Source organism: Barbatula barbatula (genome assembly GCF_947034865.1).
Source record: "Barbatula barbatula genome assembly, chromosome: 6".
Classification (NCBI taxonomy): domain Eukaryota; kingdom Metazoa; phylum Chordata; class Actinopteri; order Cypriniformes; family Nemacheilidae; genus Barbatula; species Barbatula barbatula.
Window position 1 is genome coordinate 22,725,516 of NC_136765.1, and position 121,896 is coordinate 22,847,411.

General features: G+C 38.9%; 8 protein-coding genes and 1 long non-coding RNA gene across 17 annotated transcripts; 4 read left to right on the forward strand and 5 right to left on the reverse strand.

The window, feature by feature from the left end:
• Positions 1–44,330: 44,330 nt before the first annotated feature.
• On the reverse strand, positions 44,331–48,110 carry LOC306895025. Its single transcript, XR_013786749.1, has 3 exons — positions 47,541–48,110; positions 47,389–47,409; positions 44,331–45,522 (listed from the first exon to the last, which is right to left on the reverse strand). It is a non-coding gene; the product is annotated as an uncharacterized lncRNA (long non-coding RNA).
• Positions 48,111–65,519: 17,409 nt separating this feature from the next.
• On the reverse strand, positions 65,520–72,386 carry pnn (pinin, desmosome associated protein). The gene is made up of 9 exons (XM_079458935.1): positions 72,170–72,386; positions 68,628–68,699; positions 68,480–68,548; positions 68,318–68,393; positions 68,140–68,234; positions 67,968–68,043; positions 67,572–67,727; positions 67,314–67,452; positions 65,520–67,114 (listed from the first exon to the last, which is right to left on the reverse strand). The coding sequence occupies exons 1-9, from the start codon at positions 72,280–72,282 to the stop codon at positions 65,943–65,945; spliced, it is 1,968 nt and encodes a 655-aa protein (XP_079315061.1). The 5' UTR covers positions 72,283–72,386; the 3' UTR covers positions 65,520–65,942.
• A 249-nt stretch (positions 72,387–72,635) lies between these two features.
• Positions 72,636–75,589, reverse strand: gemin2 (gem (nuclear organelle) associated protein 2). The gene is made up of 10 exons (XM_079458658.1): positions 75,260–75,589; positions 74,581–74,665; positions 74,399–74,488; positions 74,242–74,301; positions 74,056–74,169; positions 73,870–73,914; positions 73,718–73,786; positions 73,395–73,505; positions 73,189–73,247; positions 72,636–73,094 (listed from the first exon to the last, which is right to left on the reverse strand). Exons 1-10 carry the CDS (start codon positions 75,376–75,378, stop codon positions 73,058–73,060), a joined length of 789 nt encoding a protein of 262 aa, XP_079314784.1. The 5' UTR covers positions 75,379–75,589; the 3' UTR covers positions 72,636–73,057.
• An 865-nt stretch (positions 75,590–76,454) lies between these two features.
• On the forward strand, positions 76,455–91,279 carry mia2 (MIA SH3 domain ER export factor 2). 5 transcript variants are annotated; one of them, XM_079458659.1, is made up of 29 exons: positions 76,455–76,933; positions 77,089–77,222; positions 77,732–77,824; positions 78,193–81,406; positions 81,600–81,893; positions 82,099–82,175; positions 83,450–83,581; positions 83,677–83,698; positions 83,793–83,881; positions 83,979–84,050; positions 84,510–84,620; positions 85,193–85,264; positions 85,351–85,455; positions 85,560–85,682; positions 85,754–85,856; positions 85,947–85,993; positions 86,196–86,286; positions 86,559–86,697; positions 86,811–86,912; positions 87,057–87,117; positions 87,440–87,475; positions 87,554–87,621; positions 87,726–87,802; positions 87,920–88,054; positions 88,238–88,354; positions 88,933–89,052; positions 90,026–90,048; positions 90,141–90,324; positions 90,540–91,279. In XM_079458659.1, the coding sequence occupies exons 1-29, from the start codon at positions 76,825–76,827 to the stop codon at positions 90,719–90,721; spliced, it is 6,132 nt and encodes a 2,043-aa protein (XP_079314785.1). In that variant the 5' UTR covers positions 76,455–76,824; the 3' UTR covers positions 90,722–91,279. The 5 variants fall into 5 exon arrangements, with proteins under 5 accessions (XP_079314785.1, XP_079314786.1, XP_079314787.1 ...); XM_079458660.1 differs by having other exon boundaries at positions 88,948–89,052; XM_079458661.1 differs by having other exon boundaries at positions 78,193–79,195.
• Positions 91,280–91,555: 276 nt separating this feature from the next.
• On the reverse strand, positions 91,556–98,849 carry fbxo33 (F-box protein 33). The gene is made up of 4 exons (XM_079458666.1): positions 98,295–98,849; positions 97,605–97,715; positions 96,555–97,222; positions 91,556–95,977 (listed from the first exon to the last, which is right to left on the reverse strand). The coding sequence occupies exons 1-4, from the start codon at positions 98,711–98,713 to the stop codon at positions 95,712–95,714; spliced, it is 1,464 nt and encodes a 487-aa protein (XP_079314792.1). The 5' UTR covers positions 98,714–98,849; the 3' UTR covers positions 91,556–95,711.
• A 929-nt stretch (positions 98,850–99,778) lies between these two features.
• Positions 99,779–101,998, forward strand: fam177a1 (family with sequence similarity 177 member A1). The gene is made up of 5 exons (XM_079458672.1): positions 99,779–99,938; positions 100,413–100,586; positions 100,682–100,748; positions 100,862–100,959; positions 101,060–101,998. Exons 1-5 carry the CDS (start codon positions 99,870–99,872, stop codon positions 101,258–101,260), a joined length of 609 nt encoding a protein of 202 aa, XP_079314798.1. The 5' UTR covers positions 99,779–99,869; the 3' UTR covers positions 101,261–101,998.
• ppp2r3c (protein phosphatase 2, regulatory subunit B'', gamma) lies at positions 101,854–105,628 on the reverse strand. The gene is made up of 13 exons (XM_079458671.1): positions 105,407–105,628; positions 104,749–104,873; positions 104,447–104,551; positions 104,219–104,331; positions 103,973–104,070; positions 103,777–103,847; positions 103,523–103,655; positions 103,368–103,423; positions 103,197–103,272; positions 102,928–103,064; positions 102,589–102,726; positions 102,382–102,441; positions 101,854–102,264 (listed from the first exon to the last, which is right to left on the reverse strand). The coding sequence occupies exons 1-13, from the start codon at positions 105,471–105,473 to the stop codon at positions 102,073–102,075; spliced, it is 1,371 nt and encodes a 456-aa protein (XP_079314797.1). The 5' UTR covers positions 105,474–105,628; the 3' UTR covers positions 101,854–102,072.
• prorp (protein only RNase P catalytic subunit) lies at positions 105,559–117,837 on the forward strand. 5 transcript variants are annotated; one of them, XM_079458670.1, is made up of 8 exons: positions 105,559–105,696; positions 106,268–107,015; positions 107,092–107,139; positions 107,699–107,831; positions 112,869–112,976; positions 116,422–116,570; positions 117,004–117,199; positions 117,283–117,837. In XM_079458670.1, the coding sequence occupies exons 2-8, from the start codon at positions 106,468–106,470 to the stop codon at positions 117,412–117,414; spliced, it is 1,314 nt and encodes a 437-aa protein (XP_079314796.1). In that variant the 5' UTR covers positions 105,559–105,696; positions 106,268–106,467; the 3' UTR covers positions 117,415–117,837. The 5 variants fall into 5 exon arrangements, 4 of the variants coding, with proteins under 4 accessions (XP_079314796.1, XP_079314794.1, XP_079314795.1 ...); XM_079458669.1 differs by having other exon boundaries at positions 105,581–105,696; positions 106,149–107,015; XM_079458668.1 differs by having other exon boundaries at positions 105,562–107,015.
• Positions 117,838–118,660: 823 nt separating this feature from the next.
• psma6a (proteasome 20S subunit alpha 6a) lies at positions 118,661–121,506 on the forward strand. The gene is made up of 7 exons (XM_079458181.1): positions 118,661–118,891; positions 119,566–119,660; positions 119,829–119,910; positions 120,034–120,189; positions 120,557–120,735; positions 120,827–120,921; positions 121,161–121,506. The coding sequence occupies exons 1-7, from the start codon at positions 118,816–118,818 to the stop codon at positions 121,216–121,218; spliced, it is 741 nt and encodes a 246-aa protein (XP_079314307.1). The 5' UTR covers positions 118,661–118,815; the 3' UTR covers positions 121,219–121,506.
• The last annotated feature ends 390 nt before the right edge of the window (positions 121,507–121,896 follow it).

The window sequence follows — 121,896 nt, forward strand, 5'->3', positions numbered from 1 at the left end:
TGTACTCAGTTATCCTTTTCCCCCCACTTGCGACGCCCCTGCCTAGCCACCATGTACAGTTTATCATAGACATATATATACCTTTAACTTTATATTATTAAAATATTCCTTATGTGTTGTATTTTTATAATAATTGAACTGTCTTTGGAGCTGACCTGACATTTCACAGCTGGTTGTATATTCTCTATATAACTGTGTATGTGACAAATAAAAAATCAACTAAAACAATTGAAAGACCCTGACATGATGCAGGCAAATCCATTGTGCTAAATGCCAACATCTGCACAGCTGACTCATTTATCCAATAAGGTTAACAAAGGCAGGAGAGCCAGAGAAGAAAATGAAAGGGGGATTTTATTGTCACGTAAAAGGTCGCAATCTTGCTGACAAAGCCATGTAGCTTACGGAGAGTGAAAGTGCCGTATGAGCGGTGACCCCTCACACCACAGCGCCACGAGCAAATTGACACTGTCAGCTGGCCAACTTCTCCTCATCCCCTACCTACTTTCGATCCTGCCCAGATTCACTTCAACTCTCACCTCTTATCTTACAAACCATTTTGTAAAAGGAAATCAAAGTGGAAACCTTAATTTCTAGTTCGGGGTTAAAGCTATACCTGTTGAAAAAAAAGACAGCATGAATTTCAGTACACTTTTACAATATATGCTAAACTACAAAGGGAGACTGTAAATAAGCTTGTCCTCTTTACAGCTTGACGGGAAAGGCCAAAAAAAACTTAAAAAAATACCTTATCAAGTCTTATTTAAAGCATTTGCCCTAGGTCGCTGGTGCCAACCTTTCTGTAACAGTAACGTGTATGAGTAAGACTCTGATATTGTGGCGAGGTGATGTGCTGTTCAAGGTCGCTGAGGAATGGCATCCCACTGTGGCACTATGGATAAAATGTTAAGTGACAAGAGGAATTATGTAATCAGACTACAGGTCATAAAAATGCATCTCTTGCCTTGTTGGGACGAAATGCAAACTAGTGCCAAAACTGTTAAGCTTATGCTGCCTTTCTTTTAAACATATGCAGTCAGATGGAGCATTTAAAACAGCTAACTGGGTCTCACACATGCAAATATATCAATACCATAGAGTGCATATGTCTGAAGTTTTCAAAGTTCGTCAGAGGTGACATTGTATCATAACTAGAGAACATTCTTGAAGCGTGATAATTAATGGAGCTGGCCAGCCATTTCACCCTCTCCTCCTTTTGACCCAATTAAAATGAGGACGCTATTTTTCAGTTGTCCAAAGATCAATACCATCCCTGCTTTGATCAAGGCCTATCAATTACATTTAATTGTTTTTTCCCCTTTTCGTTATCTATTATAGAAATGTCACTGTTCTCCCATATGTGCAATAGTATTGGGTCTGACAAAATTAAAATCACTGTATCCGTGTTCAGGAATACCTCTGGAAATCAAATCTATTGATTTTGTTTCAGATCAAACTGAACATTTAAGGTTCAAAAAGACAACAAATTCGGACATTTAGGACATTTTTGTGCTATCAATGGAACAGTGCCATGATTTAAGTATAAGACGAACCTCCGGTATTTATATGAGATATTATTTAACATCAATGAACCTATGGCATGAAAAAATAGCTAGTTGTAAATCAAATATATCAAGAAAGCATAAAATCATCATCGTAGAGTACATGCAAATAATGATCTAAACCTTCAAGCAAGTTAAGCAATCGCATTCGTGTTAAATTGCATGCTTTTTCAAATGACTAAGCTATCGAGGCTGATTGGTGTATTTATAAATAATTCACATATTCTGCATGTAAACAATTTAATGAAGCTTAATTTAAACTAATTGCTTTAATTCATATTCATAATTCATATTTAAGTTTCCATTCCTCCGAAGATCAACCTGTCCATGCACATAATTGGCATGAGAAGAGGAATTTTGACTTCACTGTCAGCTGTAAAAAAAGGCTTTTGTTGTTTTGGAAATTTTCATTGGCCTCATTTCGTATGCCCAGTGGGTGAAGGCCCGGAAATTACTCATCTGTAAACTGTAATAAAAACGAATTAAATTAAAAATGTGTTCTCAGAGCCACAGCTTATATTTAATATTTTCATTTTCAAATGCAATTACATCAAGGTAATGGTACTGCGTTCCTTTCTCAGCATTTAAAAAAGGACACTCGAAAATCTGTAAAATGTCTGATTGTATCCTCTTCTCATGCTTCGCCCATTGGCTGGTGTTCACTTTAACAATAACATACAATCTAAGGTCAAAACTTTTCCGAAGGCATATTACGTCAGTTGATAATTGTTCCAGGGGGTCCCAGTGGGTTGTGCGCTGAGAACAGATTAAATAAAGATTAACAAATTCGAAGACACGATTATGACAAAATAATGATGCTGTCGGGAATAACCACAAATATGCACCGACGTCTTCAGAATTTTACTTGCAAAACTGTCATGCTCACAGCCTAGCTTGTTTATACACATTACAGACAATATATGTGTGATCAATGTTTAATAACCATTGTGGCTTTATGTTGCATAAAACTCTCATTTCAATACACATGCCAGGAGACAATTACAAAATAAGAGCAAGAAGCAGTCCGAGCTAGAGGACTGGAGCTGTGTCTAAATAATTGAGACATCTTTTCTGAGCTTGAGTCTCCCAGTTCTCAGGACCTTTAACTGCACCTTTCCATCAGAGCTGACAGCGTTGATTCCGTCTAGCAGATGGGCTTTTCACAGATCACATTTCTCAACTTCTGTCACTTGTTTCCTCTGATTAGACCACTGGGGAGACAGTGTATGAAAGTCTGTAAAGGGTTCATCCATCAAACAGGATGTGACATCACATTCTGCTTGAACACTCTAATGAATTCTACCAGTTCTACCAGAAAGACTCAGGAACCATGGAACGATACATGATATTTATTATATATTTACATTGCATTATGGAGTTTGGGCGTAGGCCCCGTCCGATGAAGGAATCATGGCAAAATGATTCTGGTGTTCCCCGGACTGAGGACGGCGCCAGACCTGGTGTTGGTGGTGGGGAGGATGGGGGTTTCACTCATGCGTTAGTTTCTGTGAACGAAAGAGAAGGTAAGTACAATCCTTTTATACTACGTGCTGAGGGATGATAGGCTAACCGGTAATTGTTTGTGACGTGAGGAGTCTTCCTGATAGAATAACATTTTATAAAACAATAGTAGTTGGGCAAAATAAAAATAAAACTGAGGAAATTAAGGATATCAGCTGGGAAAAGGGATAGGTTTTTTTTAAATACTGTGGAATCACAAATATCTATAAATACCGCTTGTTAATGACAATAACCATTAGCACCTGTAAACAAATGCGTCATGGAAAAACAAAGTGTGAGCAAAGGTAACAACTGGGATTTTTGCCTACCATTAGCACGTATGTCTCACCTTCAAACACAATAAACAGCATCACCCAGGTTGCTTATCAGCCATGTGCTATGATTTGTGACTTTGAAAATCAAATAACTATGCAATTGGTCTTAGTAAAGTAGTAAAGTGTTTATGTCTGTGTTTACTTTTTACAGGGCGAGCCGTGTAAATGGACATCAAATGATTTTAAGGCTAGTTATATTTTGTCATATGATAAAAGACCACATTATGAGATGAAATAAATGCTAAACATCGGTTGTCAAACATAATTTATTAAATAATTATATAATCTACAAAAATTGAAAAATCTTAATACATAAATCAGGTAGTTAATAAAGCAAAAAATGATGATGATGATGATAATAATAATAATAGTAACAATCATGGTAACCATAACCGTAATATTAACAATCATAATCATAATTTAAAACAATTCTTTAAATTATAATAGCTATAAAACATAACATATTAATATACAAAAATACTTTCATTTGATACATTAATGAACAAACTCCATCGCACACCTGCAGGTGATAGGTGCGTAGGATAACAAGACCAAATAAGTATAAATAAGTATAAGTCGTATCAGCAGATGAGAAACTCCCGCACACTATCATATCTTGCAAATAAAATACATATTTATTGACTCAACGTTTCGGACCGAAAAGTTGAGTCAATAAACATGTATTTTATTTGCAAGATACGATTTGATGCATTCAAAAATACAATAAACTATTTGATATATATTTTATAGGCTACATTTTCTAAGCGTAATTTCTGCTCACAAAAACTGTTTAGATTCGATTGGTCTGATTAGAACATTTGTAAAGAATCAATCATGACTAATGGCACAAGGGAATAGGTCATCAAAGCCTGTTTCAAGTCTATTTAATGCACACTGACAGGGGCAAATCAGCACAAGAAACAACATCATAATGTTGTAGTTATAAAATTTGTCAGAAAAAGATCCGAAATGGCTGATAATGTGTGAATTTCTTAGGACGTTCCCTGCAGGGGCAGCTATTACCAGCTGTGCACAACTGAAAACTGACTCTACTTATGGCTTTTTAATACTTTAATGCACTTCCTTGAATTTGTCCAGCCATGCATAGCAAATAAGCAGTGAAACACAATTACCTTCAAGCTCTGGATCCCGTTCTCTCATCTCCACAGCACTCACACGTATATCTGATTGTATTACTCAAAGGTCAAGCAAGCTCGGTGTTGGAATATAAACCATTCTGCACTTTTGTAATATTCAATAGTTTTTCCATTAACTGGTTGACCTGAGGAAAAAAGAGTTCAAAGTCACTTTCTCTCTGATTTTACCATTCAAAAATGTCATATTATCTAAGGCATTCCTTCGTTCATCGTGGACCAAGTCACCCTTTGAGCGCAGGACATGAATATTTTGTCAGTCGACTGGCGTTCAAAAGTTACAGTGCAAATTGATGAAGAAAATCTGTGCAAGCAACATATCATATATATTATTATCATTTGTATTTTAATTGACAAACAGTCAACAATGATTTCAAGAGTTTTACTGACCATATGTTACTGCAATGAGTTTCTAGTTCCTCCTCCAGCCTTACAGGTAGTTTACCATCTTCTATCTAAAAGTTTCTTTGCTTGGATCAGTTCAGTAGAAAATACAAAAGCAAACAGGAAAACATGCGCACACTGGACGGCTTTTACTGAGAATTAAAAAGCTTCACGCTGTTTCACACTGTCCCACTTATGTCCTACCAAATTTGTATTTTGTAGATGCACAAACGCATTAGTTTGATGTGTGCTGTTTTGCGAAAATGTGCCTAAACAACAAAATATTCACAGCGTGAGAAATACAGTCATGCTGTGCTTTGTGGGTAAATAAAATAACATAATTTTTCAGACAAATTTTTAAAATGCCCCTGGTTCCTGTAAAGCCACTTTCGCTGAATGCATTGTAAATTGTCCATTCAATTAAATCTGTTAAAATGTTTTAAGATAAACTTCGTATGAACATGTAGCTCTTACAAGCAGCTATTGTGTACCTGACAGAACCGTTGGGCGTATATCTAAATCTTGTTTTCTGTTGCTAAAAAATAAATTTGCATATAAACCTAAATTATGCTTTGCAGTAATATTCTTTATGTGTTATTTTGCCTGTTAGACAAAAAGAAAAAACAGCAGTACAGAGGTACTAGATAATGTTTAACAACCTCGCACGGCACGTACATTTCCAGTGTTTTCTCTCGGAACCCCTGGTCTAGGCAACAATGGCCACATCCGTATTGCTTTAGTATGTCCCAGTACATGCATAATGTTTTTCTAAGCACTAAAATATGTATACTTTCCATAACAAAACCCGTACATACTTTAAGGGCATAGTATAAGTAGGCAAATTGGGATGCAGCACGAGTCTCAGCTCTGCTCTTGGTGGGTTGCTCTTATGAGGCTAAACCTCCCATGGGATATTATTGAGACACCATTACTTCACAGCTATGGGAACCATGTCATTCAAATCTCTGTGTCTCACTATCAACGTGTTACAAAATTTTTACGCACGAGTCTCGTTCCCCTGCGCGCCAGTACCAGGGCCTTCTTTGATCCATTTTTCGTGATTCGCTCAGTCCCCTTTGAAGACAGAGCTGAACGTCTGCAGCAAGTGCGATATTACCATTGTTTGATTACCGAATTATTAGTGTAAGAGACACACTCACTGGTGCATTTGTGTATTGAAGCGATGTTTACACGATTTCACCTCAGCAAAACAATTAAAGCAGATCAAAGCTTGTCCGTTATCACTGATGGATAAAGCTTCTGAAAGGCTTTCAAAGTATTTCGTTTTATTTAATCTTCCACGGGAATTACGTTTTAATCACACTATCCACATGTCAACATCACATGCAACATTACACCAGACATGGGTTAAGGGGGGTTGTGATCATTAAAATATGTTGGGTCCTGATGCTGTGCAGATTATAATGGAGAATTTTGTTACTTTTACACCTCAACATTCTCGATTTGTGCAGTTTATGTACTGAGGGAACAATAAAACGGTATAAAAGGTAACGCTCATAACTTTAATATACTGTATGTTGTTTGTATTCATCCACGGGAGCATGGAATAGTCAATATAGAGTTTAAATCATACTGTAAAACACAAAGCAATGTGCAAAAACGCTTAAAAAATCCTCATCACCAAAAAAGTAAAATAATAATACTATGTGGAAGAAAAAACTTTCAAATTCAATTTATATACTTTACATTATTTAAAGTCCCTGTGAACGGGAAGTTGCGATTGTTTTTACTTCCGTATTTTGACTCGCATTGACTATTAGACTATTTACAAAAAACTGCTATATTTCATGAAGACATTTTTCATATCACTGGGACTTTAACTAATTATATTATATTTGTATATTAAATATAAAATGATATACATTATTATATCAGTAGTTGACAAATATACCGTAAATGCGTCCTGCGTATATTCCTTCAGTACAGAAAATGTGTAACTTTTGTCACATGGTGATAGACCACACAAGCAGTATCCATCCAACAGGTGGAGTTGAACCACAAACAAAAACTATAAAAATGTTTATACTTTATACCATTATAATAACTTTCATGAATTCAAACTCAGTCTTCAGAGTTCACATGCCAGTTTTTGGTTGCACTGCTATTTTCAGCTTTTGTTCTCAGACATCCGCTGTCATATTTCTGTCTCCGTTGACCTTCTTTATTCGACCTGCTGTCGTCTTCGTGAATAATTAATATTTGCTTAAACAAACTGTCACATCACTTGGGAGTCACAGCGAATCTGAACTGCAAGTGAAATGAAAAATATAGATGCAGTGAAAAAGGACGTTGCTAAACACGACATGTTATTTTTACAAAACAGCACAGTCTTGGGAGCAGCCTGAACAGGTGTTTTGCAACATTGTCATTAATATAGTGTACATTTTAGTATAATTGGCATGACTGGCATAAATTGACCGAACAGCATCCAGGATTGGAAGAGTCTGTTATAAATACTTGACATAACTTTAAATAATACATAACCTTAAAACAGACAATAACAAAGAATTTGTACACAAGTAAATATATCATGTTTACTTAAAAGAGTAGTTCACCAAAAAACAAAAATCATAATGTTGTGTCATCATTTACTCACTCTCTTGATATTTTAAACCTGTATGACTTTATTTATTCTGCAAAACACACAAAAATATATGTTGCTAACCAAAAACCGTTGGTCCCCATTTACTTCTATTGTATGGACACAAAACCAATGCAAGTCAATGGGCACCTACAGTTTTCGTTTACTTACATTTTTCAACATATCTTCTCTTGTGTTCTGCAGAAGAAAGAAAGTTATACAGGTTTGAATTGACAAGAGGGTGAGTAAATGATGACAGAATTTTCATTTTTGGGTGAAATATCCCTCTAAGAACATTGAAAACTTTCTGAAAATGTCTCTGTTTTCCCAAACAGCCCAAGCTCAGAAAACATGGGAGATGATTCGTTCACACTCCTGGTAAGTTTAAATGGAGCATTGAGGATGTTGTCTTCCTAATTTTTGAAGAAACCTCGTAACGCAGGAAGAAAGCAGACAAACCTAATACCCCATAGCAATTCTGTCACATTAATGCATCAGCACGTTGACTCGCAAATTGTCGCGTTTAACACCAAAGGGCTGCGTAACACAACCTGAATCCGTCCAGTCATATTTAAACTCAAAGTGGATGACTGAGTCGGAGGTCTTTGAGAGGAGGCCGAGTGGGCGGAGCTGAATAGACCCTGTACCACCGACAGCTTGCTCGTTTCAAAGAACATCTCATTAAAAATGTGTCAGCTTGTCATCTGCGGCGGAACGAAAGACATGAAGGAGACAACGATGGTACCTGCTGGGGCTCAGATTAAAAGCATGATAGATTTAACAGAGCTTTCACTGAGAAATACGGCGGGTCCCGGTTCACCAGGTCAGTGAGAGTACAGTGGCAATCCCTATAACAGGAGCTATACTCTTCAGTGCTCCTGATGAATTATTGAACAACGTACCTCCTTGGCTGGGACCGCAGTCCGGTCACCACCTGCCTGAATCTAGAAACCCTGAAATTTGGGGGAAAATTGTGTGGCTGCCAATCGCTCCGGTTACAAACTCGAAGGGGTGCGAGCTTATAAGATGCGAGAAATGTAAACGATACGATTCAAATAAATTGGCCATTGCAACTTCTTTGGGCCAGGAATCTCACCATTTGACCTTAGTTCTCCACCGACTGCCCTATAGATGGTTCATTGGCCGCACGCACCTGGCCCGGAGTTAACTTCCGGGCTGTGTTTTGTTATAATATGACAATTAAATGCATATTTAATGACATTGAAATATACATTTATATTAATATTTTATTGTGCATTAATTGTATTAAATTTCATTAAAACTACTCAACGTTTGAATCTTTGCGGAGGTCTACCGAAAGTTAGATTTGGGCTACATAACGTTTGTTTACGTTGTTGCCGCTGAAACAGTCTAAACTTGAAATTCACATCTCATAAAAACTCTGTTAGGGCAATACATTTACTATTTAAACTCTAAGATTCTACTTTATTTATGAAGTAACCTACATGAGAGTGCCGCAGAACTGAACTGCGTGACAGCGCATCCAAAGACGAGTCATTTCTCATTTCCTGTTCAAAGCATTTACAAAGGCCCTCACCCGCTAAAGTGTAGGCACCAGTCTTTTAGTTTGGCGCTTCGGTTACGCTGAATGACAGAATGACACTTTCTTCTTGTGAAAGACGCCCTTCAAGTGCACTCATGGAAGAAAAGGGAAGAAACAGAGAGCGTGTATGCTTGATGTCAAAACAGTTCTTGAGTTTGTCAGATCTGATGAGAATCACAGGAGCTGTTTGTGTTTGTTGGGAGGCTGTTGAGCATCTGCACAGGACCAAAAAATAAGAAATGTCATCAGACAACATTATATTTCAAAATTTTACATCATTTACATTGTTTTTCCACCCGGCACTCTGTGTATGTTTTCAATTCGAAATACAGTAAGCATACATATTGTAAAATTGTTAATATGCATGATCACCTGCTGGGCTCATTTAAATTGACCGTACAGATTGCAAGTTGTAAACAAGAGTCAAAAGACATTCATTATAAAGAGGAGAGGACACAACATGTATACTTTGCTACCTGCCTCGCTTGTCTTGTGTCGACCAGAAGACGATTGTGCAGCATATTATCTTAAAGGAACTTTTACTAACCTTCACGTCATTCCTAACCTGTTCATCCTTTTTTACTTTAAGCAACACAAAAGATATTTTGAAGATTGTTGTAACCAAACAAAACTGGCCCACATTGACTTCCACCGTATGGACATACTATGACATTTCTCAAAATATCTCCTTTTGTGTTCCACAGAAGTAAGAGTCACATGCAGGTTTTGAACGACATGAAAAGATGACAGGAACTTTCCATTTAAGAACTTAACTAGATCCAATCAACAACAACACATGGGACAATATTTCTCCTTTCTTTTTGAAGCATATACAAGCCTGTTTGGTTTGTTATTCCTAACAATACACAATTATATGGTTAGTTGCATTTTATTATTCGCATTTAGCATTTTTTTTTGCTTGCGAATCACTGATCTATAGCACCACACTGTTTTATATTTGAAGGTCGTATGCAGATGTTTTTCTCCACTTCCGTAAAGTGCAAAATTCATTACATTTAATGAACTTAATATTCTGCTTCCCGGCACAAGTCACGCCTTATGCGCCGCTTAGCAGGAGGTAATCTATCATTTTAAAGCCGCAAAAAACAGTTGCACTATCAGCTACATCGGACCGTCAGCCATGTTGGACAGATGCAGATACAACCCTTCTTTATTCCACAGAGCAGAATGCCACTTCCTCTATTTTCTCTTAGTAGCTGTTTTAGTGTTGTATTAGTGCATAACGTCTCTGTGTGATAAATTACCCACAAGCCCTTCTCCATTAGAACATGCAGTCTTTTGAAGTATCGTGCAACGCGCTCCTAACTGCTCTTGCTAAATGCAAATGCTCCTCATCGGCCGACTGGGAGATAATCAATTAGAATCTCTGGGGGAAGAACTAAAATTACCTGCCACCTTTGCTTCTTTGAGACAGGAGTGTGAGAGGGGGACAGAGAAATTAGGAAGTAAGGAATAAAAGTGCAAATGTGTATTCGCTCAAAACTGCTTGAATCTATTACATTTACATTTTACATTTACGCATTTGGCAGACGCTTTTATCCAAAGCGACTTTCATTGCATTATACTATAGGTTGTATCTTAGTATGTGCAATCCCCTGGGATCAAACCGATGACATTGGCGTTGCTAGCACCATCCTCTCCCCACTGAGCAACAGAAATCTCCAGAAAAGGCATCTATTCTATTCCATTCAGTTTTTCAACGTCTAATAGACATCTATGTTGTAACTTTAGTCTTTCAAGTGCTTTTTTACTGATGTACTTGCTCATCAAGTCATTTACAGTGTTAGAACAAACATTGTAATAACTATAGGGAAAAACCCCAGTATCACAGCAGAATGTGACAAAGTATCGAAGTTTGTAATCTATTGATTTGTGTTCATGGACCCAAACCTTCCTTTTTATTGCGTCACTTAGCATGACTTTCAATATCAAAGATATTGCATATCAAAGGCCCGTATGAAAGGCATGTACATATAATATACAGTATATACATTAAAAAACATCCTATTACAATTCATTTAATTGAAAGCCGTGCTAAGTGAGTCAAGAAAAGCTGCTGAAATTCCCATGAGTTAATGTTGAGAAAAATCTGACCCCTGCTATGCCATTTGAAGGGTTTAGTTTTATTTTAACATCACAGGAAAGAAAAGAGAAAGACAGGAGACATTAAAATCTCCCAGGTACGGTCACTTGGAGTTCACCCGTGTGAATGTATACCGCACCTGAACGATTTACTAAAGAGGTAATGGCAAAAATGAATCATTGTGGCATTGTTGAATCATCTTGTGGAGTATTGCGAGCCCTAGTCTGTGTATTTCTTTAATGGTGTTCATGAAAGCGCTGACCCTGTGGACCAATGTAACTGCATGCTGATGAGTTTCACAGTTCCTTTAACTCTCTGATCTCAGGGAACAAAGATGCCACAGTTACTGAAACAAGGAGTCTTTGAAATATACAGACAGATGAGCACACACATTACAGCTCACGTTTGTGAGAGTTCTTATATAATATTTGCTTCTTACCCCAAAAAATGCAAACTGACAAAGGTTAAAGCAATGCACAATTTCCCAAAATAAGGCAAACATTTACCAACAAAATATGAAAGTTAAAGGTTAGTTTCAGACCAGAGGCTGCAAGCAAGTTTTTACTGTGTTCATATAGAGCATTATAATAAGTTTTTCCTCTCTATAGCAGAAATTTCATGAAGAAAGCATCCATGCTTTTTTGGTTTGTATACATATTTACTCTAGGAGTCTTACGTGGCTTCTTCTTCCACATCAAGTGTCTAACTATCTATTAGACTAATATATTCTCTTTAACATTTACATTAATGAATTACATTGCATTATACTATATATTTGTTTCTAAGTATGTGCAGTCTCTGGGATCAAAGCCACAAGAAATCCTCTTTAATGTAAAAGTGGCACCTCAAGTCGACCTAAAGCATTGGGGTTTCTTCTAAATCTTCAGTTCCGGAACTACGAGCTTCAAAAAGAGAAGATTGCGAATAAAAATGCATTGCATAGATTATGTGATCAGGATGGTAAAAAGAGACAAAGTTTATCATAGCTTAACCATAAATATGATTCAGTGGCTATTTTCACATTTTTATGATTGCATTGTTCCTCAAAGTGTTTAAACTGTGGACTGTTGTTCTCCATCTTTCTTTTCTGAACTCCAGAGAGACGAGGGGGGTAAAGATAGTGGGCAGGGTTTTGTATGATGGTAAACTGTGAATGTAGATAATCATCCTCAACTACCTCTAGACCACAACACAGACCGGACCACAAAAAATGAGCGAGGACCTGCTCAAAAAATGTGTCAACAAGGCCAACAAAAAGATTTAGAAATATTGCATTGTAATTTCAGTTCTTACAGCAGTAGTGAGGGCAGATTCTAGCTTCAATAAATCTAAGATTATACATATGTGATGCCTTTTGACAGGGCTGAGACGGAAAAGAGAATCCTCTTCAAGAGCACATACTATATTTGTAATGATCAAAAGGTGGATAAAATTACATCATATTATTAACTTTAGGTTTAGCAATATCACCAAAGTCACATAAAGTCAAAGTGCAATTTCTGATTTTCATTCTTTTTATTGTAGTGTAACAATCACATTCTGGGCTGCCAATGGAAAATGTTCCATGAGTGCATTGTGTTATTGATTTATGAGTATTGTGTGATACTACAGTGTGAGATAAAAGCATTGGTGTGGCTTATTAATGCAATATCGAGTCGAAGTAGGAGCTTGAGTAGGAGTGTATATAGTTCTCATCATGTGTGTGTGCGTGGTACAGTAAGTTATAGCAACAACAACAACAGTTATTTAAGCTTTTGTATTTTGTCAGTCATTTTTTGCAGTGTGTTTTAATTATTTTTGCAGGTTTTTGACCTGTAAAATAACAAATTAGCACCACCTGCCCTTTTGAGTTTAGTGTGAAGGTCATTGCTGGTGTCCCAATAACACAAAAATAATCAAAACAGTTTAATGGCGCGCTCAAAATAAACGAAAATACAACGGGTCCGAGACTACAGAAAAACACCTCAAGTCCGAGACTGGACTCAAGTACTACAGCACTGATTCATAAACGCATAACGGGCATTCGTGAGCCTTGTTGTGACTTGAGACGGAGACTGACATAAACCGTCCTTTAAAACAATGAAATGCATATTCTGAATGGCACAGACTTCGCTCAACTCAAGCTGGGTGATGAGAAAAAGGAAGTTCTCCTGCTGTTCACTGATTAATGATGATATCAGCAGAGGTCACGAAAAGCATGTGGCAGAATAATTGCTACAATCAAGTCCAGGTCTTGCTTACCTGGAACTAGCGGTTGAAGGATCGCATAATGTCCTTATACTTGGCAAGTGATGTGAATGAATTACTCATGAGGATAAGGATGTCCAGAGTCAACAGAGAAAGATCTGCTTCTATCGAGAGTATCTCACATTTCTCACTTCATCAACCCTCTCTAAAGACACACGAGACAAACCGACCATTCCCTCTTAAACACTGTAATACTCCATGAATTAAAATGGCTTTTAGTCTATGTGTGCAAGCTTTGAGGTCATCCATATCTAAGTGTTCTGTACTCCTGAGCATTCACAATGTTTTGCTTTTACGCTTATTTAAATTAACAGTCTGTGTCTTTCAATCCCAAAATACTGTTGACTAAACGCATTTCGATTATATAGTCTTTAGAATTAGCATACGCCACCCATGCCCACCCGAGGAAATAAACTTGTCAACCGAAAGATAGAAAAGTTCACCCAAATATTTCATTCTAAACGTGCATGCTTAAATTAGCTTTATGAAAACAGCAATGCAATGAAGGCTAAATGCATTTAATGCATCTACTTCTCTTTAATGATCAACTTTGAACAGCTTTCTGGAATCCATTCTCCTTATGAAGATCATCCATCTCTCCACATCTATGTAAGCATAAATCTGAAAATGAAAACAATATAAAACGTTAGGCGCCTGAATTGCTCGATAGGATTATATCAGATTACGTACTGCAAGGTCCTGCTTCTCATTTTATCTCACGCAGCTCTGCAGAACTGGAGATGCTCTCAGCTTTGAATTATACTGGCGAGTGTTTTCCATGTCTCTCATGAAAAGGTACGCACACTTCAACTCACAGTTATCATATTTACATGCTGAAGTGATTCTCAGGACAGAAAAGCTCTGTAATTATAGCGACGGGCTGAGAGGCGATTGCTTTCTCGTTTACAGTGAATACTGACTGTAATTGCATCCAACACTTCAGAACAACTTATGGGAGCAACAGACACCCGTCATTTGTGACAAAATGCAATATAACAAAAACAAAAGCTATACAGACGTTTGTTGTGACAGGACACATGGCTTTTGCTAATTCAATCAGTGTTTCGGTCTACCTGTACTACTAAAATATAGCATCTTTAAGAGTTGTTTTAAAGGATTAGCTCAACGATGTCCTCACCCAACATTTAAGATGTATATAGCTTCCTTTATTCAGGTGAATTCACTTTTTTTTCTTATCAAAATATACGTCACTTCATGTCAATGTTAAGGTGCCAACTTGTAAAAGCTATTAAAAGATTCAACTCCAACACCACTAATAACTGTAATGAATGTTTTCTGAAGCAAAATGTGTTTGTGACACTATCAACATTTTGAGCTTTTTAACCAAATTTAAACCCGTACAAGCATTAAACTCAAATAAATATAGGTCATGTTGGTGAAATACAAACAAAAATGGTATATTGAAAAACATATGCTGTATAAATATACTTATTATTTATACAAATTCGCAACTTGTTTTCTATTTTACAGTAATGTTCACTCATCAGTGGATCTATGATGTTGCCCTCTTCTGGCCATTATGGGAAGTGTAGTTATATACGCTGGAATTCAGTTATGGAATAAACAAGACAAATGAAAATCATTTATTTAAAATGAAGCTACAAATCACAATAACTTTCTCCACAAGCAATACATCATACCCTAACAATCGCTGGTGCTGTCTTAAAATGTTTTGATGTTAAAAAACTTCTCCGGGGAGAAATGAATGAGATGTTTACATGCGGGAAGCCAACCATTGGGCTCTATTTGGCTGTAACGGTTGACTACGCACATTTTTCACTCATTTCATCTAAGCATCAGCTATACAAAAAACAATGCTTCTAATTCACAGACTCTCTGGCTACGGTGAGATATTTGTCTCACAAATCTGCTTGTGCCAGAAGAGCTGTCAGTAATACTGATTTATGGCGTGGATGGGGACCAGTGGAGGTCACGCAGCCGGTGGCCTCCAAAGAGAATCACAGACAGACTCTTGAGAAGTTACCTACACGCAAGGCTAAAATCGTCATACCTCACGCAACAGGTCGGGCGGCGAGACAAAAGGCCACTGCAGAACATCCCAGTGCACATGATGTTCTTGATCTGTCAATCATTCTTGTGTGGAACAGCAAATGAATGAATAGTGTTGGCAGTCTGTCTGTTACAGAATTATTTGTTTTGCCTCTGTAACTGCTGTCAAAGGTTGAGACTATAATGTTTCTCTTCATTTGGAAATGATATGAAGTTCTTTATGTCACTGTCATTGGGGTGGTATCAAGATTTAAGTACAAAGCATTAGTATGCATACTAAGCTATGCTTGTTTTAAAATTGAATCTCCTTCTGCCATTGCCATGGTGAAACAACTCTCTTAAAACGTATTCTTAACATGAAAAACTAGGCTCCTCCTTGCATTACACAGATTCAAACTAGACATTCATAATAAAAATGACATTTATGTCTGCTTTCTCATTTATGTCTTTCCAATGTTCTGCACTTTATTGCTTCACTCTTTTTTGTCTGTTTTTACACAAAGTTCCATCTGCTGACCATTAACAGAAACGTAGCTGCACATTATCACATGAATCTCTATATGTATACATTAGTACCTACGCAGTATTGAGAGCAATTCATTCAAAGGCAAACAGGTTGGTCAATCACATCCAAGAGCATTGTATCCATACATTCAAATGTGCATTATGAGAGAATAGTTACATCCATACCTTCTATTAACATGCAGTATTTCACAACATCTATTCCATCTACACGACATCCTTGGTCGACATCCCATGATACGGGCACCATACCAGTGTAGCATCTCGCATTACAGCCTGCCTAGAAGACATCTCAGATGGGATGAAAGACCATCACCTCCAGCCGTACCCTGCCAAGACAGTTATATTGACTTCTCAAAAGGGCATTCAATCACACTCCTTCACAATTCCTTCCTGGTGGAATGTTCTTCCTAACTCAGTTCGGTTAACCACATCTCTCGCAACATTAAAGACGACTTAAAACCCATCTCTTTTTTGAATACTTGAGAGACAAATCATTTTTATTTTTAATAAAATAAAATAACCCTCTCTCTCTCTCTCTCTCTCTCTCTCTCTCTCTCTCTTTCGTCGACAGGTATCGTTCTGGCGTTTGTGAAAACTAGTAACTTGGTATTAGCACCTATTGTATTTTTGCTCCTGTATGACATATCGCTTTATTGCTCCCTGAACTCTCTGTAAGTCGCTTTGGATAAAAGCATCTGCTAAATGACTAAATGTTAATGTAAAAAAACTAAAAGACAACAAACTGGCTAGACTGCGCTTGGTTACATTCCCAGTGCTTTCAGACGTGGTGAACGCAGACAAAACGAATAATTGTTTTAACCTGAAAACCATTTCAAGCCTTGCAGATTTTTATGGGAGGGAAGATCCACAGGACATATCAAATGTGCCGGATGAAAAATCTCCTAAATGAGTGTTTAATTGAATTGAAGACAAGTCATCATCCTGTGACCTTTGAGAGATACAGTGCCTCATTTCAAGGTGAAACGCAGCGGCCCTTTCAATACCTCCGGTCACTTCCTCGCCGATTAATGCAGTAAAGGTGGGTGGACCTGCTCTCAGCAGGGGCGGGAAAACCATTATTCATCCCTACATGAGGAATGATGGGACGTTCCGGCGTGTGAGGTGTGATAATGTAAGAACTCTTCTCTGAAATCGACAGAACAGTGTCTCGGTGTCCCACAACGCTCATCTGCCCATCTCTTTAACCTTTTTTTAAGTGGAATCATTTAGGTCATTTAATATTCATTTAAAAACGTAAACCCAATAATCCTGACTCATCTTTTAACTTTCGGGGTAAGGAGGAAGTTTCAAGGGCTAATCGGGCAGCCAGCACAAAACATGTCCCTATAATGTACCGTAAACTTAATTTAAAGGGACAGTTCATTCAAAAATGTGAAATTAAATGTATTAATTATTTATTTACCCTCACGGCATTTAAAAACATATTTCGTCAGCAGAACACAATAGAATGAATAACTACTTGTAAGTCGCTTTGGATAAAAGCGTCTGCCAAATGAATAAATGTAAATGTAGAAGATATTTTGAAGAATATTGCTAAAACAAACAAATTTGGTCCCCATTGACTTCCATTGTATGAACACAAAACCACTGAGACATTTCTCAAAATAACTGCTTTTGTGCTAACAGAATACATGTTTTGATCAACATGAGTGTGAATAAACAATGACAGATTTTTTATTTGTGGGTTGTCTCTGTGGACTGAACCCATGACCTTAGTTTTGCTAGCACAGATGCTCTACCTACTGAGCTACTGAAACACTGCTTCTTTATTGCTTTATTTAAATTTTTTACTGTAATATGATTTATCTCACTTTGAAAGTTTATAAGAAATGGTCGTCAAACTGTCTGGTGGTTCAAATCCATCGTTCCACATAGTCGATTTTGATCCTCGTTTTTCTTCAACGCACCCACACACAGCTTCAACATTCACTAGCGAGATGATCTAACACTATTTAGTCTACAGGCCCGCGCGACGATCGATAAGCATATTTCCGTGCATGTACTGTAATACTGGACATGTGAAACCCAAAGGAAAAGGAACACAGGACATATCAATACACCTGCAATATTTCCTGCTTATGGTTTCATCGTAGTAATGCATCTAAAAAGTAAGTGAACCCTTAATGTCTGCCCGGAAACCATGTTTTGGTCATGTCTTCATCAACTGGCACATATGTAACAATAAGAGTCTGAAAACTTCTAAAACATCTAGAATGAGAATTGCAATTTAAAGAGCTATGTATTCAAAATGTAAAGGTCTAGTTTTCATTAACATTAAGAACACAAAATACATAAAAACAATATTGTAAAATCATCATTCACACTTAGAACCTACAGGAAAATGATCAATGCCAATGCTCCACCACTGATCTCTTACTTGCATGCTATCAGGAAACAAAGGAAAGCAGACTTAAATTGATACTTCACCCAAAATAAAAACATTGTCACCAGTTACTCACCTTCGAGTTGTTCCAATTGTGTATACATTTATTTGTTCTGATGAATACAGAGAAAGATATTTGGAATAATGCTTATGACCAAACAGACCTCAACACCTATTGACTCCCATAGTAGGAAAAAATATTATATATTCTCTCAAAAGAAGACATTTTAAACAATGTTGGACAGCAAACAGTTCTGGTGCACCTTTGTCTACCACTGTATTTTTCCTACTATGGAAGTCAATGGCATAACGGCATAACGTTCGGCTGTTATTTGTCAATACAGAAGAATAAAAAGAAACGGCTGGCTGTGCAGAATTGGAGCCTGTCTGAATTATCTTTAAAAAACAGAAAAACATTATTTCTGCAGATATTAGACTATATTATCTAACTTAATCTAACTCAAACAATTTTTTACAAGCCATTTTTGGACCCCTTAGTATATTGTAGTTCTATCCATTTACATGTTATGCTCAAGATATCTGAATTAGACATCACCGTCTAATGACCCTGTTGGATCTAATACTCAAAAAATATCTCCAAATTCCTTGTAACACATTGTGAAGGTTAACAGGCTGGTGGGATGGCGGACAGGCTAATAAAGAATTTGCACCTTTACAAATTGAGCTTTACGGATGTTGGGCTCATTGTAGCCATGTGGAAGACAGACGTTCGGGGCATTAAGTGCCTTTAGGTAGAAGTCCTCATTACCATCCGTGTGAATCTGTTCCTATCATATATTCCACAAGAAGCGAGTGTGTCACCCATCTGTGTATGTGTAAAATAGTATTGACATTGATCTGTTAACAGTAAATCTGCCTTAAACTCAACAGTAACAAACTCAGTGCAAGTCATCCTGCACCTACGTACATATTTTAAAATCATAATATGCATTTGGCTAGTAATGAGTGCCAAAACTTATATTAAAAAAGGCTGGCATTTGCCAAATACCAATCTCTTGCCCAATGCCTAAATGAACTTATCCCTAAGATAAGCGCCGAACCTTGGTTACAAGTCAAAACTTCACACCACACCACTTATCCCCAAATGTAAGTTTTAGAATGTTTAGGATTTTGAGTTCATAACATCTGTCACTTGGAAAAATAATAAAAGCCATGAAGACTGTCGCCATTTGTGCCACCTGGCAACCACAAGCTACAATCACTCAAAACACCATAGCAACTGCACAGCAACACCCTGGAAACCTTTTGCATGCGTGCAGGGCACTCCAGTTTTCAAAGCCGACGCGGGTGCCCTTCCTTTTTAATGATGGATGTTTAGAGCACGTATGAAACACAGGTTCTTTGTGATTTGGAGCAAAGGCACAGATTGTTTTTTAATTGATGGATGTCGCTGCGGGTATCACAAGACTATAAAGTTGCAAAAGTGAAACTATTCGAGTGCTCTGCTGCCAAACAATAACTGCGAGTAATTAAATATTCTGGCTCTTAAAATGCAATCTAAAGTATGCACAAACTGACATTAATGTTTCAAGATGAAGAGCGGAGAAAACAACGCTGCTGAAAAAAACTATAGAACCCTACTCAAAACACAATAGGACATTTAATGGATTCAATGGTTATGATGGGAATTATATTGGTTTTAATGTAAACTATAATGGTGTCTACTGGTATGTGAAGGATTCTATTGGTGGGATGATAATAAAAGACCACAGGTAGTTGTATTTTTAGCTCTATTTTCAACAGTATTGCAATATATTGTGAATATGTATCGTATCAAAATATATTGCATCGTGACTTATCTATCGTGATATGTGTCATACCCTAATAATATTTGTGCATTCTACTCAGCTCAGCTTTTCATTTGCTTGATGTTTACCCCAATCTCTGGTTCCGAACTTTAGGTAATCTGTCTGCATTCAATCATCTGAAGGCTGTTTTAAAGTCTTGTGCTGTTCCTCTCTGGTTTCTAAAAGTACCTTTCTTTTTTATCTATCTTTTTAAAGGCTTAGAGGTCACCTGGGTGATTGCTTTGTTCAGCTTCATGCAAGTTGGTTGGAAGGAGTTCTCGTGAGAGAATTGATGATGCCAGGAGGACATGGCCAGAGATGGTCTCACTGGACAGGTAATCACCCTGGAAGTGAATAGAGGCATCTCACGAACAGGGTAACAGCAGGTAACAGGAATCATCAGCTGGTCCGCAAGCCTCCTACAAAGTTGCCGAAAGTACATTGTTGAAGACACTCTTGAATTACTATTAACTGATGGGTATGAGTTATCAATGCTGTAAATAAGGCCAATAAACTGCAAGGCAGAACTTTTCATATTGGTGAAAATGAGGAAATAAATTCTCAGAAAATCTTCAATGCTGGAGTTATATACTTTTGTGGCACTTTGTCCCCCGAAGTCCACTCGTAATGTAAGTCAAGGTTTCTTGCAGCGAAAAACAGTAATACTTCACCTTTACATAGCTAGTTTCCACCTGTCTCTGAAGCTTAAAAATGCTGTTTTTGCAACTGTTCTTCTAAGATGTCAATATGGCCGCCATTTATATAATATACCGGAGAGTTCCAGTCCAGGACAGTGATGTGATCAATCAATACACACATATGAGCTTTTTCCATAACGTTTGGCTTAATTACTACAGTACATTATTGATTAGCATATATTTTTATAGTAAAATAAACACAAGAAAATCATAGAGCACGAGGAAGAAAAATGACGCAAATGCAAACAATAGCATATATCTAATTCATCAATTTATTATCTGTAGAAATGTTGTATTATACTTCAATGCTCTATATCTTGGATTTGGATGATCCCCTGCTGGGCGTCTGTCTCTTACTTTTAAGAGACCTAAAATTGCAGACAACGACGCATTACTCAATTTGACAGATGAGATGGTCTTTGTGTTTCATCATTCAGTCTGTGCTTTTCTTTTGAAACAGAACTGAAACAATGTTATCCTTCCGTTGTTATTTTCTTGTTGTCCAAAGGATTTTTATGGTGAATATTTTTAAGGGGCGGGGAGGGTGGGGTTTAATGCCGTTTGCTATTACTTCCTGTCATAATTCCACGTTCTCCAATAATTGCCCTCCTGAAAAGCAATCTATACGTTCGATTTGAACTGAAACCCTCGGAGGCTTTTAACCAAAAGCACCACCCTCCTGTCACCCCAGGGTCTCCCTCCAACATGTTCCTAATGATGCCTCCTGTACCCATTAATTAATTTTTTTCTGTGTAGACTTTGTCTCCTCTCCGCCGGTAATTGTGCTCGGGGTCGGAGTTAATCTCCAGAAAATTACCTGCCAGGGACGAACAAGGTGGGAAAAGTCATTATTTAATCTCATATTATCATTATCCTAAAACTGGCATGGCCCTGCTCTTGGATGGCCTTCCTCTGTGTGGTGGCACGTCGCCATAATGACCAGCATTTCCTTTAATCATCACTCCATGTTTCCAGCACTGGGATTAGATGATTTATGGTTGCCACCAGCGCAAAGGTTAGAAAAGTTACTGTTCATTATGAAGCAGAGTTTATTTGCAAAACATAAATTGTGAGCTAAGGGTCCATATGTTTGCACTGACCTCCACAAAACTGATCATTAGGGACCAACAGATTTTTTTACGATGATGGGCAAACTAATGGGAAACTTCTAAATATACATTTGTTTGCATGGCACAACTTAAATCAGCCTTTCCACTCATAATTGAATGGTTTGCATATGCATAGTCTTTCCTGGTCAAAAAACTCCTGTGGAACCTATTGAGCAGACTTTAATATTTTAATATCAATTTGGTGTCTCATTGTCGACCCTGTCTAAGGTCTATTCACTGCTATTAGGATACGGTAAAACAGCTGCATTTTTATCAATATTCCTTTGTGTAATTTAGCAAAATGTAGGAATGGATCAGTGAAAACAGTGAAGGTAAAAACATCAGAAACATATCCAAAACTTGTGTCTGATCATATATATAGATATATATAGATATATAGACATATCTTCAAGAAATCATTGCAATATGAAAAGTGAGAACATTTCGGCAATAGTCCCTCCCTATACAATGCTCACATCTTTATAAAGCGAAGTATTATGGGAAGCACTGTAAAAAACAGCCTCGCATTCACAGAGCGAGAACTTGCTGTTCGGGCTAAATGACTCAGTGAACTCAACACTCTTTTCTGGTTGCCCCGGCAAAAAATAGTGCACTAAAATGCACACGTACATATTTAAATCGTCATAATTATACTTAAAGTGGTCTATTATTACACAATAAGGTCTGTCCTTAATATGAGTTTAATAACTTTTCTCAAAAAAGCACAGTTGAGTTGAGCACAGTTCTTTAGAACTTTATGTTAAAAAGAACTAAAGATTTATGGTACATTAAGTACTAAATGAGTGCATGAAAATAGAGCACTTAAAATACAAGTGTATTTAAGTGTATTTGAGTGCTCTTTTCTGACCAGGGCAAAACATTTTGCCATTTAGTTTTGTCCAGGTTTAGCACAGCTGTAAGAAGGCACAGGAAGGTTTAACAGCTTCATTTACTCGTTGCTTACGTCAAAAAGAGATTACGACCTGAACGCCAAACCTGCAACCCATAAATTAGCAGTTTCTTTTTTGACATCAGTACATGTTGGTCAACTATAAACAGCCCATTTAAATCTGAAGGCCAAGATTGTGGATAAAATCTTTGATAAATCAAAAAATTTACAAAATGCAACATCGTATATCGATCTTCTTCATTTTCAGATGCCACCAGTCAATCATTTTGCACTGGCACACAACCACGTCTTTGAGGTGGTTTAAACACCTTCGTCCATATCAAATTGAGCTGCTGTGAACACAGAGAATAAGGAGCTCTGTGATGAAATGCATTTACACGGACACGCTAGTCTACGCCGTTACAGCCCGTACTGTATCTCTACAGTAACAGTGAGCACTGCCAACTCTCCAGTTTCTGGAAGCTCAAACATGCTCAGTCCAAGATGAATTTAATGCTTTAATCTGCTTGTCCTGCTCAGTTTAGCCAAACTACAGCAGCACGAAATTCAAGGTGCAACCTATGCAAATAAAGAAACAGCACAAAATCCATGTTTATAAGCGTGATAGAGGCAGCTGTAACCCAGTCCGCTCACACAAGCAGGAAGTTATCAATTTTCTTGTAGGTGCCCATACGAATCAATCAATAAAGATGTGGTATTTAAATAATTATCATGTCCTTGAGCATTGACATTGAAGTTGCTACATACTATTGATTGACGTTATATTAAGAGACAGGCTTGCGAAATGTGTTCAGGCCAATGTTCAAGTTGGGTCTCTAGGGGGTACATGATCCGGACGTGAGTGAATTGAACCCAGTAAAATCCTCCAGCTCTGTCCCGATCAGCATTTTCTGATAAATGTAACATGAGGATGCTCAGGAGCTCCTTGGGCGAATTATCTATATCACTGCTGACATGGAAGGAAACTGCACAAGCTTTTAATGGTAACTTAAGCATTATCTTCAATTATAAACTGTCAATCATATTCAGGACCTTTACTGTTGCTACGTACGAGCTTACATAAACACGCGGTTTAATTCATTTACTGCATGATTGAATCTGGCATAACAAGGCGAAGTTAAAGAGCTTTATCAGAGTACTGGCCTTGCGGTTAGCACACATGCTCCAACCTCTGCTTTCCCCAGGATTTTGAGAAAATAATATATTTTAATAGGAACTTGCCTTAACGCAAAGCATGCTGGGAAATGGAAATCCTCTGGCCATTATTAACAATTTGAACACAACACAAACCACTCATGTAATCTCGATTTGAATGGATTAAATTTGATGATTGAACATGAAAAAGTCATGTTAAAAATACGGTTGAATTAAGTTGAATAAAATACACTGGACAAGGAGCGAAATTCCCTTTTCAGAGTCTGTATACGAACAAATCTTGACTTCAAAACTTACGTGTGAAAAATGTAATAGCAAGGGAAACCACATATGCACAACAATACTGTACACTACAATACGTTCATTGAAATGGTAAACATGGGAAAAAAGAAAAATATACTGTATATTCTAGGTCACTAATCAAATAAAATCTAACATTTATAAAAAAAACTAAATAAGCCATTTTTATTTATACAAAGCCCGCAAAATGCCAGCTCAACATGGCTTGTTGTAATCGAAGTAGTAGGTGACATCGAAAATTCTGAAATGTTTGTACCGTACATGTTTTTATTTCATTGTTACCTCAAAAAGTGATGCTTATAATGAGATAACAATATAACATTTTAACGCTAAAATAGCTTCTGTTCATCTTTCATCCCATACTGCAAATTGTAGCTATTGTATCATATTCAAATGTCAGAAATGTTATTCAGAACCATTCTTTTTTGGATCTGGCACCCCAAGGCGTTTCGTCAAATGGCTCACTATCCATCTGAAACAGTTTACTGAACAACTTATCAAACTCCTATCAACTGACATATTTATCCGCATGCCTCTGCGCCTGTCATTTCAATTTCTTTTCATGGAAAATAAGAACTTGTTTTGGTAAGAAATGAATGGCCTTGCAGGCAGACCCTGAAAACACAGTCTCTCAGGCTTCATCTGTCATTTCCGATTAAATTTTGCAGAGTCCTGGCATGGATGTAAATGAAATTGGATGTTGATGGTACAAAGAACGGGATCTGCCTTAAACTGCTTATTGCCTTCCTTTCACTGCAGGTCTACTGTGACCGTCTCCACTCAACATAAACCAATGTAAACCTCTTTTACTAAACCCTTTTTCAAAGTCACCCGATCAATTGCCACGCCATGCAGAAAACCATTGGAGAAGCTTCCATTGGTTCCGCTTTTTCTGGCAAAAACATTACAGGAGTAACACTTCAGCAAAGGGAATAGAACAGGTGATGATATTGCAAATATCAGATCGTGATTAAGACAGATCCAGCACATAGCAGCTATAACACACTCATGAAACAGGCTGGTGTTTTTTTTAAACCTCAGCAGTTTGTCTACGAAGTGTATGCACACATGTCATTGACACAATCCAATGCTCTATAATTGCCACAAGGACATACATCCATTGGATCTTAAGTCCAACGACTTAACCGCTCGGCCATCCTTGTGTGCCACACAATTTGTAAAGACAGATTTGGCTTTTTTCCTACGCAAAGAATCTATAAAGTAAATACAATATGCCAGTGTCAACTATGAAAGTTCAAGTATGTTACCAGGAGTGGGTTTGGACCCACGAGAACTTACGTCCATTGGATCTTAAGTCCAACACGCTCCCACTCGGGTCATCCTGGTTGCACGGCACAACTTGTGAGAACAGGAAAGTGAGAATGTGCTCTCGAAAGTATTTGAAAGGCACATAAAAGTTGTCGGTGTCGAACGATAGAATTTCAACTGAGTTACCAGGAGTGCGAGTGGACCCAGTAAGAACATACGTGCATTGGATGTTAAGCCCAACACCGTAACCACTCGACCATCCTGGTCAGAACATGCACAATGTGAAAACATGCATTGATTTCTCCTATTTGCACAGCTTTTAAGCTTTTCCCACCTCTGATAGTCGTTTCCAATGCTGTTTCTCCCTGTATAAATTCGCTATACAAATTTGTATTGGATCTCATATCCTCATGTATTCTAATATACTTCATGTTCAATTTATAACTGCGCGACGAAACAACACTTCTGCATTGAGATACGGTTGATTCGACTGATATCATCTTTATAAAGACCTGCTACAAATGTATCAATACACAATTTACATATGAGGCAGAACAGAAGGGTTTTTATACCGCATAATAATATGTGTGCTAAGGTTGCGAGTATGGTTCCCTGGGAGCACATGATGTCTTAAATGCATTGTAAGTAGCTTTTGATAAATGTGTCTGCCAAATACATGAATGCAAATGTAGAAATCACAACTCTATAAGCAAGAGTGAATTCCATTTCCATTACCGGTTGTTCAATCTGATTAGAAGGACAAACTTGTCCGTTCCGACAATGATGCTCGTCACAGTCATCATTCATGATAAAGACAACAAAACATTCTTACTGTTCATCACAACAGTCCTTTTGTTTTATACTTTATCAACTCTATAAGAGAGCAGCACTCTTCATTTGAATAAATATTAGTGTTCCCCGGGATCCATTAAGTTATTTTTCATTTGCAAGAGACTGAATTCATCAGACTAATTAAGCTAATGAATAAAGTTGGATCAAAGTTAGCGGGGATCATTTTACCCCAACCTACATTGAGATACAGCAGTCCAAAACACAGTATAAATTACAAATTACTATGGTATGCTAAGTTCATTCAGGTAAATTAAAAAAACACGTCTTTTTTTTTCCAGAACACACTACATGACAAATATTTTCATAAAACAAGGCAACTGCATTACCATCAACTGACTATGCGCTGTGCCGCATTGTTCTATCTCTACTGTTTCCCATTTATTTATTTCATAATCCCATAGAAACTCTATCCTCGATCTCATCAAGCTTACATCTGTCTACAACAAGATGGAAAAGAAATTGATTTACTCTGATTGACTGTAACAGACTGTAATAAAAATGAGTAACAATAATCCCTTCAAACTAATATATGCAAGACAATAACAAACCCTGAAGAACAACCCCCATGTCGACCCCATGTGTGCAACAAACCATTTGAAAGCACAGATGGGTCGTTTTAATCATGATCCATAATGATTACAGTATATTTTCGTCTTTCATGAACCAGAGGAATGTGGGGTCATTTTGTAAAGCAGACTAGCAGTTGTAAGGTTTTGAGTGAGAAGGATTAGATTGGATTCTTGTGGAAATTAAACAGGCTGTCAGTCAATTACATGAAACTGGATGTTTTCTGACCTTATCTTGCCACATTAGTGTTTGTGAAGGTCATTTGTTAGAATGTGCTGGACAAAGAGTAGCTCCTGAAGCTATATATGTGTTTTGCAATTGTTCCGAACGAAGTTATTACTTTAAAATAGTGTCTGAAACATTCCCTACATGAACAATTGCTCGTCTACTGTTTCTGTGGCTCAATAGGTCGAGCCTATTGGTTCAGTTTCCACCACATATTGATCAAATCTTTACGATAACTATCTTTTAACACTCGAAAACGATTGTGTTAAAACAACACATTTTGTGTTACTTTTAACACAAATTGTAACCCAAAATCTCAAAAAAAAAAACGTGTTAAATAGCGTAACACAAACAATGCGTTCACATTTTACTCATCCTTTTTAGGAGTGTATCGCATCAAATGAAAAAAGGTTGAAGCCATAAAGTGCAAGACAGAAGCTTACAGACGCAGAAATAAATTGAGACACAAAATCATAACTCAAAATACACAAAAACATATCACTGAAAAAATGCCTTAAAATTGTAAAAAAATATATGTTTTACATCAGCGTATTCATACATTAAGCAATTTAATATGATTTTAATAAGTTAAAGCAAACTCAACCCTGGGTTCTTAAAAAGTAATAAAAAAATTGCTGAAATGATTTGATTGTTCTTTAAGATGTATTACTGTGTATTTCATTTATCATGATTTACACAAATGACTCCCCTGAGAAAAGTCTTTGTCATTCAGAACCCATATCATTTTTAACTTTCTCGGATGCTGATTCCTGTGTGCCATTGATGCTTCTTTTTGTAATTCTGTAGCTTGACAGCCCTGTTTTTCTATTCACTTTTATTATACTGTTTATAAAATAGTCAGTATAAAAATGGAGTTACACGAGCCAAGAAAAAGCTAATGTTTTTAAGCATTAACTGTTGACTTAGGTGTCCTTAAACATTAGGTAAATATAAGCTTGTCACATATTCATCCTAAAACACTTGAGCAGACTTGCATGCCCACTATCTCTTCAGACTCTCAGTCAGAAGCAACTGCTTAATTTAAGGAGAATGGGGGCAGGAGTGTGTGGGAGACATTAAGTCAGTGTTTGCCTTCGGCTCTTAAAATAAAACGCTGACAATACAGATACGCTTCAGGTATTGAACGTCCTAGTTTTGTTGATATACCAGACTTCCATGTCTTCCTACTGGGTTATTTCTGGACGCAAAAAATGAATTAATGTCGCATATCACACATGGTCTTCGATGGGCGCGACATACCGACCGACACAAAACTTTGTCGTACAATCTTTCACAATCCTTGGAACTCTTGCAGCGTGTGTGGCAGGATGGACTGTGGTTAATTGTAGCCCCTCCTCCCCACTTGGTTGCGATTGGCTCTTGGTGTAGTATTGGTTGCCAATCATGTCAGGAGGGGGGTGTTATAACCCGAACGTACCCCTGGGTGGCAGTACGTGACGCTAGAGGCTCAGGTTCACCTAGTTTGTGGTGGTGTCGCAGGTATGTAGGCCGGCAATGTTATACTGTTGCTAGTTTGTTGTTGGTTCATGTAAGGATTCTGATTTTTATTATTTTAGAATCCCTTGCTGTGTTGTGGCTACCCCATTTTCTTTTGTCATTTAATTGAACGGAGTAGCAGACTTTGCTAACTTGCGCACGGTGCTGCTAACTTGCGCACGGCGCATTGTCTGCAAGATTCGTGTAGCTGTGTATGGCTGTTCGGGTAAGTGCTTTCCCAGTCGGGCTATGTGTTTACCTTTTCTCAGATGTAGCTTAAAACCACTTTTGTGTGTTTTAGGGATAGCGATCATAGCAAGGAAGCGCTTGCGGCCTGCCTTGGGGCGACTGCTGCTTTGCTCAAGTGCTGTTAACGCACGTCTCCTTTATGTTCTGGGCTTTTCACCAAGTCACAGTTAATGGCCGGAGCTCATTTGGCTGGCGAAAATACCTCATGTGTGCCCTTAATTGTCTCTTAAAAGTCATTTTCTTTTGTTTGTTTAAGTCATTTCTTTTGCCCCTTTCATTTGTTTATCTTATTTACCAGCATTAGTTGTTTGGCCAGACCATTCCCTTTGCCCTTTTGTTTACTTTATTTACCAGCATCATAGTCATTTCTTTTGCCCCTTTCATTTGTTTATCTTATTTACCAGCATTAGTTGTTTGGCCAGATCTTTCCCTTTGCCTTTTGTTTACTTTATTTACCAGCATTACAGTCATTTGTTCAAGTTATTTCTTTTGCCCCTTTCATTTGTTTATCTTATTTACCAGCATTAGTTGTTCGGCCAGATCATTCCCTTTTGCCCTTTTGTTCATTTGATTGTTTTCGTAACGTTGTTTCATGATCCCTGTTTGTTTATGTTAAGACTTCATTCTTTATTTAATTTCTCAGTATTACTGTTGTTGAAGTTAAATTTGGTTTATTTTGTCCTTGTTATATGTAAAGGAGCTGAGTGCTGACGGTGGGGACGGTGTGCTCGAGGTGGTGGGTTCCCTTTTGTGTGTAGTGTGGGTACTTTCACAGTGTGACCGTTGCCGTGCTGGTTGTGTGGCTGTACACGTGCTTTGGAGTGGATTATTTGGATGCTCATGCCCGAGCCGCTGGACGCCCACCAGTACGCCTCATGCCCGGTTTTGTGAGTGTATGAGAGAGTCCGTTGGGACATTGAAATATACATCTTTGTCTATTATTTATTTATTGGTGTGTGTTGTGGATTGTATGAATTGTTTGGATTGCTGTGAATGTGGATGTATTTTGATGTGGTATTGAGCCTCGCTTTGAGTGTAGTGTTTTAAGAATAGGCTGACGTCAGCTTCTAGAGTGTTTACTACGTTTGCTGTGTATTTGATTAATAAAATTGTATATTTGGTATGGAAGCATTTCTCTGTTTATTCAATGCCCGAACCTGATTGCTTAAATCTATAGAAGCCTTGGTGGTTACTTTTATTTCCCCGGGTTCGATCTCGGGGTGGCGTAGTCGACACACAGTTTTCTGCCACTTGCTACATTTGGCGTAGTCGGCAGGATTGGTTTGAAATCTAACAGAGAAGTGTATCCTATTCGTTTTTTTTTTTTTGGATGAATGTTACCTGTCATTTGTTTGAGGGCAGTTGGATAACGATTCGTTCTGAGCAAAGCAGCAGTTGTTCTCATGTGGACCTGTAACTTGTCAGGTAAGATTGTTGGGGCTTGTGTTTTGTTTCTTCCGTATTGTATCGTGGTTTGTGATTCGAATTAGCCATGGACGAGGAATTACAAGAGTTGAGGGACTTAGTGGCTCAGCTTAAAGTAGATAATGAAAGGCTTCGCCAACAACCAGCTTTAGCTGCCCAGGATCCCAATGTAATCCCTATACCACCTAATTTACCACCAGCTGTTAATGTTGCTGGTGATGGTGTGGCTGCCTTCCCTATAGCGGAGAGGATGGTTTTCATCCCGCGAGAACGTACATGCCCCATATTTAGTGGGAAATCGGGCCAACGGCTGAGTGAGTGGCTTGAGGAGGCGCAAGCAAGCATGAGAGTGCGCCATTTGGCCACTAATGATCAAGCCGATTTCCTTTATGACCATTTAGAGGGGGAGGCTCGTGATGAGATAAAGTACCGCCCTAGTGTGGATCGGAGGGACCCAGCTCGTATAATTGCCATCTTAAGAGAACTTTATGGTTGTACTGATTCGTATGTAGTATTGCAGGAGGCATTTTTTTCAAGGAGGCAGCAGGAAGGCGAAACCCTTCAAGAATTTTCTTTGGCCCTGATGAGTCTCATGGCCAAAGTGAAGGGTCAGGCACCTGATGGTATGCCAAATGCTGAAGTTTTACTTAGGGATCAGTTTAATGAATATGTTCTTGATGGTGCTTTACGCCGTGAGCTAAAGCAGATGGTGCGGCGACAGCCTACGGCCACCTTGCTAGAGGTTAGAAGGGAGGCCATGCGGTGGGAACGAGAGGGGTTGCCTGGTGGTATAAGAGGTCGGAGCCACTCTGTTCCCTTGGCTATTGGCATCCAGTATAGGGTACAGGGTAGCCCGCATGATCCACATCCGACACCCCCGTTGTCTGAGGTGAGTGAAATAAAGGAGATGTTGAAACTTCAACAAGAACAGCTGCGATGTCAACAAGAGCAATTACAACAGCTTACCCAAAATTTTGTGCATTTACAACGCCAAGATATTCGTGGTCGCTCGTCACGTAATGGGCCGTTAATATGCCGCCGTTGTCAGAAACCTGGCCATTATGCTAGTGAATGCGATGGGATTCGGGTCCCTTCTCGACCCCAGTCCTTGGGGCCAGGCCCCCCTTTTGGTAGTCAGGCCCATCCAACTTCAGCTTCGGAAAACTAGTGCCCACCGTTTTGCAGAGCCATACATCCGGTGGGGCAAGCTCTGGCTCAATAGGTAATTCTCCAAATTTGTCCAAAGTTTCAAAGTTAATGGCCTCCTGTCCATACGTTGAGGTGACATTGGGAGGGGTCAAGGTGCCTTGCTTGGTAGACACTGGGTCGATGGTGACCACGGTCACCGAGAGTTTTTTTTCGCAGCATTTTAAACCTTGGGGTCAGGAGCGTCTTCGCTCTTGCCATTGGTTGCAGCTGAGGGCGGCCAATGGCTTAGCCATTCCGTACATTGGGTACTTGGAAATGGATGTGGTGCTTTGTGGGAAGTTGATACCACAGTGCGGGGTATTGGTGGTTCAGGATCCACCGGGTAGTTCCCATACTTCAGCACCTGGCGTTTTGGGAATGAATGTGATGCAAAAGTGTTTCCAGGAGCTCTTTGGAGTTCACGGTCTGGCTTTATTCGAGTTGCCATCAGTGTCGGAGGCACCTGTTTCCGTCCAACAGGCTTTCCAACGATGCCATAGTAGTAGCCTGCAGTTGTTTGGAGGGGCCAGGGGTAAAGTAAAGGTTCGGGGTAGGAGGGCTTGTAGGATCCCTGGGGGCACAATGAAACTGGTGGCTGCTACTTGCTCGTATCAGTATTCTGGGGCCACCGTTTTATTAGAACCCCCAGAGGCTGGATTACCGGCAGGTTTGTTGGTTTCTCCTGCTCTCATTCAAGTGATTCGAGGCACTGCCCACGTACCTGTTGTCAATGTGGGCACCACCGATGTGTTGCTCTACCCCCGAACAGTTGTAGGTGGGTTAGAACATGCCCACATTGTTAGCTTACCAGCGGGTGTCACTGAAGTGCCCTCCTATACTGCTACTGTGTTTTCTCAGTCAGTATCCCCCACGGTGCCGGATCAGATTGATGCTTTAGATCTGTCCCCATTGTCTAGGGAGGATCAAGAAAAGGTACGATTCTTGGTGAGGAAATACACTCATGTTTTCTCCGCCAACGAATCAGACCTGGGGTGTACTAACTTGATTGCTCATGAGATCCCCCTCCAAGATAGTGCCCCAGTGCGACAACGTTACAGACGCATACCCCCATCGGAGTATGAGTTGGTAAAGGAACATATTAATCAACTGCTGCAAACGCAGGTGATTCGAGAGAGTTGTAGTCCCTATGCTTCTCCCATAGTTCTTGTGAAAAAGAAAGATGGCAGTTTGCGCATGTGCGTGGATTACCGACAGTTAAACAGCAAAACAAGAAGAGATGCATTTCCTCTTCCACGTATAGAAGAGTCGTTAGATGCACTTACGGGGGCTCAATGGTTTTCCACTCTCGATTTGGCTAGTGGCTACAACCAGGTACCGGTTAGAGAGGAAGATAAGTCCAAAACTGCTTTTTGCACACCCTTCGGACTATTCGAGTGGAACCGAATGCCTTTCGGACTGTGCAATGCCCCCAGCACCTTCCAGCGATTGATGCAGCGGATATTTGGTGATCAGCAGTGTCAGTCGTTGCTGCTCTACCTGGATGACATTGTGGTCTTTTCCGATTCAGTTGAACAACATCTGGAGAGGCTGGGGGTGGTGCTGAGCCGGTTGGAGCATGAAGGGTTAAAGGTGAAGCTCTCGAAGTGTGCATTTTTCCAGCAGCAGGTACGATATTTGGGTCATGTAATCTCAAACCAGGGTGTGGCTACTGACCCCAGTAAAATTGAAGTGGTATCTTCTTGGCCAACTCCTACCACAGTCTCTGAGCTACGGTCCTTTTTGGGATTCGCTAGCTACTATAGGCGATTTGTTGAAGGCTTTGCTAAGCTGGCTGCCCCGTTACATCGGCTAGTGGCGGAACTGGTCAATGTGGGGTCAGGAAAAAAGTGTCAAAGGGCAGCCATTCAAGTCTGGTCCAGTGAGTGTCAGGTCAGTTTCGATGCGCTTAAGACAAAACTGACTACTGCTCCAGTATTAGCGTATGCAGATTTTGCCCTACCTTTTATTTTAGAGGTGGATGCAAGCTATGGGGGTTTGGGTGCGGTATTGTCACAGGAGCAGGGTGGCCGAGTAAGGCCTATAGCCTATGCCAGTCGGGGGTTGAGACCTGCAGAAAGGAACATGCAGAACTATAGTTCCATGAAACTGGAGTTCATGGCCCTAAAATGGGCCATGGCAGAAAAGTTTCGTGAGTATCTGCTGGGTCACAAATGCACGGTCTACACAGATAACAACCCACTGAGTCATCTGGCCTCAGCGAAGTTTGGTGCCACGGAGCAGCGTTGGCTAGGCCAACTGGCTTCATTTGATTATGAAGTCAAATATCGGTCGGGGAGGAGTAATAAAAATGCAGATGCTTTATCTAGGCTGCATTTACCAGATTTCAAAACCGGAGAAGCTATAGCCCCGGGCACTATTCTCCCTGAACCACTGCAACAGGTGTTACAGTCCGGGCTGACCAAGGTTACCCAATTGGCTATCTCTGCTCTTCCGGCTCATACACCGGCTGAGATTTCTATTTTTCAGCAGACAGACTCTATCATTCGGGAAGCTTTAGTCTTTTGGAGGCGGGGGGAACGACCTAGCCCTCAAGAGCGTAAACAGGTCTCACCACAGACGTTGGCCCTGCTTAAACATTGGGATCGTCTTGTGGAGTGGGATGGTGTGGTTTACCGTAAGACTTTCCGTTCGGACGGGGGAGAAATGGTATGGCAATTATTGCTGCCCGAGGCCATGCAAAAAGAAGTATTAACACAGGCTCATCAGCAGCATGGCCACCAGGGAACCGAAAGGACCCTGGAGCTTTTACGGCAGCGGTGTTTTTGGCCAGGTATGGCTTCGGATGTGGCACGTTGGTGTCAGTTGTGCGAAAGATGTCAGGTTGCTAAAGATAATCATCCCACCGCACAGAGTTTCATGGGCCACCTGCTGGCGGGGCGACCCAACGAAATTTTGGCAATTGATTTTACTACTCTAGAGCCGGCTAGGAGTGGACAGGAGAATGTCTTAGTAATGACTGACATTTTTAGTAAGTACACTTTGGCTGTCCCAACTAGCGATCAACGTGCCCCTACAGTGGCACGGGTGCTGGTGGGGGAATGGTTTTCTAAGTTTGGGGTCCCTGGCCGAATTCATTCGGACCAAGGCCGCAGTTTTGAAAATGGGCTTATTCAGCAGCTTTGTGGTTTATATGGAATTCAAAAGACACGAACTACTCCGTATCACCCAGCGGGGAATGGGCAGTGCGAGCGTTTTAATCGGACCATGCACAACTTGTTAAGAACTTTACCAGTCTCACAAAAAAGAGACTGGAACTCTTGCTTGCCCCAAATCCTGTATTGCTATAACACCACCCCCCACCAGGCAACAGGGGAGTCACCATTTTTCTTGATGTTTGGGCAAGAACCACGGTTGCCATTGGACTTTCTATTGGGTAATGTTCCTGAGCCCTCTGGGGTCACTGTTCATGAATGGGTCCGAGAACATCAGGCTCGGTTGCAACTTGCATTTCATGGAGCTAGAGAGCGGCTGCAAGTAGCAGCTACACGCCGTAAGACAAACCATGACCAGCGAGTTCGCGAGGCACCTTTACAGGAGGGCCAGTTGGTGTATCTTCGTGACCTCAGTGTGAGGGGCCGCCACAAAATTCATGATATGTGGAGCTCCGTAATACATCAGGTACTGAGAGCACCAAAGGAGGGTGGTACAGTATATACCGTGGCACCAGTAAGTGACCGGAGCAAGGTTCGGCAGGTGCATCGGTCCTTGTTGAAACTGGTGGTTCGTGAAAGTGTGCCAATGCCTCCTGTTATTGATCAAACTGTCGCCCAGCCATCTACCTCATATGTCACCCAGCAGGAGGAATGGCTGGGCGATTATGACTTGATGATCCAGGCCCGGCCAGCTTCTTTGCCGGTGTCTGAGTCGCCAGCAACGGAGTCAGTTAGTATCAACCGCAGTACGTCGCCCCCTCCAGCTCCTCAAGTGGATGTAAGTGGCTGTCCACCCCCAGGGGTGGCTGTGTTGCCTGGTCCCTTAGATGGGACTGAAGTGAGAGCACGACAGACCTCCCGGGCAACGGCTGGACAACACACTAACCTCCACCATCTCCCAAAATCGGTGTGTTAGTGAGGCGAAGTACGGTTTCATTGATGATAAGGGTTCAGGTGCCTTATCCTTTTTGGTGGCCCATCGTCGTGGCGCCGATCTAAAAAAGGCAGGATAGATTGTGGCAGGATGGACTGTGGTTAATTGTAGCCCCTCCTCCCCACTTGGTTGCGATTGGCTCTTGGTGTAGTATTGGTTGCCAATCATGTCAGGAGGGGGGTGTTATAACCCGAACGTACCCCTGGGTGGCAGTACGTGACGCTAGAGGCTCAGGTTCACCTAGTTTGTGGTGGTGTCGCAGGTATGTAGGCCGGCAATGTTATACTGTTGCTAGTTTGTTGTTGGTTCATGTAAGGATTCTGATTTTTATTATTTTAGAATCCCTTGCTGTGTTGTGGCTACCCCATTTTCTTTTGTCATTTAATTGAACGGAGTAGCAGACTTTGCTAACTTGCGCACGGTGCTGCTAACTTGCGCACGGCGCATTGTCTGCAAGATTCGTGTAGCTGTGTATGGCTGTTCGGGTAAGTGCTTTCCCAGTCGGGCTATGTGTTTACCTTTTCTCAGATGTAGCTTAAAACCACTTTTGTGTGTTTTAGGGATAGCGATCATAGCAAGGAAGCGCTTGCGGCCTGCCTTGGGGCGACTGCTGCTTTGCTCAAGTGCTGTTAACGCACGTCTCCTTTATGTTCTGGGCTTTTCACCAAGTCACAGTTAATGGCCGGAGCTCATTTGGCTGGCGAAAATACCTCATGTGTGCCCTTAATTGTCTCTTAAAAGTCATTTTCTTTTGTTTGTTTAAGTCATTTCTTTTGCCCCTTTCATTTGTTTATCTTATTTACCAGCATTAGTTGTTTGGCCAGACCATTCCCTTTGCCCTTTTGTTTACTTTATTTACCAGCATCATAGTCATTTCTTTTGCCCCTTTCATTTGTTTATCTTATTTACCAGCATTAGTTGTTTGGCCAGATCTTTCCCTTTGCCTTTTGTTTACTTTATTTACCAGCATTACAGTCATTTGTTCAAGTTATTTCTTTTGCCCCTTTCATTTGTTTATCTTATTTACCAGCATTAGTTGTTCGGCCAGATCATTCCCTTTTGCCCTTTTGTTCATTTGATTGTTTTCGTAACGTTGTTTCATGATCCCTGTTTGTTTATGTTAAGACTTCATTCTTTATTTAATTTCTCAGTATTACTGTTGTTGAAGTTAAATTTGGTTTATTTTGTCCTTGTTATATGTAAAGGAGCTGAGTGCTGACGGTGGGGACGGTGTGCTCGAGGTGGTGGGTTCCCTTTTGTGTGTAGTGTGGGTACTTTCACAGTGTGACCGTTGCCGTGCTGGTTGTGTGGCTGTACACGTGCTTTGGAGTGGATTATTTGGATGCTCATGCCCGAGCCGCTGGACGCCCACCAGTACGCCTCATGCCCGGTTTTGTGAGTGTATGAGAGAGTCCGTTGGGACATTGAAATATACATCTTTGTCTATTATTTATTTATTGGTGTGTGTTGTGGATTGTATGAATTGTTTGGATTGCTGTGAATGTGGATGTATTTTGATGTGGTATTGAGCCTCGCTTTGAGTGTAGTGTTTTAAGAATAGGCTGACGTCAGCTTCTAGAGTGTTTACTACGTTTGCTGTGTATTTGATTAATAAAATTGTATATTTGGTATGGAAGCATTTCTCTGTTTATTCAATGCCCGAACCTGATTGCTTAAATCTATAGAAGCCTTGGTGGTTACTTTTATTTCCCCGGGTTCGATCTCGGGGTGGCGTAGTCGACACACAGTTTTCTGCCACTTGCTACACGTGCACCTGGCATTCTGACGCAGCGTACCGCACTGTCCCTGTTCCACCTCTCTCAAAGGCCTCAGATGACTCACAGACCCATGGTCAAACCTTGAAGCATAACGCTCACGTCGCAATGAGTCGGAGACTAGACTAACCCCTCCCGTTCCTCATCGGGCCAGTCAGATCCTGTGATCTTTACAGCCGGAGTCGAAGAAAAGACGAGGATGGAACGAGGAAATGCGGAGTGACATGGAAACATCTGACAAGACACACGCACACACGCGCCACAGATGGCTTCTTTCATACCAGATGTGGAACACTGCCAGGACAGATGGACAGCAATTTGCAGTGAAGAGCATACCGGGGCACTGAGGAACCAGGCTTTTGTCATTTTTTAGAAGAAGTATAAAGGAGCGTCTGCACACGGGCTTCTCGACATCAGTTTAACTGGTTTTAGGGATTTAACTCCATTGGGGTGCCAAACATCAACACAATTTGACTGAGCGATCTGCCGTATGTCCACAAGGAAAAATAATGAATTCTGGCTCTTTTATTCCAGTGGTTAAGCTCACGTAAATTAAAGGCAGGCTTACATTTTTGTGTCTTTTACCATCTCATCCTCAGCTACTATCGCCCGAGAACCGGCTGCACAAAATCAGGGGTTTGATTCCCAGAGAACACAGATATTGATATAAAATGTATATCTTCAATGCACTGGGATAAAAGCATCTGCCAAATGCATATAATGTAATGGATGATCTGATATATTGAGCGCCAGCTCACTCCTGTATCTGAGAATGTGAAAACGATTTTCGACCAAAACGCACTTATTGTATATTAGAAAGAATAAGCTGTAGCCCTGAATTTTGTTTTGGCAACTTAAACCTCGATAATGTTTCCATTCCACTGCCAACCATCAAAAAGTCTTCAGAAGCCATACAATGATTTCAATTGTTCGCCGGAAATCTTCTGTAGCTCTCAAATCCCACTTACTGTCAATCGTATTCAGACTTCCCATTCGATTGGTCACCTGACATGTGAGAACCAATTGTGTTTTGGTTCTGACAATGATGACAGAACTGTGATGTGTGGTTGTGAAGTAAAAGACTGAAATAATTGTATAGGCCTGTTTGGTCTGTTTTCCACACAAAGCTATCACATAGACTTGAAATATTGCACACGAGACACGCAGGCTCATTTTATGTGATTTTTATAGTGCTTTTTGTCCATCATCCAATTTCATTATATAAAAGAGCACTTAGACTTTCTGCCTCTCCTTTTATGTTGGACAGGAGAAAAAAAGTAATGCAAAGGCTGAATAAAGGAAAACAACATGTTGAGTGAACTATTCCTTTAAGGTATGTGTATAAAGAAAAATATGTTTTCCCGTGATTTAGATTGCCTCTATAACATCAGCCGGCTCCAGAGAGAGAATACTATAACTATTGACTGTGTACACAGACAAAGTTTCATTCGATTCTCGTATCAACAGAATGCCATTATGGATTATGTTTATTTCTTAATCCCTGAAATGAAGCAAAACCCAAGTGTAGTTTTTCGGGTAAATGTGTGCATTGGGTATTCAAAATATTTGATCTTTCAGACCTTTAATTGCTTTTAGCGATTTATAGTCAAAACATTCCCTTCATTTCATCTCTGATGTAAATATGATAACCGTGAATATGTCAAACAGAAAATAAATATGACTTAAGAAAGCAAATATGGATAGATTGTTTGTGAATTGGGCTTTAATGTATTATGAAACTAAACCAAGATTGAAGTCTTTGATTGACAACTTTTTAAAGTCTAAAGAAATAAGCACAACCCTTTTCTCAAAATGTCTTTTTGTCTTATTTTCTTGTAAAATCGAATCATTTTGTCCCGTTCCCTTGGCTTGTATTTTCTGATGCATTCTGTGAGATCTACGCTTCAAACCATGAGGAAAATTACACAAAAATACCCCAAAAACAGGTGTTCATGTGTGTGCGTGCGTGTTCTCGATTTGCTCTGATACATTTGGGAGACGTATGTCTGCATTTACATCTGGAAATTTTTTATTTTTATGTTTTGACTTAAACATGCACTAAGTTACAACTTACGCACTACTAAATATTTTTGAGTTGCACCATTCAACTTAGTTGAAGTGTAACGTTACGTATACGCTAAATATTTACGGAAGCCTCCCGTCAGGAGTAACTTTAGGAATAAAAAGCAGACTCAAAACGTAAAAAGCTCTTGTTTCACTCTGTATTCTTCAATGATTTACATTTTGTCCATTAGCAGACGCTTTTATCCAAAGCGACTTACAGATGGGGGAAACAATGGAAACAATTGGAACAACATAAGGACAACAAAAAGCCTAAGTGCAATAAAAAACTGGTCTCATAAAGCCTACCACAGCATACAGAGCTAAGATATTATATTTATTTAAATTGTTTGTGAAAGAGTAAAAAAGAGACCAAGTCAGAACTGATCGGTCAGGTGTTGACGGAAGAGATGTGTTTAAAGCCGTTTCTTAAAGATGGCTACAGAATCTGCAGATCTTGTAGCAGCGGGCAGATCATTCCAGATAAGTGGAACCGATCCAGAGAAGGTACGTGAGAGAGATTTTTGACCTTTTTGGGATGGCACCACAAGACGTCGTCCGTTTGCAGAGCGCGGGGATCTGGCGGGTACATATGTCTTTACATGCACGATAATGTTGACAGTCACTTTCCTTTTAAAATAGAGAACGTTTTGTGATGACACTACATTATTAGCGGCTCTAACAACAACAGACATCTTACAAACGTACTTGTGCTATCTGGGTGCCCTACATGGTGCATAAGGTCTATATGGATTATGAATTCCATACTGTGTGTCCATTCTATAAATATCACCAACGCTTTATCATGAACTGTGCCCCACATATCATTAGAGTAGTTCCCTCATCTCTTCCCTACAGGAACGTGTGAAGCAATTACCAAGATTCAGTAGCCTCAGCTCCGCATACAGAGTAGCGAATGCTAATCGTCAATCTCTCCACAAGTCTCTCCTATTATTCCGATTACTTATTCTGACGTCCTGGGCTGAAACGGCAAAATTTCCTGCATTGAATGTGCTAACCTGTAACGGAGAAAAGTACAGCGGTGTGTCATTTCCTTCTTCGGAGACCTGTTGGGTCAAAATGAATTGCAGAAAGTTTTTGACACTGCAGTGGGTAATTAGATCAAATTAATCTTTTCACTTGGTTAACAATCAGACACTTGTGGGAGCCGCAGAAGCCGCCTGCTGCTCTCCAAGCATGACTGAAGTAAATAGCTTTCTACACTTTCAAAATTTGAAGTAGATTGAAATCTACTTGGTGCATCTGAAAAATATTAGTATGCCCCCGTCAGTCCTAAAGGATATCACCGCCAGAATTGTGAGAGCGGAGTTAGTGTTTGGCTTAGTCTCTCTCCTGAAGAACTCTTCTGTCATCAGAGATTGCCAATGGGTTGGCTGGAGCTTTCAAGCAGTCGCCAAAGTCAGAAACTTGATGTCTTGAATACTAATCCAAAAAGAAATGTTGACCTTGAGCTGGACACGGATTGCTGTCATGCACAGCTACAGCGTGAATGAAGTCATGTTCTACCAAGAAAGCCACATAATATTGTTTATATAGTCGTTTTGGGAGTTCTGAGTTGTTTTGCTTTATCATCTGCATCTTAGGTGATTCTCTTGAAATGTATTAGCATAATTAAAACACATACAAGTGAAACAGATGTTGAAATGAACAACAATTGTAGTTCTTTCAAATGAATGTGGATAGCATACAGTAGCTTAGAAGTGTTGGTGGAAATGCTTACCGTATTATCATTTCAGATTTGTGAAAACTGGAGATCCGGATGATTACTAGGATTTGTTTCTCAAAAGAAATAAAAATACTTTAAAGGATCATTTTTAATATTTAAAATTTTAAAACACCATGAATGAAAGGATTTTTGTAAAAGTTGTTACCTTAAAGAAAATTTTGTAAATGACTCTTTCTTCTGCAGAACACAAAATACATTTCGAAGAAGGTTGGTAACCAAACAACACTGACCCCATTGACTTCCATTGTTTCGACACCAAACCACTGAAACATTTCTACAATTTTGTGTTCCACAGAAGAAAGAAACAGGTTTCGATGGTGTTTGAGGGTATTTTTCTTTATCTATTGTTAAATATACAGCTATGAGGAAAAATAAGGTCTGGGGGGGCTTATTAAACAAATTGCTCGCAAAGAGCATCTCTGATGTTTTCAGAGGAGACTATCAAAGAGGATTATCCACTAAAGTTCCCTTTACCAGAAGCAAAACGGCGAAAAAAAAGCTGTAATGAATCTAACTCCGATCCTATCTATGATTCATTTTGATCTCATTCACAAGGTTTGCAAATAATGCAAATCTACTCTGTCTCGGTTTCTTCTTTTTAAGACTTTTTTGGACCCTCATTTTTTTCTCTCTAGGGTACTGGCTAATAGTTCAGGGAATTGCAGACTTAACTTTACCTTTGTATTAAGACCTGTTTCATTTAGAACAGTGCACAGGAAGTCACAAGGAGCAGGGCTGGTCTCACGCTCATCCAGGTCACCCACAGACAACCCTTTTCTTTCTTTGCTAAATTAATTTTATTACACACAGTATGGTCATCCATAAAAACATATGTCATTCTATTTTCATCCACATCTTTATTCCTTGCCCCCAACAGATGACATTAACATTGTTAGCTACATGACATTAGGTTTGTCAGCATCCTGCTCTTCAGAAACAATTGCTGTGCATCACGTCCATGTCGAGCACATCTTTAAAAATAAGGATTTGTGTCCATGACACAAAACAGCCGATGACAACTTGTTATTATACAACAGGTTTCGGTTTGTGGTCACCAACGCGGCACTTTTTTAACAATGCGTTATTGTCATTGAGTCTCATGGAGGTGATAATGAGAAAGCAAACAATGGTCCTATGCTGTCACACACACAAGTTATATAACTATTTGAGCGTATCAGTGTGTGTTTGTGTGTCTTCAGGCTGGGGGCAGCCCGTGCCGTGATGGATGGCCCTGGTCCTTACGAAAAAATATACCGCCTACGGATTTTCTCTTTCCATTTTTCACTCCGCTTTACTGGCACCTGTATAAAGCATCATTGCATGGCTCACACCCCAACCCTTCAATGGGCCACCACCCAGCCTCATTTGCACTACTTCCCCTCAGCTTCAGGACCACAAGTCTTACTCTCTTTGTCTTCGAGGCGGAGGATTCTGAATCTAATTACCAGGTTGTTTTGTAATTAATTTGCAGTAAACACCTCACTCAATTAGGCAGGGAGTCTAATTCTTCTCGCGCACAGGAGGCACCACACTTTCCGCAGCAGAGCTAGTCTATTTTCAGTTGTGTGTGTTCACTTCAAACGCTCAAAGTGTGCCAGATCTCTGCTTGACAGAGTGCTTTGACTGCCGTGGCTTTTGGTGGAGGCCAAACTTTTAATGCATTGTGATTAAAAAGTGTTTTGCCCTGTAGAAATCGTTTAAATTAATGTTCATCTGCCACTGCCACTATAGAGAATTAAACTGTGTTATGCTAATCCTTCCATTATAATTTGTATATATTAAATAATCAAGGTAACGCTTTAAAATCCCTTATTTTTCACCACATTATTAAATTTCAGTATCAATTTTCAAACTTATTAAAATGCATATGACTTAAAAAACAATTTTAGATAGTAGTGCTTTGGCTGTGAATTCGGTTTCCAGAGAACAGATAAACTGATATATGGTGTCTGTTAATTGTGTGACTGTAAAAAGAGAACATTTGATCCGGATGGTTACAATGAGTCGTTGACTTTTATCCTACATTTCTAGATTGTGAAATTAATTGAATTAATGTTGAATCAATCTTGAGAATAACCTACATAACATCGATCTAACATTATATAAATGATATACAATTTTTTGCTTTCTGGGTTGGGATACTTTGGGTACCCCAAAACGAAAATTCTCATAATTTATCCACATGCCATCACAGATGTTCTTTCTTCATTTGAAGTATTTAAAATAAAAATATTTGACACTTTATATTTGGGTCCGTATGTACATATATAGATCCAATGAGATTCTAAATTATATATTTTTAAATTATTATCAATTATATGGTATTTAAATGAAAAATTCTGATATGTTTGATTTGGTTTTAATTTCAGTAGATTTTAGTTTCTCAAGCACGTCATTTTGCCTCAGAAGATATAAATGAATCCTCGGAAATCATTTGGATTACATTTATGTATGTTTGTATGTTTTGTATGGATGTATGTTTCCTGGAACTTCAACATTGTGTCTATATAGTGATTGATAGTTTATGAATAAAAAATTGTGATCAACAGAAATATAAATATACATCAAACGAACATTTAGGATGGCATAAGGCTGCGTAAATTGACCGAATTTTCATTTTTCCGGTTCCGGTTTCACAGACGAGGCTTAGGGCTATCCCAGACCAAAATTAATGTTTGACCTGTCGTAACTACATATCTTAAATATCTTAAAAAATCAATGCCATTGTTTTGTCTCAAGATGCAGACCAGTAATGTATTCTTCTAAGGCATTTTTAAAAAGCAATATAAATATCTTAATTCATAGTCCATAGGCATAGTCCTTCCTTAAACTAAGCAAGTGTCTGTGAAACCGGGCCTGTTTCTTTAACAATGTACCAATATATTTAAAAACATTTTTCAAAAATACTTTTGCTAGGGTTAAGACAACAAATCGATATATATTCGGTGCAAAACTAAAACAAAACGTACTTGAAGACTTTTCTAAAGAGTGAAAATAATTTCTCTGCAATCAAACTAAATATTCCAAGAAACCATTCACATAAATCACCTCTGATCAATTTATTTCTCCAAATCAGTTGACAGACTGTACAGTTACCATAGAAGTGATTAGGATACAGAAACTGTATCTCACCACCCACAAAGCTTTCAGACATACACAAAGTTATTATTCACTCTAATACTGATAAAATCACATAGCGTGCCTCTCCGAGTTTTATCCGCGCCATCGTTGCTTATGGATATTCGACTTGCTTTAGAGGTCTGTCTCTTTGGAAAGAGGAGCACCCTGTGGGATAAATTATAGCTGAAGTAAATGAGGCCGTTTCATTAAGAAATACTGCTGTCAGCATTCTCCAGCACGGTCAGTACAGCGAACAGCGGTTATAAAACAAATCTCACAGGGTGAAAGAAGCTCAAGACAGTGCCATAACAGGAATGATCCTTCACCACGTGTTATTGGCAGCGGAGTAAACCGACCTCTGTACCAGCTGTAAAAGTGAATGAAATTTAGTGTCGGACGACACACCCGCGGAACGCCCCCTCTATGTTTGCTAACCATGTCTATGATGGCCACACATGTGAGACTGTATTTTACTTCACGGTCAAGTGGATTGTACATCAAAGACTGTTTACTCCACATTTTATCTCAAAACTGACTTTATCGTATAGCATTAAAAGAACAACACGGCAGACAAAGAGAAAGATGCTTTGAGAAAGTGAATGTCACTAGACCGCACGTATTAATCAAGATGATAAACCCCTCTCCTGTCTGCATACTGCTCCGTCCGTATTAGACAAAGGAGACAAATCAGCAGAGACGTTCACCTGCGGGCTTTCTCATCCATCTGAAGAGCAGTAGTGGATTTAGATGGGCTTCCAGCGCAGGGCTGTCCGGGTCAAGGCACATTCCTCATCAAACATCCTGCTGGACAAAAGCTTAGTGATTTGGTGTTGTTTTTTGTCGCTTATCTGTTTGTGAAGCTTAAAGCTGCAGGCTTTGTTTTTTTTAATAAGAGGAATACAGAGGAACAAAGAGACGATCTGTGTTTGTGTGGTCCTGTAGGGCCACCAGGCTTTTCGAATTTCTGATATGACAATTGCAGAGAGGCCTTCATGAGCGATGATATATGATCAGTTTGTCATTATTCTCACACAATGTCTTGTGTGTTCTGCAGAAGAAAGAAAGTCATACTGTTTTGAAATGACAAGAGGGTGAGTAAATAATGAAAGCATTTTCAATGACAACATTATTGCCATAGACAGATCTTACTTTTGGTACTAACAGAATAAAGACGATTTTGAAGTTAATGCATCCGCATATTGAACTTGCAACGAGGCGTAATACATTAAATCGCGAGTTATTCTGCCTTGTTGTCCTTTTATGGTGCACAACATTAGATTTTTCTCTCCCATTTAACTATTTAACTAAATCACCTTGAGCGGTGCATTCAGAAACTACAGCCTCTTTGAAGTGAGGCTTCTGTTTTTACTCTCTCTCATCTATTCCCTTAGAGCATTTGTTTGCACTGCATGTTAACCAGTGTACTCGGGGATTCAATGAGCAGACGGCTTCACCCTGAAGGATTTGGCAAGTCGGCTTTAACGTGTTTGTTTTCATTTACCCAAGTACTGCGAAAATGCTCTAAACCAGCCCGGGCCAATGTTGTGTTCATATATTCTTATTAGCCAAACAATGCCTGTTATCTTACCCACCCAGGCAGACCACAAAATAACGCTGGTGAAAAATACAAATTGGGTTAAGGTTGGCATAAATGTGCTGCCTGGTCATTTTTTCATACACTTAAGTGTCCTTATAGACAGTGTCCTTAAAGATGAACATTTTATTGTCATTTACTCACCCTTGTGCAATGTCCTTTTCTGTGCAATTACAAAATATATGGACTGAGGCTTTTAGGTTTTAAAAAGGACACAAATGCACCATAAACATAGTTCATGTCTCCCGGTTATTATAACAAGCTGAATATCTGTCCATGAGAAACCGACTAAAATTGCTGTTAAAAGTTTTGTTAAAGTCTTGACAGCTACCCCAGCATATGGACCAAACATAGTAATTTATAGTACTTGTGCATCCTTTTTCGAGTCTGAAAACGTGGTAACCGAACAATTGCGGTACTCATTCACTTCTATTGGATACAAAACCAATGCAAGTCAATTGGTACCATCGTGGTTCAGATACCAACATTCCTCAAAATATCTTCTTTTGTGTTCTGCAGAAGAAAGAAACCCAGACGGGTTTGAAATGACATGAGGGTGAGTAAATATTGACAGATTGTATTCTGCTGCATCTTTAAACTGTATTTTGTGATAAGCAGAATATTCTGTGATGTTTCGCTGTCTGATACCGTTTTTGATCGAGTGACCTCTCTCACAGTTTGGAGGAAACTGCATGAAAAACAAAGATAACAGAGCAAAAATGTCAGCGCGTTGCAAAGTTCATCCCCCTCTAAGTATGTGACACAGCGGGAACTGTTGTTTACTGATAACACGCTATTCAGGCTATGAATCGCAACCTCTGAAGCCTTCCAATTTGTTTTGCTAGTAAAATGCAATGGTTGTGTATACGCTGTGGTACATCCAGACATCCAGGTGCTCAAAACATCTCATGAATGCAATTCACAGCCAATCAGTAATTCGTGCTGAGATGTTTGCATCCGTACAACATTTGCACAATCCGTGCAATCAGGATGTATCTGTTCTACAAAGGAACACGTGTTAGACAAATGTGTAAATAAATAAATACAACAATGTCATGCCGCTCTGAGCTCCATCCAGGAAAAGTTGTCAGGGTTCGGTGATAAGCTACAGGCCTGATCCCTGGAGAAGTGTTGCTTCGAAGATATTAAAGATGTTTTTCCTGCTTTTTGCCTCGCAGCCAAAACATCTCTGGCAACAACACTTCTCGTGCAAATTGCAATGTAACGCTTCTGAAACGTCATTCACAGCTACAGAAATAAATATTCAGCTCAATCTTGAAAGTGGCGTAGTGCATTAATAAAATGATAGTGTTTATGTACCTCCATGTTCTCCAAATGCCTCTGTAAAGTGAGATTAAATATACAGTAAATCCGATGTGCACAATGAGCTGTGACATCATATTTTACATTATATATGTTGCAAAAGATTGCTTGTGTCTCATGCAATCATGTCATTACCAAACAGCATTTACCTGCATTAAATTCACTCTGTGATGCGTTCAGACTTCCTGTGATAGCAGCCATTTCACAAAGCATTCAAATCCTGAGGAAAAGAAACAAGACAGATGCTGTTGATTTCTGAAGTAGCCAGCATGGGAAGCGACAGGTGTTTGGTAGGAATGAAGGATTTGATTCATTAAAGGATCATTATAGGTAGATATTTGGATGCTGATTTGTCGATTCTGCTCTAAAACATGCAATATACACTACTAGGGCTGTCACAATATTTTACTACACAGTTATCATGGCCAAGATATTACTACGATAACCTAAGCAGATTTAATAAATAAAGGATGCTGTCAGTCAAATTCATCTTTAATTTTGGTTCATTTTGTGTATTTTATGTGGTCAATGTATCACACCCAAAGTTTTACTGTAGGGAGGATTTTTAAGGATAGAAAGAGTAAAGAAAAGAAATAGAAGTCAGAACTTATCAGTCAGGTGCTGACGGAAGAGATGTATTTTTAGCCGATTCTTCCTGTCGCGTCCGTTGTAGACACGGTGTAAGATGGTGACGGCCAACACCACCCACTTTAAGCTTCAAACCAGCTCCTCAGAAACCTACGGGTGACGTCACTGACACTATGTCCTTGTTTTATACAGTCCGTGGTTTGATCCCCAAAAGTGCACTTGAGCAAGATGCTTTATGCCAGGCTGGATAATAGTGTTATTTTTAAGAATTGTTACGAATTTTTTCTTGTTCAATCTGGGTTGTTTATGAGCTTCAAACACTCTGTACAGTTCCCACAGAGACCAGCAGGGGATAAAAGCACTTTAAGAAGTCCTTATTTGGCAGTAAACAAACATCGCCGTGTTAAATCAACTTAAAATGAACTCTAAAACTGAACCAACAACACAGCACTTATTTCCCCGCAGACTGCATTTGTAAGCATTTACCTTCACATTCAATCTTGAATAGGAACCGACAGGAGCCTCATATTTTGTTTTCCTGTCGCTTTTTACAAGGTCAAGCAGTACAAATCAAGAAAGAAATCGAGAAAGAAAGATTGCAATAGAGCTAATACAAACAAATGTTTTAAAACATGTTATCCTTGCACACTATACCAGAATAAGAGAAATAATTTCACCAGAAGTGCACACTTCATCTTTAAACACAATGTATGTTGGGGTGTGACAGATCACAAGAAAAAGAGACAAGGATGAAAAATGCCAATGAGACAAGTGAATAAATAACAGAGAAACAGTTGACCTCTAAACAGACGCTGCAAGGCCAATGTTTGTTTCACACTGTCTGTGGTCTAACAGGTGACCAGATTTTGCGATCCCCGTCCAACAGCACGATGCAACTGACATTACCTACAAAATTCATAAAAACAACTCATCTTTAACAGAGGCAGCGTGGGCTCTGGCCATAACCACAGTAACCCCAGCACACCTGTGTCTCCAGCAGAAAGTTGGAGTCACACCAAAAGTTATGATGAAAAAAAAAACAAGTGTCCGCGCCAAATACTACTATGGGTATGAAAACTACTGAGTTTAACTAAAGAGTAAACTGGAATAGTTTGATCGTCTGCGGTGGACGGGGTGCAAACTCTGGATGATTTTAATAGCGGAAATCATCCAAAGACAATTTACTGCACTATTCTGAGAAAATGGCACATTACGTGAGAACTTCATGTCTACTATTGTTTTATCACCGAGAATATAAAAATTTCATGACCAATATTATCCAGTATTGTTGCTCTAAGAATACACTGCAGCTATATAGACCACTTCCGAAAAGTAAGCAATGCTTATCTTCCCGTTTCACTTTTATAACACCACACAAACGCCCAAAAGAACATTTATAACCGAATTATAATCTTAAATATTTTTTAGATTGAATTATCTATGCAAAATAAACAAAAATGAAGTACTTCTGGACCAGTGTTTACATCTTGCCAAGTGGCCTATAGAAACAATTTGATCTTGAAAGAATTTGATGGGAACTATGAGTTCATATTAAAAGCTTTTGGACTTTACCTTCTAAAATCTTACTCAGTGAGGCATTACTAAGATTGCTTGTGAAACTCTATAGAGAAATGGACTGTCTGAGTCTGATAACTGCTGAGGCCTTTTTCCCGGGAGAAACATCTGAGAAGAGGAAGACTTCTTCATTTGCTCTCCATTCCGTTTCACCGCAGTCTAGGAGAAACAACTGAGATGTTACAAAGATTTCATTTCTGATTTTGCTCTCCTGTGGGGAAAAACCAGAGTCGTGGAAAGATTAAGAACCCACCAGTTAATGTACTATTTATAGGTATGTGTCTAGTTAAACTTATCATTTTCATTTAATTCTGTGAACTACTATAGTTAAATATCAAATACAAATATTGGTTTTATTTGCATTTATTTGCAGAAAATGAAAACTTATATTTCACATTGCTGTTGGATGACTTTGTCACTCCTGAGGTTTGATTTTGTGGAAATTTAACACACACTGAACAGGAATGGCCATACAGTTACACATCTGGAAATGCTGGAAAATCTGTAATAGTATCTCATTTTTTCCGCGGCTGTGTAGTTAACATTGTATCAGTTGAAGACTAAATGCTTTAAAAATTATTACAGTTCTTATCTGACTTGTGCTCGAACTTCTCGAACGCAGCACTAAACCTCTTCCATGTCGTGAAACGCACATTTATTGCTGCTCACTGCAGTTCCGCTCTGAAAGGGAGGGACAAATTGTCAATAGGATGTCGGATGTATTTTCCTATTGTAGGCATTTAATGGGAGAGTCAATGGGGCTTATGGCTGTCCTGCATTTTCAAGCATTTACACAATGATCAACCCAGATGTATTCGGAAGAGAAGAAAAACCAGACCGTTACATAGATTGCTAAATGATTCCTAGGATAATCGTGCAAGACTCCAGCCGAGTGTATTTTTCTATGGCGTACCTCGAGCTTGTAATTTAAAACGGATGCGGCACGAAATAACGCAACAATGCTGTTGATTATTCCTGTAGTTTGAATGGATGCTGAATTTTGTACTGCTGGAATTCAGCACTCTGTGAGTTTAGATGCCATTGTTTAGGCTGACATGAATGTGCTGGGTACAATGAAAAAATGCAGATTTAGAAAATTGGACAGAAATTGTTCAAACTTGTCTAAAAGCTTAGGGCTGCTAGTCTTGGAAGAGTATGTTTGAAGCATTCACTCTGAAATATTTTCGCCATCAACCCATGGTTGGGAAAAAATATGGAAAAATATTTACTTGGGTTGTACTAGTCTCACTCCAGACGTCACACCCACTGACCTTTGGCTAAACGCTTGATGCATAAAGGCCGAAGTATGGTCTGTCCGTCCGTGTATGCATGCGCGAAAAAAGTATGCTAGTCCACTAGGGGTCAATACACACACAGAAAGTGTGCAGTGTGCCGTTGTCGACTAAGATTGCTACAAAACCAACATGCAGGACAGTGAGCTAAGAAGCATATCCTTCTACATACTGTGTTGTTGTTCTTGTTGTTTTGCTGTTTGCTCGATTTGTTTGCAATGGTGAAAGCATTCATCAATCATTTGCAGTGGGTTTGTGAGTGACACGACTCAGCGCTGCCCTCTAATGGTCTGGAAGAGCACTTAGTTTTTTGTATCGCGCATGTTTTGTACTCGGACGTCTGCGCTATATCCGTGATGAGTAGTAAGCTGTGCGGACGCGTTTGTATACGAGACGGACGCGGAAAGTCAAGTACGCCTAGGCCTTAAGGCACTTCAGCAAGTTCGAAGTCATCATCTGATTGGTTGAATTTCACAGGAGGCCTCATCAGATGCATAAATTGTAAAAATGCTTGCTTGTTGTATTGCTAAATAGTGTTGTATTGCATTTAAACAGAGGTGGACAAAGTACATTTACATTTAGTCATTTACCACTTCAAAGTAACTTCCTTACTTGAATGAAAGTACAGATACTAAATATTACTCCACTACAAGTAGAAGTAACTTGTAAAGACATATTCTTACTGAAGTACGTGCTTTTAATAGTACTCAAGTATTAAAAACCGGAAAACCGCGAGCTTCGAACAACTTCTGCAACTTGGCAACAGTAAATTTTAATCAAACGCTGGTGAATTTATTTACTATAGAGTCTGTGGTGTAACCAAGAAAGAAAGTAACACCACAGACAAATTAGCCTAAATCCAGACTTTACTAAAAGGGAGGCTGTCATCATGAGGATTTCAAGATCAGGTGACATTTTGGAAATATTATGTATTAATGTATGTAGTTATCCAAATTTTGATTAAAATAGGTAAAATCTGCAAGTTATCAACATAACACCACAGACACTAATAAAGTGCGACACATGAAATTGCCAGTAATTCAGTTAACTTTAAGAAAAATAATAAGAAAGAATGTACGCACCAGATTAGATAGATTTCCCCCGTTTCGCATACATTTCGCATACGCAACTTTATTTTGAACAGGATGCACAGTGGGATGCAAATAACGTTGACTGAAAATGTACACATTACCTCGCACCGAGGGCAATGATTGGGCAAATGTTTTTGGTCCTACGTCTTTCACAGACTATATATAATTATAAAATTACCAATTTATCACTTTACTTATTGATTGCTATCAGGATGTTAAAGTCCCAGTGAAATTAAAAATCATATTTTTTCATTAAAATATTGCTGCGTTGTACCCTCATACATTTCTGTTAAAATCTGAAAAAGTCTGCAGCCAGATTAATCTCAAAATCAATGCAAAAGCAGTTTTTTTCCCATCCAGTCAATTCGCAATTAAAACCCGAGCCACGCCCACAAATGTTCTACTTTGAAATTCTTTTTCACTCAGACTTTAGAACCAGACTTCCAACCAGCATGACAAAAAGCTTTTCTAGACAGGATTGCCTACGCCTTTAAAGCATATAATGATTTTAAAGAAAATGCATCAGATACCTGGTCTTAAAGGTCAATTTTTGCTTTGTATGCCAAAGCTTACATGAATGATGAAGTTTATGACATACATAATATGCCATTTTGCGGAAAAGTTTAATATTATATCATTCTAAATATATAGTGAATGATTTAAAGTCAACATCCCAACTTGTTGAACACAACAGCTGTTCATTTGTCATCCTTTAGAACTAGATGCAAATGCTGAAAGCAAACCCAAAAGTAGAATTTTGGGCCGTTTAAGAGACTGTGATTGTGGTAAAGATCGTGACACGGTTAACATCAGTGTTGTAGTCTGGTTTCTGATGCACGGTTCACCGGAAGGGCTACAGATTTAGATAAGGATGCATCTATTAAAGATTCATCAGTTCGTGTAATGGTGATGGGCTATTTCTGGGGCAGAGAGTGAAACAAAAAGCATTGTTATCTCAACCTAGAAGCAGCAAAGTTGTGCGCGTTCACTCACTCTAAATTCCCTCAAGTAAACAAAAGTAGTTGCTCTTCTTCTTGTTTTTGAGGAAAGAACCTATTGTAAATGAGCTGGTACCTTTACTCTGTCCATTGTACACTTGCTGTCTTTAAAAAAACAGCTTTCATTAAAATTACTAACTTACTTTATCCAGAAAACTGTCTGCTTTTTTTGGGTGAGTGTCACGAATGCGTCATGAAACTCGCAATCTCAGGAACCAGAGATTGAAAATGGATGAAAGAACAACAGTGACCCCTAGAGATGGACGGGGCTATGCGTTTGGGAATCGCTCCTATGTGTATTTTCAATGAAAGGAGGTTTGTTATGTTAAAACCAATGATAGCGTAATTTCAAGAGGTCGAAGCTCAAATTTGTTTAATCTCTCAACCGTTTCTACAAGAGACCAATGATATTTAATGGATCACAAATACAGACTTACAGGGACAAATGAAGGGATCTAACATGTCTCCTCTCATACTCCAAAGGAGATCTCAATGTCTCAAACAGTGCCATTTCAAGATCTCACAGTTTATCTGCTTTTTGTAAGCATGCACTTGCAAAACAAAAGTAGAAAAACATGAAATACGTTCTCAGAACATTTGTGGCATGAGTTTAAATGCCTGAAAACAAGCTAAACCTTTAATCAATGTCTCACATAAATCCCTCTTAGCTGCATTTATTATTTTTACACTGACTGTGTAAGCTGTTCTCCACTTCTCTATTGAGCTGTCAAATGATTTGTTGGTGACTGCGTTGTAATACTAAATTCCCTGGGTCATTGGGTCCAACATGTGAGAAATAGGGTCAGGTGACATACATTTATATTGACTGTGTCAGCATAAACCACAAACTGAGGAAATTGTCAGTTAAATGGAATGAGCGCTCCACACATGACCTTTAACCCCTGACTCTTGACCTATGACGAATCAGCACAACATTTATATTGATGTACAGATCCAGTGCTTTATCGACCCTAAAGTAAATCGCAAGATAATATGAGCCGAGCATAAAAGCATGTTATTTTAGTGTTTCTGGGATCAAGGTCAACTCCAAATAGCAGGATAACGGCGTTTTACGATAAAGAGGTCAGTCGCTTTGTTGTTAAAGGACTCGAAGTTTGTCAAGGTAAGGCGTGTGATAACTTCAGGGGTCAGTCCACCGCAATGTTAGTTATTAAGAGTTAATTGGATGATGTTGTATTAAAATGCATCTCTTTGCACAAAATAATTCTAGTTTTCATAACTAGTCCTGAAGACCTTCGAGGAGAGTCAAAAGAAGGGTCTGTGTCAGCCTTAAGCATTTGGCATAGAAATACTGCTATGATGACAAGTCTTAAAAGAAAGAAAACTTAAACGTGTCTAATATCCTATCTCAAACCTCTAGACCCTAAACAAATGCTCCTGTGCTCCGAGCCATATGGCAAGGTGATTGAAAATGATTTAGAACTCAAACTGATTATTATAGCAGCCCAAATGGATATCGTCTTTGATTGCTTTAAAGCCTGAAAGGGTTACCCACAATTACCCCGGCCGGCCCTTGTATTCCCATCTCTCTGGCACCCTTTTGCTCCTGAGATACTGAGAAGCGGAGGAGGAGACCTTGACACATCTTTTCTAATATCCATCCCCCCCGAGAACTGTCCCCATTCGGAGTTCAGCCACACTGGGATTGAGAAATGATGGGCCTTATTGAAATCGTTACAGCTCTCCCCTCTGCAATATTTTCACTCTGCAACCTTGACTGAGGGGTTCTTATTGCCCTGCCCCTGGATGAGAGTGAAAAATAGCCATGATAAAAAAACAACAACAATAACCTAAAATGAAAAAAGGTACGCTGTTCTCATATCGCTGCCAACGCGTGGCTTTCATTCTCGGATTCGTTCTAGTTTGCTTCCAAATATAAAGACTAAAAACAGGGACCTACATAGAACTGGGAGGGATATAGATGTAATGATATTTTTGAATGAAAGTCAGCTAGAAGTGTTTTGCTCTTTACAAGGCACATAAAGAGATTCCTTCCTTTTCAATATTGCAGTACAAGCTTTAAAAAAAAGTCATTTTATCCAAAAAAGGAATAAGGACAACGCTGTCATCATATAATTGTAAAATAAATCTTTAACACAAAATTAAGAATATCCACCCACGGGAATATACATTTGTCCAATGTCAATGATGATATTAATGAAATAAAACGAATTGAAAGTGTGCGAGATATTCTTCACAAATTTACATTTTGTGATGTACATGTAAAACATCAAAATGAGTACATAACTACACATGTTTACTTCTGGATTCATGTGACCTTTAAAACACAGTAACAAGAAACAGGAGAAGATCAGACCTACTCAGTCTGGAGGTGGACATGTGAAGGAGCTCTCCGCAGGAAATGACACGTTCTTCCCGTCCCTCATTAGAGCCACATCAGAAGAGAAACCTGAATGTATATCCCGCTGTTAGCTTAATTAGCCGTCCTAATTACCGAATCCTCTTTTCAAAAGCCATTGGTGGGAGTGACATTCTCCAGCCGTAGCTGTTCTTAAAGCAGGACAATGAAGCAACATTTTTTTGTCAAATTCTGCTCGGGCCTGAACTAACCAGATAAGTGTCCGTACTTTGAAGCTAGATGTCCCAACATCAATGCACCGGAGGTGAACGCCATGCTGTGGGTAAAATGTCTCTGAACATATGTTAGGAAGAAAGGAATAACAAAATGTATTTTGGGGGGTTTAAAGAAGTTCTGTGTAAAGTATTAACATTGACATTTCGTTTAACCACTTTAGACTTTAACCTCTTAAAGGGACAGTTTACTCACCCTCAAGTTGTTCCAAATCTGTATACATTTCTTTGTTCTGATGAACACAGAGAAAGATCTTTAGAGGAATGTAGGAAAGCAAACAGTTCTGAGGCACGTTTGACTACCATTGGGCAATTCCAGAGTGATGTGACATAAAAATGCTCAGAGAATCTATTTGTTATGAATATACACTTGTTGATAGAGTCTAAACATCAGGAAAATGTCATTCTGTGAACACATTTTCGATTTAAAAAAGCTAACTGAACATGCGTTATGGATGTGACAAAAAGGACACCGTTTTTGGGAGACGTCAAACTTTGTAGGATTTTTGTGAACTAAAATGCACAAAACTGAAGCAATAATACACAACAAATGCCTCTTTATAGAACATCAAATAGTTACTTTATTTTACTTTCCATGTGTCCATTTATGAGGAATATGTACCGTTATGGATGTGACAATCCTGAAAATGTCACTTACCCGACTATGAAAAATCATGCACTAAAAATAAAACAAAAACTTTAAGAGAGACCTCACATGGGTATTTGAACCAGCAAATGTTGATATCTGTGCTGTTATTCTTCATGGTAAGGTTGACATTTTCACAGAATTGCCCCATTGTCATTTTTCCTATGTTTGTCAATGGTGGCCAAGAACCGCTTGGTTACAAGCATTCTTCAAAATATCGTCCTCTGTGTTCCTCAGAAAAGAGAAATATACTCAGATTTGGAACACCTCGAAGATGAGTAAATGTTGACAGAATTTTTAGTTCCGGGTGAACTGTCCCTTTAATGAAACAGGGATCCAGACTTTACGAAAAAAGTTGGAGTGCTGGAGGAGTGTATCGCGTTTTTTAACCAGTTGACCATGTTAAGCATGAGAAGCCAGCACGTTTAACAGTGTAAAGAAGTCAGAATGCATGAAATAGCAATGTTACCCCATCTTTAAACATGAGGGTAAAAATGCAAGGAGAAAAAAGGAAAATCAATGCTGTTAGATGGCACAGGTCAGGATCTATAATAGTCTTCCAGCAGACATCTTAACCTAAAGTGTTAAGAAGTAATGCACTGTAGTCTAAATCAACCTGCAGCCTGATGGTGCGTGGCACACAGCCCGCTTATTGCCGAGACTGTGCCACAATGCCCTTAAACCAAAGAAAATCTGTTTTGAAACTATTAAAGAATCTGTCCACATCCACTTAAGTCCTTCATATTTATTGTGACCTGTCTAGTTGAGAAAAACATCTGTTAGGGAGAGTGATTTGAAAAAGACTGTATAGCAATATATTTTGGACCTTTGAAGCTTCGGTGGTAATTTGCCCATCACTCTGAACTTTATGCAAAACTTGACATTTCCAAAGATGAATTGAGAGTTATGCAAGAGAGAGAGAGAGAGAGAGAGAGCTTGTGAGATGGCATGTGAATGGACAACCCTTGTACTAAATCAAAAGCTTTCCGTTGTGGACACCAAACAAGTCTGACAACTAAAGACTCGGATACACGGCTTTAAACATCTGACCCGATTTCTGAACACTAGGTATAACACAGAAATGGCTTAGAAGGAAAAATACGTGAAAAGATCATTGAAATGGATCCATGTTTTTTCTTGCAATGGGTACAGTAACCTTTGTTTAAAACAATGCTGTTCCTATTAAACAATCAGGCAGCACCTGAAAATCTCAAGCCATCCAGCTTTTGCAATCCGCCACAAAAGGCCCGTTTTCAACCCATTTTACTGTATCCACAACGCCAGGCCTGGCACATCTGCACAAATTTACCACCAGGTGCACGAACAGCCGGCAACCGATAAGGATTATGGAGTAAACTCTTTAAACTAGTATCTGATTTGAGCATTTCTCCCTCAGGTGCCGGATACATTTTTATTTGAACGCGTGGATTCACCTGCCGTATCTCAGATCTGCTTTGAACAGGATCAGATTTGTTACGTATGCTCCGATAAACTCCTGCCAGCGTTTGTTTGTTGGGTGAAGAAAATGAGTGGAATTAATCAGTGGGTTCATCTGTGATGTTTTGATCCGTGCTGCGTTTTGGATGTTCAAACGTGTCTAACACAGATAAACACTGCGTTTCAGATTATAACCTGTGAAACATCAATCAGAATTTGGATTTGGGGGGTTCGCTGCGACCTCTGAGGGTTTTCATGGTTGTTGGCTAAGATCAATTGATCAAAGGGATGTTATGTCTTTATAAAACCTGGGGTTGCAAGAAGTGAGAAACCGGTTCAAGTGATTCAAGGGTCTCTTACTTTGAGAGGTAGTGTCCTGGGGTTGATTCCGGATTGGCCAGTGTAGATCACATGACCTCTGCCCGCAAAGATAAATAGAGCAGCAGAAACGGGGCCGATCGCAAAAAAACATGGTTTCAATACACCATTAAATTTCCTTTTGATCAGAGGGAACAGAAACCGCTCTTCAGATTTTGTACAGTACATGGTCATTTCTTGTGCCGTTCATTATGTTGTGACCTCTTTGTGGTCCACAGATTGACAGTCTCACGACTGGCATGTAATTTCGCATATGGCCGCAAAATGTGTGGCATGATGCCAAATCATCAGTTTTTCTTCAAGGCAGAAAAAGATATTCACAAGGGAAAAAATGGTGCATGATTCCCCTCAGGCTTGAAGTCCCACTGGAGAATGTCGATCAAAGCAAAGGATTATGGGACGCCTTGTATAGTGAGCAGTATTAATATACAGACTTTCATTACCATCGTATCGTATTTCTTTGCATGTCATGGATACCTCATCCGGTGGGCACATTTCAATACACCACGGAAACACAGAAATAAAATATTATTACCATATGTACGCATTATTGTACACATTTAGATCAGGTTCAACTTCTACCTAAAAATGTCATCATCCCCATGTCATTTCAAACCTGATTGTAATAAAATAGTGATTCAGGCTTTATCTTCCACACATTAGCCTTGACATAGGAACACATCACCATTTAAATCATTGTTTACAAAAATCTCCCTGGTTCGACTTAAAGTGCTACAGCGGGCTTGATCGCAATCCATTTTCAAAGTGTGGAACCAGTGTTTGTCATACAGCAATCGGAAGAACATCAGAGCACTTGAGAGCGACCCAAATGTCATTTTGTGCGAACTAACCCATTCATGACATCTGAGAGATGTGAAGACTGAACCGGGAACTCAGCTGATTGATATTCGGCCTCTGAAGGTCTGAACAGTAAAAACCACTGAAAGAAAAGTGACAAGGTAATCGCTAAGAGGAGACGACAAGCAAGTAAAGCTGAAAGTGAAAGTGAGAACAAGATCCCCGAAACTAATTATCTTTTAAAGGCTGTAGTTTTACGCCCCACTTTAGAGCACACGACAGGACTTACTTTCCATTGTTCTGTTCCCATGTGTCACCACTGACTGAATGCACTCTGTAAAACATACAATACAACCTTTCTTTTAGAAATAGGGTGTTATAAAAAAAGCAGACAGCATTAGGGCATCCCCAGTGTGTGGTTTTTGCAGGATCTATTTAAATTTATTAAACATAACTATGTCTTCATAGGTGTATAAACCCCTAGATTTTATTACATGGAATTCGCCTTGTTTAGCCCTTAACGGACAAACTGCTTTACAGAGAGCGTTTCGTAAATACGTTATCTCCTTCAGCATAGAAGCAAAAACGCAACAACATATTTGTCCTGTGAGAGCCACCGTAGTGCTCCGAAAGGTGGGGGGAGGGAGCCGTTGGTTGCAATTGGCAACCTCGCCACTAGATGCCACTAAACTCTCCACGTTGCTTCTTTAAAGGAAGAGTTCACCAAATAAAATTCTGCAGGACATTTTATATAGATATCTTTATTTACCCAGCAGTCAAATTACATCAATCTGACATTACATGCAAAATCATATCCATCAATCTAAAAAATCATTCATAATTATATGCTTAATTGTTGTAAATTTAAGAGTTTTTAATGTACGCGCTCGATAACTAAAGAAAGTTACAGACTACATCTTCAAATGAGCTCAAATAAAGGTGAAATGCAGGTCAGGTTCTGCATGAGGTTCGTGACATGTTCTGACCGACTAATGTTCTACTAATGTTCTAAAAGACGTCTCCATCTGAGATCTCTGTATCGAAGACAGAAGAAACTACTCTACCCACTGATTCAGCATTAGATCTCCAGTCCCAGTTCTCGCATCCATGGTGTAGATTTTTCACCTTCTGACAAGCAAGCAATTAAAGCCAACAGCCTTAACCAGCACTGTGGCCCCCGGCAGTATCTGTAATGACAGCATGGGTAAAGAAGAGGCAAAGAATAAGAAGAATAATGTGATTAGAGGCTTGAATTGCAGCCGTGTCACATGGAGCCATTCCTTCTATCTCTGGCTCTGCGGCGATAGAGTTTGATTTATTGAACAGGGAACCGAAAGAACACAGTGTAAACAGAAAAGCAAAGCTAGCTTTGTTGAGTTATAACCACAGAAAGCCTAAGCTGTAAACAAGCAGCTATTCTTTCTCCAACTCCATGCAGGAGCAGGTTGGAAAGATCTACTGTGGAGATGGAGCTGATGATGATAAAAACGTGTTTCATAGACACTACCCAAAATGCTGGTCTACTGGGAGATAGCGCTTTTGTGATACCACACTCCAAAAAGATACGTATGTATACACGTGTCTGTGACTTAAAACCTGAGAGGAGAACGGGTTTCCATGGCAACTGCCGTTATCTCTTTGATAGAAGTTGGTTGACTGGAACATCGTCGTGCAGAAATAAACCTCACCTGAGGCTCTGAGACATTTAAAAATAGAAAGCAACCAATTAGCATGCGTACGTGAAACCTGTCGCAGCACAGAAAACAAAAGCTGGGGTTTGCCATCTGATCTAAATGTCAGTGATATTTCTGGATGAAAGATTAATTGTGATAAGTTGGTGATTTGGCTGTTTGTCATGAAGTAATTAGCTGTTAGGTTGCAACGCCATCTTGAAGGAAGGCCCAAACAAACCTCTGCTTAATTGGAAGATTACAAGAAATTAACTTTTTTTCTTACCTACAATTAACAGTCCTGTCATCTTTATAGGGTTTTTTTCATATTCAAAGCGAAATTTACCTTCACGTTGAAAATCAGTTGAAGAAACAAGAACAACACTGTTTCAAATTTTCTACAGCTTTTTTAAAGCGTATTTATTTGTATGACTCAAATGTGTTCGAAAAATATAAACATTAGCTTAGAATAAATAATTTAATAAATGAGCCATAGTAACAACATTTTCTGCTTCAATACCATAGTTAGATACTGTTATCATGCACCACGGTCAGCAAAATTAGAAAGCTTAATACACGGTTTGCAAATTCCGTATTAAATAATGCTACAATGAAAATAGCTATAACTTTATTTACCATGGAAAATTTGTGTAAAGGCCCTTCTGTGTAGTCACGCCGTGTTGAATGTTGCGCCATCTTGGGAGGACAATGCAGTGTTTTGTTTATCTTGTCTGATTAGGAAATATAACTGAGGTAGGTCGGTCTTGCCGTGTTAAAAACTGCAATAGCATTACTCAGCGTTGTTCAGGAAGAGCCCCTGCTTGTTTCACTTAGACCTTTCCATATATAAGAAAAACAAGTAATGGTACATATCAAAACAATAGCAGTGGAGTATGATCCTCCCAAGATGGCGACGACACTGCAACATAGGGAGTGATGGGAAAATCCACCATTGCGGGTCTTTCTTCAGTACATCAAGTATGTGCACCTGAGTACTCCTATGAAACAATAAAAGTTATTTTCCCCTTCACCTTAAAGATAAGAGAGATCTCGTGGACAACTGGAACACAATTGCTCTGACATTTCACAGAGATTACTGCTCTTCAGTACAAATGATGGGCTAGTCTGCTTCAAGGCTAGAGGGGCTATAGAGGGTGGTCAGTAAAAGGGTAAAAATAAAATCGTCATTTTAATAGGATGCGTGTCAGCGCACATTGTTCTGGAGACACAGTGGCCTGCAGCGGTGACTTGAGCCAGTGGCTTTGGAGTAAAAGCCAGAGTTTAAGCCTTAGGCCAGCACAGAGTGGAAGCCAAAGCTTTGTAGTAGGATTTGTCAGAAGAACAAAATAAGCATAAGTTTGTCCTTTGTTCTGCAAACCCAGATAGAGAAAGCTCGCGCAAGCTGCTTCCTAGATACATGTGGGAGAAAAAGACATTTCAGCTGGTCGTGGCTAAACGGTGATCTGGAGAGAACTATGTCAATGTCTTTCTAAATGCGATGTGTATTTTCTGTTATTCAGGTTTCAAATAAAATAATAAATCAATAGAAACAGAATAAAAGATAAACATTCAAACTTAAAGATGCACCTCAAAAAGTATTTTTCAACATACTGGTTACATTTTAAATCACCACCGTGACAACCTTCAAACTCGCTATTACAAAAACCAGGAAGCTGATATATGACGAGCATTGACAATTCAGAATTCTGTGCACTTGCTCGGCTAAGCATCTGTAAGTGTAACTCGCGCTTGCACATTTAGACTTGCTGTTGCCATGGCATTTCAGATGACATCCAAAATCTGTGCGCTGCATTCCAAACCAGTTCAAGGATCTCGACCAGCTTGCAATGCACCGAACTCAACCAGGCCAGGCTGACTGAATTGCAAAGCAGGAATCAAAACAAGGACAACAGCATACCAATTAGGATTTACTTTTGCATTTAAGATCTAAAATCTGATTAAATGTTTGGTTTTTCAAGGTCAAACGGCAGATTTTTCAGGGCCTTTTAGTCAAGGATATTTACAGCAAAAACCGCAAAAGCTCTGTGGGCTTAAAACAGTGTATATTTTCTGCCCTTTGCCGTGGGGGTTTTCATACAGGAACTACATCAAAATGAAACATTAAATCCCTTCAGGCTATTGGAAAAAAAAACAGTAGCTTATCTCCAATTTCCAACTCACCAATAATCAAATGCTTTTTTCTTAGTATGTATTACTGGTTTTATTGTGAATGATTTATCCATAGCCTCACAAATTTCAATCAAAATGTCATTGTGTTATGCATCTATAAATTTTGCATTAAAGTTATGGCTTTATTTTTTTTACCGATATGGTTGGGCATTGAACCTGCAACCTTGCTATAACAGTGTCTGTGTGAGAGCCTACTTTGAACATCTCAGCCTTGCTACCAAGAGTGGGGTTTGAACCCACTGGACATCCATCCATTGGATCTTAAGTCCAACGCCTTAAAGTGATTGTTAATTCTGTCATCATTTACTCACCCTTTTATTTCAAACCTGTATGGCTTTCTATCTTCTGCAGAACATAAAAATATATTTTGAAGAATGTTGATAACCGAACAGCGGTGGCGGCCATTGACTTCTATTGTATGAACACAAAACCGATGTGAGTAAATGGCTATCATTGCTGTTCGGTCAACAACTTTTTTCAATCACAATTTATGTCAGTTTATGTTTGATAGGGCACTATTATTGTCTGCAGCAGGACACCTGTTACGAGGAGTAGGGTTTGAACCCACAAGAACATGTGTCCACTGAATCTTAAGCAGGATGCTTAACAGCTCACCCATCCTGATCGCCCACAAAACCTAAATTAAATAAAGGTAATATTTTTTTAAAAGCATCATCCGCAGGAGAGGAAACTGTGAATGCGAAGCAGATTTTAACTCGTATGCTCACATATGGGAACCACATCTCAATGTCAGAGCACTTCACCTGCTAGGCTCTAGCTCCAACAGTCAATAGACATTAGATCTGACATCTCAACAACTGTCACCCTATGCAAACGTGACACCTTTTGCATTTAGATATTACATTCTGCACAGCGGTGTGAAATTTTGCCATTTAAAAACTCATCCAAAAGATTTATGAAAATGTTTATAGATTTTCTTTCCGCATACAAGACCATACACACTGCTTATACAACTAATTTACAGTTGATCAATGTAGAAGCAGCTTTAAAAGTAATCACAATCCTGGTTACCACCAATAAGGTCACTTTACCATCCACATTTCCTAAATAAGCACACACAGGCACACTTGAGTCCAGAGTCAGATCTCGGGGACTCGCACTTGGGATTTGGAATAACAAAATGTTAATGACACTTCACTGTCAGTGAACAGCCAGTTAAGTTCTTTCAAAGGGACAGATGCACTTTCTTACTAAAAGACCCTGGTTTTATTGAGCTGTGCTAAAGCATGCTGCCTTTGAAGCTTGGGGGAAGAAATCTTGCAAAAAATCTCAGTTCCCACACGACTGCAGTGAAAAAACCCTGACAGAACACAAACCCTACTCGACCACCTAAATACAAATTGTGGAAGAACATTTATGCCATCCATCAGCATTATTCAACAAACTTAACAAAATTTTAAATTCCATAATCCTTTAAAGGGTAAGCACATTTGCTGTATCATGACATAACAATAATGTACTTAATGTTCAGCAAAAAGAAAAAACGTACAAAACATTTTTGGGGTCTACGTAACCATTTATTGTAAGGTGTTATTTTTGGACCAGCAAAATATTTTTGTGTTCTCATTAGTGGTTTTCCAAGGTTTTCCAAGGTGGTACGTCAACCCTTTACTGCAGTTTAACATTTTGACTCAACTCCGGTGAAAATTAAAATGACCTGCTCTTGAGGTCCTGAGATTTCGGGCAACTTTTTTTTAAATAAGGCATATAAATGCTGACTGTTTTCAGAAGACTTTCCATAGCTTTTTATTTTGTCGTCAAGCAGTTGATGTACAGGTACATGAATCGTCTCGTGTCTGTAAGCATCTCAGAACCACATGACTTTAGATGCCAAAATGAAATGCAGATCACAAACTTTGTATCTCCTTGGTGAACATATCTGACCCGGTCCCCTCTAAACTGTAACGGTCCTGTTTACCCAGCAGTTTCTCTGGAGACAGATCAATAGAAAAGCTTCATCATACTGCTCGTCAGAGACAGATACCACTAATAAGGCTCAAAACAGCTGACTGTTCACTTTCACGGAGCAGGAAGGACCACGGGGCAGAGAGGATGTTACGCAGAGAAGAGGAATAAAGATCCACTCTGTAGCACTGAAGTGTAATAAAACCCATAACACAGGACATGAATTAAGATGGGAAAATGTGATATCTGAAACTGAGCCACAGAAAGTACAGGAGCTGGAAAACAGAAGTCTAGTGGACAACATTACACAAATGTTAAATACTTCTGTAGGCAGCATTAGAACTTAACATTTATCAAATGTTTGATAATGACTAGGAGACCTGTTGAGAACAGGTACCATGTACATATCTTTGACTTGGCCATTTAAAATAGTTGTAATAAGGAGAAAATGCATACATATTTAGTTATTTTCTCCACAAAACACTCAATGACAATGAGACACTCACTGCAGATGACCAGATGAACTAAGCTGCATCATTATAGTGTTAAGTAAAGCACTACTGCCACCATGAGGAAGAAAACAAACACACATACACTATGGCTATACCAGTTAAACTTGATATTCTAAGTTACCTTTTATCATAAGCATTTTTTACATTATATCATGTAAATTAATTGCTTTTTATTTGGTTCAAAAATGTATGTTACCTATGCATTAAAATACATATATTTTAAGTTGACAGGTTTAGCAGACTTTACTCAAAAACACCACATTTATCCTAAAATGCATTAAGATGAATCTATTACAATTGAAAACACATGAATGCAGATTTACAAAAGTCCTAGGACTGAGTTAGTAGCCTGTTTTATGAGTTGAAGCATATCTATGAAAGACAATTTAGCTCCAAAAAAGACAAACGTCACTGTATGATACAGAAATTCCTCATTTAATGAAGGTTAGTAATAACATCTTTATGGCATCACATAACTATGAAGTCAGCAAGGTACTATATGACAGACTTACTGGAATTAACATGGCCAAAGAGACGAGGTATCAATACAAGAAAGAGATTTCAAGAAAAGTCTGAAATGTCAAAAAAAAATCTCATCAGTCTGATGGTGTACGATTCCAATATATTGGGGTGACAGTTCTTAAAATCAGACTTAAGAAATGTTAAAAATTCCCACATACGCTGAAGTCCACCTAAGCAGTTGCCATACAACTAAAAAACAGATGAAGATTGTGAATCTAAAAGTCACTCAAGAAAAACAAAGGCAACCGCGCCTCAAAAACCTATAGTGACCACACAATTCTGACAAACATGGCCTTAAGAGAAAGAGAATTATCATCAACGTCGATCTTTTCTATCAGACTTGCGATCTCGCTCACTCCGGGAGGGGCGTCTGCCAGACCTGCTCACCTCTGGACTCGTCCTCTTTCTGTCAGGTTTAGAGGCTTTGTCTTTGGAACTTTTGCTCTCACGGCCACTGCTTTTGGAGGACTTGTGTCCCCTCTCACTCCCGCTTTTCTTACGCTCCCTGTCTGATGGTCTCCGGTGGCTTTTGCGGTCTCGGGCATCTCTATCCCTGCCACGACTACGGGAGCGTGAACTGGATGAAGAGCCAGAGGAGCTGCTGCTGGTGCCACTAGAAGAACTGGATCCACTGGAAGTGGAGCTTGAAGATGAACTGGAAGAGGAGCTACTGCTGCTTTGACCCTTGGCTTTAACTTTGGTGCAACCCCGAGTGTTATCTACATCTTCGCTAGCCTCCTTTATGTCTGCCTTGGGTGCTTCTGGCTGGACTGATGGTCCATCAGTCTGCTCCTGGGAAGGTACTTCTGGATCAGGTTCAGGGTGTGGCTGATGAGATTCAAGATCAGGGTCTTCCTGTTTGGCATCAGGTTCTACTGCATTAGGGGCTGGGATCTCCAGCAGAGGCTCTTTAAACTCCATGGTCAGTGTTTCCATGTGACTTTGTGGGGATTTCAGTGAGTCTGTTGTGATGTCCTCTTGAGATGACTCCTTTATCTCCTGCTCTTCCTCCCTTTGGTCACTACCTACCTCTTCTACTGTAGCTTGTGGACTCTCAACCTGCAACTTACCCTGTTCCTCAACCTCCCTGGCAACTTCTTGGAACTCCATTTGTTCTTCCTCTTCCCTACTCTCACCTGCTCCCACATCTTCCTCATCATCATCATCATCATCCTCATCTGGCTTCCTTTCACTTTCCTCTTGTTTCTCCTTCCCCTGCTCTTGGTCTACCCCACTTCCCCTCACCTCTGAGCTTTCCTCTACTTCCTCCACAACTACCTCCTCCTCATCCTCCATCTCCACATCATGTCTGTCACCTGACGGCCCTATTCCAGCCTTACCCTCCTTTTGATCTTCTTTCTTCGTCTCTTCAGCACGACGGCTGTCCTCCATTTCTCTGTCCCCTGCCCTCTGGGATTGACGCCTTGGCCGAGCTTCCATTTTGTTCAGTTGTTCTGCAAAGGCTTCACGTCTCTCATTAAACGTACCTGAGTAATTGACAGCATGAAAAACGTGGACGTTTTAGCCTACAGGTTTGTCAATCGTAAATTTTTCACTAAATAGTTGTGCACTGAAGTGTTTTAAACATTCCATGTTGCATATTTATAACGTTTATTTGAAGTGAAACGCCATTTTAAAAAATCTGAATCAGTGAAAGACGTATGAAAAGAGACCAGTGGCATTTACCATTTAATTTTTTCTGCGACTCGTCCATGAGCTTTTGAGTGGCTGCACACATTTTGCCAGGCAGGTAAAAGATCGGGGGCTTAGTCTTCGTGCGAATGAACCTGATGAGCTTAGAATTGTGTGCATTCCAATCCTCTTGCTGAAACGCAAATAAAACAGACATTATAATGTCAGACTAGGGACAAAAATACACACACACACATTCTTTTATATACATGTATATGTGTATGTATGTTTTCCTACAGTTATGAAACATACCAGTTGAGCGAGCTCCACTTTATGCTCCAGAAGTCGTAGCTCAGTTTGTTTGGCACGTCTTTCATCAAAGAGATCTCGCCTTTCACACTCAACTTTTTTACGCTCCTGTTCTGCCTGCACTTCCAATTTCTGCTCAATTTCTTGCCGTCTTTTTATCTGTGGAAATGTTAGTTTTAAAATTTGCAGTTTGCTTCAATGCCAAGTTTGTTAATTTGATATTAACATGAACTAAATACAAAAAGCAGACTTGAAGAAACTGAGCGTTTGAGAACCAGATGTACAAATTATTTTTTCATAAACCCAGAACAAGAAAAGCATAGGAACACAGGACACTACATATAAAGCTACACTAAAAATGTAGTTGTGTATGACCGAGCATAAGTGTGAAAAGCATACCCTGTCTGTGGACACTGTTGACTCCTGTTTAAACTTCTGTAAGGTTCCCATCAACAGACCAAACATGCGCCGATTTCTGAAGATGGGCAAAGCAATAATCTTTCAGTTTTGGGCTTTGAGTCATCAAAGTAAATTTGTAACAAACAAACGTGTTAAAAAACTGAAATGGTACCTTTGTTTGCCTCTCTCATCCATGGTCTGATCCTGAATAAGATCTCGGCGCGTACGTTCTTTGGAGGTAGCTACCACAGATGACTGCAACGCTGGCTGCAAGTAGAAAACAGAGCATGGTCACTTAAAAAAACAGGGAGAAAATACAGAGAAGAAAGTGAAAAGTGCATCCCACATACTTTTTTGACATCGTCATCTTCCTCAGCGTCGCTGTCATGGCGTGACTCTCTCCTGGCTCGCTGATCCCCTGCCAGCCTAGTTTGACAAACATCATTGTAAATACACACAGATGTGACCCGCCATTTCAAAACCGGAAACTGGATAATAGGAAGCTACCATACCTCAACAGTGCCCCTTCAATGTCCCTCTGTTTGGCTGGGGGGGCTCCACCGCTATCTGAGAGACCACGCCTGAAAGGGGACAACATAGGTAAGCAACCACCAAATCCAACAGGTAACTTGCTAAATTCCTAGGAAAAGAGAATGTTACCTCAGTACGTTGATTCCACGTCCCCTACCTCCACCAGGGCCTGAGATGGTCAGCCTCCTGTTTTGACCCGGTCTAAAAAGGGAAACAGATCGTCCATAATCTTGTTTTTTCAGACTGAATGATCTCTGATTTGAAAGCTTCTGTAAATATTTAAACTATAGTTTGCAGGTCTGACCATTGACCTAAACTGTTTGAGGTGGAAAAAGAGTCGTCATACAACTAGGGGTAATAGTCATTTTCTTCAGTCTCTTGGCCTGCAAAAGTTTTTCAAGAGCACCACATGACACCTAAGGAGCAGCAGCTAATTGCATGACAATAATTGAGCTACAGGAAGGTGAAAAATATGGAATTGTCGAATTTGAGATTTTATTCATTAAAATAGTCTCAATCCCAATGCTCCAAGTCATCATTAAACACAGAAAACGTAGACAAATAAAATCATTTTAGAAGTGCCCCTTCTGCATGGCGCCGAATGAAATCAAACAAGCGTAATAACGTGGATTACATCATCTAGCCTGATGACAATGTATTATGAAGCGAATTGATCAGAATCCCAAATAGGATCTGTAAACTTCTTCTGCGACTGAAACTATCAAGAGCACCCAAGTGCCTTACTAAGGAGGGCAGAGCTCTAGAAGTGAAAATCCGAAATGGAGAATGGGAACGGTCCACATCCTTTCCATTTGTCCCTTTTCACAGGCGCAAACACGAAGTTTAGAACGTGATTCTAGTTGTCCCAAGAACCAATAAAAAGACCATGCTCTTATCTTGATTCTGGTTGGCCCAAGGACCAAAGATAAGAGCATGGTCTTATTTGAGTCTTGATTTTTGCCCAAGGACCAAAAAAAGTAGGGATGTAACAATACAGCGATATGGATCAATGTATTCAGTCATTTCCGAACGGTACGGTGCATCTATAGGAGGTACCTCTTTTTGAAAGTGTTTTTGTTAGTTCAGTTTTCTCTGGATTCATTTTGAATATGCATCTTCTCGGTGATGTTTCCAATTCATTCCTAATTTGTCTCACCAGTGTTGCAAAGTTAGCAACTCTTTCACTAGTTTTAGGGACTTGTTCAGTAGAGGCACAGAGATAAACTTAGCATCTTTTTGGATAAATCTTAAGCTTTCATTCAGTGGGAAATTGTCAGCAGTACCACTGCCCCATGGGCGCAAGGTCTTGCCTTCCCAGAGCAGGGATCCCCTCGGAGTGTCTAACTTACTACTCTGCGAAGGGAGAATCTAGTGGCTAGATGTTCAAAAAGCCTAACAGCACCCACTTCACTAGAACGCAGGAAAGGGGTCCGTATATAGTTTTCCATCTCTTTAATAAGAGTACCACTGGAGAAGCATGTTTGGTAAATTAAAACAGACAACGTATGCGAGAACAGCTTTATTGGGCAATATTCTGTATTAAAATAAGTTTAGAAACAGGTACGAAGTAAATATCGAATCGTGATGAACTGTTAGGACGATGAATCCACAAAAGGTAAAAGAAACAAACTAGGGATGTTCATATTAATCGTTAACCGATAGTAAAACCCTATGACCGATTACTATTATCAGTTAGGGCTGGGCAGAATATTCAGTTTCCGAGATTTTTCTATTCCGTGGAATGTAAATAAGTGGGCGTGTTTAACTCGGCGCTCTGCAAATTGGATGCTATTCTGAAAAAACGATTGAATTAATCCACCCGTAACAAATGAACCCATCAAACATTCTTTTGACCTTCTTTCAGTCTGTAGTTTACTGTAGAGGTCTTCTCGGGTCCAAAGATCTTTACCCGACCTGAAATGACCCGAATCCGAGACAGACCCGATAACGTTTTTATTTTAAAGCCCCGACCCGAGACAGACCCGAGTCCGACCCATCGTATATACATTTTAAACCCGACTAGACCTGAATGTAAACCGACATTTATTAATGAAATTGATATGGCAATGAACATGTTGATCCTCTTGTTTTGCTCTGGCAAATTGCGCAAACTGAGGCTAAATGGGTTGTGCCAGTTTTAGCTGAATCAAATCTAAATAAGTGACAACATGGCAACCACTCGCGCGAACATTCTGTCTCAACAATGTGTCCCAAACCGCGTAGTACTGAAATGTGCGCGTCTTTTAATATCTACTTCTGGTCGCCTGATGGAAGTATGTTTTTCCGGAATACGAGGGTAACTACATCGAGTGCAAACCCCTGCAGCGTTGGAAACTTCGGGATTTCAATTCTGATGTGATTTCAGATCACCACGACTTTCGGAAGATTTGCGTGGCTTTCAACCAATCGGCTGAGGGTTGGAGGAGAGTTGGTAACTAGTACACACGCGCACACACACGCGACGCGCTGTTTTTGTACAGGATAGTTCAGGTCTTCCTCGGGTCAATTAAGCAAAACAATTTTTTACTTTATATTACCCGGGCCGGACCTCGGGTTTTTGGATCTAAGTGTTGTGTTAGATCTAAAGTTATGTGTGAGAGCATTTCGACAGAAATGTGTGCATATTTGGCAATGGCCACTACAGAAGATGAACAAGCGGCGTCGGATGATGCGGCTGCGCAAGTGCGGGCATAACAGTTAACAGGCTGCGGTCCAGATTATGTGGATGCTCCTTTTCAAAATATTTTAAAATGTTAATTTGTTAACTATTTAATTCATGTGATTTTTTTTCAGTTTAGGTTTATTTAGAGTTTATTTATTTTCAAAATTATATTCGTCATTTATATTGTGAATAATATATGTTTGTTCGTTGTTATCAAGGTTCTCTTGTGATCGTTGTTGATCCGTTTTGGACGCTACTGTATGCACTTTCATAATAAACCCATAAAAATTACTTTTTACTGGGTCACAGACAATCGGCAACTGTATTTTCTTCTCAACGCCTGAATTATATAAAAATCTCAGTTAACGGTTAATGTTCGGTTAACGAGCGTCGGTTGTCGGTTAAGAAAATTATCCGAAATGAACATCCCTAAAACTAATTAACAATAACTACAAGTTCAGTGCCGGCTGTATTCGATTGCACGTGCCAAAACTTGACGTCCTGTGGTAAAACTATACGTCTCCACAAGTAACGCCTCACTTCCCTTTCCATTCAAACAAAGCAGGAAGTCGCCCAAGCGGGACTTAAGTAAAAACCTTACAATCCATAAACAATGCGACTTTAAAGATCCCCTTATATTACACTGACCAACATCTTAGCGAGGATAAGCCGCAACCAGCTTCAGTATGCACAACTAAAACATTCAACATCAGTTATAAACAGGTTTGTGAGGCGTCATGGTGGTTTCAAACAGAGACTCGAGCTTATCTCGAGTGCAAGCTGACTTACCCTGGCCTGTGCGATCTCTGCCAGCCCAATATAATGTAGAATGTTAATAGAAAAATAAAATTAGAAACCTTTGCAAATAGAGGTTTGTTTGAGTTGCTCGACGTGAACATGTGATACTTTAGCCTGTGTGCTAACCGCAATCTTAGCTTGCTAACAGGCCTTGGTCAAAAATGTCTTAAAATAGATACATTACCGACTAAAACCTTTAATGAAATAATACCTTAGTTCACCAGGATCTCTGCCTGTTAGTTTTCGGATATTTTCATCCACGCTTTTCAAGCTCTCCTTGGCTTTTTCCAGCTGGTCCTGCAAACTTTGCACGACCACCGCCATCTTGCTCGTCGTCTTCCAGCAGCGCGTGGAGTGTCCTGCGCGCTCTTGGCTCAATGAAGGCGCGTGAACCGAAAGCGGGAGCGAGCCCAGCCCCTGTGATTGACGCGTTCACAGCAGATCAGAATTAACACGGTAAATGAAGACGTCACTCGTTTAAGATTAATTGATGCTAAAATGTGTTTGTATTTTGCACGAGATAAAAGCCAAAACTGTCATTTAAAATAATTTAAATAGTCCTAAAAATATTAGAGATCTAAATTTTTATGATTTTTTTTAATGGGAACTGGACCATAAATGTTTAATATAATGTTTTAGACACTGAAAATGAAGTTTGGTTCCAAAATGAGATAACTCATGTTTTAGTTGTGTTTTATTGAGTATTATGGCTTTAATAACAACTGCAGTTTGATTGATATAAATTGTAATGACAGTAAAAAAACATGATTATCGAAAACTGATCTCATTTACGTACCAATCTCTTCAAATATACTTTTTAGTATTTAAGTTTTTTTTACATACACAACATAAATAAGCCATAAGTCACATACACGAGACAAAAAGCATGACAAGAAAGCTATTTTTAATGAAAATGTGTTTTATGTGACAACTCAAAAGGATTTATTGGACAACATCAGTACTTGAAATAACATTTATCTCGCTAAAGCAAGCTAAGGTACTGTATAAATCTTTCTAAATGTTGCAACAATATCTTTCCCATGATTCCTCCAACCGCATACATTTTCTTCAAATGGCTCCATCTCCTTCCAATATAGTCTCATTCTTTATCAGCCAAATCACTTTGCTCAAAATACCTTTAACAGAAAAAAACATCATTATGACATCAAAACAGCACCTGCGTATGTTGCGAAATTTTTTTAAACCTGTCCTTAGCACCATGTCAGTTACCTGGCAACAATACAGATCATCAAGTTAAGAGCTGACAAGCGATCGTCATCTTCGCTCTCCTGGAAGAATAAAAGAGTCTTATTTTAGACCACCTATTTTAGGTTGTCAACAAACAAGCCGTCAATTGTGCACCGAGGGACGAAATAGGGATGCTTCAGCTTTCATCATGAGCCTAAACATCCAGAAAAAAAAGCAAGCGTGTTTACCAGATTGGCACGCACTGCAGAGCACCTCCTTGCCAGCTGTCTGATAAGGGAATGGGCTTCAGGAAGCAGTGGTTTCTCAAGGCACGCTAGTAATGCATATAGCCATCTGCCCTGAGTAGATAAATGTAATGGTGTGGGTATAATACAGTAACACTGTTCAATAACACCATGTCATCGTCAAGAAAATTGCACCTGTACCGATCACAACATAAACATAAGGCTGTTTTTAGCTTTTGCCTGCTACATTTAGAGTAAATTTTCTGGCACACCATGAACAACTTTAAAGTGAAGTCCTAATAAAAATGATGTGACTAGACACTTACCAACAGTGGTACAAAGTCTCTCTCCTCAAACCAGCTGATTAAATACTCAAGCACAGAAGAGACTGTTGTCTGATCAGAAAATACATTTATATTACAATGCAATATCAGAATAATTATCTGGAACAGTATTTATTAAATTGACAAAACGTTACCTGGTTTAATTTGCTGACGATGCTAAGTAAAGGTGGGAAACCAGTCTGATGAAAAAGATTAAAGACTAAATCATCGCAGAATGCTCAAATAGTAAGTGAGAATACATTTATTCCCATAACTCGGGTACCTTTTATCTGACTTTGAAATAGTGCATTATAGAGTAAAGAACACGTCTGCATTCGTACCTTGACGTAATCAAGACCCGGGTTAACATTGTCATTTTCTTTCTGCTGGATGCCAAGACAAACATTCTCACCCAAGCAGAACCTTTTCCATCCATCCTCATCCTCGGTTTTTGGCTATGGGAGAGATGTTTTTTTTTTTAGAGAATCTTATTTTTTTATGTAGTCTTCATACTTTTAATGTTTTACCATGACAACATTATCATCCAAAAACTGGGCTTCCCAATGCTGACGATGCTTGTTGACACTCTGAAACAAAACAAACAAAAAAAAATATATATATATATACATACACAGCACAAATATTTTATTGCAAGATAAACACGCAATTGCTTAAAATGAATACCTGTCTGACTTCTGAAAATTTGCTGACTTGTTGTTGCTGCCATGTGAGGCTGGGAGAGCAACCCTGAGGTGCAGACAAACAACCTGAGATCTGTAACAGAACAATTAACATGAATACAAATCACATTACACACAAAACAAGATATTTAAATATACCGGTCATTGCTAATTTGCCAAACTTACAGAAGCATTCACAGTTTGTTTCTTCTTTAGCTTCTTTGGATCTATTTGTGCAACAACAACATCTGGGCACAAAGATGCTTCCTTTCTATAAACAAAGTAATAGATAGAGTAAAATTTCGTACTGATGCCTGTGGGAAAATAACTAGCATAACTTTACATTTCATATAGAGATCTAAAATATGTCTACAAAACTGTAGCTCAAATGCTTTACAAAGTAAAAAATAACAATAATTTTAAAAAAGCCAGACGAGATGCTTTATGCCTGGAAATGTGAAAGAAGGAAAAGTCAACAAAGCAGGACAAGTAATAGAGAATTATTTTTATAACACTAAATATTTTAATAATAATTGTAAAAACATGAAATAAATGTTTGCATAGATGCATTTATGTAAAGAAGAATCCTTTAAGAGTTAACACAGGGATTTGGCTTTTTTGCATAAAATGCATTTATGTAAAAATGTATTCATGTTATTACAATTATTATTAAAATATGTAGTGTTATAACAAATAATTCTCTATTGCTTGTCCTGCTTTGTTGACTTTTCCTAATTCTGTTCATTTCCACGTGGATATTTATGAACACGTCCTATGTAAAGCACTTTGTAAATGATAGTTACGCACAAATGGCTATAAAATAAAGCTATAAAATTAACAATAAATACATAATGGATTTACTTACTGAACCTGTCTGAGATATTCTTGAGGGTTTCTGGGAGGTTGGCTGGGATCAATATCTTCTGTATCATATGATTCCACGGGCAGAAGCCTGGGCATTAACTCCTCCGCGGCCGACTTCATTTCTAAGCTTTCTTTTTTAATGCGCAATCCTCTAAATGAATTAACATTTATGAAGAGCTAAACATCGCAGAGTTGCTGTTTCACTGTAACCATACTTGTCAACCTCTCCATTTTGAAGCCATTTGAAATGATGACGACTAATAGAGTCGACGGTAGCCATGGAGATTCTTTTGTTCGTACGCTAAAACGCAGACAGGATATTTGGCGCCCCCTGGTGTTAGGAGACAGAACACAAGTGATGTAAAGATAATTGTTTTTGTATATTTGTATATATTTCTCTGTGTTCATCAGAACAAATAAACGTATACACATTTGGAACAACTTGAAGGTGAGTAAATGATGACAGAATTTTCATTTTTGGGGCAAAACACATTTGTGACCCTAGACAACAAAACCAGTCTTATGGGTCAATTTTTTCGAAAATTAGATTTTTACATCAACTGAAAGCTGAATAGTTAAGCTTTTTATTGATATATGGGATGTTAAAATGGGACAATATCTGGTGGAGATACAAGAGTGTAAAACTCTGGAAGTAAAGGGTGCAAAAAATCTAAATATTGAGAAAATCGCCTTTGAAGTTGTTAATCCGAGGCACTGTAGCAGGCCATCCACTCACAAAAATAAAGTTTTTATATATTTTGGGTTGAAAATTTACTAAATATCTTATACTCTTTATAAATTTTTAACTAAATATCCTAATGATTTTTGGCATAAAAAAAATCTATAATTTTGACCCACACAATGTATTTTTGGCTTTTACTAAAAATGTTCCCGTGCTACTTAAGACTGGTTTTGTGATCCAGGGTCACATTTTGTCACAAGTGGTTGTTTGTGTTAAACATGTTAATGCTTCCGAAACTCTTGTTTTGCCATTTATGCATGTATCCAAAGTGACTTCAACCGAGAGCTTTTTAAACATTTTATCAGTTTGTAAGAAGGCATCCCTATTTTGAAAGTCCACCTTATCTACAAGACTGACTGACATCAAATGTTTTATGTTGCCCCTCCTGGAAGAACTTCAGACTGTGTGGACCTTTGATCAGTCCCATATCTTCATTATCCCCTCTTGGGTAACCATAACAGCATTCTGGACTGACACACAGATACTATTACTCTTGCAAGGAAAATCGTAGCATTTATATTAATATTCACAATTTAAAAAGTTCAAGTAACGTTAAAGTCAAAATGACAACCTTCAGCTTTCGATGTGGTTTTGGTCCTTAGTTTAAAGCTAAAGTGTGCCCCTGATGTGGCGTGTGGTGATGTTAATCATTTACTGTCAGTAACCTCTAATCCAATCTCTGCATGACAGACTACGATCAGATTGCTTAATTCTCTCAAAAGAGAGACCTAGCTTGGATTTCTTTCACTCGGTTATTGGATTTGGGAATAAACTTAAAGAAATGGATCTAATGAGATGAAGGGAATTGGTGGATATATGCAAACATGACGGATGTACATGTATTTATTTTGTTTTATGTTGGACTTGGGGTTTTACACCAGGGTTTGGGTTTAACATCAGACTTCAAAGTATGTGGAGACCCAGAGTGTGCAAGTAAGAATTCTTTATTATTTATCTGATGTTTTGTAAAATTGTGAATGCAGTCACAAACGTTTCGAATCATTCAGAAAACAATACGTTGTTAGTTTATGTTTATATTATTGCACATATTATTGTCAAGCAGTCTGAATAAATGTTTATTGCTTTAGGTATGATGAGTCGTGTGGAGGCCCAGAGAGACAACAGTGCTCAAGACTGCCGGTTTCTGAATTTTAGAAAAGGGGACATAATAACAGTTTACTACAAACTTTCCGGAAAAAGAAATGATCTTTGGGCAGGAAGTGTAAGCTTTTTTGAAATTGTACATCTTTTATGTTGCGTTCTTAATCAATTGAAATATAAGTACATTGGTGTCAAGTTTAAATACTCTGTGTCTGTGTCCTCTAGATCAGGGGTTTCAAGCTTTATGATACCAAGGACCACAAAATAAAATGAACCTTTTGTGAGGGACCCCCATTTTAAAATACATAGCTAACTTTGTTAGATAGATATGATTTTATAAAGACAACATATTGATTCTAAACCTGGCTTTCACTTGAAGTGCAAAAGATAAGAACTATGGTGAGAAAAACTCTCTAGAAATATACAAATATGAACATTCTGGAAACTGTGTTGCAAAAAAGCTGATAAACACTTGAAACAATCCTAATGTTCAGTAGACTTTTAAATGTTTGTTAAGTGTTAATTTCTGAGGACCCCGTGCAACCTTTTGGAGGCCCAGTTTGAAAACCCTTGTTCTAGATCAACGTTTTCATTCCTTTTATTACAAATATATTTTTTCCCATTTTGTAGATAGACAAACTGTTTGGTTTGTTCCCCAAAGATGCTGTCAAAGTTGATCAGCGTTTTGTTGATGAGAAAAAGGAAATCCAGGTGCCCACCCAGGTAATGTTACAGTACATTTACAAAATTATCTGAATTTAATAGTTTTCATGTCAGGTTTTTCTTGTCAAAATTGATACAATTCTCTACAAGTCAGATTTAATATTGTGCATTAAATCTGCTAAAAATATAATTAATAAAAAATTTGGTGTGAAGGATGTTATTCTGAGAAGCACAAATATACATGAAGCTGATAAACCGTCATGTTTTATAATTTATGGGGACAAACTTTTTTAAACATATTATTTGGTTTACAGTGAAGATAACATTATATGAAGTAAACAAATACAGTACATTGAAATTATGATTTTATGGTAAGAAAAGCATCTGTCAATAACATTAGTGTCAATTACTGCAAATTCTTTCCTCAGGAATACGACTTCTTTTGCATTGATGAAAATGGGTCAGTCATTGACAGCAGCCATGAGTTTGATGATCTGGAAGATGTGACTCAAGAACCCCATAAAGCAATAATCAATGAAGCTCATGATAAACTTATTAATACAGAAGAAAGTGACCCTGGCCAGATTTCCGTTCAAGATGTCTCTGACCAACCAAACCCCAAGACAACAGAACAAGGTGGGTCTTCCTGGATAGGCTCTGCTGTTAATGGATTGTTTGGCAGGAATGAACAAAGCAACATGGATGAACAACAGGATGACAGCAGCGACCAAGAACCCTTCAAAAGCAGAAGAATAGCAATGGATATCGAGGAGACCCAAATAGATGAGAAGCCAAAGCATGGAACGTTCGGTTGGATTAGGGGTGAATTGACCAATGCCTTTGGAGTCAAGGACTCCAAGGTTGAAACTCAAGACAACACTGAGAAACGGAAAGACTGGAAGGAACCTTTATCTCAACCGTCCAGCTCCTGGTTGAGTATGGGTATGGATGTTCTGGGCTTTGGTAAGGACGATGCTAGAAAACCTGAGGCTGAAATCATAAATGAAAACATTGACAACCAGAGCAACCCTGATCAATCTGTGGATTCGGTGGAAAACATACAGAAAGATGAAAACAATCCAGATCCCAATGTGGAGAATGAGGATCATAGCTTGGAAGATGATAAAACAGAAGAGAAAGCACAGACAGGGTGGTATGGAACTATCTACAATGGAATTACAGACATTTACAGTAAAGAGCGATTTGAAAGTGATGAGGATAAAGACAGCCTGTCTGAGGAAAAAAATGATAAATCTACTCCAAACACAGAGGACAACAGGGACAAAGACTCAGAGTCAAGCTCACAGTCCATATTTTCAGTCAGTTTGTCTTCCATGATTGATAACATTAAGATTCCATTTCAGTCAGACGCAGTAGTAAAGAGTGATGTGGAACGCGATAATGAACTAACTACAAAGGATGAAGATAGAGGTAAGAAAGAACTAGATGAGAAAACCGACGTATCTGATCTTAATGTTGATGTAATTAGTCAAATCCAGTCAGATGAATCAATAGCATTAAAAGAAATAGATGATCATTCACAAGACTCAAGCACCCAAAACGATGATACACGAGACAGAACAGTTTCAGAAACCTCTGAAATAAAACCAACAGATAATTTAATCAAAGATGTTATTCAAACTGAAAACAATGCTGCCGACAGTTTAGATAGAGAGATGAAGCAAAATCAACAGGGACAATTGCAAAGTGAAGAGGAAAAGACAACAAAACAGGTAGATTCAGGTGAGAAATACTTTTTGGAACACGATACATTCCCAACGGATTTAATTAGTGAAACCCAAGAACTGTCTAATGACAGAATGACATTAAAAGACAACAGAAAAGTGAATGACACCTCACAGGATGATGATACACGAGAGAGTAAAGATTCAGAAGTCTCTAAAACAATGTCAGCAGATAATTCAATTGCAGATGTTATTCAAAGCAAAAAGCATTTAATGAATTCAAATGCTGACATTTTAAAGGACGAGTTAAAACAAATGATCTATGATCGAGAAAGTGATTCAGAAACTACAAAGCAACAAGAAAATGATGATGAGGTAATTTCTTCCATTTCCAATAGCACAAACCCTGTAGTTGATTTTCAAACATCTGAAGTAACAAAGTTAGCCACTGAAACTGAATCAGACGATAAAGAAAAACAAATATCTGGCTATGAAGATTCAGACACTAAATCCAATATTGAGACTATCACAATTAGTCAAAACCCAAATGGAGATTCTAAGACAATTATGGACACATTATCTGGACATAGTGATGAACGTATTTTAGCTGTCGAGGACACAGGCGCAGAGATAAAGGATGATAGTTTAGGCATACTTGATGTTACAGAAATAAATGAGACACGATCAGAAGATGAAGATATCATGAAGAAGGATGAAATTTTATCGGATTCAGGAACACTTGAAACAGAAATAAGCAATGAATATAAATCAAGCACAAGCATAATTTCTCTTAATGAAAGTGAAAATGGATATGCTCTGGTTCACAGTCATAAACCAGAAACTGAATTGGCCGCCACAAGCGAAGAAAATATAAACTCAGATACTGGACCTGCATTTCATTCAGATCAAACAATAGATGAAAAAATGGAAAACACGACGGAACTGCATGATGGCTTATTGGAGACAGATGTTGAGGCGGATGTTGGTATTAGGGATGTTATATTAATAGATGAGAGTCGAACAAATTCAGAAGGTGGACATCAAGACGGCGTCACGGAAAAACTAAATGCCAGAACAGTATCTGAATCTACAGAGAATGATCTCGAAACAAAAGAACTAAACACAGGTTTAGATTATAAAGCTTTGAATTCTGATTTCTCCAAGCAGAATGACAACACACAAACGAAAAATGAATATTTGTCCCAGGAAGCATCTACAAAGAGTGAGCCTGATGGTGAATATTCTCTCGCCGATTTAAATTATGTTAATGATAACCTCCAGAATGAACCAGATGCAAACAATAAAGATGTTGGCACAGAGGACCTCTCTCACCATATCTCTTCTATCGAAGCGAAATTAACCAAAGATGTATTTGCACAAAATGACACAAAGTCACTTCAAGGTGCTGAACAGATAGAAAATGCAGATTCAGAGACTGATATTGCAAATCATATGGATCATCAAACCAACGCTGAAAGTGTCACAGGTGCGACCCAGGATCCGACTGATGCTGACATGACCCTGGAGCTGGAAGCTGGTGAGGCATTACCTGGACGCTCTCACATTCACACTTTGGTTTCTACCGTAAAGATAAAACCCCCACAAAAGCCCTCTGAAGAATACCCTAACCTATATTCACATCTGAGTGAACAGAATATTAAAGATCTTTTAGATATAGTTGGACATCACAAGTTAACATGGCTGGATTCCAAAGTCGGAAGCATTTCGAATATGGATACGGTTCGGGATAATGATGATCTTGCTGAACTCAATGACATAGAACAGCTATTGGAATACCAAATAAAGACAAGAAGACAAATTCAAAACAATGATGGTTTTCCTGACAAGAATAGCAATAATGAATATCCAGCATTACAAAAATTGCCTTTCCTCTTTTCAACTATAAGAGAGACCTATGCACCAGGGAAAACAAACATGAAAGTAGATGGAAGCCCAGGTACAGATGATGTTCAAGTTTGAAACTCTTTCAGGGCATAACAGATGGTGGAATATATAATTGTGGTGGATACTGCATGGGATTTTTAACTAACTAACCTTTGTTAATTCAATTAATGGGAAATGATAATGGTGACAATAATGATAAAGTATTAGAAATATTCCAGTGTGATGTTCCATTTTTGTCCAAACAGGAAGCAGTCAAGAGGACTGTTCTCATGGAGCCTGTCTCAGTGTAAAAGAGAATACGCAAATCTTCACTCAAGAGGCTGAAAATAATCAACTGACCGAGGGATCTGTCAATGACATCAACCATCCTTTAGATGTGTCCGTCTCCGAGGAGAAGGATCTTTTCAAGAATATAATTCAGACTTTTGATCAGGACAAAGGAATGCATAAGGATTCAACAGATTTTGAAATCAAGAAAACGTCTTTCCAGCTAAACCTTTTCTCTGAGGTGCGCATTAAACCCGAAGCATTACAAAACGGTGAGGGCTTCACTTTTCTTGAGCTTGAAATGATGGAGTAGACTACCCCAAAATCTAAATTCTGTTATTTAAGCCCCGAATGGCTTATTTTAAGAATATCCTGACATTTTTGTAACACATTCTATTCTATATTCATAATAATAACTCAAGTCAGAACAATAACATTTATTCTCTGTAATGATGTGTTATTTTCCTTTTTTGGCAGGCGTAGAGCAATTTTATCAGCTGGCTGTTCTTGTTGGCGGGGTTACAACGAATGGACTTGCATCTGTAGTGGACAAGGTGAGTCTTCTTCATATAAAACAGTTGTGAACAAAGTGGCCTGTTCCTTTAAGGCAATTTCATTCAAACATTTGTCATCTTACATTCATGTGATGCTGTTTAGGCCCTCAACAACCTAAACCAGTCACGTTTGAGCTGCTCGACAGGTCTCAGAATCAGCGAGCTTGTATATAAAGCCATCTTCAACACACCCATTAAAGAAACAACGGCTTGATTACATTTTAACCGCGTTTCATAACTTGCCCAAATCAAGTTTTTCACCCTTTACCGATCGCTAACTGCGTCGCTGTCGCTTTAAAACTCAAGTGGGACATGCTGGCGTTCTGCAATTGGTGACGTCTGGAAGAAACCATTACTCGTTTAGGGGTTGTGTTTTCTGTGAAGTTAAACTTTATTCCCAGAAAAGAAATGTATGAGTTTTAACGTAAACAAAATTCACACCTCCCACTCTTTAAAACGTTGAAAAAGTAAATAGCACCCGTGTTTTATTAGTTTTCTCAAAACACGACATGATATCAATTACTAACCCACCTTAAAACAACAGTGCGCTCCTCCCCTCAGCGCAGTGCGCACTGGCAGTGAGAGTAGAGGCACCATGGCGTAACAACAGACGATTCAAAAGATTACGGAAAACTTTAAATATCATCGCTTGATTCGAGTTAAATCATGGCAGACGAATTTATGGCCGAGTCGCTCGTCACGGAAGCGACTGACACGAGAGGAGCGGCGAAGATTTACTACACGCTCGCCGTGGAGAAGATCAGAGATGTATGCGGCAGTGTGTATGATGAAACTGTGTGTGTGTGGCAGCTGTCAGCGGTTAAAACATGATTATTTTACGCCTGTCAGACTTAAGTTTCCCAGCGTTTGTTTACATGTCTTGTGTCATTGCTGCGCTTATGTACCAGCATTTGACTGTTAGCATTGATGCATCAGGTAACTTTACACGTTTCTCAACGTGAGGTTGATTTGTGTATTAATGTGTTTCTGGTATACACCATCTGTCATGTTGGTTTATTCATCTGTAATATGTTTAGTTGCCCTTTCACTGTCTTTGTTTGACATTTTATTTGTGGCTGGTTAGCATTAGTATGTTGACAGGTGGATATGGCCTTTTTATGTCATCATGCATGTATCCAGTTTGATGTTGAGACTATTTGTGCGTGTGTGTACACATTTGTTTTGTTTTGTACAAATAAAGCCATAATCATTGTTGTAAATCTAATTGAATTCTCACACCAACTTTAAGTATGTATTTTTTGTGTGTGTTTCAGGTTGTATCATCACTTCCTGATGACATACGTCCTGGTCCTGACTTATATGGACTTCCTTGGGAAGCTGTGGTTTTTACAGGCTTTTTCGGTTTATGCACACTGCTTATGTTCAGCTGCAGGTTTATCCACTCTGTAAGTCATCTATTTCTGCTCAGAACACATTGCTAACTTAATCATTTCAGTGAACTTTGCAAGTGATGATAATGTTTGTCTGTTTTGTTCCACAGATCAAAAGCAGACTTTATGCAAGTATGTCTGATTGTGCTAGATTATATGATCAGCCTTTTTCTCTGAACTGATCCTCACTGTCTGACCGAACTGATCCGGTCTGCTGTGTTCGCAGGCAAAGAGAAACAGATGGCTCAGAAAGTGGCAGAACTGTTGGATGAAAAGTGCAAAGTGCTGGAGACGTTCAGTGAGGTCAAACAAAAGGTTAGCGAGACCATGTTATATTTCCTAAGTACATTATTCACATAAATATTGATTTAAATCACTTTCCTAAGACAATGCTGTCCATCTGCTTTAACAGTATGAGAAACTGGAATCAACACTTCAGAACAGTGGTATATCTGCTCAAACGGCAGAAAATGAAAGCTTGGAGGTAAAGACGGTCTTTATGTAGATTTCTAATAATACCTGTCATTAAGATACCATTAGTTGATTTTTTATGTATTCATATATTTCATATATTAGTTATTGGATTTGTGTGGGATCTAAAATGCTTGTAATATCTAATATGCTCAGTGAGGATGCACATATTCAGAAGAAATGTATAATACAATGCAATTTAAGTCGCTTTGGATAAAAGCGTCTGCGAAATGCATAAATGTATAAGTTTTTCATGTGCTTTTATTCATTTAATCTTAAATCATTGTATTTTATAAATGGAAAACATGTCTAGTGGGCCCTAAATAATTACAACAAGAATGATTGTTATGCTTATTCCACTAAGGTTTTATGTGTTACACATGTATGATTGAAAGCCAGTTCTCATATGTATCATCTATATGATCTGTCATATTTTCTTGTTATCTGACCAATCCAATCATATTTTCTTTAGGTGGCATCACAGAAGCTTGAGGAATCAAACAGCCAGATGAAAAAAGAAATTGAACGGCTACAGGAGGAGCTGTCCCATCAAAACAAAGCAAGAAAACAGCAAGAGGATCAGGTATTATTTTTATATGTACCCTTCTATATTTCTTACTCGTCTTTATTGCAAATAATTACCTTTGGTAGATTTGATGGTTTGTTGCCTGTTTACAGCTCTATTGGTAGATCATGACCCTAAAGTCCATTGCACATTGAGTCCGAAATTTCAGCACGTTAAAAATAAATTCAATCTCACGTTGTGTCAATCACATTCTCGCACTGGCTCCGATATTTTCGTCCGTCATGTAAAAATTGGGTTAGATTTTCTGCGTTTTTCGCATCCGTTGCAAGCATTTGAGAGCCGTTTTGACAATTCAGAGACTCTGTACAAACGAGCGCAAAATACGAAAAAACGCATAGGAAATTCCGGACTGTATGTGCAAAGACCTTAGGAACAGCAAAATCAGTTTGAAAACACAAACCGATGTGTACAGTTTATCAAATATATATTCTACCTCAAATGCATTGGAAGTCCCTGTCAAAAACGTTTAATGTTTTGAAATGTAAATTGAGATTAAATGGTAGTTTTTATAAGTTACTTGAGATGATTTACTTAACCCCCTGAGGTGTCTCGATCTCTGTTTCCTCCAGCTTGCTGAGCTCGAGCTGATTTTAAGGAATTTGGAAGAAGAAGCTAAACAACGAAAGTCACAGTTGGAACAGGTATGAATTGTGTCTGAAGAGCTCTGCACAAGAGCCAAAACGAATGTGCCAGATGATGATGGGTTCATCTGTATGTCCACGTGTAGGACAACACGACTCTGAAGATTCACAAGATCAACACGGAGCGACTGCAGAAGAACCTGCAGGCAGCTAAAGAAGAGCACGAAATGCTGCTTGAGAGTAAAGCCCAGGTGAGAATGAAAGAACAGAATGTGTGTGCGTGCCTGAGACGATCTTCATTTGGCTTAATGCTGGACTGTACAGCATTTGTGACTGCATGATGGTCTTTACTCAGTTGGTTCTGGAGGCTGAGGTGTGGAATGAACGTCTTGGGGAGTTAGAGGAGGAGACGAAGCTGTGTGAAAGATCTCACGCTGGCATGATGGAGGACTGTGCTAACAAAGACGAACGCATCAAGGTAAGAATGCATCCATACGTGCATTCAACCTGACAAAAGTGCTTTTCTGACTATTTCTCCTCCTGTATCAGTCCCTGACAGAATGCCTACTGAAGATGAAAGACTGGAATTCTGAAGACGACACCATTGACAGCAGCAAAAATATAGCCGGAACAGAGAATGGCAACAGTTCAGGTATAAACTGTTTTTCAAGAGCCCACAATGTCCCCTGCTATGAAGCATATTGTGCTGAGGTCAGATCTTGAGTCTACGTTGTTCTTGCAGATTTCCACCAGAAGCAGAAAGTACATAAACTTATTGAAGCAGCCAAGGTATTTGTACAATTAATTTGCTCATTGGTTGTTGTTTGGGTGAGATCTTGTAACCTCCTTAACTAAACAACACTTTGAATGCTTTCTAGGTGAGCAGTCACTTTTCACCACAGTGAAGAAATGCCTTTTTGCAAAAAAATGTCCATTATTTTATTAAAATATTACAAAAAACTGTTTAAGTGAATTCTTCTCTTTGTCACAGATGAGTGCGGACTTGAAGTCCATGGAGGAAGATAAGAACAGAGTGTTTGCCAAACTCACAGACGAGATGAAAGCCAAAGAAGATCTCCAAGGTAGACAGAGATCAGTTCCCATGAACTATAGACAATGTTCCCTTTTTCAACATCTGTTGTACCAGGTTTTAAATGCGTACTGGTTGTTTTAAGCATGTTAAGCTTCAGTCTAGAAAAATTGCAACCTCGAAAGCAACCCAATTTACCATTTGCTAAGTTGATGATCTTATAAATGACAAAAACTGTAGAGTAACTCATTTGTTTTGGCCTGGTAACATCAAACATGGAAATCAGACTGGTTGTCAAGCGTCTTCTCGGTTTTTGACTCTCAGGGGGCATCAAGGAACTTGAGGAGGATAAAGGGGTGTTTGAGTCGGAAAGTGCCAAATACTCCAGCGAAATTCAGAAACTACAGCAGAAACTGCAGATCATGACTGAGATGTACCAGGAGAATGAACTCAAACTTCACAGGTAGCGATACAAACAGCTGCATCCTATAAAAGAGTATTTTCTCTTGACATTAATTTGCTGCATAAAATAGGCTAATGTGCCCGTAACTCAATTATTTGTTGGACTCTTGTCAGAATGTTAACGGTGGAGGAAAAGGAACGCTTACAGAAGGAAGAGAAGCTAAACAAAGCAGGCAAAAAGATCACTCTCGCTGCTGAGGAGCTCAACACATACAGGTGAGAGAAGTTTTTTGACACGTGCAAGGAATTTGTTTTTTGTGGCATGCAATCACAACAAAGCAGACGGCCTATAAGTTGAACAGGAACTATGATTTAAAAACAGAAAGTTTACATTTGAGGTTCTGTCACTGTTTTACGCAGACAAAGAGCCAAAGACCTGGAAGAGGAGCTGGATAGGACTTCACAAGCTTACAAGAATCAGGTGATTTATTTAAAAACCTCTTTTTCGGACTAGAAGTAGCAATAGTTAAGGTCAAGAGTTTGCTTACATTTAAAATATAATTACAATAGAAACACTGTTGTATTTCTTAATCCAAATTTGACATGTATTTTCCAAAAAAATTTAAACTCATCTGTATATTTATACTGTATAATGTAGTTTATTTGTGACAATGGAACAGAACAAACACTAAGTTAGTTAGGTAGAGTAACACATTTATTCAAAAATCCACATCGGCCTTATAATAAATATATTATATACATGCTTATTTAAGTATTTAATGCATTTTAATATTTGCTTTCAGGTTGCTTCTCAAGAGAAAAAGGCTCATGATAACTGGGTAAGTTGTTTTCATACCATCAATTTTTGGCTTACAGATGGTTGATGTTGTTTTTACTCTGCGTCGTCTGTTTTACAGCTGGCTGCAAGAGCAGCCGATCGAGATCTAGCAGATGTCAAAAGAGAAAACTCAAATCTCCGCCAGAGGTAAGATACGGGGAATTAAAATCACTTTCACATGCATGGTGCATATGTAATGTCTTTTTACAACGTGTATCCATAAAGCACACGTCTTTGTATTACATTTGCAGGCTGACAGATTCCCAGTTTAAGTTGGAGATTCTTGAAAAGGATCCGTATGTACGAGAGGGCAGACCTTTACTTCGAGGTTAGATACTTTGCACTTTTCTAATACATGTTTATTTTGTGAAACTCTATTAGTCAGTTCAGTTAGTAGTGATGTAGTGTATCTATGGTCTTTTTCTTGATATTCACTCTCTCGCAGGTGAGAGATCTCCCTATGGGCCCTCTCCTCTTGGCCGACCATCCTCAGAAACACGGGCCTTTCTTTCCCCACCTACACTGATGGACGGCCCCCCTCGACTTTCACCACAGTTTTTGATGGGCCCAGGTGCTAGAGGTAGTGTATACACATGCCATCCTGTATAATCTTCAATTAGTAAATGGAATATTTCATTAATTCGTTTGTTTTGTTCATTGTCTCCTTTACTTACTTCATTTTCTTAACCTCATCCAACACTTTTGTTTGCCCTCTTATGCTCCCCCCATTCATTCTCCTTGACTCTAACTTTAATGTAATCAGTGTCCCGTGGCATGGTAGTGCCCCCTAGTGGTGGGCCAGACTTTGATCGGAGCGGGCCTCGCTCTGATAGTGGCTCACTGTCACCCTCCTGGGACAGAGAACGCAGGGGCCCTCCAGGTACAGTGATGTTCTGCTATGGCCTTGAGCAGATTGTATTTCTTACCTCTGGGGTTCTTCTATCCAAATTATGTTTTTATATCAAAACCTTGCGCTACAGTTGACTTGTTTTCTGGTCTTTTTTTATGACGATAGAACACTAATATTGTCGGTGCAGGAAGCCTTGCTTAGCATTACAATAACTACACAAATAATAAACTGTCACAAAAGTATAGAATATTGTTTAGCCAACTCTGAACTCGTGTAAAGGTACTTTTTTGATTGTTACTGAAGAGAAAACTGACAGAGAGTTGCTGACTCAGCCAAGCTGTACATTCAAGAGCCACCGAACATGCCCTTTGTTGTTTAATGTACAGTAGTGTTGAGTTGTTTCACAGTGAGGGCACAAACGGCAAAGGACATCACTGTATTATTAAATGTCACTATCAACATCATGTCCATCCCAGCACTGGTCGTTTGGTAGTTGTACATAGTGCCTCATTTCCATTATTTTCAGATATGTATTCTTTAAAAAGTTGTACCATTATGTGTGTCGGATTTCACATGTGAGTGATAATTATACATACTGTTAATGGAAGGTCACCCTCTCCCAGACCCAGGTATGCCTTATAGGAGGCCCCCTCCAGGGCCATACCCGATGGGCCCTTTACCTCCTAGACCGCCACATCCTGATTCAGGATACTTTGGTGACAAATCGGGTAAGTCTTTCATTCTCTATATTTATCCAGATTAAGGTTATGTGAGCTGGGTGCTACTGTAGAATTATTTTCATTTAGGAGACGCTTTGATTCAGAGTGACGTAAAAATGAGCATGTTGTTAGTGAGTCAATATGTCTAGTCTACCGCTTCAAAGCAAATCATTATATTAAATTGTATATTATAACTAGACCTGGGTTGTACATGACTAATGGGATGCGTGAGTAATACTGAGAGACACGGGGGAATTATCTTATGTAAAATTCTATTAGCAAAAAACTCCCTGCTCACTTGTTTTATGTAGTTCAGGTAACAGCGTTTACTGTCAAGGCATGAATGAGCTCGCTTTTATATGTCCTTAAGAAGTGAATTAGATTAGATTCAACTTTATTGTCATTACACATATACAAGTACAGTGTAACGAAATGTAGTTATTAAGTAAGGAATAATTGACCGTAGTCTATACTTCCGCTTGTACCACGTTCACCACACCACAGGACATTGTTAAAATGTTTAATTTCAACGTCTGTCATGTCATCGTCTTTAAAACTGATGGTGGGACTACTTTCTTGCGCATCTCATTGCAAGCGTCCATAGCGAACAGACTCTGAGGCTTGAGCCACTGGTACCATGCTACGTGGTGTATAAGTGAGTGAGAGAGCGAGAACGCACCCTCACCTGCGTGTTTGCAGTAATGTGACAGAAAAGCCAGTAATATTATTTATTTCTCGTATTGTTTGTATCACCAGAAGTTAAAAAAGAGTGGAACTCTAATGTGGTCGGCAGACCTGGAACACCTTTATAGGTGTGCATTTACTGAAAGTTAACGCATACCCATAGAACGTTTGTCAACCAATCAGATTGACGCATTCAAAGATTTAAATGCGATAATGGAGGTTTGGAACCGATATCCCTAAGATCACTCATTTCTCTCTCTTTCTCTCTCTCCTTTGTTCTGGTTTGGGTCATCATCAGTCAGTGGGAATGAAAACCGAGACGTGAGTAAACCCATCACTTGTTTTGTGAGAAAATGTGGTGATAGCTATATGTAGTTTTCATTCGTCCCGGCAAATGAAACAAATCTTCCTAGGGTCCCCACTCAATGCCTGGAGACATGAGAATGCATCCTGATCCAGATTCCAGATTGGGACCTCTTCCCGGTGCCCCATTAATGAGAATACCGCCACCAATGGACCATAGAGATCCACACATCCCACTCAGGGGCCCTTATGGACCACCAGAATTCTTTCCACCCCGTGGACAGCCCATAGGCAGTATGTGAATCCTGATCTCTTTAACTCACATGTGTAATATCGTTTTTGTATTACAACTTTTGAAATTAGTTTTATTTAGTAATCTTTGAAACAATTGGACAAACACTGCAAATACCTGGCAACCCTACTTAAAGTAGCATCATCATTTCATTATTTAGTGTCGAATTATCTGATGCGGTGTTAAAGGTAATAAACTTTAACTTGATTTCTTACAGTGCGAGGGCCACTTCCCCCTGGGATGTTTCCCAGAGCTCCGCTGCCATTCCCTCAACATATGGGCTATCTGCCACCAAGACCCCCATCTGACAATTTTTCCCCTGGACCACCTCCCAGGCCTTCCCCACCAGGAAGCGAGCAGCGCCCTGAACAGTCTCCTTCACCTCACGATGTCATCTGATCTGATTGATCTCCCCATCATACAGTTTGTGACTTCCTGTTGTTGTTGTTGTACTCAGGTGTTTCCTTAGATATTTAACCGAAGTAGCAATGTGGTTATCTCTTGAGTGCAGAGCCTAGTCAAGTATACGGCAAATGCTACTGGTTATTTTATGAAGAGGAATCATTTGTCAAACTGATCTCTATATTTAAGGTACAGCGTGAGAGTGTATGACCTAATGTATTATGTAAATCTGTATGTTTGAAAAGTCAACCGGACTGCTTTTAACAGGATTATAAATGCTCAGGATTGTAATGTTTTTTAAATTGAAGGTAGTTGATGCAAGGTCCGCATATTTGTCAAACTGTATATAAAACTTGAAACAAGTATATATTGTGAATAGGATGTTGTTTGAAGACTTGGAAAGTTTCAAGCACCACTGGTGACTTGCTCAACAAAAAACAAAAGTCCAGAGAACCGTCCATGTAGTTAATGGTATTTATAGTTTCCTTTAACAAGTTATGCTTTAAAAGTGGTCTGATGAAATAAACTTGTGTACATAAAAGATGTCATTGAACAAAAACACTGGATTGTGTTTTTTTTTGCAAAGATATGATGCCAATGGGCAAATCTTACAAAGCTTTCAAGAAAAGACAATGTTATATTTAATTAAATCAAATAACGAATACTTTCCTACATATTTTTTTAATAAGGCTTTGCTTAACCAATGAAGCAGTTATATTATTTATCAAATGAAGGTAACCAGATATTGGGTTATGGAATACATTGTTAAACTATCAAATCCTTTTAACAACTAAAAACTGTAAATGAAAACAGTCAATGCAAATGTTTTTTAATGCTTTTATTTACCGATTAAAAGAAAATGCATTCGTTCAACATTAATTCAAATCAACATTCGGCTGGTTTACCCAATCTCTTTCAGTCAAGTTTTCATAGATTTTCCTTCTTTATCGTGGAACCTCAAGATCACATTTTTCATTAAAAATCTTCCCACCTGGCATGTTCACACCTGTGCCCAGCGTACTTCTTGTTTGCAGATGTACATATAAAATCCAATGCTATGTGCTCACCAGAGACAAAAAGTAGACAGAACACACCTGCCCAAATATTAAACATTTAAGATGGTAAAACCACTTTTGCAAAACAGCAACGCTTATAAACTTTTTAGGTGTTCATAAATAGAACCCGGACGTGTTGCATAAAAGTATATACGTTGATATACATAATACGCATATGCATGTTATGTTATCTTAGTTAACTCCCCGTTAAGTTTACAAGGTAGCAGCGTGGTCTTCGCACTGCTCGTGCCCCATGATGGCCACTTTTTTTTTATTGCAAACTGTCCTGATTTTAAACAAATGCACAACATTCGTACCTCTTATAACTGGGGCCTGCTGGCCAGTCTCACAGAGACCATGTCTGAAACCCACGGTCGCCTCTGAAACTGAGTTGGCTTCCGAAGAATCAAGATCTTAAAACAATATTAATAACAATAATAAGGCCAAGTATCCTTGCAAGGTAATTTCTATTTGAGTGACAGAAAACAAAAGAAAAAAAAAAGGATAAGTTAAGAGCCACTGGATCATATGCATTTCAATTGCATAGTTTTTGATTTTGCTGTAGGCCAGCCAGAGAAAGAAATAAAGAGAGGCCTGTGTTGACCTAAAGTGGATACGTGGTAACTTGGATTGTTGGATTTACCGTAAAAACGAACTCCACTTTTTACCCCTCTATAGGCTGGCGTGTGGTTTATCATTCAGCTATCTAACGGAAAAGCTTTAACAGGCAATTGTAACAATGTCGACTTTTCCCAGACGGGGTTCATAGCAGCCTCTGGACATACAGCTTTCTCCGTACTACGAGAGATTGTGAAATGCATATAATGCTTCGGAAACTAAAAACAAAAACCGTGGGATCCAACTGAGTTGTAACAACCGACTGGTCGAATCGTTCAAGAGTAAAAAATAAGCCGACCGTGTCCACGACTTCGCAAATTTCACTGCGGGACCAGTCGTGTGCTGATTCCAGATCCCGAGCGGAAAGAAAACGAATAAAAGAGTAAAAAAATAATCTGTTCATGCAGACATTTGGCCATTTTCGTTTTTATCTCCCCAGTGGAATGTTCCTAACACGTCTCATAGCAGCTTATAGGTCTGATAGAACCAACCTTGATTTTTCAATAGTTAAATTACATTCACTTTTCACAGTGAAACAGGTGCAATAGAGATCTAACGCATTTGTTGACCCAAGTCACAGCACAGCTGTGGACCACCGCTCAAGTCCAACCTCTCTTCCGTTGGTACATTTATCTAATAGTAGTTGCCTTAATACAATACAAGCAGTAGTAGTAGTAGTACATCTTGGCCGATCAACCGTTGGCCCTGCCCTCTGCCAGCATGTGGGCACTACGAAAAAACGTTGTATCACCGTGATCTTTGGCAGCTGGCGCAGACGCGCTGACAGAAGTTAAATCCAGTGACTGCTGAGAAGATTATTTCTCTGTGGAAACTTTCATGTTTCGAGGCCTGAGCGATTGGACTTTTTCCTCCGTACGTCTAACAGAAACCCTGAGAAAGGCCTTTCCTGTTCACTGCAGAAGAAGTGGTGCTCTTTTGTACTGAACGTACACCTCCTTCTCTAATGTATGCACTTTTTGAACGTTTACACTACACACGCGCAGAAAAAAACTAGACGAAAACACTGACAGTTTAAATAGGTCTTTGTATCGCTTGTCAAATCATCAAGCAGGGATGCAGAAATGACGTGGGTTCGAAGCGAAACCTGTTCTGGGTTTGTAGGCACGGTATGAACTCTTAAGCGGTTTGTAAGAAAGACCGACCGGCACTCCAGTCCTTATCCACCACAGAGCAAAATCAATATACAACAAGCTCTAAATAAAGTACACACGTAGTTCAATTCTTTTTGGTGCTCTACTAAAATAGAAATGGGACTTTTGAAGATATATACAGAATCCCACTACTGGCACTCATGTAAGAGATTCCGAACATGAAGCGGTTCACAACGTTCATTCCAGCATTTTCGTCACCTATGCCAACACGCCTGAAAAACAATGATTTTTTAAGACCATGGGTTATTAAAAATGGGCTAAATAACAACGGTGACAGATTTAATCACGCCCTTTTGCTTTCTGGCCACAATCAAAGCTGCTGTTGACATAGGAACCATAATAGCTTGTAATAAATCTTCACATTTATAAAGTGTAGAGTAACATTTATCTAAACTCTTTGTGCAGGCCTTCACATGCTAAGAGCTGTTGGATGTCATTGGGTAACAGCTTAAAACCTCTCTTTGGACCACTGATCTTAACAAGATCATAAGCTAACTTCTACGTTACCCCTCAAACAGTTGCATATAGAGAACGTTCACGCTGTAATGGTTCACTTTGGCTCTACGTTTGTCTTGAGTGCTTGATGGCTTACATTTCTAACCAGGTTTGGCTTTGATAACGGGTGTCTATGCCACCAAAAGACTGGAAGTTCTGAGGCCTTACAGAGTTAGAGAAGTAAAAAAGTACTTTGCTCTTCGACAAATCGTTTCAATAAAATAACAATATGCTCTTGAACGAGGGGGAATCTTTCAGGAAGGCTTCAGTTTGACCGCAGCTTCTCTCCACTTTGATTCTTAAAAACGCGAACAGACAATATATGTAAAAGCAAACGACATAATGAGATTTTTAATCTTACAGAATATAATAGGTAAAAATAAAAACCAGCAGCTTCTAAAGCGCATTCTGTTGGAAGAGCTTTCTCGTCTTCAAAAATCTACATCATCTTGCCCATCGACCCTCTGAACAAAGAGCTTTAACAAAAGCTATCGACTGGAAAAGTACCGCAAGTGCAGGAATCCTGAGATATGGAACAAGCAAACATCTGCCTCCCTCCATCTAATGTTTCACAGATGAAATACTGTAGTCTGGATTCAATCCATTCACGATGAGGATTACTCTCACGTCGATACGCTTCGGTTGGTAATCATGCACGAATGACGCTCTATAAAAATGGTCGATATAATCGAACAGATTGAATCCAAGGCTAAAAACATCAAGCATGAATAAATAAGGGAAAGTTCGAAAGGCAACTGTGACTACAGAAGAACAATTAAAACTGACAGAACAGTTGATTGTTTTCACTCTCCAAAACATCATAACCATCATCTTCATTTTCCTTGCCATATCATTTTTGCCTACCTGAGACAGACGAAAAGACTTCATTAAAACAAAAATACAGAAAAAGGAGAATACACACACACACACACACACACACACACACACACACCTATGGCTGGGCCCAGATATTGTGCTGGAGGGCGGTCAGCATGCAGGTGTCACACACCAGACTGAAAACCTCTACGATTGGTTTCATCGGCAGAGGCGCGTCTACTTCCAGGTTGAGAAAAACCAGCAGGAGCTATATCCCAAACGTGTGGTTAACACCGATCCTCACTTCCAAATAACAACGACAAACTGAGGAACAAAGAGGAAGGGATCTAACTGTAGCTGTGGATCAGCCCTGTCCCTCGGCCGGAAGACTAATCTCCCAAAAGGTAAAAGAGAACGTGAGATTTCGTCAATTCGAAAGCCAAAAAGGATCGACTGATAGTTTAAGGGAACTCCACGCGTTCTAGAGGAAACCAACAAACGGACAAAAAGCTAGAGGAGAAACAACTCGCTGTACAACTTTTAAGCTAGCTGTATATAAGCCCCCCTCTACATTTACTCCATCAGCTACTAAACCAATACCCAACTACACTCTTCTTGTAATAAGCAGGATATATAGATATAAATATAGAGCTAATACTGATTAAACACAGCACATATAAAGGATTAATTCACACTACAAGGAAAAGGAAACAAAAAATCAAAAAAGCAATGAAAAGAAAGAATATGTAAAATGAGAAAGGGCGCATTTAGTGAACAATCAGCAAGCACAGGGTTAGAAAGGGGTTTTTGGGCCGTTCGGCCCCAGTGCGTCTACATGCCCGCGCTGAAGCTCTGCATCTCACGGTGGAAGTGCTGAGTGGGCTCGTTCAGGACGACGCTGTTGTCTGTGGAGGGACGCCAGGCGCGGTCCAAGCCTAAGGACACCTCCTTCACCAGATTGTGGACGGGGTCGCCCTCGATGTAGACCGACTGGTCTGGGTCGAAGTCGATGCTCTCTTCAGACACCTCCAGGACTTTGAGGTTGGTACCACGCAGACGAGAAATGGCCACGAGGTTGTGGGACCACACGGTGTAACCTGTGGAGCAAAAGAAACGTAAGAACATGATAGCGAAAACGTATAAAATGTGAAAATACAGTTTGATTCAATGATTCTTGAAACAAGAGTGTCACAACAAACAGGAGTTTACGTACAAAGGAATTATGTTTTTTACGGATTAAACCGTAAAGCTGATTTTCAGATCCATCTATTAAATTACGAAAAGACAATCTGATGGTGTTGACAGCTTAGTGTTGACAAAATAAACACATTAACCTTATAGAAAACCCTTTTCGCAATAGTTTACAAAATGTAATATTGTCTGTTTTTCATATTTTCAAAGTGATTTGAAAATTTCTGATTAAATCGAAATGCAGTATTAAGGATATGGTCTGAGGACAGGTATCTTAGGTGTTGTAATATCATATTTTTAATATAATAATACATAACAAATTCATTATTTTGAAACTCAATTTGAAATTATTTTGAAATACTCAATGGGTGCATTTGAATGAAGAACATTCTAGCAATTCAATGGAAATCTTTACATGGTGTCACATGCCGCAAGAATAAATGAATCCCCAACAATTAAAATGTTTTGGAAAACTCTAATTACCATGAATGATCAAGACAACAAGGTGCACACAGCGCCAGGCGAGCAGAACCAGAGGGTCCTCGTTGCGATTAACGCTGAGATCTGGAAATCCGGCGTCGTCTCTCATCAAGATGAAGTGGGTGAGGGTTTTGTGGTACTGCTGGGAGATGAGCTCCACGACACCATCCGTCACCAGTGTGCTGTAGCTGTCCAGGTGGATCCTCTCGAGGGGAATGCTGGGCTTTAGAACACGCAGAAGATCCTGGCTGCAAACGTCCATAGCCATGATATAGACGCGTAGGTTTGTGCTGCAGCGGACCAGGGCTTTCCAATCATCTTCGGTGGTCATACCGTCCAAAGGCTTGACATCTAAAGGAGTGCCGTTGAGCAGGAGGGAAAGGCGATGGAGAGGAGCTCGGTCAGCGGAGGCAAGGAGACGGCACATGTCGGAGGTGAAGTCGCAGAAGTCCAGAGACAAAGAGCGTAGGTGAACGAGCCTCTCCAGCTCGACCGTGGACACCAGGCTGGGCAGCTGGTTATCTTGCAGGCTGAGGTGCTCGAGAGAGCTGGTGCTGGCGTTAGAGAGAGAGGCCAGCGAGCGGGAGGTCACCACGCCGAGCATGAACGCAGACGACAACCACTTCATCTGCCTGCTGTTGGACAGGATCTCTTCAAAGATCTGCTGGATTCTAAAAGACAGACGAGGAAAAGAAACCGTTGTTAGGTTCGAAATCGTAAGATTTGAGAATTTCAGAATAAAGTTTCTTAATATGCATACTTCTCAAAGTGTATAAAACACTTGCAGCACAATACATTGAATAATACAGTATCCCATAATGCATTGCACTTGACATGACTTGTCATTTCATTTGATGAATGCCAGACATAACTTTAAGTGTCAATTATGCATGTACCACATTATATTGTGTAACATGCATAATTATACAATACAATAATGTAAAGATGTATGCAAGATGGATAATATTATAAGATAATTTGATGATGAAGGCCTTGATGTTGTACACCATGAATCTTTAAACAGTACAATGCTACAGTATGGCATTAACATACTCTTTTATTTTCTTGCCCCCTTGGTCGACCTGGTTGAGGTAAGAGCGGTCCAAAATGCCATCATCCTGCAGAATGCATGTGTCACCATACAAACTCAATGTCTGGAGATTTCTGGAGAGAGAAGTCAAAATATTAGTTGAATATTTTCAACATTATTTATACCATAAACATAACATAATTCGATAGAAGATAGAAACACCAATGCCAAATGATTGCTCTCAATTCACAAGAAAACACAAAGGGGAGGAAAACACCAGACACCGAAAGCATCACAATAGAACACACATGGACAGCTCACAACAGAAAGCCAGTGCGGGGAATTTTCAGGAAACATCTATATTGGTTCATTCACAAATAAAGCCTGATGTGTAAATGGCCAACATCATGTGAGTGCTGAGCTTTGAATACTATGCATTCACGTGATGTTTGACTTGTTAGAATGTTTTGTATTATCCTTAAAGTGTCATCAGGCACAATAGTGAACAAGGCTCCCAGGTGATCACAAAGCAAGCAGCCATGCGATGCTTCAGATATTCACACGCAGGGGAGGAAAGACACGGGGGCGTTACGTAATGCGCAAGGTTTGTTTATGAGCCCGCGCCATGGCTGGTGCCGAGCGAATGCAAGCAAAACAAACCAGGCAACGATTTATCGCCGGTGCAATGTCAAAGCACGCACGAACGCGCCTACCTGTTATAACGCAAACCGCCGAGCACACACAACACCTGATCCAAATATGTCAGCATCGCATCCTTCCAGCGCTCCGCGAACTGCGGGTCGCTCTCGACGGGCTCCGTTCCGCCGTTCAGGGGACTCAAATGCCCGTCCACCGGGGCGAACTCCAGCCTCAGCTCCCGCACAAACGAGCCGAACTTCCGCATGAGGAACTCTAACCGCGGGGTTTGTTCAGATCCAGAGCCGCCGCCGTTGGTTCCTCCGCCGACACGCAGCTTGAGCTCCGTCCACAGCGCAGGGTAGAAAAGACACTCCCTCCAGCGGGAGCACACGGCCGAGGCCCGGAGCTTATCACGGTCAGATAGGAAGGAGAATATGTGAACGATGAGCTCGCTGGGTAACGCCAAGGCTCCGACGCTACTGCACAGAGCCATGGCGGTAGGCTATAAAGATGCGATGAAGGTTAAAATCGTAACCGTTATACGATTCCGCGCCTCTCGTTTCTCGCCCGTAACTACCTCCGCTACGGGATGCTGCTGCTGCTGCTGCTGCTTGTGGTCAAAACAAACAACTGCGCGATAAGGCTTTGCTTTCAATACTACTGGATCGAACCATTATCCTTTCATAACAGGGGGCGAGAATCGTTTTTTGGAATAATGTGTACGTAAGGGAGCTAAAATGAAGGATGAAGTCGGTTGTTTGAATGTGAATAGTATTAAAAACAACCGTGTATCGTACAGTGGCTTATTTAACGCAGTATTTCGCGCGTTACTAAATACACGGATCGGGAGGTTACAATGGTTTCTTCCGAAAAGGCCTTGCTTTTTGCCAAACATCGAATGGCCGAAAGAGGGCACTCTTATTACATTAAAAAAGCATATATTCTCTAGATCTGAAAAAAAATGAATTGAAGTATTCGTTAGGAAAAAATAATATTAAATAAGAACAAAATAAACTATTACCATATTTAACAAAAATTAAATATGGAGGCACTTGCTGCATTTGAGCCATGTTGAATAGATGTACAGACAAACCATGATGTGTTATCATGATGTGTTATTTTCTTGGATAATTGAAGGTTTAATACAATTATGTGTAATTAAAAGAGCAAAATGAGTAAATTGATTCGTTTAGTACAATTGTATGATCCTTTACTGGATAGTGGCATACGTGCCTGATAAGAGGGAAACGTGTAACTTCTATACAAACATTGTACTTTACAGTATATGTACCATGCTATTTTGGCTTGGCCAATCATATTGTTCGAATTTTATTGTGTAGAAAACAGATGAACTAAATTGCTTTGACAAGTATTCATTTATATTTTAATAACATATTTCTTGGCGGGCGTATAAACAGGTTAGATACAAATAATATGAAAATCTATTATTTAATTGATGACACAACAAACACCGAACATAGAATAGCATAACAGTACAAAGTGACAATAATTGGGGACAAGTGACTCTTGCCGTAATGTTTTAAAATAATAGAATCGTCTACTGTGACCTCACGTCCGGTGTGACGCCGCTGCCAGGAAATGCACGGGCGAGCTTGAAGAAAGAAACAACAGAAAGGGTGGAAGACGACATGGCTGAACTGTCACTGTACCTCACAAACGTCAATGTATCTCTAGGACAAACCATGGATACAGACAAGGTACAAATAAAGATGACGGAGTTATCGTGGAATTAAACGTTGTTTGACTAATGTAGCACAGTCGATTATGCATGATTCTACTTCCTTGTTCGTTTCATTGTTGCTGAACAAGTTTGTTGGTACACATGTGATGTCATGTGTAAATGTAATAAATTATGTTTTCTCTACGTTATTAAATGATAACATTGGACTTATGAATATATGACATTTTTAATTATTAATGAAATACTACCTATCAATCTGACAATTGCATTAGATGTGCATTTCACATCAAATCGTCGTGGTAATGTGTCATGTATGAATATAATGAATAATGAATGTTTTACGTTGATTGAAATCATTCCATTAGTATTATGTGTAGGGTTAGGTAAATGAAATGCTATGAATCCCATAATGGCATCCTTTTGAAATTCATGTATAAAAAGCACACGTTTGTAAACCATGGCATGGTAATTTGTCTTTCTTTTGGTTTAGAGCGCTACGGTGGTGAAAGACTTTGAAAATGTGGAACTTGGAGATCTTGGGAAAAAGCCAGCCAAGATTCCTCGCAGAACAATCTACTTTGCTAGTGGTGAAACCATGGAGGAGTACAGTACAGATGAGGAAGAAGAGGAAGAGCCACAGCTAAAGAACACTTCAGTTGATTCTGTAAGTGACATTAAATCAAAATTTGCACATTTTTTTGTTACTTGTTAAATATGAACAACATTAGGCATGTAGTGAATTAGCTTCTCTGATTTTAGTCAAAGCTGACCTGGGGTCCATACTTCTGGTTCCAAATGTGGAGAGTGGCCACCTCTACCATCTCAGGTAATGAAATAAATGAATCTCTGTCCAGTCTATGGTAAATAATACTATGCAATCGCATACAATTTATTCAAGTTTGTGAGTGGTTGGTGTTTTTTTTTGTTTTGCAATCTCAGTTTGTGACTATCTTGGTGAAAGAATGGCATCGATGCTGGGAATCACCACACCAAAATATCAGTATGCAATTGATGAATACTACAGGATGAAGAAAGAGGTATGTGCAGTTTGTGCACTGTATTAATGAACAATGTTTTTAATGCAAAACATATATTATGTTAGTATTTGTTGTACAACTGACAAATGAATGCTAATAGGAGGATGAGGAGGAGGAAGAGAACCGGCTCTCTGAGGAGGCAGAGCGTCATTTTGACGAGCAGCACGGTCAAGAGAGCCAGCATCCAAAGATTGAGCAACCAGAAGCAACTGCTTCTTTTGTGAATGTGACCTTTGAACTTGAACAAGAATCCCATACGACATCTGATGCCAATAAAGTGCCTGCCCCTATTCCCTCCTAAAATACTGTTCACATCATTGAGCTCATCAAGACAATTTGACCTTATTTATAGACCATAGGTACAGTGTTTGGTAGTTTTCTTTTTCAGAATGTTTATCATATATGAAGTTGACAATTGAAGTCATATTCATGAAGTTAACAACTGAATGTGAAGGTAACAAGCTGTTTATGCATAGCTGACAATAGTTCCTCTTTGAATGCAAGCCTTTTTTATTACAAAACATTTCTAAAATAAACACATTAAACCACATTAAACAAGTCGCTTTTTGAAAAGATCTTACTGCAATGATCATACATTTTGCTATTATAAACACTTAAAAAGCCAACTAAACACTATCAACTGCATGGATCATCAACCCTGAAAGTGCTGTCAATATTAGACCTAATATCTATTTCATTTCATTTTTTATATTTTTCTGTGTTTCTTTTGATGTTTGGAGTTGTTGACAACGGTGTACGTGTTCATATGGGAACCACTTTGTTTGAATAGATCATACCATTTTTATTTTTAACCAAATACTCATAAATGTATGCTATAACTATCATGGCACATTTAGGAATTTAATTTCTTTCTAAAAAAACACAAATGCATTTCATTTAAGAAAACTGTATAATTTATTTGTCAATAAAAAATTGTATTACATAAAAGAAAACACACCCACTTTTAAATAATGTAGGTGAATAAAATACAATCCTTTTGTACATAATATTACCTAATAAACACTTCAATATACAACCGAGCTATTCTATATTTTTCTTGTCCAGAGTAACAGTTGGTCTCAAAGCACAATTAATTTGATATATGAAATTCTGTCATGTGTCATCCAAATCAGCTGTATTGCTGTCCGTGTCATTAGCCACCAGCACCTCTCTATTTTCATAAGTCCAGAAACCATTGAGATCAATAAGAATACTTGTGACTGTATCGCCCTGTCCACTGTTCACTAGGTCCTGTAGGGTGATCTTGTAAGGATCCTTGGGTTTAACCATATCAAAGATTTCATCCTGTATACATATGAATGCAAATCATAATCTGCTGATGGCAATACCGGAATTATATTTTCCACATAAATTGTCCACATAATGTAATATACAGAATTTAAAAAGCTAAATTCATTGTACCTTAACATCCTGAAAAGAAACTGGCTCTTGTCCGTGGATTTTCATCTGTTCCTGAATAGCCTGATATTACACAAACCAGTAAACGTCACTTAAAGATTTCAGATTTACCAATAACTCACTTTAAATAACTCTTTATGTGATTCTATCCAGCGTATGTCCAGCATATATACTGGATGCTACGTTAATCCTTTCAAACTGTTTTCTTACCCTGAAAAAGTAGTTGAGGGCAAAAACATTGAGGTATCCTTTGTTTTCCATGTCCAGCAGTTTGAAAATATACTGGAGGGCCGCGGGTTCTTTTCTGTTCTCCAGAGCCAGCACAAAGTCTAGATAGGTTTTATAGTCCTAAATGGGGGTGTTGAAAACATGTGAATACATGACTCAAGAGACTCAGGAAATACATACAGTAGTTATGTTTTTAGATGAGAAATGTTGGAAAAGATGAATTGTCTGTATAACATGTTGTGCTTTGGATGAACATTACCAAGTGACAAACATCTACATCAGTTTCTACAGATTGAAAGTGATGAAGTATGAAGGTTTTACCATTTCACCATCGTAGGTAAGGCATTCTTGGTAGACACGGTCTAGGAAAACACTAGTTAGAGTTCCTGTGCCATAGCGAGATAGTTCTTCCTGACTGAGCATTCCATTGTGGTCCTTATCGAGGTTAAGGTACTGACCTGTCAACATGGTTACAGTATGAATATGTTATGGTCAGACATCAAAAACAAGCAACAGTTGCTTAAATTATAAAAAGCTTTTTACTTTTGCAGTCTGTATAACAAAGATATTTATGTATTCTGCAGGCATACCATAAACTCGAAGGGCAGAAGGTGCAGAAAACCAGTTGGACTCCTGACTATCTTTTGACAGCTCCTCATCTCTAAGCTGTAATATAAAACGTTACATTTAAAAAAAATGTAAGATCAGCTACAGACTATATGAGTTTTATAGGTTTACTTGAGCAAGAATTCAAGGACTACCTCAAGTAGGTCATCCAAGAAACTGCAAGCCAGGATGTCCTGAATCTTTATTTTCCCTATAGATAGAAAAACAGATGCATTATCATTACAGCTCTTACCAGGTCAAAATCTAAAAAACATCTGAATGTAAAATTAACAGCATACATGGTACGTACCAGTGTGCAGTGGATCAAGGAAAAAGAAGAACTTTCGGACAGCTGTGCAAACATAGAACGAATAGAAGGATTTCTCCAAGCCATCCAGTTGTGGGAGTGTGGGAATCAACTCTAGAATATAATTTTCTAAATCCTACACAAAAACACAGGCACACATTGTTTATATGAATTAAAAGCTCAAGTCGATTGTTTTCCTCTTAAGTAAATATTATAAATGTATACTGTGTTTCTGGGGGTGGAATGAGATTACTTACTGATTCACGAAGATAACCCTGACCTGCTACATCATAAAGACTTAAACCAATCCTGGTCTGGTGGAGCCACACTAACAGAGATTTAATGCAGATTAATCCATGATCCACCTTTATATTATGTTCAGAATAACTAAAAGACTTTCAATAATAATACCATGACCTCATAATATAGGAATGCAGTAAGATCTATAACTACCTTTTCTCATGACATAGTTGAAAAACTGCATGATTGATATCCGCCCATATGGATCATTATGAAGCAGTTTGGCGTAGACTCTAGCCGTGAAGAACAACCTACATGGGTGTGAGGATTGAGAAGGAAAGAGCTCGCTGAATTAAATACACTTACCACCAAATAATGTAGTTATTAGCATGCCTTACTCAGGGTTATAAATTAAAATTATTCATCCGCCAAAATCGAATTATTTTGTGATTCACTTACTTGCATTTTGCACCTGCTTTTCCTCCAACCTTTAGAAAACTCTCATAACTGATCATGGCCTCATCGCCTGATGTGGGTGGCACTTGGTGTTTATCAAGCAGAAACCAAAGATTCTGTATGAAGAAAATTTGTATTATGAGTATCAAAACTAAAACAACTAAGTCTATACACACTATACTACATGTAATCACAAAACTAAAACTGGGTTGAGTCAAAATACTCTCTTACTTGTAACTCCTCATTATCCAGCAGTTCGCGGCTCTTCCTCTGAAGAAACACTGCCCTTGACTCTTCTCGGAGCTTCTGCAGCAAGACTTCATCTTCTGCAGGGAGCTGACATGAAATATTGTGAAACATATATTATATATACATATATAGGCGCTTGTCGAGCCATTGCTTCCATGAGGTATTTTGGAAAGGTTATGATCTTTCGTAACATTTGTAATATAATGTAAAAGACCACAGCCACTGACACTATACTATACAGTCTATTCCTTTCACTCATTGCTAAAAAGACCCAAACAACTCACTCTGTAGTAGAATCGCGGGATGTGTTTAAATGAGTTGCTTTCATTTCGACCCCCTTTCCATTCGGTATAATATTTAGTGAACAGTTGTGTTTCCTCCGCTGTCTTCTCTTCGTCCGTCCTGTCATCTAGTCAAACATCAGGATGGAATTTTTACACACATTATCAATCTACATTCATGACTAAGTCAGTAACAAATTGTCATTTATTAAATGCATCGTAACAGGTTTTATTTGTAATTGTAATTGCTTTATTTGTATAAGAAATTCACCACTTCAAACATATACTGTCTTCCCCTATGTTATGTTATGTAACTTAAGTTATGTTTACACTTTCAAAAATGAATATTTATATAGCTTTTGCATATAAACATGTTCGTTTCACTGTTTAATTTGTAGTAAGTAACTGCGGTTTCTATAAAACAGTTAAACAGTTTCCAAACAGACATAAATAAGAGTCCCGAAAATTGTGGATGAATCCACAATATTTCCACCCAAATAACAGCTACTTCAACTTGTGTAACTATAGCAAAACCAAAGTAATTGTGTTAAACAAGTCTTTAAAAAACAATTGACCGAAACGTGTCCACTAACTGACCAGATTTCAATTAACATCTATGAAGTTCCTGCCTAACTAGCTCGCTAGCATGTCATTATTTTACCTTTGTTAGCAGAGGCGAGACGTCTTTTGAGTATATCCTTCCAATGTGCAGTTTTGTCGTTGGCCATCACTAACTTTATCTCATTATAATATTTTTACGAAAATGGATTAAAAATGTCAAATATTTTTAGGGTGTTTACGTTTCCTAGACCCCTTGACAACTATTTTCGCCGGTGAGTGACGTGCAGGCGCGTTTACGTCATCACGAAGCGACAGCGGACTCGTGAATGGCTGCTCACGCTGACATGTAAATGGTTTCTGTTTAGGATTTGAGACCTTTTATAAGATCATGTAAGTTGTATGTTTTTGTTCAGAAAGCTGATAACTGTATTCTATAAATACACAATTGTATTTATTTTTTTCTCGTGCGTTTATCAGTCTGATAACAGACATTTATTTAGCAGATGAGTTACTGAAAATTCAACTTTATATGTGTCAATACGAGATAGACCAACTAAATATCACTTTATATACTTATTGGGCTTGTGGGTTGTGTTTTCGTATGTCCCACTTTGAAGTAAATTAAATAACAGAGCAATGACCTTTTGAGACAAGTCAATAATTATTGTATAGAGAGTTATTTTTGTTCAGAGTTAAAAAGATTCAGACAGGGCAATGGGGTCTCTTGTGATGTTAAACTCAATGACTTGTGTAAAACATTTCTGCACGTGGGTTGGCAGCCCTGTATTCATCAGACATGCTTTAGCGGGTTCTCCAAAATCTAACATTTTGTACACTGTCAGATTTATCATTGAGCCAAAGTTTCACAGCACAAAGGGAGATAAACAGGCACAATCGTACAACAGAACTCCTAAAGAAAAATGTTCAACTTTGAGAGCAAGACCTGCATTCCCCAATTCAGTATTCACAGCTGGCACAGCCAGAAGAACCGCCGAATATCTAAAAAGGCGAGCTGGGCCGGATGCAGAAGGCCCGTCAAATAATACCTCTGATAGACAAAGAGGGTCTTCAAAGGTCCCCGTCCCTCCTCATCCACTGACCACATCAGAATGGGCGAAATTAAAAGAGGCTTCCGCGAAACCTGATCGATTTGCTATACAAATGATGGAGGGACTTCTAGCACACAGAGCAGATGTCAACATTGCCAAATCTCTCTTGTCCTACGAGGCTCTGGAAAAAGGCACCTTGTCCTATGAGCTGCTTTTGAGGTACCTCACACTGTGTGTCAAGGGTGGGCATCACTCTGAGGTTTTTGACACTTATGACATCATGAGGTCTTGCTTTAAGACCCTCGACACCGGAGCCTCTTCCCTTTTTGTAAAAGGTTTCAGCCAAACGGAACGCTGGAGGGAGGCACTCGTCGTGTTGGAGGTAATGAAAAAGGCCCTCCTGCCATCTCCAGGAAACTACGGTGATGTCATCGCTGGAGCAGCTCTTCACGGTGATACAGACACAAGCTGGATGCTGTACGACGATCTTCTGGATCAAGGTCTCACTCCACATCAGGACACATGGCAGTGTCTGTTTCAGAGTGGCATCGGTGAGCGTGAACATGAAGACAAGCTCCTTTCTATTCTGTCATATATGAGAGATAATCAGATTTACCCAGAGGAGCCGCTGGTTAAAGCTATTAAAGCATGGTTTGAGAGGTAATTGTTTGGATTTTAATTATGAGTTTTTACTATTTCAGATCTTCATTGTAACAGTTTCTTTTTCTGTCTGCAGTTTACCAGATCAAAAATGGAGTGGGAGATTCTCATCCGTGGCCCCTAGGTATTCATTTTTTTTATTTTCACAATACATAAAGAGTCGGGTGGTGGCAGGTAGGGCACAGCTGAAAGGTTGATATCAGGCCCTGGGTGGGTCTGGGGGTGGCAGAAGCCAGGCAAAACAAATCAGTCATCATAAATTCATCCTCACCTAGTTTAAAACCTGTATGACTCTTTCACCTGTGGAACAAATTACTCAGCCACTCGGCCATAACTCAGACATCTCATATTAATCTTGAGTACTTACAGAATGGTATCTCACCCTTCAAATACCCACAGTCTTTAGTTTGATCACATTTATAGAAGACGGATACAGACGGAGAATAGTCCAATATGGGACTAAGAAAAGTTGTTACGTAACGATTTGTTATGTTCTGAAAAAACTTTCCGAAACCTGTACGAACACTCGGGGAAGTGAATCGAGCACAGAAATACTACATAATACATCCAACTTGTTTTTTGACAAGTTGACCATGTTAAGTATGAGAAGACATTATAAGTATCAGAATGCATGATACATATTTAAGATAATTCAATTTAGGTGGCAATATCTTGTGTTTTAGTGGAGAGTGCATAAATTGCAAGGCACCGCTGGAATCCATTCAGCTTACTAAGGAAGAGTATGCCCAGCTGAAGGATAGAGTGATGAAGGATGTGATCGAGGGAAAGGACATCTTCAACAAAACCACTCCAGAGGTCTGTGTCTTACATCTCTCTAACAGAGCCATCAACAAATTAAGTTTCTTCTTAAACTCCACTAGATGGCGATAGTGTCGAACATCTTGACTTCAACTACACATATTCATTACCATATACAAAGTGCCATACTTGGTTTCTCATTTTGTATTATTTAATCTTATCTAAAATAAATCATCAATTTACTTGCATGTAAATAAAACAATCTCAAACGAAAGCTGAACCCAACCAGCCTGATTTCAAATCTCTTTTAGATTATTTTCCCACTTCTAAAAAAAAAAGGATTTATTTTGTCGTGTAAAAAAACTAGCAGCATGCTTCAGCTACGTGATACATCGTGTAGCCATCCAGGATTAGATGTTCCATGCAGTTTTAAGTTCTCTCAAATGGACACTACCCCTGAATTAGATAATGTTGTTGTCTGGAGGGCTGCTTTTTCTGGCTGTGGGATCTATAGATGTCAAAAGCATGTGATCCTGCACAGTTCCACATTTAGATATGATGTAGGGGCTTTCCAACACATGTGTCTGTGGGTCCCCCAGTTTAGAAAGCTCAGAAAAGCTGTCCAACCAGAGACACAAGGTCACAAGGCAAACAGCTCCTCTGAAATTCCATTTCCCAGAGAGAATAGTCACGTCTGTTTGCAAAATCCATTCTCGCGCATCGGATGTGCATATGATTTCTGAGCGCTGTTTCGTAAAAGGATATTTTTGTACCTCTAGGAAAAACAAAGTACTTTGCATGGCCATAAACAATCTCTAATTTGGTTTTGCACATGATCGATTTTGAGACGCAGCTATTGCCCGGGCGCATATGTGCTGTAGTAAAGCAGCACAATGGGGTTTTACATTTCTCTCCTCTCACATGAGTGACCGTGGAAAGTCCCTGCTTGCTTCTGTCTGCAGCTCTGCGTGGACTTCAGCCCCCTGCCATCAACGCCGCAGCGCTTTATGAAGTGAAACCAGCGCAGGCCAGTTATACACCCGCGCTCAATTCTCTGCAGAAGTGTTTAACAGCCCTTGGCTTTGTGCAGAAGTTTTGCATTTCAAAGATAAAACACACAGTTGTGCTGCTTTTGGGTGGGCGGGTGAGATGAAAACAAGGTGTGACAGCAAAGCTTTATTTATATGTTTATACTGCCTATACTGAACAGTACATATGAAAATAAAGAGACCATTCCAAATGTTTATTTAAGCAGCATTTCTAAATGCATTAAGGCCAGTCCAGTGTCTGTTCAATTTCAACAAAACCAAAATAACCATCAGCAACGTGAAAGACTGAATCATGACAAGACACATGAAAATGGTGGTTATCACATGTAAAAAAACTATTTGAACTCTTCCTAAATGCATGTGCAAATATTACTGATAAACTTGCTTCTTTGTAGTGTTTGAGGTCTGAAAAACTGGTTTCTCCAGTTAGAATTTTCAGCAAATTAATGCAAATAGAAACAATGCAGAGGCTTTTATCCAAGCGACTTACATCGCTATTCTATCCTATACATTTATACATAGGTATTTACAATCCCCTGGGATCGAACCCACAACCTTGCGTTGTTAACGCTACAGGAAAGAAAAACTGAAAAAAAAAGAATTTGTTTCTTAATTTTCCATGGCTGTACACTTACGCATGTGTGTGTTTTATCAATTACTCTTTTACACATCAGGGGATCGGTCGGGGATTTTAAATGCGGTCAGTGTTTATTTATACGCTGCATCTATTTTAACGCTTTAGCTCTTTAATTCAAGTGAAACTTGCAGGTTAACATTTCAAAAGTCCCTTCAGTTTTAACTTTCAAGAGATTCAGAAGGAGCTTGAGGCAAGCCTGTTTTTCCTGTTTCAATACAAGTGTGGTATTTTAATTTATCCTAACCAAGAAAAGTACAGTCCTAGCCAGATGCCTTTTCATGTACGTCTGCCGTGGGGCACGATGTGGTTTCAACGAACACCAGCTCCTAATAATACATTTTTTCTCCGTCTATTTTTAATTGGCTGCCTTTAACCTTATTGGAACTTCGTACACGGTTTAAACTGTGCAAGTGCTTTTGAGAGTTAAAGAAGTGTTGGTACGTTTATTTTACAGCTGAATCACTCCAGGGCTGCACGAGGCTGTTTCGATTGTTTCCTTCAAATGCCATTGTGAATAAACAGAGAAAGAACAAGTTTACAAAGATCACCGTCGGATCTAGATGAAACTTGTTTTCAACGTGCTTATTCACTGGAACACCCATTGTAGGTACACAAAGTTCTCCATGGCGAACTGGTACGGCATACACGTGACCTCTTGACACCATTGGGGAATCCCCAGCTTTGCTGTTCCCACTCAACCTCACATGGTCACGAGTGCAGGCCAATCATAACAAAACACAGTAATAATACACTCACTTTGTAAGACCGTAGCTGTTGAGATTTTATTCCATGTGCATTGTTAAAGCCATAATATGGCATATTGTTTTGAATCGTTTCATTCCATGCTGGGAGCGCAAACCTTATCCAAGTGCTCGAAGTCCTACTGTCTACCACCAACCGCTAACCCCCCTACCAAAACCAAGAAGGAATTCCCCAAATATTCAGGCCCCTTCCCCCTCCGGCCTCTTGGCTTTCATCCCTCCCCCACTCTCCCTACAGACGTAGTTACATTTTTTCGCTCTAGTTCGTGAATTGCTCAAAGTTATGTTGTTCTGAATCAATTTGTACTTTTACGTGCCGCAAATGCAAAAAGAGACGTTTGAAAGAATGTTGATATTGCAATCTTTTTTCCTGTGCAATGAAAGTGAATGGGGACTGGGGCTGTTGCTCACAAACGTCCTTCATAACATCTTCTGTTTTCTCCAATTTCACGGAAGAAAGTCATACGGGTTTGCAGCAAGAAGTGTTGTTCTCCCAGTACTCCCCCAATAATGATAACAAAGTGTTCATTTTTAGGGGCGCTGTGCCTTTAGATGCATATCACGCATGCAATGTAGTTGCAATCAATCGTTCCTTATTAGATGTTTTCGCTTTACTCTTTAGTTTTGTTTGCTCGTTGGTTTTAACACTGTGTCCAGGAAAACGTGCATTTAACAGAGGCTTTGTTTATGCGCGACTTGCACTGAGAAAGAGGTTAAAGTTTGCAGTTCCCTCAAAGCATTGAGCTCTAATGTAAGCCTGCCTGGCTTTTTTGATCACACCTCAGTAATCTGCTGATGTTTAGTGCAGTAAAAGCTACTCTTCGGCTTTGTGTCTTTCTTTAATAACACCCTTTGGACAGACAGGTGAAGCTGGAAATTCCCCTGAGATGTTTACACGCACTGCCAAGAAAAAACAACAAAGAGTGAAGGAAGTTTTAGCTTATTTTGAGACCTGAATTGCAAGGGGGCCCTCATTGTGTTATTAAGCAAAACACTATAAAGTGTTTATTTACAGTTGGTCTCGCAGCGGTTCGATTTTTGACACCGTCCATATTAAGAGCAGAATGCATTAAATTGTTTAAAAACAACTTTGTTGTTTTTAAACTGCATACTGTGCCACGTATGCAACACTGGTTGACTTCCTCTTGTGCAATGGGCTACACAACATCAAAGTGAGGAAGTGCAGAGAAGATCCCCCAGACCCCTGCGACAAGCTATTACAAAAGACGACTCCTACTTTAGATCTTTTAACAAGTTGTACTCAAAGCTTCTTGTACAATGTAGTTAACTGCTGTTGATCTCAATAAAATGACAGCCACTTTTTTTTGCAAACCACTTTCATGCCTGGTATTAAGATTGTACAGTAGTGGGCAACAATGATGTCCAACTCTGTAAGGTTTACTCTTCAAATATCTTATTAAAGGGATAGTTCACTAAAAAATGAAAATTCTGTAACCATTTATTCAACCTCAAGTCGTTTCAAACCTGTATAAATGTCTTTGTTCGGTAGAACATAAAGAAAGATATTTGGCGAATCTTTTTTAGCATCTGACTTTTTTGGGGCATCACTGACTAGCACAGTAGGAAACATAATGTTTTTTTTGTTGTTGAATACAAAATAAGATATTTTGAGGAATTTAGAAAAGCAAAAAGTTCTAGGGCACATTTCTGTTTTATGTAAGTCAATGATGTGGCAAAAATGTCAGTTGCTATCATTCTTCCAGCTATCTTTCTTTGGGTTTAACCAAACAAAGAAATTCATACAGGTTTGGAACAGCTCGTTTTGGGTGAACTATCCCTTTAAATATGAAACATTTATCTTTATCAAGTTTATCTTTGAGAAGAATATAAGGAAACATTATAACGTTTTATGTGAAAAGAAACATTCAAACTGCGTTACATAAAGTAAGTGTAATATTATAAAGGCAACATATTGTTTCCAAACCTAAATAGCTCGCTACACTTGTTGAATGTATATAACCAAGAAAATGCATTTTCACTTCTAAAATATTTGTACTGTATACGTTATTGACATTTTCTGGGGACCCTTTACCGCCTGCTGGAGGTACCCCTGCAATAGAGGATCAACAATGTATTTATAACTTGTAAATTGTAGCCAATGCAGTGTTGTGAAATTTATTTATTTTATTTATTGATATACTGGAGTTAAAAATTTTATCATATAAAAAAAGCCTTGCGTGCTCTCCATTTTGAATACTCATCATATTTTGTACCTGCGGGCATTTAATGCAAATAGAGTACAAATATGCCCATCTCTTCTGGCCACTACTATTTGCAGTTTATTTAAATGACCTTGCACAGCACAGAGCCTGTTTTTGTGTAAATTATGTTGTGTCCTTATTGTATTGTCATTGCATTTACTAGCATCAAGTCAAATTCTGTTGTAGTGATTCATCTCAACAATTTATTGGCAGTATTTCAGAATTTAAATAGGATTATCATTTGTTTCCTTATTTGAAGCAACAAAGAGTTAAATCACTCAACTGTATTGTGGTCTGAAGTGGAACAGAATGACTCACAATCAAATCTCGGTCATATGCTGCTATTCATATATAGCACCCATATGATTTTTTCATTGTTTGCATCCACAATTCCATGAATAACCAGATGTTTGTGTGCTGTACAGGAACTGGAAAGCTTTAAGAGCTTTGTGAAACGAAGACCTCCATTTGACGTTGTAATCGACGGTCTTAATGTGGCTAACACTACACCCAAAGCTGCCCACTCTGAAACGGTGAGTGACTACCGTTTGGATGTTCCAAAAAAAGGCCTGGTTTGTCTGTGGTTTTTAAGTGACCTTTTAAATCAGTTAACTGGCTAGACAGTCCACCTACCCTGATTAAAATCTCGTTATTACACGGCTCGTTGGAATGCTTGAATCTGATTGGCCCGTTGCGACATTTACAGTTTCGTTATTCCCAGATAACAACCTCTCAAAACTAATAACACACGGTAACCCAGATTCAGCCAATTATTTTGACAGGTTTTTTTGATTCGTTAAATATAAATATGTTTTTAAATAACATTTATGACATTATATTTACAAATTATTCAACAAAATTGCCTATTCGTGACATTTGAACGTTGTTTCTTACCTTAAAAGTGAAAGTAAACGGCTTTTCCTAGCGGTTAATCTGCATTTGGTAAAAAAGAGCTAATGAAATATTTCTAATTCACATTTCATGTCCAGTTTTTTTCTCATGTGTCAAGTAGCCATGTAATAAGACGGATAATGCACAAGCAGCCAGCTGTTATCGCTGTTAACAACTGGCTGCCTGTACATTATTCCTTACATAATGCACTAACTACCGAAAGGTTAGTATCTTAAACCAGTTTGTTTACCTTTATGCTGGAGTTTTCGACCTAACTATAAGACTCTATGGGTTTTTTTCTGTATAGGGCTTTAGACTAGTCTATACTAAAATAAATGTTAGAGCTGTTTAAACTACTTGCACTTAAACATATCTTAAAATGCATCACTGCCATTGTTTTGCCACAAAATGCACACAATAATGTTGGTCAAACTACTTAAATGTCCCTTATTTAACTAAGACCTGGTCCTGGCTTGATCTAATCCCTATCCAGGAGACCGCCCCTAACAGTTGATTTTAAGAGGTCAAACAAAAAGTGATGCTGTGCCATGAGTTGCACAAGGGGGCGATGTTGAGCGTAGTTCCCATGGTTTTTGTTTGATGCAGATCAAAGGTTGAGGGACAAGCCCCTATGTCTGATAGTTTCCAACCAGCTAGGAAGACCCCCAAACCCATAAAGCCACAGTTACTCATTCCAAAATGGGGAAAGATTAATATCCATGTAATATTACACAACATTATGCATATGTGTCAGACATCAGCCCTCCTACACACTGTAATACGTGGCACCTTGAAGTTACCTGAAGAATCTGTTTAGTAAAACACAAAAAAAAAATTTTGTTACTGTGGTCTGTGTCCACACAAAACTATATGGGGGGGGCCGTGTTGTTTGGCTACCAACATTCTTCAAAATATCTTCAGAAAAAAGGTTTGGAATGACATGAGGATGAATAAATGGAGAAAATCTGTACTTTTGAATTGAATTTAGCCACATATGTTTTGTTATCTGAAAATGTATATTTTTCAGTGCATATATTGATGTCAGTCCAAACCAGCAGAAGCATTTGCATTTATGTATAATCCGTTGTAATAGACAAACAATTTTGCAAGCAATTGTATTATTTTATAAACCCAACACGCCCCATAATCACAAATTGACTCCATAACAATGACATTTCAGTGAAGATAGAGGACACCTCGTCGCCACCTTTGAATTATCAGATTCTTTCTGCATTCTGAGCAGTTCTGAGATATTGAGCTTCAAAGTTTCTGCATTCCATTTGACTTTAGTTTTCCAAAAAAGTCCCAGAATGTACACAATAATGTAAATAAGTTACTTTGTTAACATTAAACATATATCACATGTTGCTGTGCATTCTGTTGTAATAAGAGAACTTTCTTAAACCCTTAGCTTTCTGCCTACTCATCCATGCATGTCACCATGTCACACATTATTACCACCGTACCGCTTGTACAGCACCAGGGGATTTACACTCATTTTGTTATGACTAAACCTAGTATTTTAAGTCCAGCATGTGCCTTATGTGGTCAAGTTTATATTTTGCGTTAACATTTACTCTACTTCCTTGCTAACTGGTGCACTCTGTGAAACAGTATCAACCCTCTTTCTCTGGAAACAAGCGCTCCCTGAGCATTAAAATTAAAACTTAAATTTACCTATCTAGAATTTCTGTTAACGAAATGCGGGCAGGATGTAGAGGAACGTGATATGGAAGGTAAATTCGCTGGTTTAACCAGGAAATTCTTCTCTGGAATTGCTTAAACAAAGGTTACTGCAGGCAGGGCATGATTGTGAAACGAGACAGCATTGTACGCGGTGCTTTCCAGAGTAAGAGAGCAAATGTGTGGCTTACTGTCCACTTCCTTATCATGAATAAGCAGAAAATGATCACACCTGAAGTTCTGCAGGCAGTACTTCCTCATGTCTGAAATAAAAAGAAGGGACTGGAAATCGATCTTTGCATATTTAAACTCTAAGTGTGACATTTCACTTAATTACAGGTTGGCTCTATATATATATAGAGGGTTGGTGGATGTGTAATTGGATAATGACATTTTAATACGAAAGTATATCTCGACTATTAAACTATTAAACTCAGTTGCAACAGACGGATCTTACATTGTACTTTTTGTTTGTTGTGTTTATGCATTAAATTTATGCATGATATAATGGTCAGACTTTATGTATTAATATTATGTTTATTATGTACATGAACTACATTCATTCATGCATCTGGCAGACGCTTGTATCCAAAGCGATTTACATTGCATTACACTTGACATTTGTTTCTAAGTATGTGGAATGGCATTGTTAGCACCATGCTCTTACCCCCGAGCCACGGGAAACAAAATGTTTTATATGTTAACATAAATGAATACAAAATGAACAAAAAACAAAGAAAGAATAATTCTCTCTTCTCGATGCATCCACAAGTCATTAAGAATAAATAATAAATGCTGTAATGTTTATGTTGCTGCTTGTTTGTTCATGTTAACTAATTAATGAGACCTTAATGTAACGCTGTTCTAAATATTAGAAAACACTTTTGTATAATATGTATTTTAAAAAGAATCTCCAAAAACTCCTGAAAAAAATGACATGCTACATAAAAATAATAATCTCATACGGTATATCGCGTATGCAAGCATATGTTCTCGATTCTGAACTATTTACAGAAGATATTTTTAGCACACAGTTGGTTGTAACCTTTAAATAACGTGTTTGCATTTGTAAATCTGGGGTATCGGAAAAACAACTTCCTGCGTAATCAGGAAACTCCCCCTCTCATGGTCTCTGCGTAAGTGGGCGCCACAGAAGCAGGGTTTTAACAATGTGAGCAAAAATATTTTCCCTACAGCTGACTCTCTCACGGCGTCTAATTCATAAGTAATGCCAAGGGAAATTCCTCCAAAAAGGTTCTGACATATGCAGCTTACTTCCTAGAGAACACGATGAATGAACAGATCTTTCATTCATAAAAAAACATCATTTAATGAATGTCCCCATTAATGTCTAATGTTTGAAACCGTAAAAGGTCACAGAGGGTGTGTGTGTTATCTCCGCAGTTGCTGGAAGTTATCTCCGAGCTGGAACAGCAGGGTCTGAACATCCTGGTCCTTGGTAGAAAGCACATGCTACGACCTTCCTGGAACTGGGACAGACAAAATATGAACAAGATTAAGCAGAAAGCTCACTGCTTCTTCACAGAGAACATGTTAGTGTCATACTTTTCTTCACTTATGAACAGACATACACACTTCCAAAACCTAGTGAGCTGGTCTCACAAAGTGGACTAAAAGGCTGAGCTAACATGATTAAATACATTCTTTTGGCTAGAGCATAGATCTTTAGTAGAAATGACAATCCCAGAATGCATTGCAACAAGCTCAGTGGGCCAAACCCACCAAGATGTCAAATACTTCACATTTTAGTCTATGGTGTATTATGTGATGCTGTCTGTATAGGGTGTTTAAAACCAGTCACCTATGATTTTTTATTTCAGTTTGCACGTTGCAGCTCACATGCTCACGTCAAAAATGTGCTACTGATGCACAAACTGAATGCTTCCCCTCTCTGCTCGAGACAATGACCTCATTCGCTGAGCATTTTAATAGTGTGCTGTTTTTCATCCTGGATAACTGCCACAGATCTGAGGATGACCCGTTTCTGCTGTATGCTACTTTGCACTCGGGCGACCACTGTAATTTTCTGAGTCGCGATCTGATGAGAGATCACAAGGCCTGCTTTCCAGACAGCATCACCAGACGCCTCTTCTTCAAGTGGCAACGTGGTCATCAGATGTTAATCAGTCATTACACCCCAGGAAAACGGGTCCGGTTTCAGGTAGGTTTAGGATTTGGGGATTTCCAACAGTTGATAAGTGTTTTTTAGGAACTGAAGTGAGGTCATATGATGATGTTTTTCAGAGGATCGCCACTTATGACACCATCGTACAGACAACTGGCCTCTCCTGGCACATTCCGTACGATGAGATCGGAGGGAATAGAGCTACGTATGAAGTGCCTCAGAATTGGCTCTGTCTTACACAAGAACATTAAGGGTTTGGTGCACTTAGCCTGCAAAATATGTAAAAATAACATCGACAAAAAAAATTAAATGTTTATAAAAAATGTCCTTTGGTTTCTTCTTTATTATTAACTTTTTTCCAGTATACATATATTGTATTTTAAAAGTATTCTTTTTTTATATATGGTTTATATTTATATCAGGAACAGTGCTTTTATTTATATTGTAGCATTTAACAGTGTGACATTGGCTGAAAATAACCTCGAAAATTCCTGTAGGAACATTCACTAAAACACTCATTCGAGAACTTTCCCTGATTTTTAAAAAGAACACTTTGCATTGTGTTTTGCATTTACATTTCTAAACAAACCATTGTTTTGCACAACAATTAAAAGTCTGACTTTAAACTAATTATGTATCTTGGATTAAACAAACACTCCTTCATGAAACTTTACAGATAAAGTGCTATTTTGGTTTAATTTTCCTCTTTTATATGAAGTAACCCATTACGGGATTAAAACAATCTACGTATTCATTGCAATTTATATTAGGCCTACTATTCTTCACTATAAATGTAATTTATTTTCCTACTCTTACTACAAATGTGACAGTTAAAATTTGGTCACTAAGAGGCAAGAGCAATACTAAGTATTCAAGAATGATTTTAAATGGTGAAAATATTTCAGTTCATTCATCTATTTCAGACTTGTGGGCACACAGTGGGATGAGGTAGGTTGGGGAAGGTCACTTAGCAGTTGCTGGGAATGACTCAAAGAAAAAAAAACGGTTTAGTCCAGTAAATGACTTGCAATGACAAAGATTTTGATACTTTAGACATTTTATTCATTTAATAACATGGAAAATTTCTGTTGAAAGAGAACAAATGTGTTTTTAATCCCAAAAATATATTTGAGATTATCAATATGCATTATAGCTGTAGGTGGGTCGTGGAAAAACGTTTGGAAAACTGCATTTTAAAATTGTAAACCTAAATAAATGAATGTCTTTTGAAAAAAAACGTGGACTTTAAACCCTAATAAAGAAATGCAAAGAGAGAGAGAGGAGACAGCGAGAATAATGAGAGACAGAGATGACATGTTTATATGATAAAACTTGCAAACAATGCATAGAACGTGTCTATAATACAATATCATCAGAATGCAACCTAGTATAGCATAGTATTAAAAGAAGAATATGAGGTTAAGATATTAAATGATATATCAATTGCAGTATATAAGTAAAGACCTTACAAAGAAAGAGAAAAGGAGTAAGATTCACGCATGAGCGCCTCATTAAAGCACGTGAGTGAGACGCGTCATATCACCCGGATGTGAATCTGGAAGCCGGTGTTATCATTTCCGCTGCCAAACTGAACTGCAGTGTGTTTAGCTCTGCTAACAAATTTCATCTTTAAACAGTAAATCCGTCACATTATGTCCCGAGGATCGAGTGCGGGTTTTGATCGGCACATCACCATCTTCTCTCCAGAGGGGAGACTCTATCAAGTCGGTGGGTTGAGACGAAAGTGTTGCTTTATTGAAGCGAAACAATAAATGCTCAGTCATTTTACTCCGTGGTCTGTCTGTAGTTTACGTATTCGTGCAGTGTTCTCGATTGAATTAAAAGCACCCTAACGTAACTCGTGATTGGACGTCATGTTTACATTAATTGACATTTTGACTTTAACTTTGTGCGTTTTTGACTGGTTTCACTTGTACAAACAAACTCAGCTCTGTTCGGTGTACACAGCAATACGCATGCCATTCACTTTCACTTTAATTATGCTTACTAAGCATTCATTTGTGTATTAATGAAAGCCATTATAAAAAATGATATAGACATACTTTGCAATGCTCATATTTAGTCCATGGTGTATAAATTACTCTTTAATTCTGATGATATAATAGTGAACTACTGGACTTTGAGATATACACAAGCGCACAAACACAGCAAGGTTATTTTACTTTAGTAAAGTTTTAATTGAAGTCAACATTATGTTTATTGAAATCATATAAAAATGTATACCTTGAATGCAGGTCGCTTTGGATAAGAAGCATCTGAATTCACAAATGTATATGTTGATGCATTTTTACTCTTATATATTATCCGTTTTTTGTGCTGGAGGCCATTGTTAAGTGTGTGGTCAGATAATGATGGTTGGATTTGTGTTTTATTTTCTGTAGAATATGCATTCAAAGCCATAAACCAAGGAGGTCTCACATCGGTAGCTGTCCGAGGGAAAGACTGTGCAGTTGTCATTACTCAAAGGAAAGTTCCAGTAAGTCCTGGGGATATATAGATATGATATTGCAGTGTTCATATATCCGATGTTAAATTTGAATAAGCGTGTCATGTTCCTTATTCTATCTAGAGAGAATGTTATCATCGATACGTGTTTTTTACTCAAAAATGTTTAATATCTTTTTCTTGTTTATCTTCTCTTCAGGATAAGCTTCTCGATGCGTCCACCGTCACTCATCTATTCAGAATAACAGAAAGCATTGGCTGTGTGATGTCGGGCATGACGGGTAAACTGCTATTTCCCAGCTGAAGTTCCGTTTGAAATGTCTGCATTATCTCTTCTGTATACTGTGATGTTAAACTAGGTTTTGTTTTACACCGCATGAGATGTATTGTGTATCTCTCTGTAGCCGACAGCAGGTCTCAGGTGCAGAGAGCGCGGTACGAGGCGGCTAACTGGAAATATAAATACGGCTACGAGATCCCAGTAGATATGCTGTGCAAGCGTATCGCTGACATCTCGCAGGTGTACACACAGAACGCAGAGATGAGACCGCTGGGTTGCTGTAAGTGAGCAGTTTTTATACGGTGTATGTCAGTGAGATCATGGCAGAAATAAAAATGTTTCTGTAAAATGCACATGCTGCATTTATGTGTGCCTGATAAGAATAATATAGAAGTGAGCCAATCCGAACATACCAGAATTCCTGTTCCTTGTTCAAATGCCGTTGATGGTTCAAACCCTAGAATTAAACTACTGTTTACCCCTGTGTTGTTCAAAACCTGTATATTGACTCTTTCTTATGTGGAACACAAAAGATATCTTGAGATTTTAAGTCAGTGGGGTTACTAACATTCATAAGGGTAAGGAAATAATGAAACAATGTTGATTTCGGGGTGAACTATCCCTTAAATGTTGTCATTTCCTCTCAGGTATGATTGTGGTTGGAGTCGATGAGGAGCTGGGGCCACAGGTCTACAAATGTGACCCCGCTGGCTACTACTGTGGCTTCAAGGCCACATCTGCCGGGGTGAAACAAACAGAAGCCACAAGCTTCCTGGAGAAGAAAGTAAAGAAGAAATTGGACTGGACCTTTGAGCAAACCGTAGAGGTATCACCAACTTGATTTTGCTGTCTTTTGTTTATCCTTTTTAAAGGTTTATCTCGTATTGACCTGTTTTTTGTTTCTTTCATCCTCTTAGACTGCGATAAGCTGCTTGTCTACAGTTCTGGCAATCGACTTTAAACCATCAGAGCTGGAGATCGGGGTTGTGACCACAGAAGATCCCAGGTTCAGGTGAGTTAACATGTTTCATATTGAACAGGATACAGTCTTTACATGCCACCATGAGCTGTAGAGTAAACCACCAAACCATAGCCTAAAAATAGAGAAAATCCCCACTTCTAGAGACCAGTTCTAGGCAGGGGCTTTCATGCTATATATGGTTATCAACTTAATGTTGTGTTATTTAACATTATTACACCATTTAATGAAAAAGGTTGAATTTTAAATATTAATATTCGTTTCTTTTTCAGAATTTTGTCAGAGTCTGAGATTGACACCCACCTCGTGTCCCTCACTGAACGAGACTGAGATCTCTATGTTGGTCTTGTGACATGTTTGAGAATAACTACCATATTCCCTCAATGTTCAGGCCGATTTTTTGCTGTTTATTTAGCTTTTTTCCTGTAATAGAAAAATAAAAACATGTTTTTGGAAACTGTGTTGATTCTTATTAAATATTGTCATGTGTTGATAAATCTGGTGCAAATGATTTTAAAGACTCCAAAATACTTTTCGTTATTTTCCAAGAATTATATTATTCCAAACCAATGACTTTCCTCAGTAGAGCACAAAGATTAAACATTTTTATTTAAAGTCAATGATTTTCAGTCTGCTCCTTGTAAAGTAATATGGCTTCATGTAACTTCAGGGGCCACATGGACTACCTTTTTATAGTGTATATGTAGTTTGCTATATGCTTTTGTGTAGTAACAAAATGTATTCAATCTTATTTTTTATTTATTGTCACCATACAGGAACGGTTCTACCAAAATGTTTTATTCTGTCTTAATTTACTCACCCTGAAGTTGTTCCAAATCTGTATAAATGTCATTTTCTGATGAACGCCAAGAAAGATATTTGGAAGAATGCTTGTAACCAAACAGTTCTTGGCCACCATCGACTATTATAAAATGACTTTATACATTTCTTGGTTCTGGTGTACATAAAAAAAACATATTTTGAAGAATGTTGGAAAAGCAAACAGTT

What these genes read in the sequence shown, in the direction of transcription:
- pnn (XM_079458935.1), bottom strand. Translation starts at nt 72,282, where the DNA reads ATGGCGGTGGTCGTGCAAAGTTTGCAGGACCAGCTGGAAAAAGCCAAG. An exon ending in ATTGAAGGGGCACTGTTGAG is followed by an intron (nt 68,394 to 68,479) that starts GTATGGTAGCTT and finishes TTGTCAAACTAG; the next exon opens with GCTGGCAGGGGATCAGCGAG. An exon ending in CAACAGTGTCCACAGACAGG is followed by an intron (nt 67,728 to 67,967) that starts GTATGCTTTTCA and finishes ACATTTCCACAG; the next exon opens with ATAAAAAGACGGCAAGAAAT.
- gemin2 (XM_079458658.1), bottom strand. Translation starts at nt 75,378, where the DNA reads ATGAAGTCGGCCGCGGAGGAGTTAATGCCCAGGCTTCTGCCCGTGGAA. An exon ending in CGGGTCTTGATTACGTCAAG is followed by an intron (nt 73,915 to 74,055) that starts GTACGAATGCAG and finishes CTTTTTCATCAG; the next exon opens with ACTGGTTTCCCACCTTTACT. An exon ending in CTGCAGTGCGTGCCAATCTG is followed by an intron (nt 73,248 to 73,394) that starts GTAAACACGCTT and finishes TTATTCTTCCAG; the next exon opens with GAGAGCGAAGATGACGATCG.
- mia2 (XM_079458659.1), top strand. Translation starts at nt 76,825, where the DNA reads ATGACGGATGTACATGTATTTATTTTGTTTTATGTTGGACTTGGGGTT. An exon ending in ACCCGAAGCATTACAAAACG is followed by an intron (nt 81,894 to 82,098) that starts GTGAGGGCTTCA and finishes CTTTTTTGGCAG; the next exon opens with GCGTAGAGCAATTTTATCAG. An exon ending in TGCTTGAGAGTAAAGCCCAG is followed by an intron (nt 85,456 to 85,559) that starts GTGAGAATGAAA and finishes GTCTTTACTCAG; the next exon opens with TTGGTTCTGGAGGCTGAGGT.
- fbxo33 (XM_079458666.1), bottom strand. Translation starts at nt 98,713, where the DNA reads ATGGCTCTGTGCAGTAGCGTCGGAGCCTTGGCGTTACCCAGCGAGCTC. An exon ending in GGGGGCAAGAAAATAAAAGA is followed by an intron (nt 97,223 to 97,604) that starts GTATGTTAATGC and finishes TCTGTCTTTTAG; the next exon opens with AATCCAGCAGATCTTTGAAG. An exon ending in TGTTGTCTTGATCATTCATG is followed by an intron (nt 95,978 to 96,554) that starts GTAATTAGAGTT and finishes TTTGCTCCACAG; the next exon opens with GTTACACCGTGTGGTCCCAC.
- fam177a1 (XM_079458672.1), top strand. Translation starts at nt 99,870, where the DNA reads ATGGCTGAACTGTCACTGTACCTCACAAACGTCAATGTATCTCTAGGA. An exon ending in GGCCACCTCTACCATCTCAG is followed by an intron (nt 100,749 to 100,861) that starts GTAATGAAATAA and finishes TTGCAATCTCAG; the next exon opens with TTTGTGACTATCTTGGTGAA. An exon ending in ACTACAGGATGAAGAAAGAG is followed by an intron (nt 100,960 to 101,059) that starts GTATGTGCAGTT and finishes GAATGCTAATAG; the next exon opens with GAGGATGAGGAGGAGGAAGA.
- ppp2r3c (XM_079458671.1), bottom strand. Translation starts at nt 105,473, where the DNA reads ATGGCCAACGACAAAACTGCACATTGGAAGGATATACTCAAAAGACGT. An exon ending in AGGGTTATCTTCGTGAATCA is followed by an intron (nt 103,656 to 103,776) that starts GTAAGTAATCTC and finishes GTTTTTGTGTAG; the next exon opens with GATTTAGAAAATTATATTCT. An exon ending in TCTTGGATGACCTACTTGAG is followed by an intron (nt 103,273 to 103,367) that starts GTAGTCCTTGAA and finishes TTTATATTACAG; the next exon opens with CTTAGAGATGAGGAGCTGTC.
- prorp (XM_079458668.1), top strand. Translation starts at nt 106,021, where the DNA reads ATGGGGTCTCTTGTGATGTTAAACTCAATGACTTGTGTAAAACATTTC. An exon ending in TCAACAAAACCACTCCAGAG is followed by an intron (nt 107,832 to 112,868) that starts GTCTGTGTCTTA and finishes TGTGCTGTACAG; the next exon opens with GAACTGGAAAGCTTTAAGAG. An exon ending in TGCTTCTTCACAGAGAACAT is followed by an intron (nt 116,571 to 117,003) that starts GTTAGTGTCATA and finishes TAACTGCCACAG; the next exon opens with ATCTGAGGATGACCCGTTTC.
- psma6a (XM_079458181.1), top strand. Translation starts at nt 118,816, where the DNA reads ATGTCCCGAGGATCGAGTGCGGGTTTTGATCGGCACATCACCATCTTC. An exon ending in TTACTCAAAGGAAAGTTCCA is followed by an intron (nt 119,661 to 119,828) that starts GTAAGTCCTGGG and finishes TCTTCTCTTCAG; the next exon opens with GATAAGCTTCTCGATGCGTC. An exon ending in GATGAGACCGCTGGGTTGCT is followed by an intron (nt 120,190 to 120,556) that starts GTAAGTGAGCAG and finishes ATTTCCTCTCAG; the next exon opens with GTATGATTGTGGTTGGAGTC.